This window comes from Cheilinus undulatus, linkage group 4 (genome assembly GCF_018320785.1).
Source record: "Cheilinus undulatus linkage group 4, ASM1832078v1, whole genome shotgun sequence".
In the NCBI taxonomy this organism is placed as follows: domain Eukaryota; kingdom Metazoa; phylum Chordata; class Actinopteri; order Labriformes; family Labridae; genus Cheilinus; species Cheilinus undulatus.
The window spans coordinates 2615006-2734939 of record NC_054868.1 but is presented as its reverse complement, the minus strand read 5'-3'; the positions used below and the strand labels follow the sequence as shown (position 1 = coordinate 2734939).

The 119934-nt window shown below is 39.5% G+C and overlaps 6 protein-coding genes across 12 annotated transcripts; 3 read left to right on the top strand and 3 right to left on the bottom strand.

Annotated features, from left to right (window-relative positions):
- Positions 1-1666: 1666 nt before the first annotated feature.
- On the bottom strand, positions 1667-2050 carry LOC121508437 (histone H2A-like). The gene has a single exon (XM_041785295.1). It carries the CDS (start codon positions 2048-2050, stop codon positions 1667-1669), a length of 384 nt encoding a protein of 127 aa, XP_041641229.1.
- A 2435-nt stretch (positions 2051-4485) lies between these two features.
- LOC121508434 (histone H3) lies at positions 4486-5385 on the top strand. Its single transcript, XM_041785292.1, has one exon. The coding sequence runs from the start codon at positions 4486-4488 to the stop codon at positions 4894-4896; it is 411 nt and encodes a 136-aa protein (XP_041641226.1). The 3' UTR covers positions 4897-5385.
- Positions 5386-7211: 1826 nt separating this feature from the next.
- LOC121508429 (UTP--glucose-1-phosphate uridylyltransferase-like) lies at positions 7212-26751 on the top strand. 2 transcript variants are annotated; one of them, XM_041785287.1, is made up of 10 exons: positions 7212-7420; positions 12717-12835; positions 16959-17066; positions 19357-19542; positions 19637-19770; positions 20758-21055; positions 21144-21341; positions 21458-21700; positions 22224-22328; positions 26376-26751. In XM_041785287.1, the coding sequence occupies exons 2-10, from the start codon at positions 12734-12736 to the stop codon at positions 26481-26483; spliced, it is 1482 nt and encodes a 493-aa protein (XP_041641221.1). In that variant the 5' UTR covers positions 7212-7420; positions 12717-12733; the 3' UTR covers positions 26484-26751. The 2 variants fall into 2 exon arrangements, with proteins under 2 accessions (XP_041641221.1, XP_041641220.1); XM_041785286.1 differs by lacking the exon at positions 7212-7420 and adding an exon at positions 11627-11843.
- A 3259-nt stretch (positions 26752-30010) lies between these two features.
- On the bottom strand, positions 30011-60532 carry vps54 (VPS54 subunit of GARP complex). 5 transcript variants are annotated; one of them, XM_041785346.1, is made up of 25 exons: positions 60414-60532; positions 51161-51335; positions 50700-50941; positions 46800-46884; positions 46591-46625; positions 46343-46474; positions 43492-43521; positions 42315-42700; positions 41612-41738; positions 41207-41236; positions 40428-40535; positions 40239-40294; positions 38194-38290; positions 37744-38054; positions 37171-37300; positions 35973-36154; positions 35705-35817; positions 35415-35478; positions 34486-34591; positions 33399-33486; positions 31992-32113; positions 31824-31904; positions 31605-31712; positions 31424-31518; positions 30011-31199 (listed from the first exon to the last, which is right to left on the bottom strand). In XM_041785346.1, the coding sequence occupies exons 2-25, from the start codon at positions 51303-51305 to the stop codon at positions 31094-31096; spliced, it is 2979 nt and encodes a 992-aa protein (XP_041641280.1). In that variant the 5' UTR covers positions 51306-51335; positions 60414-60532; the 3' UTR covers positions 30011-31093. The 5 variants fall into 5 exon arrangements, with proteins under 5 accessions (XP_041641280.1, XP_041641279.1, XP_041641282.1 ...); XM_041785345.1 differs by having other exon boundaries at positions 60373-60524; XM_041785348.1 differs by lacking the exon at positions 41207-41236 and having other exon boundaries at positions 60373-60524.
- Positions 60533-61886: 1354 nt separating this feature from the next.
- Positions 61887-89794, bottom strand: LOC121509103 (E3 ubiquitin-protein ligase pellino homolog 1-like). Its single transcript, XM_041786335.1, has 7 exons — positions 89620-89794; positions 80157-80319; positions 72136-72265; positions 71495-71596; positions 67493-67690; positions 67217-67405; positions 61887-64780 (listed from the first exon to the last, which is right to left on the bottom strand). The coding sequence occupies exons 2-7, from the start codon at positions 80237-80239 to the stop codon at positions 64202-64204; spliced, it is 1281 nt and encodes a 426-aa protein (XP_041642269.1). The 5' UTR covers positions 80240-80319; positions 89620-89794; the 3' UTR covers positions 61887-64201.
- A 6865-nt stretch (positions 89795-96659) lies between these two features.
- On the top strand, positions 96660-114118 carry LOC121508017 (equilibrative nucleoside transporter 2-like). 2 transcript variants are annotated; one of them, XM_041784480.1, is made up of 13 exons: positions 96660-96793; positions 100379-100435; positions 100518-100599; positions 100855-101003; positions 105784-105923; positions 106822-106956; positions 109614-109711; positions 110182-110257; positions 112009-112115; positions 112337-112445; positions 112647-112732; positions 112808-113004; positions 113581-114118. In XM_041784480.1, exons 2-13 carry the CDS (start codon positions 100398-100400, stop codon positions 113690-113692), a joined length of 1329 nt encoding a protein of 442 aa, XP_041640414.1. In that variant the 5' UTR covers positions 96660-96793; positions 100379-100397; the 3' UTR covers positions 113693-114118. The 2 variants fall into 2 exon arrangements, with proteins under 2 accessions (XP_041640414.1, XP_041640415.1); XM_041784481.1 differs by having other exon boundaries at positions 96765-96793; positions 100357-100435.
- The last annotated feature ends 5816 nt before the right edge of the window (positions 114119-119934 follow it).

The following is a 119934-nucleotide window of genomic DNA, read 5'->3' as shown; positions in this document are numbered from 1 at the left end:
CTAATTCATCCCAAAGGTGTTCTATGGGGTTGAGGTCAGGACTCTGTGCAGACCAGTCAAGTTGATCCACACCAAACTCTCTCATCCATGTCTTTATGGACCTTGCTTTGTGCACTGGTGCACAGTCATGTTGGAACAGGAAGGGGCCATCCCCAAACTGTTCCCACAAAGTTGGGAGCATGGAATTGTCCAAAATCTCTTGGTATGCTGAAGCATTCAGAGTTCCTTTGACTGGAACTAAGGGACCAAGCCCAGCTCCTGAAAAACAAGCCCACGCCATAATCCCCCCTCCACCAAACTTTACACTTGACACAATGCAGTCAGACCAGTACTGTTCTCCTGGCAACCACCAAACCCAGACTCGTCCATCAGATTGCCAGATGGAGAAGCACGATTGGTCACTCCAGAGAACATGACTCCACTGCTCTAGAGTCCAGTGGTGGTGAGCTTTATACCACTGCATCTGACGCTCTGCATTGCACTTGGTGATGCATGGCTTGGACGCAGCTGCTCGGCCATGGAAACCCATTCATGAAGCTCTCTACCACTGTTCTTGAGCTAATCTGAAGGCCACATGAAGGTTGGAGGTCTGTAGCCATTGACTCTGCAGAAAGTTGCCGACCTCTGCGCACTATGACCTCAGCATCCACTGACCCCACTCCGTCATTTTACATGGCCTACCACTTGGTGGCTGAGTCGCTGTCATTCCCAATCACTTCCACTTTGTTATAATACCACTGACAGTTGACTGTGGAATATTTAGGAATGAGGACATTTCATGACTGGACCTGTTGCACAGGTGGCATCCTATCACAGCACCACGCTGGAATTCACTGAGCTCCTGAGAGTGACCCATTCTTTCACTAATGTTTGTAGAAACAGTCTGCATGCCTAGGTGCTTGATTTTATACACCTGTGGACATGGAAGTGATTGGAACACCTGATTTCAATAATTTGGATGGGTGAGTGAAAACTTTTGGCATTATAGATTATATGTGATCAACCACTGGACCTTAATGAGCATAACAAGGAAGTTTCATTCTTCAATCCAAACGTAGCTAAAAAAAAAAAAAAAAAAAAAAATTTTTTTCTTTACCATTAAGGATTGAAACAGAATAAGATTGAGCGGAGCAAAACAGTTCAGCAAATATAAGAGATATTTTGATTTATTTAAAGCTACATGAGCTGGGTAGGGTAAGAATTTTGTATAAGATGTTGCCACTGGAATAATTCTTAAAAACCTCATTTTATATCCCATACTGAAAACACAAATATCTTTATTCAGGTGTAGTTTATTCTGCAGTGTGCGATTTAGTTTTGTAGAAGTGGAAAAACTAGAAAACTCAGCCTTTTTTTCAGTTTGGCTACAAGACTGAAAATTTCATGTTGTGACCAGCAGGCAGTAAACCTGAAACACAGTTATTGGGACAAATGAATATCACTACATATGGAATTTTTAAAAAAATTCACGTTTATCCGATTTCCAAGTGAAAAATGTCGATTAATTTCTTCCAAAATAAAAACCGTCTTTGAAATCGAGTCTGACGGATTATCTGCTGGTGATTTGAGCGGGTCTGTGATGTTTGAGAGCGGCAGGAGATGCTCTTTGTGGCGAAGGTGTGTGGCTCTTAAAAGAGCCGTTGCGTTAGTTAGTACCGGTGTTATTTTACTTCTTGGCGGCCTTCTCGGTCTTCTTGGGCAGCAGGACAGCCTGGATGTTGGGCAGCACCCCTCCCTGGGCGATGGTGACTCCTCCCAGCAGCTTGTTGAGCTCCTCGTCGTTGCGGACAGCCAGCTGCAGGTGACGGGGGATGATCCTGGTCTTCTTGTTGTCGCGGGCGGCGTTTCCGGCCAGCTCGAGGATCTCAGCGGTGAGATACTCGAGCACAGCGGCCAGGTAGACGGGGGCTCCGGCTCCGACGCGCTGTGCGTAGTTTCCTTTGCGGAGCAGCCTGTGGACACGACCCACCGGGAACTGGAGCCCGGCGCGGGAGGAGCGGCTCTTTGCCTTGGCTCTGGCCTTTCCGCCGGTCTTTCCTCGTCCAGACATGATTCGGTTGTTGACTGATCGTAGCGGTCAGAGAATGTAGGTCCTAAATGACCCGAAGCCTCGGTTTTATCTCCGCCTGGGCGCCGGAATTTGGCGGATTTTTCAAACTCGGTGGTCTCCAATGAGCAGCTGAACATTGAGGCGGGGGGTCTCCTCCGGGCGGGGCTGAGCTCCAGGAGCAGGCCGGCACCAATCACAGTCCGGGTCACCGTTTCGGCCCTTCCTCCCTGAGAGGCCCGGGTCCACGTCTGCCCCCCCCCCCCCCCCCATGTTCTGCTCTTTAATTTATGCCTACATTTACATCTTCAGTGGTATATATGTGACATAAAAAAATCAATCCAAGATCCGTAAATGAACGACTCTAACGTCTGTCTCCTGTACATGTGGATAAAAAAAAACTGTAACATGGCTACGGAGGCCCAGAGAGTCAACTGCAAAAACATTTAATTAAAGACAAAATATTTTGTGAAATGCAGAAACAAAATCGTGATGTGTGACATTTCATGAAACAGGCCTACAAACATTTAGTTCTAAACAACAACAACAAAAGAAACACTGACACACGAAAACACTGTGTGGAAAGTTAAAATAATTTATAATGGAAACAAAAACATTCCATGATCCTATAAAAGGGAAATGCAAAGAAACAAAAAACACCATGTGAAATAAAATAAGCCTGAAAAAAAAAAAAAAAAAAAAAAAACACTTTTTGTGAGAGAAATTAAAATGAATGACAACTGCAATCAAGATAGAAGTTTTTACTATTTTTGACAAGTCAGAAAAAAAGGCTTTTTCAGATTCAACACAGGAAAGTTGAAGCTCACAGTCTGGAGTTTTATTTTAACTTTTGTATTTATAATTATCGTTTAAATGAACATGACACAAAATATTGGTGTCTAGTTGTCATTGGTTAGTGTGATGGATAAAGGGGCATTTGTTGTGTGTAGTGGGGTCATTTTATTGTTATTTAAAATGAATATAAATTTAGTCAAGGATTAGGGTTGACAGGGTGAGTGTGCAATAAAAACATTGTTATAATATTTTCAGGGAAAGCTGTACCAAAACTAGAGCAACGCTGATAAGTTGAAGCTCAGAGCTCTGCAGTTTTATTTTTAGTTTTTCATGATTAAATGTGATTTAAAGGGGGAAAAAAAAATATGAAACGTTACTGTAAAATTAAGGCTTATTAGCTTTTGCATTGGGTATTTATTGTATGTACTGAAATAATTTCATTTGAATTTAACCTTCCAAGAGCTGCTTTTCTAAAATTAGTCATACGGTCAGGATTAAGGATGATGGGGTGAGTGTGCAATAAAGCATTGTTAAAGCGTTTTCAGTGACAGGTTGTGTCTATAAATGTGTGCAAAGATTTGTCCCTAAAACAATGCAAGGTTTTTATATATGGATGATGGGTCGTTCGTGAACGAGTCGGTTCAAAGAGCCGGCTCTTTTACTTGAACAACAAGGGCCTGCTCTTTGAGAGCCATTTTTATATAGCTATTATTATTGTTATCGTTATGTGTAAATAGATTGTGTGTGATTGTGTGTTATTTTATTGATTAGTAGGAATGCTCTTTGATCCACAGGCACACCATGCACTAAGGATTCATGTTTGATGGTGTAACATTCATGTTTTACATCAGGTGTGTCATACATCCCAACCAGTGAGCATATTTCTTCTGACCCACAAGGTGTTTTGGGGATCCAGTAAATTTGAAAAATATTCACGATATTTTCATCCGTTTTAAAAATCGAGCAAAGGTGGGGTAAAATTCCTGCCCAAATATCGATCATATGTCATGCATTGTCAAATGAAGCCACAGGTACCCGAATGAAGAGCTGTTTGGGAGCCGACTCTTGCTGAGCTGAGCCAAAAAAGCCGGATCGATTTAAAGAGTGGAAATTCCCATCACTATTCTATATTCTGGGGATTAAACTGGGTTTTAAACATACTTGTAGATATTATGCTTCATTTTTGATTTTTTTTTTCTGCAAAACGTTACCAAGTATTACTCATTGTACCTTTAACATAGAATTGAGTCTGTCAGTAATATTATGTTGCTAGAGGAGGATTTACAGGGGACAGATGTTAAAATGTCAGAATGACAAGTAATTTAAAGGCTAGAAAGTCAAGATTGAGTTGCTTCTTCTAAATAATCTCATTTTGGTAATGTTTTTCTTCTTCTGGTGTTTGATGGTGGTTGATAAACAACTTTGGTCATTTTTTTTCCCAATTAATTTTTAAAAGAAAGAGTTGGCGGTTGATTTGAAATTTTGGCGGACATTTTTAAACGTATTCCCTCCAATGAAAAGTGAAGTTACAGCCGCTAGCCAATCAGAAGTGTCAAACGGACTGAAGCAGCGTGTTGACGTCACAGCTCGTCCTAGTCTTTAAAGCCAGCCTGTAGCCCGGCTTCCTCTATTCTAGACTAACCATGGCAAGAACCAAGCAGACCGCTCGTAAATCCACCGGAGGCAAAGCCCCCAGGAAGCAGCTGGCCACCAAGGCTGCCCGCAAGAGCGCCCCGGCCACCGGCGGCGTCAAGAAGCCTCACCGTTACAGGCCCGGCACCGTGGCTCTGCGTGAGATCCGGCGCTACCAGAAGTCCACCGAGCTGCTCATCCGCAAGCTGCCCTTCCAGCGCCTGGTCCGAGAGATCGCCCAGGACTTCAAGACCGACCTGCGCTTCCAGAGCTCGGCCGTCATGGCTCTGCAGGAGGCCTCAGAGGCTTACCTGGTCGGGCTCTTCGAGGACACCAATCTGTGCGCCATCCACGCCAAGAGGGTCACTATCATGCCCAAAGACATCCAGCTGGCCCGCCGCATCCGTGGAGAGAGAGCTTAGACTGGACCGTTACCCGACAACCACAACGGCTCTTTTAAGAGCCACCTACTATACACAAAGAGATCGGTCCTGATTCTTTATTACTCTACTTTCAGGCCTCTTAGACTAAGAGCACGTGAGTTATTGAGTGTTCAATCAAAGAAAATTCATCACTGATGTGAGGAATGAATGGTTATAGTACTGGGAAGAAATCAGTCAATCTCATCATATATCCCAGTAGAGACTCAATCACAGTGGGATACTTGCTTTCGGTTATTCTGCAATGTATTATGTCATCCATGTGGGGGCGCACTGGTCCAGGATTAGCATGTTCACATGATCATTCTGTGGGACTTTTCTAAAGAAATATCCTCTCTCTCTATCCTCTATCTATCTATCCAACGATGTTCATTTTGTTTGTTTTTGTTTTTTCAATCAACCAAGTATACATGTAAATTATGCCTAAGGCTAAGTTGTTAACATAAATATACACCACATCATTTTATTTGTAATATCAGGTGGTAAAACTGAAATGTATATTAATACAATCATTAAATTAAGTCATATCAGTAAAATATAAGAATAATTACTTTAGTAGAGGGTGACTTTGAGTCTGTGTTGGGTGTAATTTACTCTAAAGCACTGATCATCAACTAGGGGCCTGGGGGCCACGTCAGTCAATCCATCCCACAAAAGTTAGCATTGAAATAGTTTTAGAATGACTTCTCATTTGAACTGTTTTTTTTTTTCAGATTTACTGTCATAATTAGCATTTTAAAAAGGGTTAAGGTTGCCAGAAGTGCTGCAAAAATGACCAGATAAAGTGGTGAAAAGAGGTTAAATGTGGAAAAAAAAAAAGATAAAAGAGGAAAAAAGGCACAAAAGGTATCAAAAATTGTTTACAGATGATAAAAAAAACAGTAGTGCAAGAAAGTAATGAAAAGGGATTGAAAAAGTGGAAAAATTGATAAAAGAGTGGCACAAAGCGGATAAAACATGCAGGAAAGGTGGTTTAAAGGGAGTTCAGATCTTTCAAAAAATTGGGTTACAGAGGCACCAATGGGCAAAAATATCAACAATGGGTTAAAAGTGGCAAAAATTGGTTTCAAAGTTGCAAAAAATGTAATGAAAAGGGGTTAAAAAGTGGCAAAAAAACTGAAAAGTGGCAAAACTTGGATAAAAAAGTGTCACAAAGGAGGTAAAACATGCAGGAAAAGTGTTTTGAATTGAATTAAAAACTTTTTCAAAATTGTTTAAAAAAGGCAACAGGGGCAAATGTATCAACGATGGCTTAAAAGTGGGAAAAAAATTAGTTTAAAAGTTGCAAAAATTGTTGAATAAAAGTAATAAAAAGGGGTTAAAAAGCGAAAAAAATAGAAAAGTGGCAAAAATTGATAAGAGTGTCACAAAGGGGATAAAATGCACAAAAGTGGTTTAAATGGGGTTAAAATCTTTCAAAAATTGTGTTAAAGAGACAAAAAGTATCAAAATGGGTTAAAAGTGGGAAATTGGTTTTAAAGTTGCAAAAATTGTTGAAAAAATGTAATGAAAAGGGGTTAAAAAGTGGCAAAAATAGAAGTAAAGTGGCAAAAATTGATAAGAGTGTCAAAAAGGGGGAAAAACATGCATGACAAGTGGTTTAAAAGGGGTTAAAATCTTTCAAAAATTGTGTTTAAGAGGCAAAAGGGGGCAAAAATTATCAACAATGGGTTAAAAGTGTCAAAACAGGTTAATATTGGTGCTAAGTGACAACTGCGGTGACCCCATTCTTTGTGATTTTCAGGGGTCCGGCCTATTCTGTTGTCAGGCCTGTCTCCTTGTGGCCTACTGCGTTATAGATAATAGGGATAGATCTCACTGGTGATGCCTAAAATAATATAAAACATTTCTTTAATTTTTGTGTATTTGAAAGTCCGGCCCCAGAGTTTCTGTTGAGACTAAATCTGGCCCTTGTGCAGATGTAGTTGATGACCCCTGCTCTAAAATGAACAGGAAAACCTCATAAAACACTGTGGAACTGAAGAAATGCATCTTTAATAGGCAGTATAGCTTAACTCCTGTATATGTAGATGAAACAAAATCATTATTTTCTTTTTTTATTGATTTTTATTTCAATAAATAATATCTAAGTGTTCTTCTTTTATTTCACATCATTTTTTATTCTCTTGAAGATTTGCTATGTTTTGATTAAATAAAATCCAAAATTGGTGTCGTATTTAGAATGAGGCGGAACCTTCAGGTTGCCTCCTGTGACTGACAGGCATCTTTAACCAATCAGCGTTCCACTTTGTGTCTTCACGCTACGTCACTGGCTGTCAGTGGTGGGCTCGTGCTGCAGACAGCAACAAGCTAGGCTAGCTGTCAGCTAGAGAAGCTAGCAGGAGGAGGATGAAACTTCGACCCATTTCCACCGTTTAAACCGAATTTTTGGTCCTTAAATCGGGTCCCACAGGGTCTGAGCGGTAGTCTGTCCCGGTCCCAGGCTGTTGGTGTTGTTCCAGGCTGTATTTTTGAAGCTTTCCCGGTACTTTGACAGAGTGTTCAGGTGGGTAATAGTCTGTTCAGACAGACTTGTGGCTGTTTGTGCACGAAAAGTTTGTCCTGTTTGGAGCTTTCTGGAGTCATTACAGTTAAAATGTCAAATATTTAAACTTATTCAAAGTGTTGGTGTAAACCAGCTTCTGCCCTGTGTACATTCAGTGTTTGCACGCTTATTGGCACTTAATATAAATAACTGTGGACGTGAAAAATATCAAAACAACAACAAAAGTATGAACTAAATCACCACATGTTAAGTCAAATATTGAAGACTGGCTAAAATAAAGATAAATATTGACTGGTAAAATTATATTCCTTATAAGCCTGCTCCATAAAAAGGCCTCACACCACACCCCCTTAGAGTAAACCTAAAAGACTTGAAACTATAAGGCTGCCATATTTTTTGTTTTTTTGTTTTTTTTTAATGTACACTATAAAACATTTTAAAGACAGGATTGAAAAGGAAACCAGGCCAAGGTTTAAAATAGACAAAGAGCTAAGAAAATACCTCACACAAGAGGTGTAAAGGTCAGATTAAATGTCACAGTTAAAGCCTCACTGTGGGATTTAAATACATGAAAGACGTTCAAACAAAAAGCATGTCAAAATAATGCACGATTACATAATATTTAAGTTACTACTAAACATGTACAGTGGTGCAATGTTGATTTAAAGTTTCATACGTGCAGAAAAATTATCCACAGATATCAAAAGTAGATTCATTAAATGAACTTCAAGAAGCTTCATGTGGAAGTTAGAAACGGTCCATTCTAGTAAGACTAAAAATAGCAGTATACCTTCATACAAGATACACCATTTCTGTACTCAAGTAAAGATATACTTACTGTGATTAAAATGTATATGTTTACCGGTATGTAAATCTGCTCAAGTAAAGTCATTCATGAAATGTTAAAGTACTAAAAAAGGATTTTGTCTTTATGTAAAAAACAAACGTCCCTAATGGTCTAGTGCAGCGTTATTCAACCCTGCTCAACTGAAGAGCCAAACTGTTGAAAAATACCTTTGCAAGAGCCATAATGTAAGTGGTGAATAGTGTCAAAAATGGGTTAAAGGGTCGAGATAAATAAGCTATAGGTGGCAAAAAAAAAAGGGTCAAAAAGCGGCAGAGTAGGCATAAAATGAGAAAACCTGGGTGTACGGTAAAGAAATGGCAAAAAATGGTGATAAATTACAAAGAAATGAGTTACAGGTGGCAAAAATTGTCAAAAACAGCAAAAACATGGCAAAGAATTGACTAAAATGGACAATAAGGTAGGAAAAATGGGCACAAAACAGCAAAGAGTCGCAAAAAATGCTGAAAGGTGTGGCATCTATTGGCAACCGTGGCTTAAATGGGCAAAAAAAAAACAGAATAAAAGAGGGGGAAAATGTGATAAAGTGGCAAAAACAGGACTGCTTCAAGCAGTGAAAATGTATTTAAGTGGCAAAACAATGAAAAAAGGGGGCAATTAAAGGCAATGGAAAAATACAGACAAAAAAATAAAGGTTGGCAATTAAAGCCAGCTGTTTAACTGTGGGAAACAAACTGATTAATGTGACTTGCAATGGATAATTACTGAGGTCACAGTTTCTCTTTTTAAGGTTTTCTGAGGAAATAATATTTTAAATAAAGACACAAAAGAGCCACGCGTTGAGTATCACTGGTCGAGTGGATTCACAAAAATGAAATGATGAAAATGAAAAATGAATCTACAACTATATTGTTTAATCAAAGGCTGATATTTTAAATAGATTACAGTGCAGCCAGGAGTGCGAACTAACTAATAACCTTTAGTCAGAGTACTGAAACGGAGTTGTCTTTTGGGTACTTGCACTTTTTTAATTACATTTTGAAATCAGTACTTTTACTTATACTTGGGTAACTTATCCAGATTAACTGTCCTTTTACTTCACTTCAACACTTTTTGACCTCTCAGTAGACACACACAGTAAAAACTGAAGCGTTGATATTTCAGGGTTAAACATTTCTGAGTTGATTTAAACTCCTAAAGTGTAATTTTAATTCCATTTTGAGTGAAATGGATGTGAAGTTATTCTACCGTGTTGATTCACCAATGTTAGTTTAACTCCGTAGAGTCATTTGATCAACTGAGACGCTCTTGCACCATGAGTGAAGCTATCCACCGAGTAAGAGTTCCTGTCTGTGGCTTTAGCTGCTCCCAAAGTCTTTAGGGGTGCATTGTGCATACACCTCTTCTGTATGCTAGCATTGCTGAGGTTGACTCAGGCTGATGTTACTACAGCTCTGTCACATTGTGAATCATCCCATTGGGGACAAATAAAAGCTCTTGATTGATATTTAACACCTTCAGAATAGTTGTTGAACTATATGTAGTGTGGACAAAGATAGATGCTTTTTAAAGTGTTAAATTTAACTCTGATGAGTTTAATCAACACTGTCAATTTTGCTGTGTATTTATCTTTATTATAAAGGTGTGATTTTACATCAACAACCCGATTGGAGATCTATTCTCTCGTTGCTCTTGCCACTAATGAAAAATCTTATTTTACTGTTCAGCTCCTCAGTATGTAATCAGTGCTTAAAGAAACATTTAAATTAGATACTTTAACTTGAGTAGATTCAAAGGCTGGTACTTTTACTTAAGTCAATTTTGACCCATGTTTCTGAAACTAAACTTGGGTACATCAGTTGTGTACTCAGCCAAAGACTTTTGTGCTTGCACTGTATTTAATATTGGATTTTTGCTGATTTTCAATATGCTGGAATGTTCAAACTAATTTTAGCCGATACCATTACTGATACCAATATTTAGACGCCTTTTAAAGGCACGCACAACACTGGAGTTTTGCTGATATCTGATATGCTTATATTTACAAATTTATTTTAGGCAATACTAATTTTCAAATGTAGTTCAGACCTCAACCTTCAGCCCTTAAAACAGACTTTAAAGTCTAAAAAATTATTATGAATAAAGAAGTCCTCAGCTGACCAGTGTTAACTTTGAAAACAATTTTCAATTTTAGTCTCAGTCGTATTCTTTAGATTAAATGTCTTTTAGTTTTAGTCATTCCTTCTCGTTATAGTTTTAGTCTGGTTTTAGCCTATAAAACGTCCTCACGTTTTAGTATTTACTTTTAGTCCAAGCATTTATTCCCTTGCCTAAATCTGGTACCAAATCGTGGTAGTGTGTTCTCAGCACTCTGCTAAACCTGGGGTCCCTGCTTTCTACAGCTGAGAGGCGGAGTAGATACAGATGTGTTGTATTTTGATAGATATGATGGATTTTGAATGTCTGACAAAAAGTAAATTACATTTTAGTCTAGTTTTAGTCAGTTTCAGTCATCAAAGGTCTATTTTTGGCTAGTCTTACCCTAGGTTTTCTCATGGAAATAGGCTGTCGATGAACAGTAGTCATGGTTTTAGTCGACAAAATTAACACTGCAGCTGATGTCTGTTGGTCCAAGCCTCAAACTCCACTAACTTATTTGTTCATACAGCTGGATTAGGCAGATTTTTATAGCCTAAATATCAGCATAAATGTCCTTATCTTTTAGCTTTTATCTACTGATACAGATATCACAGGGTTACTATCTTACATCTAAAAAAAACGCTAATCAATTACAGTAGCAAATGTAATTTCTTACATTCCTAGCTATGTGCCTTCTGTGTTTGCACACAGCCCTGCAGTCTCAGGCCCTTATACATGCATTAAAGGTGCGTTCTCTTTGCTGATGAGGAAAAACATGCACCATTTTCTGACTTAGAAGGACATAGCATTGATCGATTTAACGCTGTTGAGAAGAATAAACTTATTTACACAGTGTAGTTTTAAGTCGTCTCTTTTGATTCACTTAGTAGTTTTTTCCCTGCTGGCTCCAACACGGATTACAACACTGAATTTTTACCAGACGAGTTGATGGAGGTTTATCAGGTCGATGGCACTGGATCTCTGTTTCGATTTGACTCATGATGCTGATGCTTCACACTAACCGTCTGGTTGTTCAGTTAGCCTTCATAATTGAACACACAGCGCTTCTATCAGCCTCTGCAGTTTTAACCACAGCTGATCAGACCCGTGGCTGTAAGCATTGTGAACGACGTGACGTGGACAGGACAGAACAATCCCACTACACAGACACAATTGAACACGTGCTGGCTGGCTGCGTGTGATTGGTGTTTGTGACTGTGGGCCGGTCTTGTGTTGAGTTCAGGGTCGGGGCTGCCGGTCTGTGAGCTCCCTCTCGGCTGAGGATGAGGAGGAGGACGGCTGTTGTTCTCTGACGGCTTCAACACTTCGTCTTCTTCTTTGGGACCATTTTTATCTTTTTTTTTAACAAACACAAGGACTCTCTCAAAGCTGAGGCTGATCCTCCTTGAAGCTTTTATTTTTCCGCTAATCTTTTTGTGTTTTGACTCCTATTTGGTAAAATGTCTCTGACTGTAGCTGGTAAGTTTATATCTGCGGCGTTAGGCCAGATTTGGGTCTTTTTAGAGGTTAATGAATAACTTTTTGGTTTTCATTGAGAGTTTCTCTCAAGGACAGTCTGATAATGAGTGTTTGGGAGGCTAAAGTACTAAATGCTTCACTTTTAATTCATTCTTAACTCCAAATTTCACAAAAATGTCTCACATAAGTGAGATCAACTGACATTGAGTTCCGCTTTTTATTCAACAGCTGAACTGGTTGAATTATAAATATGTTTAATTTATGAAGTGATAACAACCCAAAATCATGGTTATTTTAGGCAAAACCTCAGATTTATGTTCTTCTAGGCTTTGGTCAAATTACTTGAATGAAAAATAGATAAAGTGCTAGACTTTAATCGAATTTCCTTCAGGATCAATAAATCTAATCTAATCTTATCTATTTGATGACAGTGGTTGCATGAGTTTGGTATTTTTTTCTGCTGCAAGAAGCTTGGCTGTGCTAAGAATTGTGGGGAAAAATAGGCCATGATTTAAAAAAAAACAGGCCTGTGTTAGAACAGGAAGTAAATTACCCAGTTTAAGATAAATCCAAATAAAACAAAAACGGTTATAAATCGTGATCTCAATACCAATAAGATAATCATGATTAGGATTTTTACCCTAATCAAGCAGCTCCATATTTTCTAGTTTCTTCTATTGGTTATTTAGGAAAAAATAAGAATATATCTTTGGCTTTTGGACAAAACAGACATTAAAAAGTCATGTTAGGAAAACAGTGATTGGTAATTTGGACTCAGTCAGAATGAATCCTCTCAGCCTTTACTTTTGAAAGTGTTCGCTGAAGTTTAGTGATGATTAAAGTGGTCTAAAATAAAGAAACTTGTGTTTGCAGACCTGACCAGAGGAGCCATGACAGAGTTCCAGGAGAAACTCCGCCAGCAGCACGAGGAGTCGATGCACCGCGAGCTGGAGGCGCTGCTCGCCACAGAAGCTAACAAGGCAGAGGCTGAGGTGAGGAAAACGTCTGCTTTGAATCTAGCCCATCTACCAGTGTTAATTTTGGCAGTTTATTTTTAATTTTAGCCTAAGTTTTAGTCTTTAAACTAGAAATGCACTCACAGAGCGCAGACCTCCACCATTAGCCCTATCTTCTAATCGTACAGAATCCTTTAAAAAATTCCTGGATCCAGACGGTGATCTGGATCACTCCCAAAATCTAATCAATTCTTCCTTATGCCATTTCTGACATTTCCTGAAAATTCATCAAAATCTGTCCACGATTTTTTGAGTTATGTTACTAACAAACAAAGTAGCTAACTAACAAAGTAACTAACTAACTAACAAACCCACCCTATCACATGACCTCCTTGGTGGAGGTAATGAAATGCATTTTAGTTTTTGTCGCATTTTAGTTATTTCTATCATTTTTAGATTTAGTCAAATTTTAGTCAAAGAAAACTGAAAAGATTTGAGTCTAGTTTTAGTCCAAGCGTTTACTAAAACTAGACTAAAACCGTGTTCCTTGTGGTGGTCGTCATGTCGTCTCTTTTTCACAGAGCAGTATTTCACAGATCTATTTCTGTAGTCTTAGTCTAGTTTTAGTCATCATAGATCTATTTTTGTTACTCTTAGTCTAGTTTTAGTCATCACAGATCTATTTTTGTTAGTCTTAGTCTAGTTTTAGTCATCACAGATCTATTTTTGTTACTCTTAGTCTAGTTTTAGTCATCACAGATCTATTTTTGTTAGTCTCAGTCTAGTTTTAGTCATCACAGATCTATTTTTGTTAGTCTTAGTCTAGTTTTAGTCATCACAGATCTATTTTTGTTAGTCTCAGTCTAGTTTTAGTCATCACAGATCTATTTTTGTAGTCTTAGTCTAGTTTTAGTCATCACAGATCTATTTTTGTTACTCTTAGTCTAGTTTTAGTCATCACAGATCTATTTTTGTTACTCTTAGTCTAGTTTTAGTCATCACAGATCTATTTTTGTTAGTCTCAGTCTAGTTTTAGTCATCACAGATCTATTTTTGTTAGTCTTAGTCTAGTTTTAGTCATCACAGATCTATTTTTGTTAGTCTCAGTCTAGTTTTAGTCATCACAGATCTATTTTTGTTAGTCTCAGTCTAGTTTTAGTCATCACAGATCTATTTTTGTAGTCTTAGTCTAGTTTTAGTCATCACAGATCTATTTTTGTTAGTCTCAGTCTAGTTTTAGTCATCACAGATCTATTTTTGTTAGTCTTAGTCTAGTTTTAGTCATCACAGATCTATTTTTGTAGTCTTAGTCTAGTTTTAGTCATCACAGATCTATTTTTGTTAGTCTCAGTCTAGTTTTAGTCATCACAGATCTATTTTTGTAGTCTTAGTCTAGTTTTAGTCATCACAGATCTATTTTTGTAGTCTTAGTCTAGTTTTAGTCATCACAGATCTATTTTTGTAGTCTTAGTCTAGTTTTAGTCATCACAGATCTATTTCTGTTAGTCTTAGTGAATTTTTAGTCATCACAGATCTATTTATGTTAGTCTTAGTGTATTTTTATTCATCACAGATCTATTTTTTTTAGTCTTAGTCTAGTTTCTGTCATGGAAAAAAGGCCTTCGATGAACATTTTTAGTCGACAAAATTAAGACTGCCCTCTTCACAAATTTTTCATTTTAGCTACCATCTTACCAACAAGGAGGCTTAAATTTGACTTTAATGAGGTACAAAGCGGTGAACTTTTATTTGTGAACTGACAGAAGAAATAACAGTGCATATATTCACATGCAGAGTGCAAATCCAGTGGGACGGTGAGGATTTCCTCCCTTCTACTTCTCATACCCTCCCACCTCTGATGATAATGTTCGTCTCTTGGAGGGCCACATTTAATCCCTCCCTCTGCTCAGACTGAATGCATCCAGCTCTTCAACAGTGGTGTTGTCATTTCAGCACAAATGTCAGAAAGTTTCCTTTTAAGAGACTCATTTATCTGTTTATTAGATGCATCTTTTGCTCAGATACAAAGACAAAAACACTCTTGCTATCTAACCCAAACACGGGTTCTCAGTTGAATACAAGCATCTGTTAAAAAATAATAATCACCGTCAGCTGTAGTGATGGGAGTTTAAGCTCTTATCAGTTATCTGGGTTATTTGACTCAGTCCAGAACAAGTCTGTTCTCTCAGCTCCCAAACAGCTCTTCATCTGGAGGACTACCATTTTAGCTTTATCAAATGACCAAGTTTAGCAACGCTTTGACCCATGATTGTCGTATGTGCATCTTTGATACTGAAATTATTTAGGCTATTATAGAAAAGTCGAACCATAAACTTTGGCTCCCATGATTCATATAAAAAAGCTACCTCTTAAAACCAGCTCTTCTACAGATGGCACATCATTACAGCCTGCTGGACAGCTGCAAATGTGTCCTGCTCTTTCTTGTATTTTGGATGTGGGTGGCACATCAGACAGGCTTTCCTGTAGTTTTCATATCATGGGGATTTCAGATATTGTATGAAAGTTTGCACAGGAAAAATGCTCTGACATTTGAGAATCTGCTCTCACTGTGCATGAGTGTGCAGCCAAAAAATATCAGACATGTCTGAAAATCATCCATGTCCATGTAGCTAATTAAGCCGCGGTCGGCCATTGTGTCCCCACAAACTATGCACGAGTTGCACTACTCCAAAACCAAGCCAGATTATGCACAAACGTGTAAAGTGTGTGCCTAGCTATAAATAAAGTGCCAGTTGCATTTTTTTTCTTTCTGAAATAGAAAAAAAATGCATCAGACACAATAAAAACAGTACATTTACATTTAGAACAATAAAGGTAAATTACATTTCCACTATCCTTTAATCCAAGATGTGTGTAAACTGGGAATTTACTATTGCACTGATCCAAAGGTAGCAGCATCCTTTCCTGGTAACATAAATTACAAACATAAAAATGTCCTTTTTCACAGATGAGCAACTGGTAATCTTCCTGCTATTCCACAGTATGAAATATTAAAATTATTATCGAATATTAGACATTTATAAATCGATTCAGAATCTTCCACCTCCACATAACGATGCATTGAAGGATCGATGTTTTTTTCCACCCCTAACAGAGCAAATGTTTGTAAAGTGATGCAGACAGAGAGTTTATCAGTTCATCTTATCGCAGCCTGTAGATTCTGTTTGGTGGAACATGAGGTGAACAACCCAGAGGACACAGACTCCTGCTGCTGCATGAGTATTAATGTTTCAAACACAAGCTAAAGATTGTGGATACAGGCATGCTTCTGAGGGTGTTTAAAGTGAAGCAGGGAAATACTAAAATTGACATTAAATACAAATCACATCAACAGACCACAAACCCTCAATCTTCTGGATCAAACAAGGCAAGACAGAAACATGGAAATTGGTTAAAACAGCCATATTTGATCCATTTATAACATAAATTTTAAATTAGACATTTAAAAGATACTTTTTGATACTTTGTTATATAAAAAAACACTGTTTTAATTATGTATAGTAACAAAAAGTGCCAAAGCTTTTAAAAAACTTCAGATCTTTTAGTTATATTTTAGCTCCTGCATGCTGCCTAAATGCACAAATATGACAGAAAGTTTCCAGCAACAAAACATTGCTGTTGTATTTTTGCAATGCAGACTATTTGCAGGAGTTTGTCTGCAATTTTTGGTAACGTTGCAAACATATTTCTGCAATTTCAGCAGTGTGCAGTAGAGCTGTGCATCTAGTTTGATTAGGATTATCCTGTTGATTTTGTTACCAGGTTGCTCCAGGTTAGGTTGCATTCTCACTTGTCTGTATTGTTTTTCATGGCTACTTCTTCATGAGTGCAGACGAGCAGACAGTAGGGGCTTACATTTCTACCAACGTCCGACAGTCTGTTTTGGACCAGAGACAAACATCTTCTAGCATTCCAACCAGACTTGGCCTAGAATTTATGCTTTGGTTAATTCTAAATGGGCGTGTGAGCTGATTAACATTACTGTAATTTTGTAAACTGTGTCCTGATTAAAACAGAGCAACAGCGAACCCTAAAACTCTCAGACCACAGCTGAAAACATTTTAGCTCTTGGTAGCAGGAGTTTTATATTAGTTTGTTTTTCTGACAGAAGCTAAATGTTCGATTTGCTGTCTTTCAGATCTCCAGGAAAGACTTTGATGGCTTCAAGAGGCTCTTCCACAGATTCCTGCAGGTCAAAGGTCCGGCAGTGGACTGGGTCAAAATCAACCGGCCGCCCGAGGACTCGGTAAGCAGCAGCAGACCCCCCTTCCAGATGAGTCTCACTGTTTATCACGGGTCAGAGTTTCATGTTGCAATCCTCCACGCTGCAGTCCAAGGTCAGCGTTCATACAGAGGCTGAGCTCAGACGTCAGAGAAGCTGGTCGTTAGCTGAGGGTGACCAGCAAGAAAAAATGCAAAGCATTGATTGGCTTTTACTGATTCAAAACAGAAAGACGGGACTGCAGCGCTGCAAATTCTACCATATTCACAAGAACCGTCTTTCACTTAGCTTGTAATTAAAAGATGAGTTTCTTAAGGGCTAAAAAAAAATTAAAAATTAAAAAATTAAAAAAGAAGAAGAAGAAGAAAATACATAAAAAAAAGTGTCCTATTCTTATTGGTTTCAGTTGTCATTAAGACACAAACTCTAAAATATTTTATTATGATTATGATTATTTTTTTATATATATATAATATATATATATATATTTTTTTTAGATCAAACCTTTTTGTCTAACTGAGATTTAAGTAGGTGTAGTAAGTAAGTAAGAATAAGGTCTAAAATCTGAGATTAAAGTCAGAACGCTGAGCTTAAAGTCTGAGTTTTGAGGTTTAAATCAAAGTTCAGAGATAACAGCCAGCGTTTTAAGATTAGAATTAGAATTCTGAAAAAATAATCTGAATTCTAGAATTAAAACCAGAGATCTGAGATTAAAGTCAAAACTCTGACACTACAGTCAAAACTCTGAAATTACAGTCAGAACTCTGAGATTAAAGTCAGAACTCTGAGATTAATATCAGAACTCTGAGATTACTGTCCAAACTCTTGAGATTAAAGTCAGAACTCTGAGATTAAAGTCAGAACGCTGAGATTAAAATCAGAACTCTGAAATTAAAGTCAAAACTCTGAGATTAAAGTCAGAACTCTGAGATTAAAGTCAGAACTCTGAGATTAAAGTCAGAACTCTGAGATTAAAGTCAGAACTCTGAGATTACAGTCAAAACTCTGAGAATAAGTCAGAACTCTGAGATTAAAGTCAGAACTCTGAGATTAAAGTCAGAACTCTGAGATTAAAGTCAGAACTCTGAGATTAAAGTCAGAACTCTGAGATTACAGTCAAAACTCTGAGAATAAGTCAGAACTCTAAGATTAAAGTTAAAGCTCTGAGATTAAGGTCAGAACTCCAGGATTAAAGTCAGAATCTGTGATTTAATTCAGAGTTCTGGGATTAAAGGTAGAAATTTTACAGTTTTTTTCTCAGAATTTGACAGAAAATTTTGGATCCAAGTGTTTCTAATCCTGCTCTGTACACAGGAAAGGAATGAATCCATCAGAAATTTCAGCTGAACTCCTGCAGGTTCTCTAAATTTCAGTATTTAAACATTGCAGATATTTTTGTACAGTTTAGGCAGTGTTAAGGAGTTTTTCTGTATTTTTGGTAGCTTAAATCAAAGAAGAAGGTGGTTTGAGTGTCTAGCACTTCTATTTTTTGCTGCTGTATGAAAACTGGCATCGATATTGTTTGTTTTCCAACAAAACCACATCGAAGTTTAAAGTTCTAGTATTGTACCAGCCCTAGTGTCTTTAAATGAATGTAGAAAAGTGGAACTGTCCCTTTAAATGACTCAACTACAACAAGATAAAGACGAGCTTCACGAGCTAGTGTAACCAGATCTGAGCACAGAGGACATTCAGACTAAAGCCAACTATTTATCAGCAGCGTGACATTTCCCTCTCTCTCACAGACACACGCCGTGTTCCCAGAATACCCGGCACGCTGAAGGTTAGCTCTAAGAATAGTCTGACCGCCACAGCATCTCAAAGTCTGGATTTAGGGTCGCTGACATTTGTCTCCCACGCTGCTGGACACCAGCTGTTTGTTTTGTTATGTAATTTTAAAGAAGCAGGTTTTCACATTTGAATAAAGATTAGAACTAAACACCAGTGCATAGGGCTGGGGGAAAAAAGGGCCTAAATTCATATCTAAATATCGAGGGATCTGGAGAGATTGTGAAGGAAGGTTTGCAAACTTTGTGCAAACATCTGAAGTTATCAGCCTGTGGGAAAGTAGCCAGCTAGAGGGCGCCAGAGGGTCTTCCAGGAAACCCTGATGAAGGTTTCTCTTAGAAACTTTGATCAAATTGAAGACAAATCTTAAGAATGTGGTGAGTGAAGCTCTGTGTTCTTCATTTATTGGTATAGATCATTTAACATCAAACATATAAACAAACATGTCAGCATAAGGGGGTGAACAAAGCCTGTTTTTTTTTGTGTGTGTTTACAACCAAACATATTCTCTCCACTGATTTTTCAGGTTCAGCCGTATGAAAAGATCAAGTCAAAGGGACTCCCTGACAACATCAGCGCCAGCCTCAACAAGCTGGCCGTTGTCAAACTAAACGGTGGTTTGGGCACTAGCATGGGCTGTAAGGGTCCAAAGAGTCTGATCAGCGTCCGCAACGAGAACACCTTCCTGGACCTGACCGTGAAGCAGATCGAGGTAAACAAACAACACAGATGCCAGCTCTGAATCTCCAAACAGTCATCAAATCCAGGTTTTAATGGACTGCTCTGTTTTTTACTGTTGCTATTAGCATCTGAACACAACGTTTAACGCCAACGTACCACTCGTCCTCATGAACTCCTTCAACACCGATGAGGACACAAAGAAGATCCTGCAGAAATACAAACATCACCGCGTCAACATCCACACCTTCAACCAGAGCAGGTATACATGAGCACACTAACACTGATATTCATACGCAGCCCTAAAAATCTGAGCTTCCAACTAGGGCTGGGAAATTAATCAGAAATTAGAGTAAATCACAATATAGCCTGCTGCAGTTTTCAAATCGCAAAAGGTGCGAAATTTCTTTGACCTGAAATTTGTGTCAAAATACCAGCTTAAGACTTTTCTTTTTATGTATTCAATAATCATGCAATCATTGAGGTGCCATTTTCTCGAATAGTCGTCAATAAAATCCTACCTTCTTCATTGTTGTGCTTTTTTCTTATTAAATATAAGAATGATAAAAACCCTTCATTGCAACAATTCATATCCAATTTGCAATACAAGTCAAAATCATCAGAATTAGACACTTTTAAAGAACTGTTCAGCCCTTTTTTAGGAATAACAGAAAGTTATGACCATATTTCCCTCATTTAAGGCTCTCTCCACTGGCTTCCTGTGTGTTTTAGGATTGATTTTAAAATTTTGATTAGTGCTGTTACTCGATTAAAAAAAAAAAGTTAATCACATCACTACGCTGTGATTAATCATGATTAATCACAGGAAGAGAGATCAAGTCTCAGGAAAAAAGGCAGCAGGTCCAAGGAAAAATCCTGTTTAGGCTCAAGAAAAAGGGCGTGAGCTTCAAGGAAAAATCCTGTTTAGGCTCAGAAAAAAAGTCATCAGGTCTCTGAAAAATAACGTGTCAACCCTAAGGTAGCGAATGATCAAGTCTCAGGAAAAAAGGCATCAGGTACAAGAAAAAAAAAAGTTAGGTTTTCGAGAGAAGTCACGTGGGTAACATATTGAAGAGTTGCAGTCATGGCTGACGATGTCTAGTCTGTGACAGTTTTCCAGTGTCCTGATGCCTTTTTTCCTGAGAACTGATGCTTCTTTAGTCTGAGACTTGACAGGAGGATGTCCTAAATGGACATTTTTGGGTGATTTTGAAGGAGTCCCGTCAGTGATCCATCATTCTCCCTGCAGGTATCCGAGGATCAATAAGGAGTCTCTGCTGCCTGTCGCTAAAAACATGGGTCTGACTGGTGAGAACTCTGAAGCCTGGTACCCGCCAGGTCACGGAGACATCTACGCCAGCTTCTATAACAGCGGCCTGCTGGACAAACTGATTGCAGAGGGGAAGGAGTACATCTTCGTCTCCAACATCGACAACCTGGGAGCCACCGTCGACCTCTTCATCCTCCACCACCTGATGAGCCAGCCGGCAGAGAAACGCTGCGAGTTCATCATGGAGGTCACCGACAAGACCCGTGCCGACGTTAAGGTCAGTCTGAGCAGTCGTGGTGTCTGAGCGTTTCTGTCTGTAGCTGTGGTTCTGGTCTCTGAGCTCCTCCTGTGTCCTCCTCCTGCAGGGTGGAACTCTGATCCAGTACGAGGACCATCTGAGGCTGCTGGAGATCGCTCAGGTCCCCAAGGCTCACGTCGACGAGTTCAAGTCGGTCACCAAGTTCAAGATCTTCAACACCAACAACTTGTGGATCTCCCTGCCCGCCATCAAGAGGCTGCACGAGAAGAACGCCATGGACCTGGAGATCATCGTCAACCCCAAGGTCGAATAACACAGCGTGACTTTTTCAGTAGAAGCTTCTGAATCCCATGTTAGAATCTCAGTTTCACCCAAAGCTGCTGCTCGCTACTCTTAACCAAACCCTGAATGTCTCTGCAGACGCTGGACGGCGGTTTGAACGTCATCCAGCTGGAGACGGCGGTGGGCGCCGCAATCAAGAGCTTCAACAACGCCATGGGTGTGAACGTCCCGCGTAGCCGCTTCCTGCCGGTGAAGACGTCGTCCGACCTTCTGCTGGTGATGTCGAACCTGTACAGCCTGGACGCTGGCTCGCTCACCATGAGCAAGAAGAGGGAGTTCCCCACCACGCCGCATGTCAAGCTGGGTAGCTCCTTCACCAAGGTCGGAAATAGGCGAATAATAATGTGTCTAGTTCTTCAGTACGGAGGCCCAGAGCAGCCAAAATTGATCCTTTATGGATCACTTTGAAGTAAAAGTAATTCCTCTGGTTTTTTTGTAAAGAAATTTGGTTTCTTGTGTAAAAATATCACAGGTTAAGATGAAAAACTCGCTTTTTTTGATGTGTTTTTTTTTTTTTTTTTTTTTTTTTTTTTTTTTTTGTCTTTTGAAAAAATTGCTGATCTTGTGATGATAACAAGCATTATTTACACATTTAACCTCAACATCTTGATATTTTAATACTCAGATATTGACAATGAAGCTGGTTGAAAGAGTCTTAAAGGCCTGATTCAACACTATTTTTCATAAGGGATTAGACCACTGATGCTGTCCAAGAGTTTCCACATTGCTCGATGCTCATGTAAAAAAGTCGTCCAGGTGCTGCATTTTTGTGACTTGTTGAGTGTAACTGGAGTACCTGCTTTATTTTCAGGATTCACACTGTTGAAACTGTTGTTTGTTGCAGGTTCAAGAGTTTCTGCAGAGGTTTGAGAGCATCCCGGACATGTTGGAGCTGGACCACCTCACCGTGTCAGGAGACGTCACCTTTGGAAAGAACGTCTCCCTGAAGGTAAAACACTGATCAAAGTTTAGTGCATTCAGAAAGTATTCTGTTTTCCAATTTTTTGCAAATGTATTAAAAATAAGAAAACAGAAATTTCACCTGGACATAAGTATTCGGACCCAAAAGCACTGTAAATTTAGCTCAGGTTCCTCCTACTTCTCTTCATCGTTGCTCACTTGAATTTCACATGGGTTTTTTTGGAAACTCCGATCAGGCTTTCATGTGTTTTCACTGAGGAGAGTCTTCTATCTCTCAACTCTGCCATAAAGCCCAGATCATTGGAGGCTGCAGTGATGGTTCTCCTTCTGGAACTTTTTCCCATCTCCACTCAGGATCTCTCAAACTCATTTAGAGTGACCATCATGTTCTTGGTCTCCTCTCTCACTGAAGTCCTTCTCCCCCCCAGTTATTTAGTTTGGCTGGACGACCAGCTCTAGAAGAGTCCTGGTTGGTCCAAATGTCTTCCATGTGAGAATTCTGGAGGCTGCTGTGCTCTTGGGAACCTCCAGCAGTGCAAAAAGGGGGGGCATAATATAAGATAAAAACACTGAATCTGAGAAGAAAGGTACTCTAAACTAGTGAAATTATCTGTCCATGCAGCAAGATCATTTGTCTTAATAAGATATCTTGAAATAAGATTGTTAAATCTAGAAATAAGTCAGTCGGCAGAACTCTTCAAAGGGTTAAAATAAGCTGAAAATGCTGGTTTTAAGCCAAGATTGCTTAAAACTGAACTTCCTACAGCAGGGGTGTCCAAACTTTTTCCACTGAGGGCCACGTACAGAAATACATAAGGATGTTGGGGCCGCTTTATTATCCAAGGTGAGGTATATGACATTGATTAAGTCAGAAGCAGAATAAAGTGGGAGCTGGGGTGGAGGATTCAGTGGCTAACAATGCAAACAGTCAATAACTTCCAGGTTTTTGGGGATGCCAATGAGATTTCAGGGGCCTTTTTAGCCCTAGCTACCACTGGCTCTGCCCCCCAGAATATTATTGGTACTGATATTTGCTGCCGTAACCTGTCAGGGAGTTAGAAAACAAGAAATTATTATTTTGGTTGGCAATATGTTTACCTTGTACAGAGTTGTCTGAATTTAGTCACAAAAACATATCAGTATATTCTTCTCGTCAAGATGTTTGTTTACAGAGTTAGCATGGCAGCACTATCTTGTGCTGAAACTTTGAAGTACAGTCCAGTCAAGCAAGTGTGGGCCATATTTCATTTTATTTGTAGAATTTGCTGCGGGCCAATCAAAATTGGACTGCGGGCGGAATTTGGCCCCTAGGCCATAGTTTGGACACCCCTGCCCTACAGCCTAAAAATAAGTGAACTATACGAAATATAGGCAAATTAATTTCTTTAATTTCTTTCCTTTAGGAAATTAAGCTGGAAAGTTATAATAATGTAATAAAATATTATCAGATTTAGTAGAAAAAAATACTTAATATTAGTAAAGTATGATTAAGCTGTCTTAAAACAAGTTGGTTCATCTTGAAATAAGTCTAAATCCTGTTCAATCTTAAAACCAGTCCATATTTTTAGACCTTACATCCTAATGCTTCTACTGAAATCAGGCTGTATAATTTATTTCAACGTTGTTTTAACAGATTGAAGTCAGAAGTATTCTGATCTATAAACTGTATTTTTTATCGATGCTTTTTTTGTGATTCTTAAATCAAGCCACTTGAGTTTTTTACTGAATCTTAAAACAAGATTTATTTTGATGAGACTGTGAGAGAACTAATGTAGCTTATTCCAACAGTTATTTACTTAACTGAAGGACTTCCTAAATAATGGAGACAAAAAGATATGATCTTGCTTGATTTAAGATTATACTGTAAAGTTACACCCTAAAAACAATAAAAAAAATAGTTAATTAATCTAAGTTTTAAAATCTTGGTAAAAAAAAAAAACAAACAAACTTAAGATTATCAGTGAGAGCTGCAGAAATGTTTCTGTAGCTTTCCTTATTTATAAAGCCATTCTGGGCTAAATTTCAGACCACGTATCCTCTCTGTTGATCCTGAAGGATGGATTTCACAACCTGCGTTTGTTTGACTTTGTGCAGTTTGTTGTTCCCAAAGTCCAAACTGAGCTGGGAAAGAAGCCTCTTAGGTTTTCTGCTCCTTTTGTTTGGAACAATCTGCAGACTGAATTTAATCTGCAGAGCCCGGTGTCTCTGAATGTTTTTAAATCTTACATGAAAACTCAACCCAAACTGTCTGTATGTCACTGTTCTTGTTTTAGCTGATGTATTTATTATTACTGTAGCTGCTGTTTATCATGAACTGTTTGAGTTTTAGTGTTTGATATTTGAAACTGTATTACTGCCAATTTTCTACCAACTACCTGGTCAAATAAAGGGTAAATAAAAAAATTAAAAAGGTAGTGAAATAAAAGGTGATTCTTAAGGGGAGCCCTGCATATTAAGACACAAAGCAAATTTTGATTCAAAGCTAAAATGGGTTAAAAAATGGCAAAAAAAAATGGTCAGAAAGGTGGTGAAATTAGATTTTATTTGTAGCAGAAATGGGTGAGAAATGCCAAAAATTGATAAAAGAAGCCAAAAAATATTTTAAAAATGGCAAAAAAAAAAATGGGCATATCAAGTGGTAAAAGATGATTCAAAAATGGCTGAAATGACATTAAAGTGGCAAAATAGGTGGAAATTTGGTGAAATGGGATGAAAAATGATATAAAATGGCAAGAAAAGGGTTAGCTGAGGCAGAAAAAGTCAGAAACTGGCAACAATGGGTATATAAAATTGTGAAATTTGGCTTAAAAAGTGGTAAAAAGGGTTAATAGTGGCAATAATGTGTCAAAAGAGCCAACAACAGGCAGAGAGTTGCAAGACTTGGTTTAGAAGTGGCAAAAACAGATAAAAAGTGTTTAAAATTGACAAAAATGGGTTTTAAGTTGCAAGTGTGTTAAATTTGGCGAAAATGGGGGGAAAATGATGAAAAAGGGTTCAAACTTGGCAAAATTGTTGTAAAGTGGCAACAGTGTAATTAAAAAATATTATTAGTTTTTTTAAGGCATCTGGAGGCCCCCTCTTAGTGTCTTATGACCCCCAATGGGGTCCCGACCAACGTTGAGAACCCCTGGTCTCCATTACAGCTACTTCTTCCATATACTCATCGTCAGTAAAACTGCACTCTAGTTTAAAAATGAGAAGGTTTTGCATATAGAAGACAGTCAGCATGTCTCAGCATGCAGGGTTCTTTTTAAATAAAGAGCAACGTTTGGGTTGCCATTCGTCAAAAAGCAGGAAAAACTGGTTAAGCTTTATGCGTTTGTGTCATGATGTGTGCATTAATTTATTAGTATAGTAGCATTTTGTCATTGTTTAAATTTACTGACATTTTTAAGGGTTAAACAAAAGTGCTGCACATCAAGAGGTGAGATGAAACCAGGACTAGGGATGGGCCTTTGAAGAGAACTTCTCTTCTTTTGTGATTTAATGACGGCTGACTACTGCCACCCTCTGGTGGTAGAACCACATTACAACAAGTTAACAGAGCCAATAATGGAAAGGTTGTATTGTTTAGATGTGAAGATCTAATTGTTATAAAAAGGTTGGTTCTTTGGATTTATTTAGACATTATGTTCATCCCTAATTACAACTGAAGATACCATATGTGCACAACATTACATAATACTAAATAAAATATGTGATTTTTTTTGTTTGTTTGTTTCTGTGTCAAAGTCAGTCACAGTAATAGTATTTGCTGAGAATTTAAAGTGCTATAAGAAGGCAGGAGGAAACATTTAAGGTGTAATAAATCAGAACTGTGCAGTTTAAATAGCTTCAACAGTATCTAATATCTAAGAGTAGAAATAAATGATAAATAAAGCTCTGTTCAGTGACACTAGTGCAGTTTTTAGTTAATACAGGATGTGTGGTATTTAAAAGAGAAAAGAGAAGCATCAGGAAGTGAAGCACTTACTGAATGAGGCTGTTTTCAATATTTCTAAAATTGATTTTTTTAGTTGCGTTAGTAAAACATTCTTTTTTCTGTGGCAAATCAAAAGTCCTCTTCTTCTTCCAGGGAACTGTCATCATCATAGCGAACCATGGAGACCGGATCGATATTCCTGCCGGAGCGATGCTGGAGAACAAGATAGTCTCAGGAAACCTGCGGATCCTCGACCACTGAGGCCTTCTGGGAAAAAAAAACAGCCAACCAACCAAAAAGCCATTTGCATCTTGAAGAGTCTCAAAGAGAGATTTATTTTCTCTGCTGAACTCTCACTGATCGTTTTTGTCTGTTTTTAAAATAAAACAGGCTGAAAGGTTCGACCTCCTCCTCTTCCTCGCTCTTCTGCTGATGCTCACATCCTCATGGAGAAACTTTGTTACTGCGACAATCACTGGGACGTCCCGGTCGACTGTCTCTGCTGACTATTAAAGAAGTGCAATATGGACCCGCTCAGTGTCGTTTTCATTTCACATACAAAAACACATTTCATGGTACCTCCTCAACATAGGCAGGGCTTTAGCGTGGTTGAGTGACACTGCCACGATGAAGCACATTGAGGCAGTAGTGTACCTGCTTCTCTGCTCCAGTAAAGGCTGAAAGCAGCGAGACAACATGTTCTTAAGTAGGGGAGGGTTTGGGACGTCACGCAGCAGTTTGAAGCTGACAGTGAGAGGAGTTTTGCTTCTGCGTTGGACATCTTAGCTGTGACGATACTCTTTGACCAGTTATTGGTCTGCGTCGTCTTCACGTCACACTTTAGCATCGGCTTAGCCAACTTTGAACCTCACCAGAGGTGATACGAAAAAAGTACCAGGTACGAGGCAGTGATCATCAACTGAAGCCCTAAAGCTTCCCAACCAAAAATCTGATGAAATGCCAAAAATGTAGGAAGGAAAAAGATGTTTTAAATCTTTTCTCTTAGATCCCTACAGCTATTAAAGCTCACATATTATGCAAAAATCAACCTTTTCAGGCTTTTCTAACAAGAATATGTGCCCCTGGCCTGTCCACAATCCCCCGAAAAAATCAGGAAAAATACATTCCCTCCCCCTCTCTTTCTCCAGCTTTCAGAAAATGTGTGCTGAAACAAGCTGTTCTCAGGTTTTCCCTTCATGTCATGTGGGGAGTTAGCCCCGCCCCCAGGTTCGGTTGGCCCTACTCTATCTGGACAAAAGTGTTTGGCCACCTGGCCATTACACAGGGAATATTTGTTACTCCACAGTCCAGTGTAGGTGTGATTTACTCCACTCCATTATAAAACATAAAGCTGTTGCCATGGAAACCCATCCATGAAGCTCCTGCTGCAGTGTAAGTGTTTACATTAATGCTAGAGGAAGTTCAGATGTCTTCAACTATGGAATCAGCAGAGACTTCTACTCACCATGAGCAGTTGTTGACCTTGATTTGTAATTTTACACGTTCTTCTCCCTCATGGCTGAGTCGCTGTTGTTCCTAAACTCTTCTACTTTGTAATAACATCACTGACAGTCGACTGTGGAATATCCAGCAGGGATGAATTTTGACCAGCCGTCTTAAAACAAAGGTGGCGTCATCCCAGTTCCACGCTGGAAGTCTCTGAGCTCTTCAGAACGACCCATTTAGGATCACTGATGTTTGCAAGGTGAGGATTTTACACACCTGTGGACAAATATATATATTAAAAAAAAAACTAAAGTAAGCCAGAAAAGAGACCAAAGAAGAAGAGTTTCTCCATCATCCTGTTTTATTCACATCAGGTTTGAAGGATTCTCAGACATGCAGCCCCTCTCGAGCGGGTCGGCTCATTCACACACACACACTCACACACACACACACACAGTGGTATGGTAGGCACACCGCAGTGAGAGCTCAGACGTGTCGATCTAAAGGAGGCACTTCTGAAGCAGACAGTGAACATCGTCCAGGCCTTTTTGTTCTGTCAATGGCGGTCACATCGAGTCTCTGATTTCAGCAAAAACACAGAATTATCCTTATTTATAAACATTTCCTCTACTGTAAAGCTTCTGTAGAAGGAACCAAAGCTTTGAATGAATGTAGTGAAGAGGAGCTCATATTTAGGTGAATCTCGGTTTTCTTAAAGATTTAACTTCCTGTAGTGTTTTTTTAGAAAAGTAGTCTAATTCTTTAGATTTTTTCCAGATACCACATGATTATAAGTCATTTAATTCCTTTTAAACTAATGATGGAGGGTGCTGAAAGCACCTAAAGATTTATATCAAACACATCTTTTACTGAATAAAGATGCAATATAAAAGGATAAAACTGCCATGAATCTTCTGCATTGGTAATGTTTGACTGGAACGACAAAACTGAAAACATTTTAACTAAAACCACAACATTTGATCGATTTAGACCGAGAGCAGGACTGATTTAATTCTAGTTCATTAAAACCTAGTCGGGCCCAGGACTGGGGTCCTTAGACTTTTATTTTTGCCATCATGGTATCAATGAAGTCTCAGTTTGGTTTGACTTTTACTTTAAGATATCAAAGTTTAAATTGTGGTTTGGGGACGGCCCTAGTGTGGCCAGCTTTACAGGATATCTGAGTTGTATTTCTAGAACATTTTTGATTTTATATTCTAGAAAACGTAGGGTTTTTTCCCTCCACCCAGAATGGCCCTAACATGCCACCGTAGAGGTCAAACATCTGATTATCACGTGTCATGTTCTGCAGTCACACTCATTAAACTCCAGTATAAAAATCAACTTCATCTCGAAGATGAGAATGCCTCAGCTGAAGGAAATTTCAACCTCCTGGTAAAAAAGTGCGACTGATGCCGGATCAGACTACAGTAGTTTTAATCTTTAGTGTTAGCACTCAGTCAGGCTTTACAGCATAGATTGTGTCCTGTTACAGCAGTTATTTTGAAAGCAGTACAGTTAAATCCTCTGATTTTTTTATTTTTTATGCTCCTTAATATATGTATGTTTCAAGTTGAGAAAGACTTGAGGACTCTTATTATTCTTTGCATTTTCCTTCATAACCAAGCAGGCAGACTCTTGTTACCATATTTAGATTCTACAGTCATCACAATTGCAAATTGCACTGAGGAATTGCACATTATAACCAAATCTTAGGAAAATAAACCTTGTAGGAGCAGAGCCTTCTATATGAAGCACAGGAGCTGACTCCCATTTGAGAGCCAGTTTACTTAACCAAACTGGTAATGAGCTGAATGATCCAGATCCCCCATCATAACAAGCAAAGCTGGATGGACATAAGCAATAGAAACATAAGAAAAATCCAGCTATACTAGGACAAACTGGACTAAAGCTTAAGCCCCTTCAGGCTTTAGACAAAGGCTTTAAAAGGGACATATTTTACCCCTTTAAGACAAGTTCATAGCTGTCTCAGGGGTCCCTAAACAACTGTGAAGTTTGTAACTTGAAAAAAAACACTCCAGAGTTGGATGTTTGCATGTCTAAAAACTCCTCTGTTTCAGCCCTGCTCAGAACGAAATGTTTCTGTGTCTGTGGCTTTAAATGTAAATGAGCTGCCTGACTCCACCCCTCTCAGAAAATGGATGTGGCTCTCCTGATCCTCCTCTCGGCTGGTAGGAGAGGAGGGTGGAACTTTCTTCCAAGCGGGGAGAACCAAACGAACCTGGGGGCGGGGCTAACTCCCTACATGACATCATGAGGGGAAAATCTGAGAACAGCTTGTTTCAGCACACATTTTCTGACAGGTGGACAAAGGGGTGGGGTTGTGGACAGGCCAGGTGCACATATTTTTTTAGAAAAGCCTGAAAAAGTGTATTTTGAATATGTGACCTTTAAAGCCATGTCTGCTGCTGTTTCTTCAACAGGTTTTAAACTTTTTTATTTTGCCTAAATGTGTTACTTCTGGAGCTTGAAGTAGGTCAAGACTGCAGTTTGACCATTCGGCACAGCCGTGACCCGAACAAAACTTTTCTGGTCATGATTCTCTATGCAGAAATCACTTCCTGCCCCCCATCTGGAGTTCTTCCCTGTCACATGACATTATCTACAAGAAATTCCTGTAGTCTGATCCAGCTGTGAAGACTTTATTTCCTGTTTTACTTTGGTAGTATTCACAGTTGAGATGTTTTATGTTGACTTTTCAGGAAATAAACTCTTAAATTGCACTTTTTAACCAGCTCTTTCTTCATTAAAGGTCCTTAAATTGTCAAAATTTCCAGGCCTTAAACAAAAGAATTCTGGAAAATATTCTTGTTTGAGTAAAAAAGGTTCAGAAGTTCGTCTGTTTCCAGCCGTCACCCCAGAGAATGAAACCAAAACCAGCTGTGTGTAAGCTTAGAAACACCGTGAAGGAACCCTGAAGGAGACAAACGCTCTTTCCCACGCCCTCACGTGTGCATTAGTTAGTTTTCAGTGTGCATCGAAGATAAAAAAAAAAAATCCCTTCAGCTCGGCCCTGCAGGAGAAAAATGGGCCACAGTGTTGAATTTTCTAAGACGACAGAAAAATAAATTACCCCTCCAGTTCTTAGAGATTATCTACAGGCTTCTGTCCCTCTAAACGTCTCTAATAAGTTACTGTTTTCATGTGGAGTCGCACACAGTGAGACAAGGTGGCAGCAGGTTTTAAGGAGGCTCTGACCGCTTCACTTCAAAGTCTTTTAAGGTGGAGCTGCACATGAAGCTCCATCGACTCGCCACTCTTCTTCTCCTCCTCACAGTTATTGTGTTTTTGGTCCCTGTGGGGCCTCCTCCCCCTTCAGAGGGCCCTGGTCGGCCCCTGAAGTCGGCCCCCTGTCACCGGGTAGGTCGATGGGTCGGTTTTGGACGTCCCGCCTCCGTCCTCCATCACCTCTTCTGCTCCCAGATCTCGGCCATGTTGAGGTCGAGGCGCTCCAGGCTCTTCAGCGCCTGGACGTTCTCCGTGTAGAAGGCGACGTCGACCACGACCAGGCTGAAACGAAAACCACAAAGACCGAGTCAAACTCAGAGCAGGTTTTATCAGAGTTTGACGGAAAGAGCTCTGATACTGACAATGATAGAAACCCCCAAACTTCAGTGATAATTCAGTTTCAGATCCATCAGTGATTGGGCAGACATGTGTCCTCAGACTACATAACACCAGGACCAAACACAGCTAACTTTCACCCATTTACCGTGTATTTATTGTTTATTTACCCGTGCTGTGGTCCTCCGTCATTAACCACCCCGAGCCGAGCCAGCTGCCTCTTCAGGTGCATCTTAAAACTGGCGTTAATCCTCAGAAACAACATCTGTAGAGAAAGCACACATCAGTCTGAGTCTGACACTTGAAATATCTAACACAGTGAATAAAACATGAGGCTGTGCCGAGTCTCACCTGTGTCTGCTCTTCAGGTAGAAGCTCATAAATCGCTTCGTGCATCTTCGCCATCTGCTTACAGACGTTTCTGAAGCAGGCCGAGGGCATCGGAGCTTTCACTTCATACTGAGGAACAGCAACAAAATGAAACTATAATAAAAGACTGATCCAGTAAATATCCCTGCAGTCTGCTAAGACTGATTCACTCTATAATATATAGAATAAATTAAACTTTACCTTTGATAAAACCTTCTCAAACAGGCTGTCCATGATGGCCACCAGCTTGGCTGAGATCTCTGCTATGTGGTCGTTGTAGTCCTAAAGAGGGGAGAAAAAGACTCGGACGTTTAAAACGTTAATCCAAGTATAAGAGGGAAACTCTGAGGTCAGGAGGCGGCTCATTACCTTGGTGATGTGGTCGAAGTGTCGGAGGACGCTGAACTGTTTGGGCTGTAGTTTGGTCTCAAAATGAGCTCTGATGACAGGAATGTAGTGAACCACCAGCTGGAGGCAGCGGGACGCTAATGCTGCAAACACAGGAAAGTTCAAGCTAAATTACGCACTATATTTGCAAACTGTAAAACTGAATTATCAACAGATTTGAAAAGATAGAGAATAGGAGAGATGATGCACAAATAAATGAAGTAAATACACAGAGAAGGGCCAGAGATATTCTTTGCCGTTTCCCCTTGTTTTCATGTCTGCATCCAGCTGGGTCATGAGCGTTCTTGTAAAAATACTTGTCTGAACACAAACTATGTTACTGGAGGAAACCACTAGAGGGCACATGAGAGCGCTCAGGCTTAAACGTGGACTTGATTCAACAGTTTGTCTCTGCTGCAGTGTTCATGATCCCATCTCTGCCTCCATGCTGCCTCTATATCAGGACTGCTGGGCAAAGGCAAAAACCATGATGAGGATCATTACTGCAGATATTGAGATCAAGATTATTAAACAAGATTACTTACTGGTTTTGCATGAGTATAAAGGTCCAGTGACTTAATGCATTTGTTGATTTGCTTTGGGGGGGCGGCCAAATCTGTGCAACAATTCTGGAAGTCATTAAGCACTGCTCCAGAGGCTGACTCTGTTGTTTTTTTTTTGTTTTGTTTTGGGGTTTTTTTTACATTTTTATGAACCAACAGCTGCCTGTTTCTTATGTCCTGTGGCACAGCGATGGATAAATCTTAATTATCTTGATTTCAGGATTGTTGGAAGCTCCATCTCTTCTGACATAGTCAGCCAGATAGAAAGATGTCAGAGATGAACAGACTGATGCAGAGGGAAATAAACCAGAAATAAATCAGAAATAATAATGCAAGGAGGCAGATGACAGAGATGGAAATAAGAGCTGAATGATTCATGAAAATGACCTTATTGCACATGCAATTTAATATGCAATTATTTTTAGGTTCCTCATTTAAAATATTTTTTTAATAAATACAAGCAATAAAAATTCTATATTATAAGCTACACAATATTAGATAGAATAAACAAGGGGGAAACGATTCAAAACAAATATCTAATTGTGATTATTTTGGTTCAAATTGCAAATTCGATATAAATTGCTATGTAAGAAAACATTTCCATGAGTAAAGCATAATGTGCATAAAATATCTGCTGCAAAAAAAGTAAAATAATTATATAATATAATATTGCAACTTTTGTAACTTGCAAATTGCAGCAGGCCATACTGCGATTGAATCTAATGATAATCTAATGATAATTGTCCAGTGCTAAAGGTAATAGAAAGACTTAGATGGAGACCAAAACAAAGAGAGACACATCGAGGATGACTGAGGCTCCTCTTACCGAGGTTTTTAGTGGTGATGGTTTTGAGGCCGACGACCTGCAGAGCTCCGGCTCCCAGAACCAGCTGACAGCTCCGGGAGTTGAAGTGCTGCAGAAACAAAACAACACAGGGGCTTCTATTTAAGATCAGAGGCTTAAGATAGCGGTTACTAATCTCTCTGCTGCACAAAAGTTCAGATCTTAAACTTTAGAGCAGGGGTGTCAAACTCAATCACAGAAGGGGCCACATTCTGAATTAAGGTCTAACCTGAGGGCCGAACAGGGTCCACATTCAACCAAACTGTTAACCTCATTTTCTCCAGTAATAAATTATGGGGAAAAAAACTAGCACTGATGAAAAATGATCCAGAGAATTAAAAAGTCCAAATGAGTGGATAAAAGGCTCATGAGCTGAGATAAAAAGTCAAACCTACTAGTTCAAAAGGTCAAAACACAAAATTAAATGTTAAAATAATGCTTTTAAAAGGCAAATATAATAAAAAGTCACAATCGTGTTTTTTAAAATGGAGCAAAATATAAATTGAAAAGGTCAAAATATGAGATAAAAAGTCCATTTAATAAACTGAAAAGCTCACATAAGATAAAAAGTGAAAATAATATATGAAAAACTCAAAATACAAGATAAAAAGTCAAACTTAGAAATTGAAAAGCTCAAAATATGAGATAAAAAGTCAAAATAATAAATTGACAAACTCATTATACAAGATATAAAGTCAAACTTATAAACCGAAAAGGTCAAAATATGTAACAGAAGTCCAAATGATAGATTGAAGTCATAACTGTGCAATGCAAAATTGAACATTTGAAATGAAAACAAATAAATTTCTTTTACCACATTTCTTTTTTCTTCTTTTTTTTTTTTACATTTTTATGGCTTAAGGATATTTCATATCATCAAGGTAATTTTTTTTTTTTTTTACTGGAGGAAATCTGCAGACCTCACATTTCAGGGCCAGTTATAATAAGAACAGGATATGACCTTGTGGGCCGGGTGTAACTGTACCACAGGCCGGATTTGGACCCCGGCCTTGAGTTTGACACCCGTGCTTTAGAGGTTAGAAGGTGTCCTAAAGAGGTTGTCTCTGACCTTGAGGAGGTCTGACAGACGGGTCAGCATGTCAGTGGCGATGGATGGGATGTCATTGACACACTGACAGTATTCCAGAAAGATCCGGATCAGCAGCAGAACGGTCCTGAAGAAATAAGTTTCATAAATGTAAGAAATCAGACGTTTATGTTGGTGCTGTGATTTCTTTTCTGCATGTCTGTCATTAGAATCGTCTAACACCAACAGTTAGACCGGCCACACACTAGAGGATTTTTTAATCTGAGAGGGTTTTTAAACCGTAGGACACCACAGACTTCAGGATGATTTCCAAAGATTTCTCATCTTTAATCCTCTGAACGCACACACTAGACGACTCAGCCAGACTGTCAGATCACTGAAGACCACACACCTGCCGACCTGCCAACCTGCCTACGACCTCGCGTGACCACATGCCTTCAGAAAAAAAAAAAAAAAAAACATGGATGTCTGTCTTGCTGTCTCTCCACAACAGGCTGTCCTGGCATGCATTACAGGTGCAGCAAAAATCATAAAACATGGAAAAGACTGAGGATAAAATCCTAGCTGGAATGAAGCTACAGTTGTGTTTATGGTTCTTAGCGGTGAAAGTATGAATGATCCATCTGGTGACACTACCCGGTCTGCTTGCTCTCATTGGTTGTTGTAGGAACTCCGTCAGAGGCACTACAACCTAAAATCATAACTATCAAGCATGTTTTATATTTACCATTCAGGGATTGGGAGGCTACGACGCGATTTGGAGCAGTAAATTAATCGTGTTGACACCACACACATGCAGACTACTCAGACAAACAATCGTTTGCGACGAGGCTCCAGCCGGTATTCGCCCCCACAATCGTTGGGGGGGTCGACTCTTGCCTAAAATTGGGCTTAAAATCCTGTAATGTGTGGCCGGCCTTAGAGTGCAATGAGTTTCAGTCAGCACCTACCCAACAACGGCGTATTTCTGCCCGTTGACCAGCAGAAACTCGGTGGGCTTTCTGTCATCTGGACCTGAAAAGAGACGCCAAACATGTCAGAGCTGAAACCCCTCTCATAATAATGGAAGTGAGAAGAGAACTGATCATAAATGACTACTGAACATGTTATTGATCAGAGCAAAGAAAATGATGGCTCATGGGAAATCCACACAGATGGCATTTTATCACGTTTCTAGACCAAGATGAAACCGTATACTTCTACTAATGTCTTGAAAGAATTTGCTGTAGTGTTTGCGTACCTGGGATTTTGCGCTCTGGTAGTGTTATTTTGCCGTCGGCGATGGAGTTCACCAGATCCTGAAACTCAGCAGGAACCTCGGCCTGTTTCCATCGCTCGTTATCCAAGAGGAGGCTGCAAAAAAAAACAAATATTCTCATCATCAGGACAAAAAGTAAACTCTGAAACTCAAGAATACAGCATTTCTATCCCGTAGAAGCAGGTTTTCTTCTGTTAAAGATTCATAAACGCAGAGCACTGAATCACAGCAGGAGTGGCATGAGGCAGACCTGAGCTTGGTCTTCCGTTCCTCGTGGAAGCGGTGGACGAAGCGGTTTGCCTGGCTCTGCAGCGCCCCCCTCAGGGAGACGCTGCGTCTGCCACACAGCTCCTCCGTGTCCCTGACGAATCCCTCCACCGCCTGAGAGAGACACACGAACTCCGCTGAGCTCAGACGCTCCAGAGAGCCGTCCTAATGGAGACAGAGACGAAAACACATCAAATAATTACACTTATAAACTTATTTTAGCTCTTTTTTTTAATCAGTGATACCTCAAAATCCCACACATCTACAGCCATGATTCAAAACAAGTAAATCTCTTTTTAACCCTCTGAGCCATAAGCTTTTTATTTAACTGTTGTGTCCCTCCTGGACTTTTTGTTATAAAAAACTGTCCACAGCAAAGCTCCAAACATCCTTTAATTCAGGACAACCTGGGCTTTAAGAACATGTGTGATGCAGCAATGTCACTGAATTTTCAAAAAGTTATGGGACTAAAAGAAAAAACTAGTCGGAAATTAAAACTCCAAGGTTTTTTATGTATTTCAGCATTAAAGACTAAGGGTTTGTTTTTGCACAAACTTGTTCTGCCATCTCTTTAAGAATGAAAAATAATCATTCTGTGACAGAAAGTCTTCAAAATATTTAAATTCTTAGAAAAAGTCCTTCAATTTTGGGAATGAGTCATCATTTAAAGCATTTCCTGTCTGCAGTGACTCTGAGGGACACGTCACGGCTTCTCTGTGTCTTTTTCTCGCTATTATGAGTTATTCAGGTTCTCTTCTCCAGTGTTTGCACATGGGCTTCTCAGCAAAGTATGACGTAAGGACAGAACAGCCTACCATTGGTTGTCACAGCCCAGTCGCAATGCATTCTGGGATACAAACAGACAATATGGCGGCAGGCTAACTGATCAAAAAATGGATTATAAAATGGATAAAAAGACATTCAATACTGGTGTGGATTTAATCTTCAAAAACCCTGGAAAGTCAGCCAAGTTCCAGGCTAGCTAGAAAACGTTCGGTAAAAGCTACGAAGACATGGACAGCGTCATTAGAATGGCACAATGGACAGCTTTCAGAGGGAAAAACAAGAAAGGGGCTATGATTTACGGTTCAAAAGTTAGTTAACTTTGAATAACGACAACACCGGTCTCAGAGGGCTAATGTCTGCAGCGTTGGCGTTGTCCTGACGGTCTTGGGGCGTACCTTGGCTCTGGCTGTGAGGACTTTGACGCAGCGGTCATGGCTGACATCTGAGGCGGTGTACAGCAGCTCCTGGAGGTTGTTGATGACTCGGTTGAGCTCGAGTTCAGAGGGCATCATGTTCTCACCGGACCTGAGGAATAACAACATTTAGCCACCAGAAAAGATTTTATGAATTCTCACAGTCATATTTTTCAGCAATTCCTGTTGATAGTATCTGCTTCTGGCTCTTCTTACTGATTTTACTTGAGTTTTATTTGCTAAATATGTTTCTCAAGTTACTTTACTTTTAACACACACAAGCAGATCATATTTTCTTAGAGAGATGTTAAAATAAAGCTGTATAAATGAGTCCTTCCAGGAAGTTGCAATGACATGTTTGCAGCCAGTAACACAAATCCAACCAATCTTTATTAACTCTTCGAAGCCAAAAGTTTGAACTCCCCCATGCATGATCCAAATCTACAATATGTTAAATAAAGCAAGAATAAAACTGTTTTATCATCATTTCAACGTGGTGAACCTGATGTTACTAGTCGCTGGTCAGACTATAACTGAAACAAAAATGTGTCTCACATGAAGCTCTGCTCTCTGCCGACCGATCCCTCTGAGCTCCCTGATGCAGAGTCATGGTTAGCAGCAGAGCTGGTCCTGGAGCTCTGATCCTGAACCGCCGCTGTCTGCTGCTGCTGGGCCTCGTTCAGCGCGTCGCTGATGAACAGACCCTCGTGGGTGAGGTAGGCCAGCTCTGCCTCCCCCTGCAGGAGCGACGAGCAGGGGGAATCCTCTGGACCAGAAGACCCTGCAGCTGCCTCCTCCAGGAGCCGAGTTTTCTGGTTCGAGGCCAGAACCTCCAGAACAACGTTTTTGATGACAGTGAGAGTGACCTGAGAGAAAGAGAAGTCACAGTTTTACACTACACTGGAGAAAGCATGTTAAGAAAGCAAAAACCAGCTCCAGTACGTGTAGAAGTACCCCAGTACAGCAGGTTTAATGCTGCATGTCTGTACCTGAGCTGTGACTCACCTTGATCCTCTGCAGGAAGAGGAGGAAACTCTCAAAGACGTTCTTCAGCAGCTCGAACCACTGAGGGAACGTCATCACACGCATCTGGTCAGCTAGCCTGCAAAAACAAAGACAGACATGTTAAAAACAGCTAAGACAATTCTTGGGCTGATTTAAACCACATGGCAAAAATGTAGAGGGTTTCTATTAATCTACTTATTAGATAAGGGAGCATAATAGTTTTCACTTTGACATCTTTCATGGGGTTGAATTAGTTATTGTTTTATTACTACTGTGGTTAAATTAGAGCGACTCTAGAAAGTAACTAAACCCTATCACTGGGTTTGATGCTAATATGCAACAGTTGACATAGAAAAGGACAGTTTTTATCATGAATGGACTGATAAACACGTGTCTAACATGTACCGTATTTGCTAGTAATGGCTGACAGGTGGATTTCTGAAAAATGGATGAAGCATAAAGTAATTCCTGACTAAACTGTTTCAATCTCAGTTGTTTTTGGAGTCGTTTAAACAGCTGCAGGGAGTTTATTTAAAGAAAGATGCCTGAAATACCACAACATTTTTCTTCATTTGCACATGATCTGAATTCGATAATGTTCTGGGGGCTGAATGGGAAGATGTGGGGAGCCTGATGTGGCCCCCCGGGCTGCCAGTTGATGATCACTGGCCTAGAGGTTAAGGCGTGCCCTGTGTATGAAGATGGCCTGGGTTCAAGTCCGGCCTGTGGCTACTTTCCTGCAAGTCTCTCACCTACTCCGTCAGCCCTGTTTCTGTCTCTATCCACTATCCATGGAGCTATTATTGCTGCAAAAGTATTTACAAATTCGTGCAAAGATCTGTGCACAAATCCACAAAAGCTGATTTACTGAGAGCATCCAGGATAACAAACACTGCTCAGTTAATCACCACGTATGCAAAATAACAGTGGCCACGGTGTAACATAAAGGAAAAAAGAGTCGGTTTTCTAAATCAAAATGAACTAAGGCCACAATTACAAATTGGTCCACATATTTGCAGATTAGTGCACACATTTGTGTATCTTCGTGCAAATTTGCAGATCTGTGCACAGATCTTTGTATGCATTTGTAAATACTTATGCAACAACAGTACTCAATATTTTCCTCCTCTATGAATAAAGGCATAAGAAGCCCAAAAATATAAATTTGAATTAAGAAAAACTAATAAGAAGTTATAATAAATAAAGGTTACGTCGCTACTAGGAACCAGCCAAATGAAACGAAACAAAACGAAAGTGCAACATTGTAACTTTCATGACATTTACCTAGTCGTCATTTAAAGAGCTGACCTTAAACACATATCAGCCTTCTGTCAGCCCGTTATGGCAGCCCTACACCTAATAAATTTTCCTCCAATTTCAGAGTCGCAGAAAAAATTCCAAAGTCGGAGTAAAATCCTGAGAATCTTGCTAAAGTCGCAGCTCGCTCCTGTTGTCTCAGTCGTTTGGTGTAAGGTGGTCATTAGTCGTTTAATCAACTTTTATCCTGCAGATCTCAACACAGATTTCAACGACAGATTGATTTTATTAATAAACAGGACTTTTGCAAAGTTTTGGGTCATTTTCACAGCCGATCCGAGCAGATGAGTCTGCAGCTTAAGCTGCTGATATGAGCGTATGCAACCCCCAGCAACAGTCTCAAGCCAACAGTGGAAGGTACCAGATTTGGGTTAAATTAGGCATCACGTTTAGGTCAAATGTCCTTTAAGCTTCGGTTACCTCCTTACAAGAGGTGGTGCATGTTTTTGCACTAGTGATATAATAAAAATGCATAACATCACAGAACCAACAAGACTCTACAGCTGTATGAAAGAGCTAAAACTTTATATACCTTATAAAAATGTAGCCAATCCTCATTGAAATTTTAACTCCATCCCTGGTCACGTTATCAGTTTTATCATAGATTCAATGGTGGTTACCTTAATTTTATTCCAACCTCACAGAGACTTTAAGAACAAATGATCAACTTTAAATCACTTCAATTCAGAGTAATGGAGTCATCCAAATACATTCACAGTTTGACTTACTTAGTGACGACTTCAGTGTCAATTTCTTCTATGTGCAAAACACTTTCTGCTACACACTGCAAACACAAAGAAAAACACAACCGGGACAGTTTTTCATCCATTACATTAACTGGAAGTTTTAAAAGGTAATGTTAGCGAGTTGTGCACAAATAAAAATGATTATTTTAAAGTTTATTGAGTATTTTTCACCTGAGTGACGATGGCCTTTGCAGCCAGAATCATCTCATCGCTGTAAATCTCCAGAAAGTCCAACTTCCTCTGACGCAGCAGCCCAAACACCAGAGACTCCAGACGCTCCTGAGACACAAACATTAAATATTCAATTCAACACTTCAACATCAAAATCCCAGATTTTATTTGTAACTCAAAATTCAAAATTCAAAAGCAGCAGAAGAATTTTAAATCTAAAGGAGCACGATTCTGTTTAAGATTGATTGAATTCTACAAAAAGGTGCCTTTATGGTCTACTGGATCTAAAACCCCCTCAGATTATCCTTGATTAATTCAGTCTAACAGCCTCTTTCTGCCCAGTAAACCCAGTCAGGTCTAGTTTGTCACAGAAGCCCCAATCAGTCATTTCTAAAAGGAAAATTCAGAACCACACGATCAAAACTCCAGTGTCAGTATCAATAGATTTGGCTCTAGTGGGATAAATGTTAGTATGAGGGAAATATCAAATAAAGCCCACCACCTGATGCAGACTGATCCTTCAGGATTAAAACACACGTTTGAGAAGTATTCAGTGTTTTTAAAAACTACTCAGATCAGATGGAGTCACGTTTAAATGAACCCCCTATCTAACAATCCTAGAGAGGTGAACCTCTCTCATCTGGCACTCTGAGCACTTTAAATCAAACACTGAATGATTCCCAGGCAGTACTAATCGATTACTGAGCAATAATCAAACTGGATTTCAGCAGCAGGAGGGATTTCATGGATGATTTAATGTGTTTGAGCGAGTGTCCCACCTTTTCTGAGCCAGCATTTGGTTTGTCAACCTGTGATGTACATAGCATTTTATAAATAAATAAATAATAAAAATAAATAAATACACAACTATTCAAATCACCAAGTGAGCAAAGAGGAACAATGGCAGCTTCTTTGTCCTAAAACAACCACAGATCTGTATCAATAGTGAGAGAAAAGTTATTCAGACCAGGTTAAATGAAGCAATCTGCATGTAAACGGAGTACAAATGGGAGATTCAGCAAATGTTATGGTTGGTTTAAAAGGAATTTTTACCAGTTTTTTAAAGTCAGAGCATTTAATGAATCTTGCCATTAATTACTCTTGTCTGGAGTTGGTGTTGAAACCTGTGTGAAGAGTTTAACACAATAGAAAAACGTGGGACGAATTAAAGAGCAAGCTCAGACCTTCTCGAGAACCTGCGGCTCATCCCTCAGGCAGCGGTTGAGGTCGCTGCGAGCGTACATGCTGAAGTCCTCCACCATCATTTTATCGATCAGCTTCTCCAGCTCACACAGCTGAGAGCCCAGATGTCTGCAAGACAGAAAGCTAGACATCTAATCTCATTCTAAACAGATTTCTGGGTACCTCAACAGTCATATTAGTATAGAACACGAGCTCAATCTAGAGAAAAAAAAAGCTTCACTAATAGCAGAAGTTTAGAGAACAACTTTATTAGACAAATGCATTTAAGCTCATGGCCTTCACCGGGGTCTTCAGGAAACATAACATTGCAACAACAAGGTGATTCAGACTCTATATCATTTATCATTTCCTGTCTATCTTAACCATGAACCATGCACGACAAGCAGAAAAAATAGGCAAGCCCTTTATTCTTAAGATTCTCCTCATGTGAGACATGGTGCTCACGCAGGATGACCAAAAGCTCTGACTTGTTAACATGCAAACATGAAAATCAAGCTGTAGCCAAGAAATGCAGTCTGAAACAGAACTTAGTCACATGTGACTTACACTGCATGTCCAGCAGCGTGACTATGATGCATGCAGACATCATAGTCAGAACGGAAAAACGCTCCATTGTTCAGCTGTACAATCACAGCAAAGCATTCATGTTTGCTCTAAAGTCAGAGTAGGACCATAATCCCTCACCTGAAGCTGTGGATGCCCTGCAGCTCCTGCTGCAGCACCTCCTTGGTGGTGGAGATGAGCTCCAGCGCTCCGACGAACTCGGAGGTGGAGAGCAGCAGCTGCACGGTGGGCTGCGTCTGATGCACCGCCGCCATCAGCTTCAACTTGTTGTGCAGCTTCACGCAGTTGTTTCTCGTCAGCGCCGTGCGGAGCCCCTTCAAAGGCCCTTGGCACATGACTCGGTCTATGTCGGCCGTGCGGCCCCGCAGGACGGCCACGGCCCGCTGCGTCTCCTGCAGCCGGTCCTGCAGCTCATGCTGAGAGGACATGGCGTGGAAGAAGGCCTCGGAACGCAGAGAGATCTGACGGGCAATGCTCACCTCCACCACGTCCAGGTAGTGACTCAGCTGAGGGGAGACACAGAGAGATTAGGGGTGTAATAATACCAGAATCCTTAACTTTAAAAAGATACTGGTAAAAATCAGACAACATGGATACTTGTTTAATACCAAACAGAAGTTCTTGACTCCTAGGACTGAGAAATTTAGTGTTTAAGAAAGCAGAAATTGCAGACAAGCACCGACAGTGTCTGAATTGCAGAAGTGTGTAGAACATTACCTGCAATTTTTTGATGAATGAATTCCTCTCATACATACCTGTCTGCTGTACTTTTACACACTACTGATCATTAGAATTGCAGGAAATTTATCAATTTGAACATTTTGTAACAAAAAATGTATCAAAGTATCAAATATTTATGCTATCAGAGGGATCAATTGATGCTTTCACACCCAATAATCCCAATAATCTTCTTTCAAACATTCAGATTTACAAGTAAATGTAAATTAAGATCTGCTGAATCAAAACTAATGTGTAGGTAGAAATAGATTTGTCTCCACTCAGGATAAATGTTAGTATATGGGAAATATTAAATAAAGCCCACCACCCAGCGCAAATCATCAGATAATCCTTCAGAGTTTTTAAACTGCACAGAAATCAGACGGAGTTATAAACGAGGTTCTTGGGCTCATTTTTACACTAGGAGAGCCGAAGCCTCGTTAACATTTTGAATAAACGATTTCTAACCCCTCTTAAGATCCAAACCTCTCTCATCTGACTCTCTGAGCACCTTAACACAAACACTGAAGGATTTCCAGGCAGCTCTACGTGTTTGAGTTTGTTTGTGTGAGTTTCCCACCTCCTCTGAGCCAGCGTTTGAAATCTCAACCTGTGATGTACATGAAAAAAACACACAACTATTCAAATCACCCGTCCAGAACATGTGGCTTAATAGCCCTCTATGAAAATTTCATTTTTCCCATAGAGTAAGGAATTTTTAACTCAGCTTTTCCAAACATCCTAGTTTTATTTTGGATGTTAACATTATTTTACTTTGTACACAGAAACAAAACTATTTCACAAAAACTACCAGGGTCTAAATAATGATCCCCCTTTAGAGCTGACCATTTTGCTGAGCCATGACACACACCAGTGTTGTTCAGTGATGCTCTTTAACTTTGTAATTCTCAAAGCTGTAAGATCCAGATAAACTGTTATCTTCACATTTAACCCTTAGAGCTCACGCAGTATAGATCCATGCCAAAGGCACATCCCTTTATAAATCACTTGGTAACGTTTGAACCGTAAGTCGTAGGCACTTACTTCTTTTTCCTATAAAAGCTCTCTGTTGTGCCTTTCTGGTCATGTCCTCCATGCATTCATAGCTCTGACAGAACATTTCTAGTGAGACTAGAACTTGGCTGACTTTCTGGGGTCTCTGAAGACAGTGTTGTCATATATAACAAGAAGTGACACAGTTTATAAAAACGTTGGTAACTTTTGAACCATAAGTCACAGACACCTACTCTTTCTTTCCTTTGACAGTTGATCTTTATGTTGTTTGTTAGCTACCCTCGATGCCTCTGTAGCCCTAAAGGACGCCGTTCTAGCAAGACCGGAACTTTTTACTTTTGGGGTCTTTAAAGATTGAATCCACATTGTTAAATCTGATAATAAGCATCTTGTTATCCAATTTTTATCCATTTTCAATCATTTACTTCAGCTTTCTGCCCTGGGCATCGCCATATTGTTTACTGCAATGCATTATGGGAGGGGCAGTCAACCAGTTGCATCTCTACTGCTTTGAGGAGCGGCACAAATGAATCTAACTGCAAAAAAGCACATAGAATTTTTCGTTGTATATATATATATATATATATATATATATATATATATATATGTAGATATTTTTAAAACCGTTAGTCACAGAATGTTTATTTTTTCACTGTTTTGTCCCCAAGAGGTGGGAGAACAAGTCTGTGCAAAGAAAATGCTTAGTCACTAATATTTTCTGCGTGTTATAAATAAAAATCTCTGAGTTCCAAATTCTGATTCTTTTTTTTTTTTTGTCTTTAGAGTCCTATAACTTTTTTAGAAATCAAGTGGCATTACTGTAGTAGATATATTCTTAAAGCCTGGGATGTCCTGAACAGAAGGATGTATAGAGCTTGACTCTGCACTCTAGCGTTGATGTTTTACAAGCTTTTTCAGACAAAAAGTCCAGACGAGACAAAATGGTAGAAAAAATAGCTGTGAGCTCTAAGGGTTAAACACAATCTAAAAACTTCAATAAGGGTTTGATCTGTCACTGGAGAAAGCATCACAACAAAAACCAAAGAAATCAGGTTAGACTGGAGAAAAAGAATTGTTGATGCTCATAAAGCAGGAGAAGGTTCTACAAAGTTCTCACAGCCTTTCCAAGAGTCAAGAACTGGAGTGAGAGGGATCACCAAGAAATTCAAAGAGAGCCACACAGAGCAAGCCTGGCGGAGGTAGGAAGAGAAAGATTTCAAAGATTCTGGAAAGAAAACTAGTGAGAGATGTGTCTAAAGACCCCAGAACAACTGTCAAGACTCTAGAGAAGGACTTAGCCAAGTCAAAGAAGACTGTGACTAGTGCCCTGCACAAGGATGGACCAAGAAAAAGCCCAATTCTACAGACGAGACACCTTCAAGCAAGACTGAAGTCTGCTGAGGACAACCTGGAGAAAGATTATTAATACTGGAAGCATGTCCTTTGGTCAGACGAGACCAAACTAGAGCTCTTTGGTCATAGAGACATTGGTGATGTTTAGAGAAAGAAGGGAGAGGAGTAGAGCCCAAAGATCCCCATCCCCACAGTGGAACATGGTGGTGGGAGGTTTATGCTGTGGAGATGCTTCAGTGCATCTGGAACTGTGAGTCTGGTAAAGTTGGGAGGAATCATGAAGAAAAAAGGATATGAGAAGAATTAAAACCTCAAGCAGTCAGCAGCTGAACTGGGTCTGGGTCGTCTCTTGGTCTTCAAAAACGCCAGCGACCTAAAACATACGTGTCTCCTGGTGGAGAACTACCTCTAGAAGACCAAAGAGAACCTTAGAGACTGGTTTGACCCATCCCATCCTGTTGAAAATCTCTGGGGTGAACTGAAGACCAAGGTCCGTGCCAGAAAACCATCAAATCTGGAGGAGTTTGAGAAATTGGCTGAAGAAGAATGTGCTGGGATTCTTCAGGAGACGAGTCAAGAGACTAAAACTACCACAAACGACTGTAGGCTGTTATCCAGCAAGAAGCTGACTGTTCGGGGGGTCATCATTCAGACCCGGGTAGTTTCTGTGAAATAGTTTAGTTTCTGTGTGCAAAGTAAAATAATGTTAGCATCCAAAATAAAACCAGGATGTTTGGAAAAGCTGAGTTAAAAACTCCTCATTTCCAAGGGGGGGCTGATAATTCTGTCCTCATCAATTTAGTGATTTAGACAAGCTTCATGAAACAGACTGAATGTGGACGTTGTAAACTGGAAATTTTATCAAATATTAGGGTTAATCCTGCTGTCATAGAGAACTTTGCAACAAGATTTCTCAGCAGTAATGTTTCATTAATGTCACATAAATAACTGGTATCTGGTGTTGAAACCTGTGATGGATTTATAAGACAGAAAATGAAGGTTTAATTAAAGAGTAAGATCATTTGGAGATCTGGGGATCCTGATGTCTGCTGTATGCGATTCACCTTCTCCTGCAGCAGTTTGGACGACGCCACATCTCTGCTGCTCTTCCCCCCCGCGCTGTTAAAGTGCGACCACGGCAGCACGGTGTTAAAGGTAGCTGGATCCTCCAGAGCGAAATCAGGCTTCATGAAGATCTGAGAATTTAAATCACAAAGACAGCAGAGATAAGAGAGTAAAGAGACTAAACACCACACTAGAAATATCTAAACCTTAGGAGGAATTATGAAATAAAGAAGAGCTTGAGTGTTACCTTTGGGACTTGTTCAAGCTCTGCTCTGGATTTTTCTAGAAGACAGGAAATGTCTGAATCAGTCTCATGTTATTCAACATAATTCACCCAGAGGGACAGAGCATGAGCTGGAAGGATACTTAAAAATGATGTGCATGCTCTCTGTTCTTTATGGCCCAGAGGAGAGGCCGTCAGCAAGCGCCCTGCTGCAGCTGGTTAATAATTCATACCGTGGTTGGTGGTGATACTGGAGACGGCGTCCACGTCCTCTTTGTTGGGACAGATCGTCTTGCAGCGTTCGTGAATTCTCTCTCTCTAAGAACAAAAATAAAACACAAAATCATACAGGAGTTTCAAACATCTACAGCAACACAATGGAGGGTAATAATGTGAACGGAGGGGGGCACTAAATGACAAAAACAGAGAGCTTCAAAAGGCCAAAGTTCCTGCTGCAGTCACATGAGAACAATAAAGCTGCTCAGAGCAGAAATAAGGAACATGAGAGAGGCTGGTTTAAGCTTTTCTGCCTCTGAGTCATCATTCTGAAACCTGAAGGAGGAAATAAACACAACGCTGCAAAACCAACAAAGAAGAAATCAGCATCATTTCTAAGAACGTGGACAGGAAGAGAGAGAGAGAGAGAGAGAGAGCGAGAGAGAGAGAGGTTTGTTTAGGTTATAAGACCTGCAGCCTTAAAGGGAAGCCAAATTACTTTGTCAGCTTTAAGGAGTGAAAGAAAAGCTCAAGCAATAAAAAACACATCATAGTCAGTTGTAAACTAACAAACAGCTTCTGAAATCCCCATGAAAGCTGCAGGAATGCCTCTGATGTGTCTTCCTTATAATAAGGGAGCAGGTAAAAACCTTCCTGAGGTTCACCAGAATTTTTGTTATCATTTTGCTGCGGCTGTGTTTGCTGGTTATTAGGGCTGAACGATTTGGGAAAATAATCTAATTGCTATTTTTTCACCCAACATTGCGTTTGCAATTTAACGTGATTATTCTTCAGGTTCCTCATCTTATAAACCATTCTATATTATAATACACAAAGTTATTTCCCCCAGAAATGTATATCCAATCTCCCAAAATCTACAAATAAATGTTCAAAAATTCTAAGACAATAACTAAAATTTTAAAAACCTGCCCTACCACCCCAAAAAATCTAGTCCAATTCCCCAAAAATTACAAATACATTAAACACATTTTCATAAAAAAATACTAATAAAAAAATCAAAGCAACTTCTTAAAAAATTACAAAGGAATTTCTCAAATTTTAATGAAATTACCTAAAAGTTTCAAAGCTAATTCCCCCAGAAATTTGAATCAAATTTCCCAAAATTTACAAATAAATGTTAAAAATTTCCATTAAAATACCTAAAATTTTCTAAACAAATTCTGAAAGAAATTCCAATCAAATTCCCCAAATTGACAAAGAATTTTATCAAATTTCAAGATTTTAAATTTTAAAAGCACCACCCCCAAAAAAAAAATTCTAATCAAATTCCTAAAAATTTAAAAATAAATTTCCGCAGAAATATCCTTAAATTTCGAAGCAAAAATCCACCCAATATTTAAATCAATCTATTAAAAATGTCTTATTGCAATTATTTTGTCCTATAATTTAAACTTGATATGAATTGTAATGAAGGGACTAATGTTTTTGTGGATTTCTTATTTTGTAGAAGACAAAAATGTACAAAAAACAAGGAAAGAAGGAACTTTAGTCCATTATTCTTGAAAATATTGGCACTTGAATGTTTGCATAATGCGAAGAGCAAAACACCTCTGCTTAAAAAATGATTAAACTGGTATTTCAAAACACATTTCGGGTCAGAGAAATAATGCACCCTCTGCAGTAGGTCATATTGCGATTTAATCTACATTTGATTAACTGCCCAGCCCTACTGGTGATACTGTTTATGTCATGTGGGAGAGAAACGGCAAGTGCTTTTGTCACCATTTTTAGATATGTGAAGGCCAGCGACACTGGATGCATCTCTAGATCTCTCATGAATTCTTAGTTCATGGAGAACTGAGAGGTCACACACAAATAGTATGTCATCAGCAGATCATTTTGCTTTTTTGGGGTTTTCTGTCTTTTTACCTGTAAAGTTAAGTTTTCCCACATTAATGTCACTGTTGTAGCTCTGTGACCTGCTGACCTCCCAATAACCTTTGTATTGTATACAATTATAATCACACAGTGTGAGCTGGCTTTCTCCCACAACTGTGCATTTACAGTTTTAAACTGCATCACCCCGTCAACATGTTCTGCCGTATTCCACTGACCATCAAAATTGCAATTGCTCAAGAGTGATGGAAATTTTGGCTTTTTTAAGAGATCCAGGTTATTTGGCTGTGCAGAGTAATACCATCTGGTCTGTCGGCTCCCAACTAGCTCTTTATGTGGTACAACTTTTCCTTTTTTATGTCTTTAACCCTTTACCTACTGAGCCGGCACCAGCGCTTTGTTTTATATGTCCGGAGTATTATTACCGTAACTCTGTCAAAGTTTGTCCGATCAGAAAAATTCCAACCGTGTTGGAAAGCTGAGAATTGTGGGCATACGCACATATATGGTTCATTACAGGACTCACAACCATATGACATGGGCATTCATAGCAAACACCACAAGTATCGCAAGACCACTACACGGATTCTCAACACTGTAACTCCTCGAAAGTTTGCTCAATCTAAAAAATCCAACGCTGACAGAGAGCTGAGAATCTGTGCTTTCCGGTAATATATGATGTGTGGTATATACATTACGGTAATGTCGAACAGCACTGCGAAAACGGCAGCTTTGGTAGAAGACGAGTGAGAAAGGAGAGTGAGGGAAAAGAGTAAAAGGAGAGCGGGCAAGAGTGGTGTTTTGTTTTCTAAAAATAGTGTTAGATAGTGGTATTTGTGCGTGTCATGTGCAATAACAATATGTTACTGAGAATGTTGAGAATGCATTTTTCCACCTTTATTTGCTCTAATTGTCACCTATGTATATAGTTATCTTTATCACTTTGTTTGTACACACAGAGTCCTAGACTCAAAATATGACTGGTGATTGTTCTAAACATGTATAGGTTCACATTTCAAATGTCAAATCAAAACTTCATGACAATAACTAAATTTCTCCTCATAAAAGCCATGAAAAACAAATCTGTTTTTGTGTTTTTCTTCTTTTAAACTGCTGACAATTCCATACAACATGCAATAATCATTAACCAGATGTTGAAAAGTCAAGTTCAAATACTCCTGGGAAAAGAGACCAAAGCTCTCAGACTTAGGGCTTTTCCTGACTATTTTACAGCCATTATAACAAAATGTGTCCAAAATCACCATTTTTAGACTCAGTAGGTAAAGGGTTAAACTGCAAAAATGGAAAAAAAACAGGAAGTCATCTCTCAAATAAGAGCCAATACCCAACCTAACCAGCGCTCTTTGTGAAGAAGTATATCATGGTGTCCTTTAAAACCATCTTCATGATAACATGAGGGGGAAAGGCTGCTAAAGATGCACCACTAGCCTCTTAGCTCGTGGCTAATTCTTCCCCATTCATTCTTAGCAGCAGTTTCTCTGCACATAGCATGCAGGGATACCAAGCCACAGTCAGAGAGCCACAGCAGAGAGTTCACTGTATGGACGCAAAGGTCAAAGTGTACATTTGCATTACAGACACAAACGCCACATGGACAAGGAAGTCTTGACTGAAAGTTGTTTAACACCAACCCCTTCCTTCATCACAAGTACTGAGAAGTTCTCTTCTGTTCCCAAAAGTATACGGCATCTATCATACTGATCTGTTTTATCTGTAAAGGAAGCCTCAATGAGCCTCAATCCAAGTCTAATCTACAAAGCACTGTTCAAAGCCACTACTCCAAATAACAGTCAAACAAAGCCAGAACTCCTAATCACCAGGTTGTGCCGGATAAAAGAAGACGTAGCGGTGTAACTGCTAGAACAGGATTCCTGACACACCTGACACAGGCAGAGTGGAACAAAGACGATACAAGAATCAAACACGTTTGACCACTTCAGAGCTGCTCCCATCAGCACCAGAGAGTCCGCGTAGGTCTGAGCTGCCGTGATGCTGAATAAATCCTTTAAAGACTCTGAATAGTTCAACGTGGGGGTTACCTGAGCCGTCTCCTGCAGGTAGGGTCCGAAGTGTTCCCTGGTGATGTTGGGGAGGTAGAAGGAAGGCATCACCTCCGTCTCTGCGAAGTCCAGACCCCATGTTTTGGTGAAGAAGTCCGACTCCCGTTTGGCGAGCCGCGGGTCGTTCAGCGCGGCGGGGAGGTTGACCTTTGAGCTGTACACTGTCCACCTGTCGTGCTCTGCGACCACAGATGGGCCATCACACAGGCCCCGCCCCTCACCTGCAGGACCATGAGATTATAGTCAGAGAACCTCATAGCAGCTAGAAAAATGTCGATGATGTGCTTTTATTTTGAAGGACATGTCGGTTTGTTCTGCAGGTCCAAACTGCTACTGCTACAAAACTACTTTTCATTTTTACCATTAAGTCAATTTTTCCCACTAAAATATCTCATCAGATTCCTTAAATGTACTTGTTTGAACTTGATCCGTATTCTGACCTGTAGGCTCCTTGGGGCAGACGTCAGGCAGGGAGCGAATGGATCTGAACCGTGGTGGGGAGGGATCCCGCTCCTTGTGGTAGATCCCATCTCGGCCTCCGCCGCCAGGACGAGGCACTGCGGAGGAGCTGTGGCTGGAGGCCATGGCATCGGGACTGGCCTCCTAGGAGGCTAGCTGGAGACAAACAAGAGGGGAAATAAGGAATAAGTGTGAGTTTAAATAGTCATTGAAGTCTCTCTGGAATATTAGGGGGTTGTTTGAAACGTCAAACTTCATTTTGGTGAGAAATAAAACTGTTACACATTCTTAAATCTATCATGTCACTCTGAATCATAATTCACTACACTAGAAAAACATTTCTCAATGTCTGATTCTGTCAGAACTCAAACAGGAAGTCACACCTAGACGGTCTTTATGCAGGTGCAGCAGAATGAAGCAGGACTGAAACTACTTTTTGCACGTTTAAGCGTTCAGCACATTCAGATAGAAAGCACCGACACGGTTTAACCGCTCCGTCATATCTTCACCACCTGCACAGTTAAGTTAAAGAAAAAACTGCTGAAACAATTTGCAGCGTTTTACAGCAAAATATCTCTCACTTCTAAACACTTTTACACCGACTAACAATCATAACTCATGATTAAATTATCGATTAATGATACCAGCAATGAGGAGAGTTCTGTAACATTTGAAAATACATCAACAGTTTTACCAACAGGAAGAAGATGTGCAGTTGAAGGGGTGTGACACAGCGGTAGAGAGCAGATGCATTCTGAATCTGATCCTAATACCTGCTGGAGAAATGTTCTTTAAATCTGAGTCCCTTCACAGTTAAAGGGGACCACAACAAAATCAGAATGGACTGAGCCTCATTCTTACAAAGGGGAAACCGAACTTTAAGTACATCAGCAGAACCTTTGACTGTCGGCTCTAAATCGTCCATTTCTGCTGGTGGTATCCTACCGCTGGCTTTGGCTGTTACTGGACAGTCATCCTCCTGGGGCTGGGCAGTGAATTAAAATTTAGATTAACACAGAACATGTCCTTCTGCAATTTTCAAATCACAGACAGTAAAAAATTCTTTGACCTGATATGTGTTCAAATACCAGTTTAAAACATTTTTGAGGCAGATGTTATACTCTACACATCATTCAAACATTCAAATGCCAATTGTTTTATAGAATAATTTGCAAAAAACCTACTCCCATTTTGTGTATGTCTTATTAAAACTGAGAAAGACATTAAATCATCAATATGTTTTATTTAACTAAAAACTCAGTTCTGAACACACTTTAAGGTTTGAGGATGAACAAAGAAACATATTTCTTAAAACATTTTAAAGTTTAAAGAATGAGGATGAATAAAGAAAAAGATCTAAACTTACACAGGTCTATTGGTTCAGCCTTAAAGTCCACTGATTTATCAGTATATACAGACAAATTTTACAGTCAATTTACGCTGATATTCACAGCCAAAATATCAGATTTAAATATTGGCAGAAATTTAGTTATCTGATGTTTGCAGCTAAACCTTTTGTAGCTAAAATCTGCAGATACTGATATCAGGTCAATAAGAGTCCCTAAAGAATTTATACTGAATTTGTGAGTCAATAAATTGAGATTTAGCTATTTTTACAGAATTGTTCTGCCTTATGTTACTATACCAAATATTTTCCTGGATATAATTAAGGCTGAAGGATTTGTAGAAATAATCTAATCATGATTTTTTTCCCCTTTATTGTGATTGTGATTTAATATGCAATTATTTTAAGGTTGATAAATTAAACAAAGGAAAGAAAGATCTGAAAAGATGTCACAGATTTATAAAGTATGTAGCTAACTGGGATTTTGGCTCGTATAGAAAATTTGACATCAACTGCTAAACTGAAGGGGATGACAATCTTTTAAGTTATTCTTGTTTTGGTTAAGAAAATCATTTAAATGAACAGGAGAAGTAGGATTTTTTTAACTTAAAAAAACACTTAAATTTCATAATGTGAGGGCCATCTGCTGTAAAACTGTATACAACTGGTTTTTTTTTCGGGTTTTTTTTACACGTTTCAGGTAAAGGAAATATTGCACTGCCTGCGATCCTCCTCTAAAACATTTTATAAGGGATGCATAAAAAGTGGATTTTTGCTGATGTCTGATATTTAAAAATTATTTTTAGCTGATACCAATGTAAATATTCAAATGTAGTTCAGATTAAAATATCTACACACAATTTAAAGTTTGAGGATGAACAAATTAACAGATGGCCTAGCGGTCTAAGGCGCGACCCATGTATGCGGGCAGCCCAGCTCTGAATCCAGCACACACATCCCATTTCCGACTCTATCCACTGTCCTCCTCTTTCAAAATAAAGGCACTAAAAGCCCCAAAATAAATCTTAAAAACTGTTTAAGGAGTTTAAGGAACGATGATCGATAAAGAAAAAGACTCACACTGACGCTGATCTGTCGGTCCAGACTAAAAATCCACTAACTTACACGTTCACACGGCCAATGTTCACAGCTAATAGGTAGATTTTAAAAGCCAAAATATCACCCTGAAATATCGGCAAAGATATTACTCAAATGTTGAAATTAACGCAGAAACCGTCAGACAAGGTCAGGTTCAGGTTCTAGTCTGGCATTTCATTGACCTGAACCGCTTTTTTCTCTTCTTTTTCGCCATGACTGACTTGTTTTAATTCTATGCAAGTCTGTGCTTCCTTTTTCTTTACCCATGTATTTTTTTGCAACAAATAATATAACTCAATAAAAATTAAGTTTAAAAAATAAGATGTCATCAGACTAGACATTAATGAGTGGACTTAACAAGCTCATTTCCTGTTACATAATGATGTGTTCAAGGCCAGCTCAGTAAAATGACTCATGTTTTAGTGGTTCCCAGCCTTTTTTCTTATAGCTTCCCCTTTCATATCATATAAATGCTGAGTTCTCCAACTACCTGCACAAAAAACACCTTTGCATGAAAAAATGTGAATCATGTGATTGATCCCAAAGGAAATGGTTCTGCATGTTCTTACCCAAAGGTCTCTGTGCTAACTATTTTGGCAACCTCAAAGTAGACGAAGTCTTTTACTGTGCAGCAGCCATGAGGTTCTTTGTGCTGTATTTCTTGCTTAAAAACAGTTATTACAACTCACTCATCTTTTCCAGCTCCTCTAACTCCAAAGAGAAAAACCTGCCCTGTTAGCGTCTGAGAATTTGAATTTCCTCACGTGTCTTCTTGCTGTTCCTGACATCAGCGATGCAATGATGTAAACCAAACCACAGAAACTAAACCCAGAACTGTGACCTGAAATGACTCTGAGCATGAACTCTGACTGACTCTGAATCAGTCATCTGATTCTTCTTTGTGTGATATGAAAGTCAAAACCACAATCATGTGATTTGTTAATCCAACGCCAATGGTGCAGATTCTTTTTACACAGCAGAAACTTTTTTTTGGTCAAAATGGAAGGGGGTTAAATGCTTTACCACCACGTTAATACAGATCAATCTCATGCACTTATAACATCAGCCTCCCTGTGCTGCTCTAGATCAGGGGTTCTCAACTTTTTCAGCCCGCGACCCCAAAAATAAAGGTGTGAGAGACCGGGGACCCCCACTGTACCTAGAATAGTCATGAGGAGACAAGGCTGTCCATTAGGGGTGATAAGTGGGAGAGCTTCCTGGGGCCCAGCCAAAACGGGGGCTAACAAAACCATAGTCCATTGTAAAGTTACTCTGTGGTATCCATATTTTATACTTAACCTGAATAATAACCACTCTGATCAAAGAAACAAATATCTTTTTATTCATTTGTGTAGTAAGGAGTCCTCTAAAAAATATAAATCCCTTTTCTTAAAATTTGTTAATTATGGCCAAAAAGGTGTATAAGGTGGTGGAATTGGATTTTAAAAATGGTAGAAATGGGTTAGAAGTGTAAAAAAATTTTAAGAAGTGGCAAAAAAATCACCAAAAAAGGAAAAAGTTGGTTAAAGTGGTAATAAAGGGCATTTATAGTGGTAGAAGGGGACAAAAAATTGGCTGGAATGGCTTTAAAGTGGCAAAAAATAGATGGAAATTTAATGAAATAGGATAAAAGTTGATATAAACTGTCAAAAAAGGGTTGGCTGAGGCAGAAATAGTCAGAAACTGGCAAAATGGGTATAGCAAATTTTGAAATTTGGCTTAAAAAGTGGTAAAAGGGGTTAATAGTGGCAATAATATCTCAACAGAGCCAACAATAGGCAAAGAGTGGCAAGATTCTGTTTAGTAGACAGGCAGAGAAAAAGTGGTGGAAAGGGTTTAGAATGGATAAAAATGGGTTTTGGGTGTGCTAAAATGTGCTAATGTTGGCAGGAAAAATGACGAAAACTGGTTAAAATTTGGCAAAATTTGTGTGAAGTGACAACAATGTAATTTGAAAAATATGTGAAGTTGTTTTAAGGCATCTGGAGATCCCCTCTCAGTGTTTCAGGACCCCAACATTGAGAACCACTGCTCTAGATAATCAGCAGATCTGAAACAAATGTGAGGACAATAAAGCTTTTATCTGGAAACCAATAAATCCCGTTAATCAGGGTCATTGATCAGGGTTTGACAAGAGACTTATGTGCTTTAGTTTCTTCTTGGATTTGCCCGTGATACTGAGCCCACTGATTTGCTACTTTAATAGAAACTTCCTCTGATCTATTATACAACTTTTCTTTCCATAACATTTAAGAGTAAAATTATATTCACAGACTGAGACCTGTGAAATGAGAGTGGTCCTGCTGTGAGGCAGACGGTCCGGTCTGTCCCGCGGCTCAGACTGTGGAGGTGTAAAGACCATCCTGATAATCCCATCACCGCGATGAGAGGATTAAAGCAGACGTCTGCAGCCTCCCTAACCACCGTTTCTCACTGCTCTGTCTGTCGTCACATGAAAAACACTACAGCAAATCCTCAAGAACAAAAATCTCTTCAAGTGTAAAACTTTAAAGACATGTCAGAATTCAGCTCTCACCGCCATCACTGGATCTGGCTTCACCCTCCTACAGAGACTTCAGAGAGGTAAAAATAGAAATGAGTGACAAAGTGCTCTGTTTTAGGGGACATGCTGGTGTCGAGGATTGGCTGTGGCACATAAAAATAGTCAGAGATGAGAAGCAAATATTGCTTCATGTCTGAGGTCCCGTTTAGACGATGGATTTATTAGTGATTCAGGTATTCTGATACCTAGCTCAGACTGCATACAGAGGTGGTCTGGGATGCCTCCTTTTGGACTGGACTGGTTGTGAAGATGAACCTGAACCAGCACAAAATAAAGACAACATCATCAGCTGGCTGTGTTCTGCTAACAAACTAAATGCGTGGCTTTACTTATGTCCATCCAGTTTCACTAGAAGTGATGGGGATTCTAGCTCTTTTTAGAGATCTGGATAATTTGTTTTGGCTGGCAGTCTTTGGCCTCCCAAACAGCTCTTTGTTTGGCACCATTTGGCCCTTTGTGTGTCCTTAAGAAAACAGTAAAAGGAGAAAATGAAACCATCTCTGAAACAGGAACAACAACATTTAACAGCTGATTTAAATCCAAAACTCTGGAACATCACCAGATACCAATCAGGCAAGGAGTTTAGATTCAGTGGTGATCTAGAGGAGACATCTTCAGTAAAGTTAGCCCGTAGGCTTGACAAATCAGAATGGTTGTCATCAAGAAATCTCAAGAAATTAACACATGATGTGAAAAGCGTTGTTATCCCAAGATAAAATAATGAGGATCTAGAGAGAACTACCAAAATTTACTTATTCAGACAGGAAAACGGAGTACAAAAAAGCTGCATTTATGAAAATTTCTGCTGATATTTACAACCATATTCTGGCTGTAAAATCAGCCTTTACCTGCAGTAAATACAGTAAATAAGTTAGTGGAGTTTTCTTCATTTTTTCATCCTCAAACTGCTTAAAAAGGTAATTATCAGTATCGGCAGATGTAAAAATGTCTGCCAGTATTTCTACCGATATTTTGACTGTGTACATCAGCATATATCGACTGTAAATTTTGGCCATATTCATTAATAAACTAGTGGAGTTTTAGGCTGTACCAACAGACCTATGTCAGCTGAGGTATTCATCTTTACATACTCTCATTCTTTTCACTTTAAAGTGTGTTTTCAGGACTAAAGTTTGCTTCTTTTGCTCATCCTCGAACTTTAAAGGTCACATATTTTACCCTTTAAAACAAGTTTATATTGTTCTCAGAGGTCCCCAAAACATGCCTGTGAAGTTTGTTGCTGAAAAAAACACTCCAGTATTGGATTTTTGCATGTCTCAAAATCCCTCTGTTCAATCCCTCTTCAGAATGAGCTGTTTATGTGTCTGTGGCTTTAAATATTAATGAGCTATCTGACTCTGCCACTGACCACACCCCTCTCAGTAAATGGATGTGGCATTCCAGATGTTACAATGTTACACTTATCCAAAGATAAGGACCTGACTGGGATTTGAACCACCAATCTCCCAGACCAAAGTCAGTCGGGTAATCCACTGAGCTATCCAGCATCTCAGCTGGCAAATGAGAGAAAGATCAGGAGGAGGGTGGAACTTTCTTCCAAGAGAGGCAGGCCAACTGAACCAGGGGGCGGGGCTAACTCCCCACATGACATCATGAGGGGAAAATCTGAGAACGGCTTGTTTCAGCACACATTTTCTGAGAGATAGGGAAAGAGAGGGTGGAAGGGAATGGATTTTTCTGATAGTTGAGGGTATTGTGGACAGGCCAGGGCACATATTTCTGTTAGAAATGCCTGAAAGAGTGATTATTGCATAATATGTCCCCTTTAAAGTGAACTCAAAGGACTGAAGTTTTAGGTCTGAAAAACATCATTTACATCGGTATCAGTATCGGCTCGAATGATTCTGCAAATACTGGCATCAGGTTTCAGCAAAAATCCAATATCATGAATCTCTTCCTTGAACTTTAAATTGTGTGTTTTAAAGGGGCTCTATGTAAGATATTTGCTTTAAAACTTTCCACTTGTGAGTATATAATGGTGCACACTTTATCTCGATGTGAAGCATGAGGCTCTTTATGTCTTCCTTGTTTGCCTGTATAAGCCTGTGGAGTCGTTTCTCTGTGAAGAACTCGGGCCGAATTTTCCGTGAAATCTCAGCGGAAGTGACGTCGGGTACTACGTAATACGCGCATCCTGTTGCTCTGTTTACACCTGACAACGGCGTGTTGAATGGAGAAGGCTGCTTCTGCGAGTTAACGACCGGCTAGCTCAGCCCAAACACCCACACAAACTCAGCGAAAACATAAAAAACTAAGTTTTATCCGCTGAAGCTCGTCAAGCTAAAAGAGAATGTGACCAACGCAGGGGGAAATGGAGGATAAATATCGGTGGAGCATTTGAGAAATGGAGGGAGCTACGCTCAGGATAAATACCGATCCAGAGATGGCCATCTTTCTGTGGAAAAGGTAAGGCATCACTCTGGACCATGAAATACAATGTAGTGTTTTATGTTGTATAAACCATACGCTACATCACGTTAGCTTGCTAACGAAGATGCTATCCAAACAACGAGAATGTCACGTTGCTCTTTTAGTTTTTTCCAGATAATACTGCATCTTTTTCTTGCTTCCTGCACTGGACTCAACTTACTGAGTTTAGTTTTGGATATTTAGTTCGTAAAATATCTTAAACACATAATGTCAGCTATCTGATATCTGTGGTCGAGGCATCATTATCAGAGCTATGTTTGCCTCGTTGTTTCTGCTCTAAAACGCGTCCCATTCAATACACATTACACACATAAAAAGACAAATTTGGTGCACTAAGTAGCGAAGTTGTTCATTCATAGAAATGGTCGCGAAAATACTGTCTTTTTTAATTTGCCTGATATGAACCAATGTTTAATGTGCCGTGTCTGCACTAGAGGTTCAAATATACTTTATTGATATTTTTCTAAATCTTGCATAGAGCACCTTTAAGGATTGAAGTTTTAGGTCTGAACTACATTTAAATATCAGAATAGTGCATTTAAACACCATATTAGCACCGGATAATCCAAACTGCTTCTGTGAGATATAGTTCTGGCTCAATATAGATCAAAAAAGGGCCCAATACAAAAGTCATTGCAACAGTTGTGTTTTGCCAACCAGGAGGGCACTTAAGCACGCGTTTTTACCACCCAAGAGGGCAGTTTATCATGTTTTAACCAGCCTAGGGGGCAGTTTAGTGTGTTTTGCCAACCATGAGAGCACTTTAGCGTGTGTTTTGGCTCCAAAGAGAGCACTTTAGCAGGCGTTTTTCAACAATAAGGCCTTGACGGGGGGCAACCCAAAAGCAACTTAAATATCAGATATCATCAGATATCAGCAAATATCCAATGTTGTGCATCATGCCGCAACTTTTTTTTCCAACCCACTGAAAAAGCTCTGTGACTAACTTTGAGGCCCTGACCTCCCATCTGAGAACCACTGCTCTAATGTCGCCACAAAGGATGAGATCTTCATGTTTTTTATGAAAATCATGCATGAACATGGAGAAAAATGCCTCTCAATTTGCATAAAATACTAGAATGCCATGATTCATGTTTTATTAATATGTATATGTTTATCTTGAAACAAGTTTTCTGTTATTAATGATGCGAAACATAAAAAAACCTTTGCATATGTTTGTGCCTGTGTGTGTATGTCTTGTTCTCTACAGTTTCATAGGCAGGTGTTTCACCAGAGATTTGACCACAGTAGCTGATATTGTTAACAGCCTTTTACAGTAAACTTCAGTCTGGTTAGCTTCACATTTAATGGTGCTGTCTTTAATTATGCAACCCATGTGTGTTCCTTTCACCTAAATACTCGTCATACCTCCACAGGTGATCTGTGGTTCACCTGAATTGTCAAATCATGACTCTGCCTTCCTCCAAACAGGACATGCAGCTGGGACAGAGGCTAGCATTAGCATTAGCTTAGCTCCCGTACAGTCATCGCTGTACTCGTGAGTGTAACATCCACTAACCTGACAGTGAAGCCGACATTAGAGGGTAAAATAAGACACACTAATTTAGTTTTACTTTCGATGACAGCACCGTGAAGGCTGTGAAAACTAGCGTCCTGTGCTGCAAAGCTAATGCTAAAGCTACTGTTGTCAGCGGAGGTTACACGTAGACTGGCTAATGCTAACAGGCTAACAGGCAGCTGGTAGCTCTGACAGGAGAGAAGAAACAGAAACAAACCGAGATAGTCGTTAACAGCGGGGGTTCGGCAGATTCCGCACCTGTCGTTTAAAACACAGCAGCCGGTGTTTCTTCCTCTCACCATCACAGAGACACCGGGGGAGCCGGGACGAAAACAACAGCAGCAGCAGAAAGCGTCAATACACCGACCATCATGCACTGCAGGAGGCGGGGCGGTGGGACGCTCTTCCTCTGTTTTCATGAAAGCCTCTGCTGCCACCTACTGGACATCCACTATGCCACAACATTGATAAACAGAAGGGTTCTTTTGTATTATAATATAAAACTTCAACTCATTGAAACTAGCACAAAAATTAAGTAAATTTGTGTTTGATAGATTTTTCCTTTGCAGTATCAATCCTTCATGGCTATACATCTTAAACCATTGTGAAACCTGTTTTTTTCCTTAATTGGAGCCACATTTTAAAGGAACATACATTTGTGGGATGAGCAGCAGAGCTGAGTATGTGGGTTGAGCCCATGAACCAGCACAACCAGAACCCCGAAACGTATGTTCCTTACAAATGTGGTTTTAGCACCGCCTCGCTGAAAAAGTCATGGCCTCCTCAAAAGAGACGTTGTCTGGACGGGAGCATATGTTGCTCTAGAACCTCTCTCTACTTCTCAGCATTGATAGTTCCTTCCCAGATGTTACAGCTGCCCACGCCATAGGCACTAATGCAACCCCATACCATCAGAGATGCAGGCTTTAGAACTGAGCAAGGAGAACAAGCTGTAAGCTCCCTCTCCTATATATATATATATAGATAGATAGATAGATAGATAGATAGATAGATAGATAGATAGATACAGTGCTTAACACTTTTATTAGACCACCCTAACCCTAACCAAAATAAGGTTTATGCCACAGCTGCCCTGAATTAACAACATTGGTAATTACCAAAATCATTTTTTTATCTTTCTGCAATGGTTAATACACCAATATGTAGAAGCTCTTTAACCCAAATGATATTTTTGATGCTAAAATAGAATTATTATTGTTATCCATGAATTTTCAAATTTACCGATTTACAAAAAACTGAAAAAATAGTAAAGCACATTAATATTTCTTGATTAATATGTCAAATTATAGTTTACTTGTATTCATGAACAGAAAAAATAGTTTCAGTCGCTGAATGTTATGCTTGATTCATTTCTGACTTCTCAGAGAAGCCCAGTGAGCCGGCTCAAATTTGGGTGAATTCAGTTTGAAATTCCTCATTCCTGTTCAAAATGGTAAAACATGGAGAGCTGACTGAAAATGAAAGAGTCCGCATTAAAGCACTTCATGATGCTGGATGGTCTCTGAGACAGATATGACAGGTGGTCTAATACATTTGTTAAGCACTGTATATATACTATAGATAGATACACACACAGCTAACTAGGAAGAAAACTAAACAATGAAGTTTTTCATCTTTAGACAAAAGTGGCCTTTAGGCCTTAGGGTGGCGCTGCAGGGAAGTCAGAAGAAAACAAAAGACACAGACTTAAAGTTTCAGAAGGAAGATTTTTATGCTGTTACATTACAAAGTTTGTATGAAAATCATAAAATACAGTTATTCTGTTTTCAAAGAGGCAACAGTCTTAGAGGAAGGTCACTTTGTTCCAGATCATCAAATACAAAAAAAAAATCAAATACAAACATTTTAATAATTACTTTCATCCATCCTACAATGTAAAATTCAAACATGACTAAAGTCAAAGTCATGTTTGATTTCAAACGGATTCCTTTCTTTAGATCTGGGTGATATTTTAACCATTTTAGAGGGTCTAAATTAGTAAAGCATCCTGCATTCACCTCTGAAAATAAAAGTCTCATCTAATTTCATTCATTAACATGATACTAGGACCTGATTTGCTGATTAGTAGGGATGCAGGACCCCAATCACAGTATCGTATCCAAAGAACTCACACTCAAACACTTCGGAACTGCACTCTGTATCATTTTACACCATTTACTATGCAAGAAAGTTATGGAGCTATTATTGTTGCAAAAGTATTTGCAAATTCATATAAAGATCTGTGCACAAATCCACAAATGCTGGTTCCCTCAAAGCATCCAGGACAAAACAAAGACTGTGTTCAGTTTATCACCACGCATGCAAAATGAACTAAGTTCACAATTGCAAATTGCTCTACGTATTTGCATATTTGTGCACGCATTTGTGGATCTTTGTACAAATTTGCAAATCTTTACACAGATTTGCAGATATGCAGACCCGTCTGTGGATTTGCGCATGCATCTGCAAATCTACCTACACGCAGATTTGTGCACAGATCTTTGCATGCATTTGTAAATACTTTTGCCACAATAGTAACTCCATATAAAGTAGGCAAACCTGGAGTCATGTCTGCAGTTTGGGGATATTTAAACGTAAACGTGCAGACTTTTCATGAGCAGTGCATAGTTTACAGTAAAAAGATAAAGGATATCTGATAAAAATATAACAGAAATGTGAAATAATATCCAGAATTGTAAAGGTATTATGAAGTATTCATATTTGCACTCGGTCAGGTGAGTATCTACATCTCAGTACTTTTACCTTTGTCTGAAAAAATGTGGCATCGGTGCATCCCTACTGACTAAACAGTGTGTCAGTGATGCTTGTAAACACACGCTCCTAATAACAACCCAGGAAACTGCTCAGTGCTTTGGAAAAGCATTACATGATGTTATCAGAGACGTCAATAGGAAAGTCTGATTAGCAATATGCAATAATCTTAATATCAATCAAAATAACGTGAATATTATCTTAGCTATGATCAATTAGCCCTCCTCCCAACAGCATGGGTCACTACAGAACATATTAGCTGCAGAAGGATAAACCAGGCTTCAGATGTTGCTGTTCTTCAGATGTAAAGCCCGCTCTGATCTGCTGGACGCTGCGAGTTTTCCAGGACCTGCTGAGCTGAAACGGCGTGCTTCACAGATGCAAGATGATGCATCTAAGAAGCAGGAAGGCCAGTATACAGCACAACACTGTAAGTGCTGAAAATACTGGATCACACAAGAACGATCCTCTGTCTCATTCATTAAAAAGTTGATTTTTATTTTCCAATGTGAATGCAGTCCGCTTCTGAGCTGAATGTCTGAAGTTTTAAAATTGGTCCAGTAGATTTATCTGCAGGCTTTAGGTGATGATCCCCACATCTCATCAAATCATGACGAAAAAGCTCCTAAATACGGACTAAGTCATTTTTTTCATTTATGCACCCGAAAGACAGGAGATGCTGGTCCAAGGCTGCTCAACTAGTTTGTTTTTCAAGCAACTAAAAGTCACACAACTGTTGAGTTTGATCTGAAAAGAAGATATAAACAGAAAAATAAATGCAACCTGATCTTATAGCTATTACAGCCAATCTTACAGCTCTTGGCTGATGCAATAACAGAACTTTTTAAGCCATTAAGGCACTTTTTTTTTTTTTTTTTTTTTTTTTTTGCATGGATGAGGCCCCGGGTTTAAGATACTGGAATTCCCCCTTCTATGGCTCGTTAAGGCACAACAAGGTATTAATGTGTAGTTGGACAACTTGCATAAAGCTGTTAAATTCTGCACTGAATTACAAAAATATCACTAAAGAGGGAAGAGAATAAATAAGAAAGGATTCAAACCTTGTAAGAGTAATTCTGGAGGAACTCTGATCACTACAGAAGAGGACAGCATCATCTGAATCATCTCTGATATTTAAAAACTGCAGGAACCAACCCATAAGAGAATTTATACAGCTCAAAATTAAGTTAAATATAAATTAAGTTATAAAATCCCCTAGCCTATAGTTTGTCCGCTCTTCTCCTATCGACTTCCTGAGATTTAAAGGAATAGTTTTAGTCCAGCGGGCTTTGGAAGATGAGTCTGATGAAGCCCGATTCTCCGCTCAGCAGCTGGATGCAGAATGGGCAGGCGGCCTGAAACGTGTGCGTGCCATGCGGCAGGGGGATCTGACTCCAGTACGCCGCCGTCTTCTCCGAGCAGACGTGACCACAGGGGATGAAGGCGTGTGTGGGGGGCTCCGCGTCTACGTAGAAGCCTGCCTCGCAGCCCAGCCACAGCGGTACGTAGGGGCCCCTCGTCCGGCACATGGGGCACTCTCTCTCCGGGCTCTCCGCGTCCACCTCGGGGTTCCGGCGGCTTCCCCAGCCGTGGTATCCATGCACGTGTCCGCAGCGCAGATAAGCCCATGGCTGCTTCTCGTCCAGGACATCTTTGCGGCGGAGGCTGGGGAAGGCAAGCGTGTTGAAGCCGACGGGACACTGAGGTCGACCGGCGTTCAGCTCCTGCCGCAGTGCCTCCAGGTGTTTGACAGTGGGAGTGTGGGACAGGCCTTCAGCCGTCCTCCACAGCAAGGTGGCGCCGCAAAGGTCAATGAGGGAGCCATCCACCAGCTCATTAGACTCACAGTCCACCTGAAGATGAGACAAACATCAAAGTAGAGGTCATAAAGGGTACCAGCACATGGTGCTGTGCTTTATTCTAACTCTTAATGCTATTGAAGAAAGGCATCCTATGCAGCACTACTGCAGGGCTTCAGCCCAGACTTTATTCAATGAAGAAGGGTTTTTCTGCCCCTCACAGATGATGAGCCGCTAACTCTGGAGCAGCAGGCCTCATCGTCTGCATCCACTGTAGGGAAGAAAATCCAGGACATGTTGGAAACCTGCAATAGCATTTAAAATGACACCACTTAATGCAATCCAGTCAGAAAGTAACAGTTGTCTAGCTCTGCAGCCCCTGCTCTCAAAGCTCTGCTAACAAGACAAGACTGCCTTTTAAGAATGCAAAATTACAATGACAGGAAATTAAAGTTCAATGGAAAAAAGACAGAACTTTCTGTTTTAGAGAATAAAAATAAAGCTAATCTGCACAGTTTTTAGTTGCATGATGACATTTCTGTTAGGTGCTAGTAGTCATCAGTAACCAGGTAGCTGGTTAGCTCGGTGCATGCATTAAAAATGTTAACATAAGGATTCTGTGAATTACCGATGAAGTCAATACTTCACAGGGAAATTTATTTCTGGAACCTGAGCTGCTGAAAAAGTGGATAGGGGTTGTTGAGCTCTATAACCAAAGAATGGTGTACAGTCATGGACAAAAGTATTGGCACCCCTGGAATGTTTCCAGAAAATACACTATTTCTCCCAGAAATTGTTGCAATTACAATTTTTTTTGGTACACACATGCTTATTTCCTTTCTCTGCATTGGAACAACACAAAAAAGCAGAAGAAAACGCCAAAATTGACATAATTTTACACAAAACTCAAAAATTGGGCCGGACAAAATTGTTGGCACCCTTAACTTAATATCTGGTTGCACACCCTTGGGAAAAAATAACTGAAACCAATCACTTTCTATCACCATCAACAAGCTTCTTACACCTCTCAGCTGGAATTTTGGACCACTCTTCTTTTGCAAACTGCTCCAGGTCTCTCAGATTTGAAGGGTGCTTCTTCAACAGCAATTTTAAGATCTCTCCACAGGTGTTCAGTGGGATTTAGATCAGGACTCATTGCTGGCCACTTCAGAACTCTCCAGCTTTGTCTCCAACCATTTCTTGGTGCTTTTTTAGGTTTGTTTGGGGTCATTGTCCTGCTGGAACACCCATGACCTCTGACCCAGACCCAGCTTTCTGACATTAGGCCCTACATTGCAGCCCAAAATCTTTTGATAGTCTCCAGATTTCATGATTCCTTGTACAGTCAAGGCACCCAGTGCCAGAGGCAGCAAAACAACCCCAAAACATCCTTGAACCTCCACCATGTTTGACTGTAGGTACTGTGTTCTTTTCTTTGTAGGCCTCATTCTGTTTTCTGTAAACAGTAGAATGACGTGATTTTCCAAAAAGCTCTACCTTAGTCTCATCTGTCCACAAAATGTTCTCCCAGAAGGATTGAGGCTTACTCAGGTACATTTTTGCAAACTCCAGTCTGGCTTTTTTATGCCTCTTTGTAAGCAGTGGGGTTCTCCTCGGTCTCCAGCCATAGCGCTTCATCTCATTCAGATGACCACATATGGCCCCAGCTGACACTTTTGCACCCTGAGTCTGCAGGACAGCCTGAATTTGTGTGGAAGTTGACTGAGGATGTTTATCCACCATTCCAACTATCCTGCGTTGCATTCTTTTGTCAGTTTTTCTCTTTCGTCCACATCCAGGGAGATTAGCCACAGCTCCATGGGTTATAAACTTTTTGATTATATTACACACAGTGGACAAAGGAATTTCTAGATCTCTGGAGATGGTCTTGTAACCTTGAGATTGTTTTTTGCTTCGTAAGTCTTTAGACAATTCTGGGCTCCTCTTTCTCTTCTCCATGCTTGGTGTGACACACACAGGCACACAACACAAAGGTTGAGTCAACTTTTAGACATTCTAACTGGCTTCAGGTGTGATTTCTAGATTGCCAGCACCTGTTACTGCCACAGGTGAGCTTAAATGAGCATCACATGCTTGAAATAAAATGATTTACCCGCAGTTTCACAAGGGTGCCAACAATTTTGTCCGGCCCATTTTTTGAGTTTTGTGAAAAATTATGTCAATCTTGTTTTTTTTCGTCTGCTTTTTGTGTTGTTCCAATGCACATAAAGGAAATAAACATGTGCATACAAAAAACATTTGTAATTACAACAATTTCTGGGAGAAATGGTGTATTTTCTGGAAAAATTCCAGGGGTGCCAATACTTTCGTCCATGACTGTATCTGTGTCTGTTAGACTTCACTGATGCCACCTTAGATGGAGGTAAGATACAGAAATAAAGAACTCCTCATCTCCCCTTTGTCCCACGCTTTATTTCTTAATATCTAATAATACTACATTTCCCTGTGTATGCAGCAGAGGTCACCTACCATCTTGCCCCTCTGCTGAGATGATCGTGTTTCTCTAAGCATAAAGACGTTGCCACAGACGGAGATTTCCCTCCACAGACCAGGTTTGGAGTCCTGGTTAAAGCCATGGCGTGGATGCATCACCAGAACACCGTTGGTGGTCAGTCCATCCATCTGACCATCCTGCATCCTCCACTTAGCAGCTTTCTCCTGCAGAAACATCAAATATCTAAGGTTAATACACCCAGGACTCACTGTATAGATGATTTATAACATTAAAGATTTGGTGTACTTCACCCCAAGGAAGATGTTCTTGGAGGAGTCGAAGCCGGCGGCGTAGATCCGTGCAGAGTACGGAGGGTTTCTTTGGCAGATGATGCGGCAGGCAAAGCGGGAGATGGTGCTCTGGACGGCCTGACCATCCGCTTGATTCTGACCACCGGGGAGCGTGTCTGTCACCACGAAGTCAATGGGAGTCTCTGTAGAACGGCCGATCTGCAACAGCAAAGGTTTATTTAAAAGACTGTTGGGTTCATATCTTCACCAGGGTATGTACAGAAAATCTCACTTTAAACTTAACACTTTTTAAGACCTTCTACAAGACCCTCCCAATATATTTTGAGTGCTATTGCTTCTCAGTTTCTAAACACACTGTGACACGGTTATGTGCATGCTTTGAGCAGACTGTAAGATAAAAATGAGAAAACATGGTCAAGAAAATGCAGATAGTATTTGTTACAGTAGTATGCCAATATAGCTTACTTTAAGATGCTAGTAGTGTTAATGTTAACAAACCCAATGCTGGTTTCACACGAGGCAAAAGCTTCACTGTATTTGCAAAATCCTTAACACGTTAACACCTCCTCCTCCTCCTACCACTTAATCAGGAATAAAAGGGAACTGGAGAGGTTCTTGAAACTAGTTTAAGTCAAAACCAGCAGTCTTTGGTAAAGGGTGTGAACAATACAGCAAAAATATCAAAAGGCTTTGTTTATTTGTCTTTCCACTTCTTAGAAAATTTGCATGTACCTCTCATTTACATGCACACATTGCTCAATCACATAGTTAACTTGCTAGTTAGAGGCACAGAGGAGCTTTAGGGATGCTGTGATGGCTCAACAGACCAGAACATTAACAAGTGTGTAGACAGATGTCTGATCTAGTGGAGCTCTTTAAAATTTAACTTGTGATGAAACTGAAAATCAAAACAAAAGCAATGCGAGGCTTGAAAACAGCTGCAGAATTTAAGACCTTCTGTATGATATTAAGGGCTGTTAAAAGCTTCAATTTCTGCTAAATTGATTTTAGACTTAATTCTTTTTAAGACTCTGCAGACACCTGAAAGAGTTATGGCAGTGCAAAACAAAAATATACAGTGTCTGGGAATTTTCTACAAGTTTTTTGTGCACAGTGTTTATTCTCATTTCTGCTTCTTATTCCTCAATTCTGGGGTTTTCCGGGCTGCACAGACTACCGCCAGGCTTTTGTGGGTGCGGAAATTCAATCTATTGTGCAACAGGCAAACAAACAAAATCAAAGCTGCTTTTTTTGGCTGAGGAGTAGAGAAATAACGGTCCATTTCTGAGAGATACTATTCAACTAAAGTTGTGAAATACTAAAGACGAAAATAAAAATCATGTGAATGTAAAACACTGAATCTATGAAAAAAGGATTAAAGAGCAGGAAACTCTTTATGAAATCGGGCAATCTTCTCCTAATCAAAAACAACTACAGGTGCATCTCAAAACATTAGAAAAATCATTTTAAAAAGTTTATTTTGTTGCTGTTATTTGGATCAAAAAGAGAAACTTCCATAAATTCTAGATTCAGCTCACAAAACATCAGAATATCACAAACATCAGTCAAAAATGGATTTTTAATACAGAAATGTTGACCTCCCGGGAACTTGCTCATCTATCTCTCAGTGCTTGGTCTGAGCTCCTTTTTCATGAATTCCTGCATCTCTGCTCATGCCGTGGATGCGATCGGTCCGTGGTCCTGCTGGGGGGTAGTGAAGTCCAGGTTCTCTGATAGCAGCCTTCAGCTAGTCTGGATTGTTGATTCTCACATCTTCTAGAGATCTTCTATGGGGGTCAGGTCAGACCAGTTGGCTGGCCAGTCAAACACAGGTATACCATGGTCAGTAAACCAGTTTCTGGTAGTTCTGGCTTCTCTCTGGGACAGTGGAAAGGACATCAGTATCTTCATAAAGCTTCTCAGCAGATGGCAGCATGAAGGGCTCTAAAATCTTCTGGTAGACGGCTGACAGAGTTGACTCTGGACTACAAAGACCCCAAACCAGTGATACTCAACAAGTGGCTCTGAAGCCACATGTGGCTCTTTTGTCAGGATTTGTGGCTCCATTATGTCTTAATTTAAAACATTATTCACCCAGAAAACCTTAAAAAAGGTAAACTCAGATATTATTCATCGATGAGTTTGTTTCCTACACTTAAACGGTCGGCTTTATATGTCAACCTTAATTTTTTGTCATATTTCCATTGCCCTTTTTTCATTTTTTTTTTTGCACTTTTTTGCCACTTTAAATCCCTTTTTACAGCTACAAGCATATTTTTGCCACTTTCATCCTGTTTTTGCCCTTTGTCATCAGTTTTGACCTCTTTCATCCCACCTTTTGCTGTTTGCATTTGTTTGTTTGTTTTTTTTACTTGATGTCCTTTTTGCCACTTTAAGCTGCCTTTTGCCAGTGAATGCCACTTTTTTATTCACATGGTTGCTATTCCTTGGTGCTTTTTGCCCATTTTAGTGACTTTTTACTCATTTTTTGCCATGGTATTGCTGCTTTTTGACCATTTTTGCCACCCACAACTCATTTTTTGTCATTTCTCAACCGTTTTCTGCTCTCTATTGCACCTTTTCACCCATTTTTGCTACTGTTAACTTAATTTTATTACCACTTAAACCCATATTTGCCACTTTTAACCACTTAGATAGTGGCTCTTGCAAATTTTTCAACAATTTGGGTCTTTGGTTGGGCAGGGTTGAGTAACACTTACCCAAACCATCACTGACCGTGGACACTGGACTTCAAGCATCTGGATTCTGGGCCTCTGTGCAGCAGTCAAGTTCTTTTTCTGGTGAGAAGCTTCTGACCTCCTCTGTGTTTCAGGACTGGCTCAACACGAAGAACAGCACACCTGTAGTCCGCTCCTGGACCCGTCTGTGTGGTGGCTCTTAATCCTCTGACTCCAGTCTCAGTCCAGTCCTCGTGAAGCCCCCCTAAGGTCTTGAATCTGCTTTGTTTGACAATCCTCTGAAGGCTGAGCTCATCCCTGTTGCTTGTGCTCCGTTTAACTTCCAACCTTCCATGAATCTGGTTTTTATAGAGCCTCTGAGAACAGCCTGCCCTCTCAGCAGTGACCTTCTGTGGCTTTTCAATTTCCATTTGCTTTACTGGCATGAACAAATCAGTTACTGCCAAAGCAGTGTACACATTTTTTTTAATTCATTAAATATTTACATATAATATAAATTTGCATATTAAATAATTCCACAAATGGTCAATGTATGAAGAAAATAAATTGATTAGTAGTAGGGGTGCACTAATCGATCGGCCAAAATCGGTATCGGCGCCGATTTCCTTAATTTTAGGAGATCGGCGATCAGCCGATCCTTGTAAACAAGATCGGTGGGTAAGATCCGTTTCATATGCTTCTACCTACTAAAATGTGAAAAATGAAAGACTAAAGGAACTGATATAATTTAGTAGTTTGGACAGCAATGCTTTAAACTTTTCATTTGTATTTGAGAGGACTACCTCATGTGCAGTTAAAACAACAAGTTTGTATTGTTTCACGGGTATTGTTCAATGTTATTCAATAAAATAAGATTGGAACATTGAAGGTGTATGATGTCAGTTATAAAAAAATCAGTATCGCCCAAAATCGGAATCAGCAGGCTTTTTAAAGATCGGTGATCGGTGACCGGCCAGAAAATTGCAATCGGTGCACCCCTAATTATTAGATAAAACAAATAGAAATAATAATAAAATAAATAAATAAATAAAAAATAAATAAAATTCAGTGTGTTTGTTAGGAAGAGACTGATTGGCTCATCATAAAGATTGAAACTAAAAGAGTCTTGGAATATTTCTTTTTGTAAGAGGTGAATCTTGAAAATACAAAAAAAAACCTTTTTGAAGTAAATCACAGGAAAGAAACTTTTCCATGATATTCTAATGTTTGAGATGCACCTGTATAAGTGGATTTAAAGGCAGGGATAGTCCACACATAAAATAGAAGAACCATGAAAGGGTTAAATGATCAGGAAGCGACAGACCTGGAACATGTCCGTGTTGCAGTCATGCGTGTACTCCACCACCACTGTCTGAGCCCGGGACAGAGTGTAGGAGATGCTGTGCTGTTCTTTGTTGCTTATCGCCTTTAAAAACACAACAGATGTTCTGTTAGCACGTGTTTAAGGTGGAACTACACTAATGTCATCACCTACAGTATTACACACATAACATGTTCTCTGAATAGTACAGAGATAATCTAAACACAAGGTAAACAAGTCCTACAAAGTCCCCTGAACATGTCTAAGTGATAAAGCAGCTAAGTAAATAATCAACATTTATAGCAGGAGCTGATAGGTCATAAAAGTTTGTTTTGCTAAACAGAAGAACTACTTTTAAGGAACTGGAAGCCGTGTCCACAGATGCTCTTCTCTATTTAAAACCAGAGCAATTCACAGTATCAGTTATCTCTGCATCTATGCACGCTCAGACAGATCAGTTTCAATCACCCCTGTGCTCGCCAACACCACTTCTTCCTTAATAACCAATAAAACACAAAGGCCAAAGCTTGTTCATATGCTATCAGATTATGTTTCCCACTAAGTATATTAAAGTTTCACTGCTGTTACATGTTTTATAGGTGTGATTTACAGGGGAATCTTTCACCTGCATGTGAAGCTCTCACCTTTGCAGCCTGCGGCGTACAGGAGGGGTGGACGGTGCTTGGTTTCACCCCGTTGGCTTTGTTTCTGCGACACAGAGCGAAGCGACTTTTCCTCCTCCCTTTGTCACCGTTGGGCAGAGAGCCATTACACCTGAGCATAAAAAGGACACAGAAGATAGACAATGCCTTACAATCTTAACAGAGCTATACCTGCAAACTCTGCACCAACATCCACCCTGGCTCAGGGATGAACTGGTGAGGTTTTGGATGGATCTTGGAGGTGTAAGCAGTGTCAATCAAATTGACCAAAACTATGACTAAAATGTTTTTTTATCCTCAAATAGAAAGAGATATTGAGGATAAAAACTAACTAACTAAAAGTTAGTTAAGATTTTTGTCGACGAGACTGAAATGTGCCTGGCTATTAGACCTTCAAAGTCACTTCTCTGCGGTGCATTTAAGGTTTGCTATGTGAGCATTGTCATCAGCGTATTTTAAAATATTTAGAGCAGTGATACTCAACATGTGGCTCTTTTGTGATGATTTGTGGCTCTTTTATGTCTTACTTTTAAATATTATTCCTGCAGAAAACCTTAAATAAAGGGAAACTTTGACCTCAGAAATTATCCATTGCAAGTCACACTAATCAGTTTGTTTCCCACCGTTATACAGTGGCTTGAACTGTCAACTTTTAAATTTGTCTGTATATGTCCATTGCCCTTATTTGCATTTTTTTGCCATTTTTAATCCATTTTTACTGCTTTAAGCCCACTTTTGTCATTTCTTTTTGCCCAGTTTTGGACTCCTTTATCCTGCGTTTTACTATTTGCATTTTTTCCCCATTTTTGCCACTTTTCACTCATTTAACCTGCCTTTTGCTATTAAATGCCACTTTTTTCCCAAATGCAAGCTATTCTTTGCTGCCTTTTTAGTCACTTTCTATTCATTTTGTCATGTTTTTACCACTTTTTGACTGTTTTTGCCATGTGTAACCCATTTTTTGTCATTTCTCACCCATATTTTGCCACTTTCTGCCCTTTTGGCCCCTTTTGTCTCCCCCATTTTTGTCACTTTTCACCCAGTATTTGGAATTTTATGCCAATTTTGCCCCTTTTCGCCCTTTTTTGCTCCTTTTTGACCATTTTTCACCCTTTAACTTATTTTACTTGCACCTTTAACTCATTTTTTGCCACTGTTCACCAATTAGATTGTGGTTCTTGTAAAGGCACTTTTTAACAGTTTGGCCCTTCTGTTGAGCAGGGCTGAGTAACGCTGAATTAAAGTATTGGTAATGCATTATGAAGAAAGTTTTACAGATATATTAATCAGGGCTGTACAGTGTGACATATACATCGTATGTGCTACGAGAAAATCACTCTGTGCTAAGAGCTTATTTCATCTCGTAACACCAGCGTGATGCTTTGACAGATTGGGAGAGAGAGGTATATGTATGTTTGTGTATTGGAATGCACACGTGCCAGGCACATATGTCTTTAAACATAACTTTAATTTGCCCCTTAGAGGCCTTAGAATCCACTTTGACTCAAGTTTTGAGACTCCTTCCCACACTTTTGTTCTGTATTTGTGGTAAATTATAAATTTATGAGCTGAATGTCACTCCCTCGTATGCATAGCCCTCTGAGTCTGGAACGCGAGCAGCCACTGCTGGCACGATGGCGAGGCTATCACCTGCTGCAAGTGATAGACAGGGCCGGCTCAAGGTAAACGTTACACTGGTAGTTGTTACATGTAAGGAGAGTGATGCCTCAAAGAGCAGATTTTTTTCCTTGTGCTACTCCACTGCTGCAGCGTTTACAACCGCATTCTTGATCTGCGCAGCCTGAGCGGACAACGGGAAGATGTTTAAAGCCACTTTTTTTTCGGCTACTGTCAACCCCATCAGAGACTAAAATCAAGTATCATGTTTCGGTACCTAAACGCATCCTTGTGACTGTGAGAAAGTGGACGAATGGCAATTCTCTATGCCAGTGGCTCTCAGATGGTGTGGCAAGGAGGCAAGTCAAGGTGTGCCTTAGAGATCTGGCTGGGCCCTGGGAAAAACCCAGAGAATGGACCACCCCAGCTGTGATTTATTGATGATATCAGTGTATGTGTGTTGGATCAGTAGAATTGATGCTAGCATCCTGGCTAACAGTTACTCCAATAAGCAAGCTATTATTGAATTGAAATTAGTGTTGAAATAATAATTATTCATGCTACTTTCAACCAAATTAACCAATGTTTCTACCCATTTTGCCACTTATTTTGTCAACTTAAACCATTTTCGCTGCTTTTTTGCAATTTTGCAACTTTTTAAAACAATTTCTGACCCATTTTTTGCTACTTGTTTGTAGCAAAAAAAAAACTTTGCTATTATCTGGACATTTTTGCCCATTTTTTCATCACTTTTTACCTTGTTTTAGCAACTTAAACCCTTTTTTGCCACTTTTCTGCCACTTGTAACCTATTTAGTCACCTTTTTGACACTTTAAACCCATTTTTGCCACCTTCTTGCTAATTTTCACTCACTTTGCCTTTGTTTGGCCACTCTTTGCCTAATTTTGCCCATTTTCTAATCACTTTTAAACCATTTTAACCACATTTTTACAACATTTAACCCTTTTGGCAACCTGTAACCCATTTTTGTCACCTTTTTGACACTTTCAAAATGTTTTGCAAATATTAACCAATTCTTTGGCGCATTATGCCGATTGTTAACCATTTTTGACTTTGTCTTGTCACTTTTTACCCAATTTTGCCATGTTTTATCATCACTTGAACCAATTTTTGCCACCTTTCAGGCACCTTTTGCCCACTTTTGCCACCCCAGTTGTCTGGGCCCCAGAAACCTCTCCCCTTTATCCCCCTTATGGGCCACCTTGACTGTTACATTATTTCAAAGGTCTATAAAGGTTCGGTCATGCTTCTGCGTGGACGGCTGCTCGATTAATGAGCGTGGAGCGGGCTCTGAGAAGGTTGACATGCTTTGTTTAAAAAAACTGCACCAGGAAGATGAGCAGCACATGTAGTTTATGGTAGAAGTAGTAGTTTGCTTACTTTGATTAGTAGTTGTAATGCTTTAATTTTTCAGTTTATTATCTTTATATATTCATTGAGACTCCATCCTCTACTGTTGATTTGTTTTCAAGCTTATTCTCCTTCCATGGACCCCAACACACATTTTTCCAAAAGGGAGAAGGAGAGGTATAGTGGGTAGGAGGGCTGGCTTTTCATTTAACATATTCAGTATAAAAGAAGACACTGGTTAAGTTTTCCATGTTGGAGTAATTTGTAAAAACATGTATGATGTTACATTACAAACAGTGTTTGGTGTTGTTTGATATATATTTGATCATGTTTTGATATTGAGAAATAAATGTCTAAAATTCTGAAGTTTTGAGGGTTTTTCTAATTAACTAAGTAACATTTATTATCACATTTAGGGTTAGGGTTACACACAAGTTAAAGTACCGAAAATGGGTACTGCTGCACACCGGTACCGATTTGCAGGTACCAGGCATCAGTACCACACAGTGAAAATGTGAAAGGTATCCAAACTCTGCAAACTCTGATCTGGACAGACAGCTGAAGGGTGCATGCAGCAAAAACTAGTCAGACCGCTGTCCATCGTTGCTTCTGTCATATTCTAGCATTGTCTCTCACAGCAGCGTGGACTTCCAATTTGTCTGTTGTCTTAATTTGACAAACATCGGCAACTGTCATTGGGTTCACTAGGAATCAGCTGACACTGATGTTCCACCGCTGCACTGGTGCATCACTATTTTTAAGCTAATATCTACAGATACTGATATCACACCAATAATATCATGCATCCCTACCACAAACCTGCACTTGACTCACAGAGCTATGCAACTGTCAGGCATTAGTTTTAGTCGTTTTAACTGGATTTACTTCAAATTTTTATCCAACAAAAATTAAAGTAGTTTAAACTGGGGCCTAACTTTCAGACAAAAATGAATATAATCTGATAATTTTCTGTTACTTGCATAAGCTATTGAGCTATTAAATTCACACAAACATCTTATTTGATGGACTCTTTGTGTGCTAAATCAGGACTCAGATACGGCCCATTGTTGTGGAGCAGCGTAGATCTCAGTGAAGTCTCTCGAAACTCGACCACAACAGAGAGACCAGCTGACTTCCTGACTGAGGGTCTTTCACTGTGGACACAGAGAGAGTCTGTGGTCCAGACCTTTTGTCTGCTTTGTGTTTTTGTTTTCAGAGCTGGAATGAAGTCTGGGACTCTGGACCGTCTCCGTTTATCTTTACTGGAGCAGAATGCGGGATCTGGGTATTTACATATCGTTCACCAGCCGTAATTTCTGACTGTAGTTTAAAATTAACATGGGCTTTCAAGGCTTGAGTTGTATTATTTTCCCAGTATTGTGAGCATGTCTTTCACCATTAGCTGTAATTCTTGGATCACTGGTTCCCAACCTGGGGTCCGGGACCCCCCCAGGTTGGGAACCAAAGATCTTAGGGGTGGCGTGAGGCTCTGTCTGCTCTGACGTTGCCAAAATTAGATGTGCAAATATTGACTAAAACCATGATAAAGCAGTTATTAAGTAGTTTATGCAAAGGTCTTTTGATAAGTAACACATGCTTAGGCCTTTTTTAAGGTTTTATCAGTCAAACAATTAAAATCTATGCTGATTTTTGGCTGCAGTGTGTCCCTTTTTCCTCTCTCTTGGGTCCTAGGGGGGCTCCGCTTTTCTTAGGTACGGGGGGGGGGGCAAGGGAAAATGGTTGGGAAACACTGTCTAAGATGATATCTGGTCCCAGAAAGTAGCTGTCCTGCAGGAAAAACCAGGCTAGAAGTTTCAACCCTGCACTTAGCTCCTGCTAGACTCAACATGTTTCTACCAATGTAAACCAAGCATTTTCCCTAAGCATTTACTTTTACAGCCTTAGTTAAAGAGAAAAGCCTTATTTAGAGACAGAAATGCCGGTGTGAGTCCAGATTGAATGGTAGGATGCTGTGGTGTAAATGTGGTTTAAAGTTTGTCCAGCTGACGCCTCTAATGACAACCTAAACTGAAGGTTTAATTATGAACCATGATTTATTTACAGAGCATTGTTCCAGTCCTGACCTGCAGTAAATCTGAATGAAACCATCTGAATTAAAACTCTGGATGTAAAACATTTTAAATAAAAGCCCGTTTATGGCTGGAGGTTATCTGCAGACGCAGGCCGGGGTCAAACAAACACTGAAGTTCAGTTAAATGTGGATCCATTCTTTCCCTGGATAATGCAAACTTCCTGCATTTCAGATAAAGTGGCTGTGACCTCTTTTCTTAAACAAACTCAGACTGACCCCGCTCCACTGTGGCTCTGCTGAGCAACGCTCCACATAACGGCTGTTTTCATAAACGCCACGGCTCTTTAAAATTAAACCTTATGAGCAGAGTGATTGTTGGTTTCGGGGCCTCTCAGTCTGCTGAACTCCACATGTGGACAGTCTGATAAAAAAGCAAACTAAAGGTCAGAAACCACAGACTCTCTTTGTGACTGCAGTGAAAGGTCTCAGCGTGCTTTAGTCCTATTTATTCACACGTTAAACTTTACTGAGTTTTAATGCTCTTGAAGAATAATGAATAACTTCAACATTACACTACATTTCCCATGATTGCCTAAGCTGTGCTCAACTTTGCTCTACTCAAGAGCCAAACTGATAAAAATAACTTTGTAAAAGCCACAATCTGAACACAAATGTACTGAATATGCAGCCTGGAGTTTGTGTTGAGACATGAGCTGCACCCAGACACGAAAGAGGAAGAGCTTGATTTCATAACAACAGGTTTTCCTCTTTTCTTCCCAAGATCAAAATACAAACTGTGCATGAAAGATTCTGCTTATAAAGTGTTAAAAAAAAATCCAAAGAGGTGGAGCTACACTCCTACAGTAATGTGCTGAACGTGTCCGTGAAAACGCCAAGAAATTCCGACAAACGTGAAGAAAAAATCCGCTAAATCTCTCACTAATCAAATCTCTGTTAAAGCTTGTTAAGCTCAGCACACATTTAAATCTTCACCACTCTGAAAATGTGAGCGAGCCGACACATGTTTACAGATAATCACTGATTTAACGGTTCTGTTTTTAAAGTGTGGTGCAGAACGAGACAGTCCACACTGACCCTGGCTGTGCTTTATACTGGGCTGACTTCTATTCCAGTCTAAAGTGCTGAGGAACAACGAAAGTCCTGCAAGTGTGTGCAGATGCCACGGGCACACTCTGACAACACCGAACAGAACTGAATGTTCATCCCTTTAATTGTGTATTACAAACGGCCACTTCAGCTCCACTTCCTAGAACGTGCTAGAATGCACAACGATACAAAACACACCAGCAGGGTCTGCTGCCACTTTTTAACTACTCTCCCCCTCGTCAGGTCTTAGGGATGATCAAATAACCAGTGGCTTTGTGCGGCTTTAAACGGAGGAATAGGGGGTCTTAAAATAAAGCACACTATACGGGGCAACATATAGGGGGGTTTCACAAAACAGTTGGGGTTCGCTCCTCTTGAACGTAGCACCCCAGAAGATCCCTATCGCAGCAGCAGCTTAAGCACGCTCCACCAAGTCACCTGTAGAGCTCTCCTGCTCTAACTGCACCAGCAGAGGTTTACCTTTGAGGAAGAGATATCCAGCTCATGTTGATAATGTGCCCAGATGTCCAAAATTAGATGACTGGTCGCAAGATTTAGACCTCGAATCAGAGTCTAAACACTTGTAGAAGCGATAGCAGATCAACTTTCAGGCTGCATGAGTGACGTAAGTCTGAGACTGGTAGCACAAGGAGCCGACAGGAGAGGGAAAAGGCATATATTAAAAGATTGATCTTTGGATTCTATGGATCGATATTGTAATTTAAAAAAAATAATCAATCTGAATCGGAGAATTGATTTTTTTGAGCCCAGTCCTACTGTTAAGACACAGTGTAAAACATCTCACACCACAGGAAAATCTGTCAAGAAATATCTCTAAAACCATCAGATTATCCGGCCTCTGCTGGTCCAAAACCAGCCCTATTTTCTAGTACAGGAGTTCTCAACCTTTTCAGCCCGGGACCCCCAGAATAAAGGTGCCAGAGACCTGGGACCCCCACTGTACCTGAAGATGGCTGAACACAGCCATGCATATTCAAGAACAGTCATGTTTAGACAAGGTCGTCCATAAAGGAGGATAAAGTGGGGGGTTTCTGGGACCCAGCCAAACTGGGGGCCCATGGAGGTCAGTAAAACCATGGCCTATTTAAAATTAAGCTGTGAAAACCATAAATTATGTTTGACCTGAAAAATAACCACTCTTATCAAAGAAACAAATCTCTTTATTTATTCATTAAGCCTTCCTTAAATGAAAAAAACATTTGTTCAAAACAATTTCAATGGGTTAAAAATTGCTAAAATTGGTTAACAATGGCTAAAAATGGTGAAAAGGGCAGTGAAATTGGATTTTTAAAGAAAATAAATGGGTTATAAGTTACAAAAATAACCAAAAATGGGTCAAAGTGGCAAAAGTGGGCACAAAAAGTGGTAAAAGGGAATTAAAAAGTGGGTGAAATGGCTATAAAGTGCAAAAAATTGTGGAAATTAGGTGGAATTGGATGAAAAATTTATATAAACGGGCAAAAATGGGTTTACTGTGGTTAAAATGGGCAAAAGGAAGTGGTTGATAGAAGCAATAATGGGTCAAGACAGGCAACATTAGGCAGAAAGTGGCAAAAATTGGTTTAGAAGTGGCAAAAACAGGCAGAAAGGAGTGATGGAAAGGGTTTAAAACAGACAAAAATGGGTTTTAAGTGGCAAAAATGTGTTAAAATTGGTGTTAAAAAGTGATGAAAAGGGGTTAACATTTGGTAAAATTGGTGTAAAGTGGCAACAGTGTTATCTAAAAAATATTCTCACTTTCTTTAAGATATCAGATGACCCCCCCTCAGTGTCTCACGACCCCCAAGGGGTCCTGACCCCAAGGTTGAGAACCACTGTTCTAGTAGTCGGTCCCCAGCTTTAGCGACCATCTTACCCCAGCACAATGAGCTCTCCATATTTGACCGCTCCTTTGGTGGACGGTGGAGAGGAGATGTTTTCCTGTCCGACTGAGAACATCTGAGCAGCCTCAGACTGGGGGAGAGGGGTGAGGAGTTTCCCACTTAGAGCGTCTCCATCGGGACAGGTAAAGTCATCACCTGCAGACACAATCAGAGGATGGATATTTTCCATTAAAAAAGATGAGATGAAATAAATATGCTAAAAGAAAAATCTTTGCAAAGGCTCAAACATGAACATTCATGGCAGCATTATTCCCCGTCTGTCTTTGTGAGCTGCGGTGTTGGACAATGTGTGTATTCAGTCCAGCACACTGAGCGGGTTGTGAGGTGTAAAATGGGGGCTGACTCACTGGGGCTGATGTTTTAATCCTTTGTACCATGAAGAAGACAAGCTGAGCATTCATACAGAAAAAAACCCCGAAGCCAAACAGTAAAAACAACAGCACAGTTTAGGTTGGCGTTTGAGTTTATAGAACTGTCCCATCACAATGAACATATCAGACTCCATCAGGAAGAGAAAACATGTGAAATGCTCTGTTCTGATTGGTCTGTTACAATAAGCATGCTCATCTGCAAACCCTAGATAGTAAAGATTGAAATGAAGAGCTGACAGTCGCTCTGAAGCAGGAGGTTACTACAGAGAGAGTGTAGTTATGAAGAAAGATGGTTTCTCCGTTGTGCTGATGAAAATCTTGATTTTGATGAATTAATCATGAGAGAATTATTGCAATTACAAAAATGTATGCTAATTATTTACACTCACGCCACACAATCATCCACTGCAGCTTTGTAAATCTTATGTGAAAAGCAAAACAATCTGAGACTGATGAGTGGGGAATCTGCACTCAGAGTCTCCTCCTCCTGTGCCCGTCAGTCTCTACCAAGATACATACATGTTCAGTTGTTTCTCCCTGACTTAGGTTAGCCAAGTTTTGATCCGTCGGCATGAATTTCTGCTGGAGTTTCACTTCTCCCATTGTCCCTGAACACATCTCTCACAGCAGAGAGTCACCCCTCCCATCCAGAAAACTCCTCCGCACATGGGCGTTTTGTATCAGCGGCAAAAGAAGCAAGGGAGAGGAAGGTAAGCCGAGCAGCGTGGCGAGTCAGCGATGAGTTAGCTGTGTTGTGATACGGACAACGAGAAACAGCGCTGTTTCTGTCATCCAGCAGTCTTTCAACTTTGAAAAGGAAGAGGTCAAACTCATGGTATTCATTAAAATACGCCACAAGATGACTCTGGGATAACGGTGGCAGTGACACAACACGTAAAAGACATGAGCCCAGTGTTGTTGAAAAGCCAGGATTTAAAAAATCTCAGACACTCAATCCAGAATACAAGATTTGCCTTGACATGAGCATTTTGCTGAAAACTCCCCGCCAGAGTCGTACATTTCAGAGAGAAGACGGTCCAGCAGCGGACAAACGTGATCCACTTCTCCACAACCACGGAGGCTTATCTCAGCCTAACAGCCCAAAACACCAACAACGCAGAGTCAAAATGTTCCTGCCTCCGAACAAGCTTTTTCCTCCATGATCACACAGGAGAGCTTTCTAGAATAAGGCCTAAATACGCTCTCACGTTGGGAACTTGTCAGAAACCGCCCCAGCGTTCATCAGCACAAAAAATGGACTAATATAATCACCGCTGTGAGCCTGAATGGTGGACTAGACTGCAGGGTTCTGGCCTGAATGGTGGACTAGACTGCAGGGTTCTGGCCTGAATGGTGGACTAGACTGCAGCGTTCTGGCCTGAATGGTGGACTAGACTGCAGGGTTCTGGCCTGAATGGTGGACTAGACTGCAGCGTTCTGGCCTGAATGGTGGACTAGACTGCAGGGTTCTGGCCTGAATGGTGGACTAGACTGCAGGGTTTTGTCCTGCATGGTGGACTAGACTGCAGGGTTCTGGCCTGAATGGTGGACTAGACTGCAGGGTTTTGTCCTGCATGGTGGACTAGACTGCAGGGTTCTGGCCTGAATGGTGGACTAGACTGCAGGGTTCTGGCCTGAATGGTGGACTAGACTGCAGGGTTCTGGCCTGAATGGTGGACTAGACTGCAGGGTTTTGTCCTGCATGGTGGACTAGACTGCAGGGTTCTGGCCTGAATGGTGGACTAGACTGCAGGGTTCTGGCCTGAATGGTGGACTAGACTGCAGGGTTCTGGCCAGTGGACTAGACTGCAGGATTGGTGAGTTCTGTGTAGGTTTTCTTCACCCTTGAGGAGGAAAATAATCATTTTATAATCAGCAGTAGTAAACATAACACAGAAAACATTTCAGGACTTTCCATACACTAAAATATTGAGTATTTCCTGATTTATGTAATTTTGATTTATTAGTAAAAGACTGAATGAAGTTCTTTTCAAAATAAAACTGCTAAATTTGACTCTATGTTGATTTCTACCCTTTCTGCATAAAACTTTTTAAAAAATCCAATAGAACAGTCTATTTTTATCACCAAACTAGAGTCATTTGGAGCCGAATTAAATACAGCTGCTGAGAGGACATTTCAAAATATTGGGATATATATCGTGTATCGGGAAATAGCAAAAATATATCGGGATATCAATTTTAGGCCATATCAGCCCGCTCCACATCTGCATCATGATGCATCATGGAAATGAGCATTTTCAACGCCATCACTGGTCCGCCAATGTTAGGGATGCATATAGTATATAATCACCTCAACCCACCAGATCAAGGTGATATTGTTAAATATTGACTCTGTTCTCACACTGAAGCTCAAAACCTCCCCTGACCCGTTTCTTAAGGTAGCCCCACAGCCCTGTATGAGATGTTTATCTGCTGGGTTCAGTGGGTCATGGATATTTTGAAGCCCCGCCCCCTCTGTTTGGCCTACAGCTGATGTCAGAGGCCTGCAGGGGGACAGAGACTCTTTGACCGCCTGTAACAGGACACCCCATAGAAAGGACCGCGTCTGAAGTGACTTCACTGCTCAGGAATAAACACCTCTTTGTGCGCCGTTTTCCTCTCGTGATGGAGACGAAGCATTTAGTCTGACAAGGAGGTGAATCACACGTCGCTGATTTTATCCCTACATGTGACTCACATCTCACGGCGTCTGATGAACCGGGATAAACAAAGCTGTGAAGTCAACACAATCCAGTTTAGACTGATAAACCCACCATTCCACAAGTTTTCATGTTATTTCAATAATACAACAGCTAAAGTTATGGGTCCAAAGTGTACCTGGAGAGTTCTTTATCAAACGTGGCGTGCTCTTCAGATAAGCCGGATATATTTCCCTTTACTGGCAGCAAACGGCGTCATCCTGCTAAACTTCCTCCAGGATTCAGCAGCTTTACCAGGCCCTAACAAAGACAAACACCCTGACTACACTTGCCCTGTGTGTTTTTTAACATCAGTCCTCAGGAGGAAACCCCCCTCACACACCCACACATACAAATAACCCAGTCACCATGGCAACAGACGGAGATAAAAGCTGTGGCATCAAAGTGTGACAAACATGTCCGACTCCATAACAGGCAGAGGAGGGCGTGGGTGTTAGAGAGGTCAGGGCAACAATACGGTCAGTGTGCAAACATGAGCTAACGAGTCAATTAACAGCAGATTAGGCCCAGATTAGTCTCATTACTGAACCACGTAAACAAAGTTAAACGGATTATTTCAGACAATAACCATCAAAATTAGGACGCACGTTACCAGATTAACAAAGCTGGGTTACTGATCAATACTTGAAGTGAAGCAGAAAGACATCAGCACAGCTGGAGCGTCTGTCAGACAGTCAATATCAATACAACAGTCAATATCAGTTTAAAGTTAGACCTTTAAAAAAAGGCTGAAGAGACTTTTCTGTGAAAGAGTCAATCCAGTTTCTAAAAGCCCATTATCTGATGTCTTAATGATGAAGAAGACCCAACAGTTTAAGATCATTCTTACAGGATTCTTCAGTGAAAAAACTATGAAAAATCTATGAGCATTTTTGAATTACACTGTCAGCACTTTAAACCAATTTTGCCTAGTTTTAACCCATTTTTCATCACTGTTCCCAACAATTTTGCCAATTTTAACACATTTTTGCAACTTAAAACCCATTTTTTCTTTGTTTTAAACCCTTTCCACCCCTTTTTTTCTGCCGTTTTTGCCACTTTTAAACCAAATCACTCTCTGCCTATTGTTGGCTCTGTTAACACATTATTGCCACTATTAACCCCTTTTACCACTTTTTACCCCACACTTTATAATTTGCTATGCCCATTTTTGCTAGTTTCTGACTATTTCTGCCTCAGTTAACCTTTTTTGCCAGTTTATATCAATTTTCATCCCATTTCACCAAATTTCCACCTGTTTTTGCCACTGTAACGCCATTTCAGCCACTTTAGAAACTTCTTATATCGCTTAATATGCCCATTTTTGCCATGTTTTGGCTATTTTTTGGCACTTTTATCTATTTTTTGGCATTTCTTACCCATTTCTGCTACTTGTAAAATTGAATTTCACCACATTCCCCAGCATTTCTTGCCATCATTAACCCATTTTAGCTATTTCTAATGTATTTTTAATTCTGTTTTTAACAAAAGGATTTACATTTTTAAGAGGGCTACTTACTACACAAATGAATTAAAATGTGTTTCTTTGATAAGAGTGGTTATTATTCAGGTAAAATTTAAAATACCACAGCTTCACTTTACGATGGACCATGATTTTTGCTGGCCCCCAGTTGGCCGGGCGCTGGGGGTCCCTGGTCACCGACACCTTTATTTTGGGGGTCGCGAACTGAAAAGGTTGAGAACCCCTGTACTAGATCTTAGCAAGCCCACTAAAATCTGTTTATTCTTCTTACTGGCAGGTTTTGATTATTGTCCTAAGACACTGCAACTGATTGCAAACCAAAAATACCTGGTTGGTACACTAGAATGAAGTAAGGATGCACAGATATTCATGATGGCAGATATTAGCTTAAAAGGTTAAGTATCAGTATCAGCAAATCTGAGTATTTCTAGGGATGCACAACATTGGATTTGTGCCATTATCCAACACACCGATGTTTACAAGCTCATTTTAGCTGATACTGATTAGGGGGTGCACGATTGCAATTTTCTGGCCAATCACCAATCACCGATCTTTAAAAAGCCTGACCTGCCGATTCCGATTTTGGCTGATACCGATTTTTTTTTATAACTGACAGCACACACTTTCAATGTTCCAATCTTATTTTACTGAACATTGAGCAATACCCGGGAAACAATACAAACTTGTTGTTTTAACTGCACATGAGGTAGTCCTCTCAAATATAAATGAAAAGTTTAGAGCACTGCTGTCCAAACTACTAAATCATATCAGTTCCTTTAGTCTTTCATTTTTCATATTTTAGTAGGTAGAGGTAGATAAGATCGGTGGATAAGATCGTTTCATATGTAAGTATCGGGCGATCCCCAAAATTAAGGAAATCGGTACAGATCGGTCGGTGCACCCCTAATACTGATATCTAAATGCATTTCAGACCTACAGCTTCAGTTCTTTAAACACACAATTTCAAGTTTGAGAATTAACAAATTTCAGCAAGAGGATCTGGCTGCAGACCTCTATGGTGGGCCGATTCAGGCCCATCTGGAGCAGACTTCTTCAAGGGGGCGACCCTGACCGTGGGGCGGGAGGTGACGGGCAGCACCCAGTAGGGCTGAGCAATTAATCGCACATTAGATTAAATCGCAATATGGCCTGCAGTTTTCAAGTCGCAGAACTCGCAATATTTCTTTAACTTGAAATTTGTGTGAAAATACTGCTTTAAAACTGTTTTTTGCAGCAATGTTGTTAAGCATTAGATATACAGTCATTCTTTAAGAATAGTCTACAAAAATCCTACTTTTTCCATTTTTGTACATTTTACTGATTAAATATGAGAATGACATAAAAAAAATTATCACTCCCTTCAATACAATAGTTAATATCCAACATGCAATAGGAGTCAAAATCATCACAATTAGATATTTTTTCAAAATTGTTTAGTCTTAATTTAATCTAATATTGTGTAGGTTGTAATATAGAATGATTGCTTGCTTGTATTTGTAATAAAATACATACAATTAGGAACTTAAGAAATACTTGCATATAAAATCACAATCACAAAATTGGGCAAAAAAAAACTGCAAATAGATTTTTTTTTCCAAAATCGTTCAGCTCTAGTACTGGATGGCGTGTATGTTCCACTCACTGTCAGAGGTCATGGTAAGGGGTTATTTTTCACAACAACAGCAGAAATTTCTGAATTAAAAAATGTACTGAGGGGGATAAATTTAAATACCTCACAAGCTAAGGAAACCCCAAAAGTTTAGGGTTAGGGTAAAAAAAAATATCAAACCACAAACTAGCCCCATTGCAGAGGTCTGCAACAGATGAATCTCAACGTCAGTCTTTAAAACAGACTTTCAAGTGTCAGGAAAGATGATGAATAAAGAAAGAGTTCAGCTGATGTGGGTCTGTTAGTCCAGCCTGAGAGTCCACTGACTCATTTGTTCATACGACCAACATTTACAGTAGATACAGGCAGACTTTTACGACCAAATCATCGGTTGTAAATACCAATAAGTATCAGAAACTAAAGATGTTCTGATACCAAGGTGTATTCTGGACTGACTGTGCAGACTAGCAGATAATTTTAGACCTACAGTTTGTCTGACTCAGAACATGGCTCAACAAATAGAATCATAATGTACAGACGCTAAAGTTGTTTTTCTGCTGATTATTGAGTTTTACTTCTATTATTGAGTTTTACTGCAATTAATGATTGTTTTTTAGGTCGACTAATCTATCAATTAATTTTCTGATTAGTCGATTAATCACAGTTATTTGGCATACTGTTTTGGATCCCCATTTCACGTAAATAGTAGCAATTTAAATAGTAGCAGTTCACCTGCCTTGCAGGTTACAATAACTAAAGGATGGCTTTCTTTAAAGTGACTGGTATGTCCATAAAAGTAAATAAAGCAAATAGCCCATCCAAAGTACAAAAGTACAAATAAAGCTTAATGTAACCAAATCAAACTTCCAGCCCAAGTGACTGAACAACAGATTAGAATTTCTTTAAACTGCAGTGCAGGAACGTGAGCACGCCAACTGGTTCTGGTGTGAGGCTGGCTCTCTTCTTTAAGTAGTGAACTGCAAGTACAGATGAGTTTTTACCAGCCAGTATTTGATTTTACCAATATAGAAACAATAATACGATGCGTCAACACTTGAATTTCCATGTCTACTAGTTTTTATAGTCAACATAAATAATTATGGCAACAAGTGCTTTCCAGCAGCGAAGAAGAATTGATTTTCGATTTACAGCGCTAACATTTAGCATGGCTAAACGAAGCAAAATATGAAGTTAAACCAACAAGTACCTGATGAGTGCATAAGCTCGTGTACTCGCCAATACCAGTACCTGCATTCTAAGCAGTATCAGACACATGTTGTTGTTGACAACAACAGATACTTCAAGGAGAAGTTATTATCATTTTAAAGCCTAAACAGCCCATTGTGCAGCTTCTGCCTGAAGAAATCTACTGGAGCAAATCTAGACTGCTTCCTATTCCTTATTTAGACCCAAAACTTTAAAACTAGGGCTTAGATTTAGAGGATTTTATTATACCACAAGCTAGTTTACACCTCAATATTATCATTTAGATAAATCAAGAAAATATAGTTACTTGCATTCCTATAAAAAAATTAAGATCATAAGTGGCCAGGCTGTTGATTACCATCACAATTAAATTGAAAATATTTAGTCTTTTTATGAAAGTTTGGCTGTGATATGTGGCCTAAACTTAAATATGATGCTTTTTTTCCTTCTATGTTTTACTTCATAAAACATAACTGTTTGCTTTCAGATGTTAATGTGTAAGAGTTGGATTATTATACCAGAAAGAAATGTCTTCATCCATGTTTTAGTCAGTAGTATGAGATTAATCCAGACTCTGTAAACTTTCTGAATGTTTTATGGGTCAGCATTTGCGTGTTGAGACAGGCTGGCTGACGTGTCTTCAGGCTTTTAATATGAGCGGACAGTTGGACAAAAAAGGGCCAACTTTCAAGTTTGAAGCTGGGGAACAAAAGCAGCGTCTGTGGGGACAGATGCTCCCGTAGGACGGCGCATGTTAATCAGTTAGTGTGGCCCAAACAAAAGAGACCAGCTGGGACACACCAAGTGGGACGGACACGCCTGACACCCACGGCAGCTCCGCTTATGACGGCATGAACATACATTTTAACATACTATGGTAATTACTATCTTAATGTGAGGGTTTCATGAATACAAAGCAAAGAAAGAATAGCTAAGTTTTAGATTTAACTACCACAAATTTCAACTGATGACAGAATCCTTAGAGAGATGTTACTTGACTTTTTAGGACAATGTACTTCATATTAGAGAGGCTGAAATAACTCGAAATACAATCAGAATTTATACAAACATGGACTATTACATTGTTTTTACTTGAACAATACCTGAAAAAACTTGAGCAACAGCCCCAAAGTCTGAAGAGTGATATGTGAATGGATGAAGAAATGTAAGGAAAACTGTTATTTTATGATTTTATCACCAGAGAATCTAAAAATAAGACACATATTTAACAATGAACTGACTTTTACCTCATGTTTTTATAAAACCTAGGGATAAATCCTGATCAAATTGTACTATTTATTGTTATTATCATGATGTACATATAATATAAACATGAAAAAGTATAAATACCAAAGTAAGACAGAAAGACAGCAAAGATTAGAATCTAAATTCCGTTTAATATACGCCCATTTAAGGATATGAGGGAATATTACACATAGATTTTCCTTGCCCTTGTAGAAGGCAATAAACAAGAAACTTAAAGCATTATGATTTTAAACAGATTATAACGTATTAACCGGGTTTAACAATTGTATATAAGCTCTGGGGCTAATTTAAATTCATTTAAATTGAAATATTGTCATTATGGGACAATCTGAGAGAGAAAAATGGACGTTAATTAGTATTTATAATTTTTTTTTTTTTTTTTTTTTTTTTTTCTGTACATATGAATTATTTTAAACAGCAGGCTAGGGTGCTTAGTTTTTAAGAGAACCCTTTCAAGTAAATAATTTCCAGTGACGAAGAAGCTAGCTTGTTTTTCCATGTATAAATTTATGGCGGTGTTCAGGATGAACGAGTGACCGTGCTAAGTGGTGACTTTCAGCGGAACGCCTCTGTGGTTCTTGCAGTTACGAAAGATGAAGACGGGCCGTGTCCAAGCGAGTATCTTATTAATCTTTCCGCCATAATTTCAAAGTAAAACTAACATTTATATAATAAGTAAACACTTAAGCATAGAGGTGACTGTAGATGCTCTTAACGTTGAATGTCTGGCGCGAGAGTCACCATTTAACACGGTGACTCTTTACACCGATACACAGCAGGAAAAATTTCAATAAAACTTACCGCTTGGTTGACGGGTTAAATCATTCTCTTCTCCTTGGTGTATCTGCGCCGGTTACGTTCAGTTTTAATGGCTTTCCAGCTTCAGGTTTGTTCTCTAGTTGGAAATATGTCGTCCGTGGTACAGCTAAAGACAAAAAAAGTTCACAGCAACTCTCTGCAGCTTGTCATCTTTTCTCTCCACTGGTGGAAACGTAACCGCACCACGAAACTACTTTTACTTCTTCTTCGATGGTTTTAGAAGCTGCTGGCATCCAAACTGTTGCATTACCGCCACCTACTGGTGTAAATCATCAATGTCAAATCTATTAAATAAACTTATTAAGAGTAATTTCCGTAATCCGGACGGCCTTATCATCCTCCAAACAGTGTTTTTTATTATGTTAGATAACTATGCTGCTTTTACCACTTTGCTGTACAAGTAAGTGCTTTATTGTTGTGCATGTAAACTGGTGTAAAGCTTTTATTCTGGCAAAACTGGGATGATTGGGACACGGACAGATGATCAGTAAGGCCTATTTTTATGGAGCAGGAACCATGAAATAATTAAATAAATAGTGAAATAATAAATAAATAGTGGAATAAGTAGATGTGTTTTTACATAGAATGAATGAACATTTTAAATAATTATTTAAACATTTATTTAATTATTTATGTATTTCATAAATTATTTATTTATTTATTACCAACTTTAAATAATTAATGACACATTTAATTAATTATTTAAGTACTTAAAAACACATGCATTTAATTGATTAAATAATTATATATTCATTTATATATTTGTTTATTTATTTCCAATATTAAATAATTAATGACACATTTAATTATTTAATTAATTACATATTTAATTATTAATATTTATATTTTATTTTGGCACTAACAGTCCTCCATATATTTCTTCTGCACATTTGTTTACATGTATTTGCTTTGATTTTTGTCGTTATACAGAAGAGGATTAGGGCAACTGAAAAGAATGAGATTTAATTGGAGAAGTCTAAATTCTGAGATTCAAAACAGAAATCTGACTGTTTCTTCTGGTTTCTGATCGTTTTTTGTTTGTTTTTTTCTCAAAATCTTGACTTTTCTCTCTGCTTTTTGACAATTTTTTCTGATTTTTTTTAATCAGATTTCTGATATCAATTTCAGAATTTTGCCTTTATTCTCAGTATTCTGACTTTAATCTTGGAATTCTGACTTTAGTCTCAGGAATCGGCAGGTAGGTGGGTAGGTGTACGCTATTAATCATGAGGGAAATTCAAGATCAATGCAATGTATCAATGCATCCAGCAGAAAGGGATGTCCAGGATATCCATGATCTTTTTTTGTTTGTTTGTTTTTTGGGGGGGGTTTGCACACGGGTAGGTTAAGATACACTTTTTTGGAGCATGAACGGTATGCACAAAGGTTTCCATAGCAATGTTGATTATTTTCTGCATACCATGAGTATTTTAAGCACTGCCTCAGCCATCCAAACTAGACAGTCCAGTCCACCTAAATCCTGACTGAACCTTTATCCCGGCTTTGCTGCAGAAATACAACAGTTTTAAGTCAGGCTGAACAATTTGCAAGAATAATCTAATTGCAATTTTTTCCTGCAATATTGCAACTGCGATTTGAAATGTGATTATTTAGGTTCCTCAGTTTTTTCTGTTGTTCAACAAACATCAGCAAGAAATCCCCCTACAACAAGTACAATATTAGATAAGTTAAACCAGGGCTAAATTTAGAAAACAATATCTTACTGCCACTTTGGCTCACATAGCAAATTTGATATCAGCTGCTTTATTGAAGGGGATGATCATTTCTCATATTATTCACATTTTGATGAAGAAAAATAAATGCATGAGCAAGAAAAGTAAGATTTTTGTAAAAAAAATAAATAAATAAATAAAATAAAAAAACATACATGAAGGTTTGAATAACATAAAGCAGTGATAATCAACACGTGGCTCATTTATGTCTTAATTCTAAATTTCAATCCCCTAGAAAACCTTTGAAAAAGGAACTTTTTTGCACCTTTTCACCATTTTTTCACTTTTCACCCATTTTAGCTACAATTTGCCATTGAAAACCACTTTTTTTTCCCTACTTTTTTGCCCATTTTTGCCACTTTTATCACGTTTTTGCCTATCAGGGCTATCTTTTGCCATTTGACACCACTTTTTCTCTACTTATTTGCCCATTTTGCACTTTTTTTTGATACTTCTTACCCATTTTTGTCACTTTGATCCCATTTTTGCCCTTTTTCACCCTTTTTTCTCTGCATTTTCACTCATTTAAGCTACTTATTGTCATTAAATACCACTTTTTTCCCAGTTTTTGTCCATTGTAGTCACTTTCCACTGATTTTTTTGCCACGGTTTCACCACTTTTGACCATTTAATGCCAACTGTAACTCATTTTTTTGTCACTTCTCACCCATTTGTTGCTACTTTCTGACCCTTTTTCCACTTTTCCTCCCAATTTTCACCCTTTTTTGTTGCTTTTTGACCATTTTTGCCACCTATAACTTATGTTTATTGCTACTTCAAGCTGCTTTTTCCACTTTTCACCACTTAGATTGTGGCTCTTGCAAAGGTATTTTCAACTATTTGGCTCTTTGGTTGAGTAACACTGGTTTAAAGCATTAAAAAAAAATTGTATCAAACTGGTATTTTGACACTTTTCAGGTAAAGAAATGTTGCACTGTCTGTGATTTGAATATTGCAGCATGCCATATTGATTTAATCTAATTTGCGATTAATTACCCAGCACTAGTTTTAAGTTTGCATGAAACATTTCAAGGGTGAAAACAAACCAAAGCTTCTGTCATTGTCCTCACCGCATTAACCACACTGTCATCCTGTTCTTCGCTTGCTCCGCCCACCCGTGTGATGTAACATCTGTAAGGTTAGGCAATTTTCATTCTGTGGTATCACAGCCAGAGCGCATTGTCTTGTAACTGTCTTAATCAAAAAATTAGATAGAGACTAGGATAATTACCCTCAAAGGAAAGGGTTTTTTTTTTTTTAGCCAAACAGCTTTAGCCAAATACTGAGTCAAGTAAACCCACATGAGCTGAGCGAGCAGCTTTAAAAACATGCTGGGACTTTCACAGACCCAATATTCAGAGAAACGCTGCTGCTAAAATGCTTTAAAGCAGTTATTTAAATCCTCAACAGGAACCATTTTACAACAGGAGGAACATAAAGCTGCCTAGCTATCCAAATGGAATATAACACAAAGGCAATTAAAGATGATTCATTCACAAAGCTGCAGAAGTACGCGGGTAAATATGTGGACAGGACAAACCTGCAGGACTGGTTAAACCATAAGCCAATCTTGGCTCCAGGAAATCTGAGTCACATGCTGTTAAGGTGACATCAGTAACACTTTCTCTGCTGACTGGCGTTAAAATGATTGACTGGTTTGGGTGTTAAGAATCCTTACTGCCTTGTGCAGATGCACCTCAATGTGTACCGATACTGACGCTCAGACTGCACACAGAGACGGTCTAGGACAGGGGTCATCAGGTACATCTGCATGAGGGCCAGATTTAGTCTTTACAGAGACACTGGGGCCACACTTTCAAATACACAAAAATTACCTAAATATTTGGTCTGAGTAAAATATTATTGCATTAGAATTTATTGCAGGACATTTTAATCATTACCAATGAGATCTATCCCTGTTATCTATAATGAAGCAGGCCACAAGGAGACAGGAGACAGGTGGCAGGGCCCCTGAAGTTCCCTGAGAGTGGGCCCTCCCTAAATGTGATTCAGCACCAGTGTTAACTCATTTTTGACACTTTTAAACACCTTTTCACTCGTTCATTCAGCCATTTCTGCAACATTTTTCCCCCTCTCAACCCATTTTTACCACTTTTGAAACAATTTTTGCCACTTGTCACCCATTTTGCCACTTTTTAACCCCCTTCACTACTTGCAAGGCTATTTTTGTTATCTTTTCTATCATTCGTAACCCATTTTTGATACATTTGCCACTTAAACTCCATTTTTCCATTCTTTGACCCCTTTTAAACCACTTTTACAGCATGTTTTATCCCCTTTGTGCCACTCTTTTGCCACATTTTATCAATTTCTGCCACAAATTTAACCCCTCTAGCACCATTTTTGCCACTTTTAACCAATACTAGCGCCTATGTCACGTGTTTTGTTGCTCTGATTGGCCTCTGCCTTTTCTCAGACGTTTCCTATTGAAGCTTTCCCAGATGGATGTGTTTCACACATCCATCTGGTGAGTCAGGTTACGCTTCAGCAGCATCCACGCTAATCTCTTCCTCCATAACTGCACCAGTTCTTGCTGCTGTTTGCTTAAGTCACGACTCTGCTGCGCCTGAAAGTACTGCCCCTCGCCGCTGATTGTTCCTGTCACTTTCTAGCCGGGTTCAAACAGTTCAGATGGGAGCTTAACAAGATGGATTCGCCAGTGAAAAACAAGGAAACAGGCGTATCCATCTGCTTAGCAAGGTTACCGACTCCTGATTGCGTCATCAGTCAGGCAGAGCCTGATGCAGTGGAGGAAGAGAGGTTAAGATAAAAGAGCGAACCAGTCTCAGAAAGGCAAAGTTATTTTTTGTTTACATCTAAGATTCTCACTGGCTGAGACTCAAGACCCTTCAGATACTCCAGACTGAGGAATTGAAATCTGAATTTTGATATTTTTCAATCAAATAGTTGAAAAGGAAGGCAGCCTTGCCTGTGAGCCTGCACTGAGGGCTACAAAACCCAGTGAGCACACCTTTAAAGATCATGTATGGCAGAAGTGTTGCAAAAGTCACCTTTGACAGCCACCGAGAGGCAGACTTCAGTTGTAGTAGTTGGTGTAAATATTTTTGACAACTTAAAGCAAAAACTGAATAAGATCTCTGAACCAGAATAAACTAAATCCACAATTACAAATTGGTCTTGTAGATTTGTGCAGGCATTTGTGGATTTTTCCACAAATTTGCAAATCTTTTTAGAGATTCACAAATCTTTGCATGCATTTGCAAAACTATCTATGCATTTTATAGATCTGTGTACAGATCTTCTTACAAACTGGAAAATTATTTTGCAACAATAATATGGAGTTACTATTGTTGCAAAAATATTTACAGATGCATTCAAAGATCTGGGCAAAAATCCACAAATGCATGCACAAGTATGTGTTCAGATCTGCAAATGCAGGTAAAGATCTGCAAAATTTGTACAAAGTTCCACAAATGCGTGCACTAATCTGCAAATATAATGCAGACCATTTAGTAATTATGAACTTTGTTCATTTTGATTCAGAAAACTCACTCTTCTTTGCTCCAGGTTACATCGTGGGCACCTTAACTGAACAGCGTTTGTTATCCTGGATGGTTTCAGTGAATCAGCATTTGTGGATTTGTGCACACGTTTGCAATCTACTTATGCATTCACAGATTTGTGCACAGATCCTTGAATGAATTTGCAAATAATTTTACAACAATAATAGCTCTATACTTATCAGCAGCAGTTTCACTGCACACTGCATTTAGCCATACCAAGCCACGTTAAGAAGGCCACAGAAATGATGTCTGGGCAGTTAGGTCTGACATCAGGTCTCCACTGAAGACGGATTGTTGATGCCGTGTTTGGATGCTCCAACTGAAGAGGAGTCTCTCGGTATCTGATACCCAAAGAATGTAAACAGGGTGTTAGTTTAACTGAAAGGTGAAGCAACCTGATTTTCAGTGTTAGAAAATATACATGCCTTTTTCAAAGTTTATTTCTTCATTTTTTAAAAATATTCACTGAAACATTGTTTAGACCAGTGATACATGCGGATCTTTTGTGATAATTTGTGGCTCTTTTACATCTTAATTTTAAATATAATTCCCCCAGAAAACCTTGAAAAGGGGAACCTTTTTGCAATTTTCACCATTGTTGCCACTTTCCACCCGTTCAGTGTTCCCAGATGAAAAAAACAACAATATCGTACTGCAGGTTTGAAGTTATCTTATTTTGCAAATAACTGTCGTACATGTACAGAAACGTGAGCAACGACCTGAATACCACAGTAAAGCACTGTCCTGCACAAAGCACTGATGCAGCAAGGAGTATACAACATGGCAACTGTGTGCCTCACACAACATAATGGAGCGCAGTCCATAACGCAAAACATTACTTCTGTTTATTTAGTTAGAGTGTGGCGTGCACGAGCAGCAAGGCTACTTCTCTTTGCCACCTTTTCCCTAGTTTTTCCACTTTTATCCCATTTTTGTCCTTCATACCATTTGTTTTTCCACTTTTTGCCCATTTAAACTACCTTTTGCCATTAAATACCCGTTTTCCCCTATTTTTTGCCCATTTTTACAACTCTTATCCCATTTTTGCCCTTTTCTTTAACATTTTTTTGCCACCTTTTGTCCAAATAAGCTACTTTTTGCCATTAAATACCACTTGTTTCCTTTTCCCCAAATTTTTATCTCTTCTTTTTTGCTTTTACCCCATTGTAGTCACTTTTCACTTTTTTTTTTTTTTGCCGCATTTTTGCCGCCTTTGGACCTTTTTGGGCTACCTGTAGCTCATTTTTGTCACTTCTTGCCCATTTTTGCTACTTTGTCACCATTTCTCCACTTATTCTCCCCATTTTTGCTGCATTTTGACCATTTCTGCCACCTTTAGCTTATTTTTATTGCTACTTAAAGCCATTTTTCTAACCCTAACACTGCTTTAGAGAAGCAGGCATGATGTGGCATGTTTGGATGATGAAGAGTTGGGTACTAGGTTTTATATATCATACTCCAGATTCAGGGAGGGTCCCATAGTTCTGTGGTTTTGTTACATAATAAACTGTAGCCTACAGCTGGGTGTTGAGGTGTAATTTACATTTCGAACAGTATGTCCTGTAATTATGAGGCTTTGTTAAATTAAAAAAGCTTCTTCAAAATAGTTTGTTCTCTCCTTATGAGGACTTCTAACTAAAGGAAGGAGGCCATCCCAGCGGGCTTTGCCTGGAGCCCTATCAGTAACACTACCTTGGTAATAAAGCCTAATACTATGACTTTAACGCTCACTTTCAGAGCACGTGTTGGCAGCTTTCCAAAGACCATATTATGGTAGGCTACTTCCGTTAATTTCCGTCACTGGTGCCCGCGCGCGCCTGCCTTCTCATTCATTCATTCAAGTCCAGACTGAAGCAGACCACCTGCTCCGACTCCCAGGTGAGCTCCTCTGTCTTATTTTTACGAAATTAACGTTAAACTGGCTGATTTGATGAGGGTTTATCACATTCAGTCTAATTACACGTGTTAGTTCCAGGCAGTCTGACAGGAAGGCGCTTAAACTTAAAAAAGGCGCGTTAACTCGATATTTAATGTTAATTCACTGTTTAATCACCAGTAGGCTACTAATATAATGTTATCAACACTATTATTTACATTTACATCCTGCTTTAGTGACCACATGTTGTCATGAAGCGAGCTTTTATTCATTTATGGTACTTTCTGTTTGTAGACTGAGATTCTGAGTTCTAGCCGGAGGATTTATTGGCTTATATTACTTTAAATTAACGTGTTAAAGTGTGTTAAATAAGTCACATGCTGCTGTAGCCAGCTAGTATCAACGCTAACTCCGCTGTAGTATTCCAAACACGTGAAATGTTCAATAAAGTTTTCTAAAAAAAAAAAAAAAAAAAAGACTTTAGTTGCCGGATCGTTCGTGTAAGGCTAAAGCAGATCAGGTTGGAAGGAAATGGCTTATTTCACCCTGTTATGTAAAGCAAATTATTCTGTTTTTTTATCACCATCAAACTCCAGTAAAAGCCGTTAAGCTTCTTATTTAAAGACACGTTGATGCTTTTAATGATTGTGAAAGCTTACAGGAATTTAAAGCTGCATGTCTTATTAAATGTAAATCTAAGAATTGAATATAAAGTAGCAGAGATTAAATAGAGTCAATGTAAGCGCCAGTATGTTATAAAACAGTCATCCAGCAGAGGTTTTGACTCCATTAAATTATCATGATAAAATGTGTTATTTTTATTATTTAAGGAAAGTTATATTCCATAGAAGTACATGAGCAGATGAAGGCTTTTTATTGTGAGCTAGCTAATTACAGTATAACAGGAGGAATATTTATGTTTGTAAGTGGCTCAGAAAGTAGGGCAGATTTTCAAAACAACCCCAAAATAGTTTTACCCGCCGACTTGAGTCAAAAGTTGGCGGAAAAACACCCGCCAGATATGGCAACCCGCGCTGATTTGCCGCTCGATGACGCAGTCGGTGAGTCATTACGGCCGTTACTCTACTTTAATACTCTGCTGTTAAACACTGAAGCCTCAGGGTTAAACATGTTTAAGGATTTTAGCTTTGTTTTAATGTGAAAAAGATGAACAGTGAACTAATATTCAACGCCATTTCTGATTTATTTTCTTCTATGTCATGTTATGGTTCTAAATATTGTAAAAGAAATATTTTAAGTGATTTTACACGGCCAATGAATTAAAAAGTACATAAATTACTGTGTAAAGCTGAAAATATTAATAGTCACCTGGTCAGATAAGTGTCTAAGATTAGTCCCCTACTGAGGCTGTTTTTTTTGAAAATTTATTTCTTTTTCAACAACTTTATTTAAAAAATGAAACATGCAAACAGCGTAGGAACGATATAATAATGAATACAGTTTACAGTTGTGAACTCATAGCGAGAAAACCATTAAAGGCAAAAGAAAAAATATACAGTCAGTGCTTAACAAATGTATTAGACCATCCGTCATAAAAACGAGAAAATATAAATATTTTAGAAATCTTTCAAAAACTTGTTTAAAACTAAAATTGTTATAGTTATTTATTCAGCAAATAATAAACTGAAACAACTAAATAGTCCTTTTTCACACATAATAACCATAAAACTTCATATTTTGTACGGCCTCCTCTGGCCTTGATAACAGCTTCATTCCTGCTGCCGTTGTTTTTCTGGACTTTTCCACAGTCTCTGTTGTTTTTGAGTTCCAGATAGTTTCTAGCTGTTCCCACAGACTTGCTTTAGATCAAACTTTTGAGCCATTAATCTTTGAATCTACTAAATCCCAAATTTGTTCACTAGGATTCAAATCTGGACTTTGACTTGGCCAGTCCACCAGTTCCAGTACTCCAGAGTCCTTTTTCTTGCTCAGATAGTCTCTGCACAGCTTTGAAGTCTGCTTGGGGTCATTGTCTTGTTGGTATGTGAACCCACGACCAATCAGATTCAGTCCAGAAGGGATTCCATGATGCACTAAGATGTTGTGGTAGACGTTCTTGTTCATGATACCGTCCATTTTCACTCATTTGCCCACGCTGTATCCACAAATGGAGCCCCATACCATAATGGACTCTCCACTGGACATAAACACGACCATGCTGACCCAAGAGTTCAAACTTGGACTGGTCCGTCCAGAGTACCTTCTTCCAGTCATCAACAGTCCAGTGTTTGTGCTCCCTGGTAAATCTGAGGCCTTTCTGGATGTTTGCAGGCCTCAATAATGGCTTCTTAGCAGCTGTTCTTCCCTTTAAGCCTTGTTCCCTCAGTCGTCTGCTTATGGTCATTCTGGAGACTTTCTCAGACTCTGATCTAGAAGCATTCATCTCTGCCTGAAGATCAGCAGTGCTCTTCCTTCTGTCTCTAGGACTTCAGATCTTGAGGTGTCTGACATCTGCTTCAGTTAACTTTGGTTTCCTGCCTCTTCATTGGTGCATTTTCTAAGAACCAGTCTGGGCAATTGACTCCAAAGCAGACTTGACCCCACTGAGAACACTTTATGTCTTTCCCTGTTTGTCTCAGAGACCATCCAGCATCATGAAGTGCTTTAATGCGGACTCTTTCATTTTCAGTCAGCTCTCCACGTTTTACCATTTTGAACAGGAATGAGGAATTTAAAACTGAATTCACCTTTTTATACCCAAATTTGAGCCGGCTCACTGGGCTTCTCTGAGAAGTCGGAAATGAATCAAGCATAACATTCAACCACTAAAACTCATTTTTCTGTTCAGGAATGCAAGTAAATAACTTTAATTTGACATATTCATCAAGAAATAACAACGTGCTTTACTATTTATTCAGTTTTTTTTGTAAATCTGTAAACTTGAAAATTCATGGATAACAATAATAATTCTATTTTAGCATTAAAATATCATTTGGGTTAAAGAGCTTCTACATATTGGTGTATTAACCATTGCAGAAACATCAAAAATGATTTTGGTAATTACCAATGCTGTTAATTTAGGGCAGCTGTGGCATAAACCTGACTTTGGGTGGTGGTCTGATAAATTTGTTAAGCACTGTACATGTTCAGGGTCAAGGTTGAGTGTTGAGCACCTTTACCTGATGGTGCAGTTGTATATTTTGCTCATGTTGAAAGCCAATATATGATTTTTACAGCTAGTATGACAATTGATGTTTCTGCTGTACATATCTGCAGAAATGTTCATATCTACCGACGCTGATGTTTAACTTTGGAAGCTAATATCTGCTGATGATATCGTGCATCCCTGTGGTGGTTTCTCTTGGTTGATGGAGTTTTTGTCAGTGTTGGAGGCGTGAAGTTAGCCAAACATGTGACAACAGCAGTGCAGGAATTTGCCTGCAAGTTTGACAATCAAAAAGTAGAATTTCTAGGAATAAGCCTGAGACTGTTGTGTCAAAACATATGTAATGTTTAAGAAAAAACTAGAATAACAGTGTAACACTCTGGTCCCTCACTCTCTGTGCTGTTCATTATACTGTAAAAACATCTCGTGTTTATTCAGACTTCTCCTCACTCGTGCACAGAAACGTGACAGAAACGAGGATGTCCGTGGAGAAGAGGCAAAGTCCACCTACTGAGGGGTGAGATCGATATTTCTGTTTTTACCATTTTAATAAAAGTCTTGATTTTTCAGCTGAGATCATGAAAAGTTTGTCTCTGCAGCGGTCACGCTGTCGGCCTCATCATCTTCATCCTCGGTGTAGGGACTCTGCTGCCCTGGAACTTCTTCATGACGGCGACTCAGGTTTAAATCTACACATTCCTCCTTCTAAAGACCATCGATGCTGTAAGACAGGATTACTGCCCAGCCTTAGCAAGCCTACCAACTTAAGTGTTGGCATTGTTTGATTTTTACTGGAATATGATTAAAAGTTAGGATTCGTGCATCATTGCAGTGATAACCAAACAGGGCTGGTGTGCACTTTGGTCTGATTAGAGTTTATTTTGTCTTATATCATATGAAGATGCTGAATTTTCCCTTCTATTTTCTTCTTTACAGTATTTCAATGGACGTCTCCAAGCACCAAACGGCACGTCTAACGCCACATCAGAAGGGACCAAAGACTACAACTATGACAGCTGGATGGCCTTACTTTCCCAGCTGCCTTTGCTGCTCTTCACCCTGCTCAACTCTTTCCTCTATCAGAGGTCAGTCAGTGGCATTTCCTATGTGTCCCAATTCCTTTTAACTTACACTAAATGGACAAAAGTATTTGGCCACGCCTGTTACTTATTGATTTCAGGTGTTTCAGACTCACGGGTGTATAAAATCCTCACTTAGTTTGGTGGAGGAGGGATAATGGTATGGGGCTGTTTTTCAGGCCCCCTATCTCCAGCGAAGGCCAATCTTAATGCTTCAGCAGACCAAGACATTCTTGACAATGCTATGCTTCCAGCTGTGTGGCAACAGTTTGGGGAAGGTCCTTTTCTATTCCAGCATGACTGTGGCCCAGAGACCGAAGAAGGACTAGAAAGACATGGTTTGATGAGTTCACACAGAGCCCTGACCTCAACCACTCTGAGCACCTTTGGGATGAAGGGGAACGAGGACAGGAGATCGTGAGCCAGGCCTTCTGGTCCACCATCAGAGCCCGACCTCATAAATGCTCTGCAGAATGGATGGGCACGAATTCCCACAGAAACACTCCAGAATCTTGTGGAAAGCCTTCCAAGCAGAGTGAAGGCTGTTAGAGCTCCAGAAGGGGGCGCCGACTCCATCCATCCATTTTCTATACCGCTTATCCCGTTCGTGGGGGCTGGAGCCTATTCCAGCTGTCATTAGGCGAGAGGCGGGGGACTTTTCTTTTCAGTCAGTCCCAGGGCTGACATATACAGGTCGTTTCTGCCAAGCGGTCCGGCTCAGTTCAGTGCAGAACAGCACGCATTTTTTGTGTTTCCATAGAGCACTGATCAACTGGCGACCCGGGGGCCACATCAGGCCCCTCCAAAGCTTCCTGTCCAGGAAGATCATTAAATTCAGAAAAGAAGATTATAAGAGTATGCTTTTGTTTTAAATGTCTGCAGCTATTAAATCCATCCTACAAACAATTAACATTGAAACAGTTTAAAAATGACTAACCATTTGATCTGTTTTTACCGAAATTTACTGTCAAAATTAGTCCATATTTAAAAAATGGTTAAGGTTGGCAGAAGTGTTGCAAAAATTGGCAGAAAAAAGTTGTGAAAAAAGGTTAAAATGTGTCAAAAAGGGTAAAGGGGTTAAAAAGTGGCAAAAATTGAAGTAAAGTGGTAAAAATTGATAATAAAGTGGCATAAAGGGCATAAAAATTTTCAGAAAAAGTGGTTTAAAGGGGGTTAAAATCATGCAAAAATTGGGTTAACGAGGCAAAAAGGGGCAAAGAGTATCAACAATGGGTTAAAAGTGGGAAAAATGCTTTTAAAGATGCAAAAATTGTTGAAAAAAAATGTAATAAAAGGGGTTAAAAAGTGGCAAAGATTGGATAAAAGAGTCCCAAAGAGGATAAAACATGCAGGAAAAGTGGTTTAAAAGGGGTTTAAATCATGCAAAAATTGGGTTAAAGAGGCAAAAAGGGGTTAAAAGTGTCAAAATAGGTTAATATTGGTGCTAAATGACAATTAGGGAGGGCCCATTCTCTTCGATGTTCATGGGTCTGTCCAATCCTGTTGTCAGGCCTGTCTCCTTGTGGCCTGCTGCGTTATAGATAATAGGGATAGATCTCACTGGTAATGACTAAAAATTTCCTGTAGTTTAAAGGAAAATACAAATACTACTGCAATAATATTTAAGTCAAACCAAAATATTTATTTAATTTTTGTGTATTTGAAAGTCTGGCCACCAGAGTTTCTGTTGAGACTAAATCTGGCCCTTGTGCAGATGTATTTGATGAGCCCTGCCATAGAGCAAAAGTTGGAAAAGGTCCCAAAAAAGTCCGTAGGGGTACCAATCTAACCTATCCATCCCAAAAAGGTGGAGCTACACACACACACACAACAATAGGAGGTTGCATTTATGTCACGCCAACACGCGACAAAGCTGCTTGACTCCGGGCTGCAAAACACAGAAGTCTCAGTGAGGAGTGGACAAAAACGGGAGAAAAGCGGACTAATACCTCTTTAAATCTGAAATATTTGGACTCATCCAAACTGTTTCCTAGTCTATGGATATTGGTATCTGGCCACAAATCAAGTTTCCTGATGTTTGTCTGGACCTGATTTGAAGAACACAAAGCAGAGCCTGAAGGCTCACATCAGCCTGATCTATCCGTGATGGATGTGAAACTAAATTAATGCTGAAGTTTTGTGAATATGAAGCCTTAGAACAGTTGATTCTCTGAATTGTAGATAGTTATACATCTACTTTTTACTTTAGGTAACCTGTGAAAACATTGCTCTGTGGTTGTTGAACATGTGTACAGTCATGGACGAAAATGTTGGCACACCTGGAATTTTCCCAGAAAATACACAATTTCTCCAAGAAATTGTTGCAATCAACAAATGTTTTGGTATACATGTGCTTATTGCCTTAATGTGCATTGGAACAACACAAAAAATCCGAAGAAAAAAGACAAAATTGACACAATTTTACACAAAACTCAAAAAAAATGCGCCGGACACCCTCAACTTAAATATTTGGTTGCACACCCTTTGGAAATAATAACTGAAACCAATCACTTCCTGTAACCATCAACAAGCTTCTTACACCTCTCAGCTGGAATTTTGGACCACTCTTCTTTTGCAAACTGCTCCAGGTCTCTCAGATTTGAAGGGTTCCTTCTTGTAACAGCAGTTTTGAGATCTCTCCATAGATGTTCAATGGGATTTAGATCTGGACTCATTGCTGGCCACTTCAGAACTCTCCAGCTTTGTCTCCAACCATTTCTTAGTGCTTTTTGAAGTATGTTTGGGGTCATTGTCCTGCTGGAACACCCATGACCTCTGACCCAGACCCAGCCTTCTGACACTAGGCCCTACATTGCGGCCCAGAATTTTTTGATAGTCTCCAGATTTCATGATTCCTTGCACACAGTCAAGGCACCCAGTGCCAGAGGCAGCAAAACAACCCCAAAACATCCTTGACCCTCCACCATGTTTGAATGTAGGCACTGTGTTCTTTTCTCTGTAGGCCTCATTCTGTTTTCTGTAAACAGTAGAATGACGGGATTTTCCAAAAAGCTCTACCGTAGTCTCATCTGTCCACAAAATGTTCTCCCAGAAGGACTGAGGCTTACTCAGGTACATTTTTGCAAACTCCAGTCTGGCTTTTTTGTGTCTCTTTGTCAGCAGTGGGGTTCTCCTCGGTCTCCTGCCATAGCACTTCATCTCATTCAGATGACCACGTATGGTCCCAGCTGACACTTTTGCACCCTGAGTCTGCAGGACAGCCTGAATTTGTGTGGAAGTTGACTGAGGATGTTTATCCACCATTCTAACTATCCTGCGTTGCATTCTTTTGTCAATTTTCCTCTTCCGTCCACGTCCAGGGAGATTAGCCACAGTTCATGGGTTATAAACTTCTTGATTATATTACACATAGTGGACGAAGGAATATCAAGATATCTGGAGATGGTCTTTAACCTTGATATTCTTCATATTTTTCCACAATTTTGCTTCGTAAGTCCTCAGACAGTTCTTGGCTCCTCTTTCTCTTCTCCATGCTTGGTGTGACACACACAGGCACACAACACAAAGGTTGAGTCAACATTTAGGCATTCTAACTGGCTTCAGGTGTGATTTCTAGATTGCCAGCACCTGTTACTGCCACAGGTGAGCTTAAATGAGCATCACATGATGGAAATAAAATGATTTACCCACAGTTTAAAAAGGGGGACAACAATTTTCTCCGGCCCATTTGTTGAGTTTTGTGTAAAATTATGTCAATTTTGGCTTTTTTCTTCAAATTTTTTCTATTGCTCTAATCCACATAAAGGCAATAAACATGTGTATACCAAAAACATTTGTAACTGGAACAATTTCTGGGAGAAATGGTGTATTTTCTGGAAAAATTCCAGGGGTGCCAACATTTTCGTCCATGACTGTATAGCACTTCAGGCGGCAGCCTTTTTTAAAACCAGGTCAGCGCACCCTGGATTTCTGACTTAATCTGGTTTGATTTTAACACCAGCTGAACTTTTACTTTAATTTTAATGTGGTGAATTCTCAGAGTACAGCTCTAAACTTTCATATTTTGTCATATAAACTGTTATAGACTAGACATATTCACATATTAACATACGTTACGACTCTAAACGTTTCTGTGCACGTATTCTATCAGCTGAGGATCTTTACTGACAGCAGTTAACATCATTAAGATGCAGTTATTCTTTAAAATATCAATCTCAGCTGAAATAAAGCTGTTCACTGCTTATTCCCTTCTGTCACTCATCCTTTCTATAACTCTGCGGCTGGACCAGCAGACTGTGATGTCACATTTATAGCCTTTACAGCCCGCCCACAAAGTGAGGGCACAGGTGTCTGTGGAAACAAACTATTTTGAGTTGTAGCGTACCAAACCATACTAAATCAAACCAGACCAACTGATGAAAACACAGCTATAGAGACAGACAACCAGGAACCCTCACATTCAACGGCCAATTTTAGAGTCACCAATTACCCTAAAAAGCATGTCTTTGGTGGTGGGAGGAAGCTGGAGTACCCGGAGAGAACCCACGTAGGCATGGGGAGAACATGCAAACTCCGCACAGAAAGGCCCTGACCGAGAAGTGAACCAGGGATCTTCTTACCATGAGGCAACAGCGCTAACCCCTGCACCGCCATGCAGCCCTGGGGGGCAGCTCCATATTTGAATAAGTCATTACAGTCCCTGTTTGTGGAATAGTCAGGTGGCCAAATACTTTTGTCCATATAGTGTAGCTGTAGTGTCTGCAGACTTGTCCGGTCCTGATTTTAATAAATAACATTGTTTCATGAGGATGTTTTCTCTCTTTAGGGTAAAGGAGCATTTCCGTGTGGCCTTCAGCCTCGTCGTCATCTTCCTCCTCTTCTCCTTCACCGCTGCTCTCGTCCAGATCCCCATGGAGCCGGATGCCTTCTTCTCCGTCACAATGGCCACCATCTGGTTCATTAACAGTGAGTCTGAACACTTTCTATCGTCATCTCAGACACCCTTCACCACTCTGAGTATCATTCACAACATTTAAATCTAAGACGAGTTTTCCCAGAGGAAATTTTATCAGAGGAAATTAAAGTGACACTAAAACAAAGCCCTGCATCTGATGTGGAAACTGCAGAAAAAAATCAGATAAAAGGAGCGTAAATCATGACTCTGCAGGTTTTGCATTTGTTCTAATGATGCAGCGTTTTTTTTAATGCGTCTCCATAGCTCATAGAGATGCACAGAAATATGAAACGATGGAGGAAATGCAGGCTAGAGAAGATTTAAAGCATAAGAAGCTCATCACTGATAAATATTTATGGCCTTAAAATTCTAAAAATAGAAACGCTTTGCTTGTGTCAGTAAAAAGTGCCGCTTTTACCTCACATGGAGGGATTTTTCTGACAAGGAGAGTAAAATAAGAAAAATGAGCTGCAAATTCCATGTAAATCACCACTCTGGGTATTTGTTTGTATGATATTTTTTCTTAATATTTATATTTATTTCCATGCATGTTTAAAAGGCAGTGTACATTAAAATGCTGCTTCAGCCCTTAAGTCTAGAAACCACAATAATACAGAAATAAATCCTACTAAAAAAGGCACAGCTAGAACAGTTTGATGGCTTATGTTATGTGTAGTTATGCATAAACTCTACTTTTTTCATATCCTGTTATAAATTGAATAAAGGAGAGTATTTAATTTATGATACTAACAGAAAAATCAAGTTTATAGCTAGAATCAGCAAAATAAAAGGTATGACAAGCATGCAGTGGACTGTGTGATGTTTGTAAAGTGTGCAGCATCAGTCATAAATGTCATTATTTCTCATTTTTGGTGTTTTATAATGGTACATTAATACGTTGTGTTGCAGTGTGCAGTGCTGTGCTGCAGGGCAGTCTGTTCGGCGTGGTCGGTCTGTTTCCTCCTCGCTACAGCACTCTGTTCATGAGCGGTCAGGGTCTGGCCGGGATCTTCGCTGCAATCGCCATGCTCCTCTCCATCTTAAGTAAGTTCCAGCCAAGCTAAAAAAACTGTGGAATTGTTGCACCGAAATGTCTGCAGTATTAGAAATATGAGGATTTTTATGCTACATTTATTAATAAGCTGAGCTCTTACCTTACCTAAATTATTTAAAGTGGGGGTATTATGCCTTTTTTCAAAGCTTTACACCATCTCTCTGATACCCACGTAGTAGCTTTACATGCTTTACAGCTCAAAAAACTCCTCATGTTTCTCACACTGGCGTCCTGAAAAACCCTTATTTTAACCTCCATCTGAAACGCTTCGTTTTCGGTGCTGTCTCTTTAACAACCCCCCCCCACGGACCTGCTTTCTGATTTGCCGATTTACCGGAGGCCGGCCGGCAGCAGGACTCAATGTTTTGTGCCCCTTCCAACGTGGCTAATTTGCTATGCTAGTACTTGTAAACTTTGAATGAACCAGTCCGACTGAGTAAAATATGGCGAATTTTGATATACGTCCGTACGTGTTAGACCCGGAGTCTGATCCTGATAGTTTGGAGAGAGAGGGGGAAGAAAACCAGCAGCAGCGAAGGATAGAGCAGGACGTATCTGTTTGGTAAGTGTTTAATTACTGTATTACTAAATGGCTGAAAGGCCTTGTGGGGGCGGCCTGTTTCGCTTTGCCAGCAGCACAGACGAACCAGTCAGGAGATCCTACTGTGGTGACCTCATCAGTTCGCTTCATCGAAATCTCGTCTCAGGAAGATCTTGGAGAAATTTCCAACGAACCGTTTTCATCAGTTTAAACTCTAATTCCAAGATAACTGCCACATACCTTTATCTTGCGGTTTGAAAATTTGCATACGTGAAGTATGGACAACCAACATTGTGACTTTAATACCCCCTCTTTTACAGAGAAATCTTTAATTTCTATAATTTTGACAGGATGCATCTGTCATGATGGCCGCCCTGACGGAGCCGTCACGACGGACACGATTTGTTTAGTGTTGCTGTGAAACACTGGATGTTACCTGAGAAAGGCTGCTCCATAATGATGTGTCAGTACTCCTGGGATCTGTTGTTCTATTGCTGTATCTCTTCAGGCCACATTTATTCTCTGACTTGTCAGGATGAGATTTTTGGTCATGGATGTATCGGCTAAAAAGATAATATGGAGTTACTATTGTTGCAAAAGTATTTACAAATGCATAAAAAGACCTATGCACAGATCTGCAAATCCGTGTGCAAATGTGCAGTTATAATGTGGACCAATTTGTAATTGTGGGCTCAGTTCATTTTGATTCAGAAAACACACTCGTTTGCTTCAAGTTACACTGTGGGCACTGTTATTTTGCATGCATGGTGATTAACTGAACACAGTGTTTGTTATCCTGGATGCTTTCAGTGAATCAGCATTCGTGGATTTGTGCACGCGTTTGCAAATCTACCCACGCATTTGCAGATTTCTGCACAGATCTTTGTACGAATTTGAAAATCTTTGCACGTATTTGCAGGTCTGTAGCGCCACATTATGTAATAATGCAGCATTATGTAATCATGTAATAGATTTTCAATTCATTATGTAATAACACTGCATTTTGTAAGCCACTAATTAGTTAGGATTAGGGCAAGGTAGTAGGGTATACCCTGGAGCCCACCTTAAGTCTTAGGGTTAAGCTTAGGTGTTTAGTGTTTAGTCTAGAGCCCTGAAGGGGGGTTAGGTTTAGGCATAAGTCACTAAGCTGTTAGAGTTAGGGCAAGGTAGTTGGGTAGGGCATACCTTGGAGCCCACACTAAGTCCTATGGGTAGGGTTATTACATAATGCGGTGTTATTACATAATGTGGCACTACAAGGTCTGAACACATATTTGCAGATATGTTCTCGCATTTGTGAATTGGTGCACGCAATTGCAAATGTGCAAATTTGCAAATTTGTGCACAGATCTTTATATGAATTTGCATATAGTTTTGCAACAATAATAGCTCCATAAAAATACCAAGCCTTTTTTGGAACCTGACCTATTCCTGATGAAAACATGCCCTAACACACAGACTAGGAGGTCCGAGTAACCAACCTGAGACAGAAGAGCACAGCTCAGGAAAGCTAACCTGGAAGTGTAAAGACACACTGCAGTTGTTTGTAGCTGAGATGTTGTGATAACAAAAGCTGTGTATGATATAATCTCTCTCTGGGACCTGGGAGCAGAGAAAGACTCGATATATAATAATATAATAAGACTCAGCTAACCTGTCACACCAGATAGACAGTTTCATGTTCTCCTCACATCGATATATTTCACATTTATCCAGGAAAGCTCCCATTCAAAGTGTTTGGGAAGGGCAAGACTTTGCAAAAAAAAAGTCTCTGAAGGTGATTGGACGAATGTTCCTTCTGTTGCATCCATTATGGACCAATCAGAACGACAAAATGAAAATGTAGACGGCTCCAGTATTAGCCTGAGCTCTACAGACAGGCGATGTCAAGCATCAGGGATAAAGCACCATAAGCTCCTCTGTATGAAGTTTATTTTGTCATTCCTTGTGTAGGAAATAAAAGGTTAAATAATTCATAATTCTTCTGTTTTTACAGTGTAGTGTATACCACAGCAGGTTTCATCATTTCACCCTCAGGTTTCCTGAGTCCACCCTGTCACCCTGTGTGCACAGAAGAAGAGTTATTCTGTTTATTTTTCTCTGCAGGTAACGCAGATAAAAACTCTGCTGCGCTGGGATACTTCATCACTCCCTGTGTGGCCACTCTGATCACTCTGCTGTGTTACCTGCTGATGCCTCACCTGGTGAGGAAACACGACGACGAACACTCAGACACAGGGAAATGTCACAGACCAGAAACGACAGGATTTTAGTTAGACGAATTTTACATCTCAGGATATATATATATATTTACAAATCATATGTATATTTTTGATTTTTTTTCACAAACATTTAAAATCATGAATTATATGGATATATTGGAAAAATACCTAAAGCAATAAGTTGAAATTGAAAATTAAATAAGTAAGCAAAATAACTCAAAATTAAATACAATCAACAATATTTGAAAATTTTTAAACAATGAAATAAAAATACATTCATCAAGTTGATTTCATATTACTAGTCCTAAATCTGGTCATCTTCTCAATTACTTCAAAGTATTTCTGATTTGTACAGCAGAGGGCGCCATAATTTACAATCCTCTCAGCAGAGTCAGCATCACATGGAACAAACTAGCACAGCTGAGCATTAATGTTTTGCTTTTCTTTGGCAGGAGTTTGCTCGTTTCTACCTGAACAGAAATCAGTCTGATAAACCAGAGACAACGCAGAAACTCCTCAATAGTACAGGTACGTCATGTGTCAGTAAATCTGCCGTAATAAACAACTGTTACCTGAAGACTTGTTACAAAGGTTATGTCTGAACATGTTGGAGGTGGTCCATTTAGGGGGTGTTTAAATCACTGAGCACATTCTGTGAGTGTCATTCCAGATTTATGAACTATAAACAAAATTATGTCTTTTAGCTCATCAGTATGGTTAGAAAATAGCATGCTAACATTAGCATTACCAGGTATAAGTGGGTGTTGCCAACAGGCCCACAGAGTCAGCTGGGCTCCTGAAAACCCCATGAGTGGGCCCTCCCCAGCCGTGATTTATTGGCACATTAATGTATATGTGTTTGAAAAGTAGCATTGGCTCTAGTGTCCTGAAAAGTGTATCTATAATTGGGTCCTGATGTTGAATACACTCTTAAACCGTTTTCCTATCCATTTTGCCCCTTTTTACCCATCTCAACCCATTTTGACCTCTTTTAACCAGTGTTAGCCACTTTTTAACTGCTTTTCGCCATTTCCCCATCCATTTTTGCCCCTTTTTCCTTGTCTTAACCCATTTTGCCATTTTAATGATTACTTTTTGCCATTTTCCTATCCATTTTTCCCCTTTTTTTAGCCTTCCTTGGCCTATTTTGGCCTCTTTTAACCCATTAGCCACTTTTAAACTGCTTTTCACCATTTTCCTGACCATTTTGGCCCCTTTTTCTTTGTCTTAACCCATTTTGCCATTCTTTATGATTACTTTTTGCCATTTACCTATCCATTTTTGCCTCTTTTTTACCTTTCTTGGTCCATTTTGGCTTCTTTTAACCTTTTAGCCACTTTTTAACTGCTTTTCACCATTTTCCCTTTTTTTGCCCCTTTTTCCTTGTCTTAACCCATTATGCCATTCTTTGTGATTACTTTTTGCCATTTTCCTATCCATTTTGCCTCTTTTTAGCCTTTCTTGGCCCATTTTGGCTTCTTTTCACATTTTAGCCACTTTTTAACTGCTTTTCACCATTTTCCCATCCATTTTCCCCCTTTTTTGCCCATCCTAACCCATTTTTGCCACTTTCTAATCAATTTTCACAATTTTCTCATCTATTTTTGCCCATTTTAATCCATTATACAATTCTTTATGATTACTTTTCACCATTTTCCTGTCATTTTTGCCCATCTTAACCCATTTTTGCCACTTTTTCAACACTCTTCACCATTTTCCTCTCCATTTTTGCTCCACTTTTGCCTTTCTTGACCTATTTCTGCCAGGATTTAACTGCCTTTCCCTATTTTCATTCCCTTTTTTTGCCTTTTTAACCCATTTTTGCATCTTTTCACACATTTATGCTTTTTTTCCCCTCTACTTTATTTCCGGCCTCTTGGTGTTTGTGCACGTCATGTCTTATTTTCTGAATATTTTAGTCAGTTTGCCCATTTAAGTGTCAAAATTAGCAAAACAACGTCATTTAGGTTTAAGAGAAGCGGTTTACATTTTAATTAGGCTATATTTTACTACAGCAAAAATAAAGTAAATTTTTGTTTCTTTGATAAGAGTGGTCATTATTCAGATCAAATATAAAATAAGATTATCACAGCTTAACTTTATAATGGACCAGGATTTTGCTGACCTCCATTGTCCCCCTCATTTGGCTGGCTCTCAGAAATCTCCCCCCCTTATGTGTGGACTTGGTTACTATGAAGAAGTAATTTTAAGTGATAAAACCTGTTAACAGTTTGGGTAGTTTTGTTAACTTCCTCTCTGAAACATTTATTTTCTTAAAGAGAAGAAACCCTTAAACGACAACGCCAAAGACCTCGAGGCCAACGGGAAGATCGTTGAGGCTGAGGAGAGTCAGGAGCGCTCGTCAGTCTTTGCTGTCTTTAAAAAGGTACACTGCTTTTCTTATTTTGTTCTATATTATTATTAATAAACTGTTGTTAAACAGTCAGTTCATTCATTCATTTTTATGTCCAACTGGCTGACTCGAACCCCCAAAAACACATTTACCAATAAAAATCTATTTAAGAGTTTTACCTTGATAATTAGCATGGATTGAATGAGACATATTTTAAACTTTGTTTAAACTATTTTGTTTTTTTTATTCTTCAGATCTGGCTGATGGCATTGTGTGTGACGTGTGTTTTTGCTGTAACTCTGTCAGTGTTTCCGGTGATCACAGTCCGAGTTCAGACCGTTTACACAGACAACCAAGCCTGGAGTGAGACATCATTTTTATCTATCTGATGTTATGACTGATTATATGTCTTATATTTTATCGTGTGTGATGCTCAAAGATTTAGAAAAAACATGGACGCTCTGTTTCTGCTTAGATTCTTCGTCATTTAAACTAGTATTTCATAATAAATGTGCTAAATTTGAAGTCTTTACTCCACATAAAGTCTTTCTGTGTCTCTAACAGAAAAAATCTTCACTTGTGTTTGCTGCTTCATCGTCTTTAACGCCATGGACCTGCTCGGCCGCAGCGCCCCCTCCCTCGCCCAGTGGGTGAGTGTTAAAAATGCCTCTTTGTTGGGTAAATATTCTCTATTTTACTGACTGTGGACATGTTTTTCTGTGCAGCCTTCGAGGGACAGCTCTCTGTTTCCCGTCGCCGTCTTTTCTCGTGTGATTTTCATCCCTCTACTCATGCTCTGTAATGTCCACGACTCCAAACTCCCCATCTTCTTCAGGCACGACCTCGCCTTCGTCATCATCATGGCGCTGTTCTCCTTCTCCAACGGATACTTGGCGAGCCTCTGCATGGCCTACGCTCCACAGTGAGTCTTTTTAGATCAATCGACGTGCTGTATGTTTAAGATCTACAGTCTGACAGAGCCACGCTTCCATAAAGCTTCAGTAAAATTCAAACAACCTTTTTTTGTTTTTGTTTTTTTTTTGTTTGTCCCACTTGGGGAAATTTGGTTCAACATCTACCTAACATGGCACAGACAACACAGTTTAAGAGCTAGAAAAGAGAATGATAATAAAATATGTTGAACCAGGGTGCATATTGCTAAAAACCAGAGGGGGGAGTTTCCCAGAAAACAAAAAAAAAATGTGTTTTTCTGTGTTTAATTGGACTTTTAAAGGAAGTTTTTTTGATATTTTTCAAAATCTGGAGTTTTGGTCGTGTGTTTCAGTCAGACAGTGAATGCTGAAGAGTGATGCATTCACTGTTCGAGCAGAGGCAGGGACAAAACCAATCCTCCCAGGGATGAAATTTGTCACTAGAGGGGGGATATCAGAGGCAGAATGGAGAAATCTCCATGGCCCCACTGGCAGTTTGTACCTTGTGTTGAACCAACCTGAGGATTTCTTTAAAATGACTCTAACTTTGTGTTTTTGTCCGTCAGGTTGGTGCGGAGTAAAGACTGTGAGACGGCTGGCTCTCTGATGACTTTCTTCCTGGTTCTGGGTCTTGCTGTGGGAGCCTCATTCTCCTTCTTACTGGGAACACTGGTTTGATCAACTGGAATGGAGATGTTAAATGTTCTAAGGTTGTCATCTTGTCATTAACAAAGATAATACCACAGCAACAAAAATAGAAGCCCTAGAAAGACTGAGAAATTTCTGTTTTTTGACAGAGATGTTCAGACACCATTTTTTCTTCCCCTATACCAAATTGTTTGGTACAAGCTGATACCGAGTCCTGATCCGATACCAGAGTGAACTTTCTGGACTGACTGTGCAGACTAGCAAATTATTTTAGACCCACATTTGACTCAGAACATGACTCAACACATAGAGTCAAAATGTATAGCATCTTTGTGACACTAAAGTTGTTTTTCTGCTGATTATTGAGTTTTACTCCTAAATATTAAAATAATAATACAGGGGGCTGCATCACAGGCTCTCTCTATCTCTCCATTATGCTCTATTCAGGCAGCATCACGTGATTACAGAACAGCCTGTCATTGGCTGACAGACCCTCATAAAGGGTAAACAATATGGTGGTTAGCATTCAAGCTAGCGGTAATAAATGATTGTAGTTGGATTTAAATGGATAAAAAGACGTTCAGTGTCGGGTTTACTGGTGTGGATGTAGTCATTAAAGTCCCCAAAAGTCACACGAAAAGTCACACTTTTTATAAATGCATATGATGTATAAGATAAAATAATATATGTTTATGTATATGTATATGGAGAGTTGAATAACCTCCTTGATAAACTGATGGAGTGACATCAAAATGACGGAGCTCTCCCATTGGCTACTAGCTACAAAGGTTTTCACAGGTAAACATTTAAAGGGACGGTACACTGAATTCAAGCTAAGGACCGTCCTACTTTGTTTCATATCTTTTTTTGTTGTAAGTTATGTTTTTATAAACAAAGTTTAAATTGGCTGTTTTTTTTAACTTTTTTTTTAAAAGGGATTATTTCTGGGCTTTTTTATGAAGATAATGTTTTCAAATTAATGTATTTTATGTTTCACCACTTTGTGTGTTTGCTTATTTATGAAGTTTTTATACGATTAATGTTCAGCGTTTGACACAGTGTGCTGTCTGCTGAAGATTTTGTTTGCATTAATTAAATGAAGTGTTTTATTTGTACTTTTTTGCCTCTGGTGTCTTCATTTTGACCCAGGATCATGGATCAGGGGTCAGGGGTTAGTGGTTTCAGTCCTCCTCAGACAGGGCTTTCTATGTTCTACCTGTGCATGCTACCTCCACAGTCCAAAGACATGCTCGTTAGGTTAACTGATGACTCTAAATTGCCCGTAGATGTGAGTGTGAGCAAGCTTGTTTCTGAACGTCCCTTTCATGGCCTAGCAACCGGTCCAAGGTGTACCCCACCTCTATCCCAGTGACAGCTGGGACTCTGACCCTGAACAGATAAGCAGTATACAACCTCCAATTCCAAAAAGTTGGTACATTGTATACTACCACATGATTTGATCATACATGATAACATCTTCTGTAGTCATGATATGATAGGAAATCTAGTAAAACAGTAAAATATATTAACAATAGATGTCAGGGACCAAGCAGTAAGGCATGAGACACAGGAGTGATTTTAAAAAAAATGTGGGCTTTTATTTTATCCAAACAAAGGAAAACCAAATTTACAAACCAACTCAGAAGAACAAGGCCTATAAAAGAGATCAACTTAATATAACTTTAAGTAAAGAAGACAAAATGAAGGTGTGAACAGAAATAAACAGACCTAACACAATGAGACAAAGGGAGTGAATTTATAGGTTTGGCCGAACCAAATGAAACACAAGAGGAGCAGACAAAATGGACACTAAATTAAACTAAATACAAAGCAAAACTAACTAAACCCAAACCCCCCCATGACATCATGGCTCTTGGTCTGCTCCAATGAGGTGGCTTCAGCATAAAAGTCCTCTCTGCGATAGGCCACACCTTTTGTCTGAAACAGGAAGTTCCTCCCCCACCATCCAGGTAACTCAGAAGAAAGAAACATGTAACCTTAACATTGCCCAAACTGTGCCACTAAGTTTAAACAGTCTAAGATTAAAAACAGAAATAAACTAATACCAGATCAAATAATGTGTAGATAATTTGTGGTGAAATTAACAAATCAAACTAATGTTTGTGTGGTTTACCGCAAAATAACTCAATGTGAGGAACATAGGAGGTTAATGTGTGGGTTTGAGTGGTATTACTCTTGTGTGGCCATCACAATAGATAACTAGACAATAAGATAAACATTTTCAAATGAATCAGTTAATATTAACCTCAATTCTAACAACGTTGAGCCACTGTGAGTAAAAAACTTTCAACCTAGATTCTATTAAGACTAGATATTTAGTGCTCAAACAGCTGAAGTTTGTTGTTTAATGCACACACATTCTGAATTTGATGCCTGCAACACATTCCAAAAAAGCTGGGACAGGAGCATTGATCACTGCATTCCATCACTTTTTCCTCTAACAATACTGAGAACCAAACGGCAACCTCCGCTCCTGAAAAATAAAACCAATGCAGAAGTGTAAAAAAACTGGAATACCGCGAGTGTCCACTTGAGGTTGGCTGCAGGAACACTGGAAGTACCATCTGGACACCTGTTAAACAGCCGGTTTTTACGCTAGAAATAAACTGGTTTACAGCCTGGTTCAAAACACCAAACGTGTCTCATTAGCTAGTGTCTTCATGTGCTCTCACTGTACGGAGGTGAATTTTTTTGTACCACAATGGTTTAAATCAGCATTCTCAAAGGGTGTGCCTTGAGAATTTGTACTTTTTGCCACTTATAACCTATTTTTGCACCCTTCTTAACACTTGCAACACATTTTTGCCACTCTAAACCCATTTTTGTCACCTTTTAAAACCTTTTTGCCCACTTTTGCTGTTGTTTTGTCATTTTTGCCCATTTTTATCATCACTTTTAACCCCTTTTTGCTACTTTTTTGCTGCTTTATGCAAATTTGACACCTTTATTACCATTTTTTGCACACTTTTACTATTGTTTTGCCACTGTTTTGCCATTTTTTTCAGCATTTTTTACCCCTTTTTGCCATTTTTTGCCACTTTTTTAAAACCTTTTCACCCCCTTCATTATGGTTTTGTCATTTTCCCCCAATTTTGCATCATTTTTAACAGCTCTTTGCCAATTTTACCTATTTTTGCTACCTTTTGCCAATTTATGCCCACTTCTGCTATTGTTTGGACACTTTTTTTCCAAATATTTGCCAAATTTATAAAATAAAACAAATTCAGCCCATTTTTGCCACTTTTTGCCCGGTTTTCCCCAACATCATATTTGTTGTTCTCTTTTCACAATTCTTCAGTTCTTGTCAACTGAAGTTGTCTCAGTGTCTTCCACTTTATTTTCCAACATCCTGATTTTTCTGCACATTATGACCTTGCTATGAAGTTGACATTACTCTCCATTATAATCATTTAGTTCAGTGTCTCCATCAACATTAACACTACCAATCAAAAGGTAATTCTGTTTTAATGGGATAGCATCTTTAAGAAGGCTGTATTTTACCATGCACAAATAAATAAAACAGATTTTTGTTTCTTTGATTAGAATGTTTATTTGGGTTAAATACATTGGTAATCACAGTTTCCCCGTTATCCCCCCTAACGACGGCCTTGACTGTCATTACTGAAAGAGTCTATTTTGTATCCATATCATATGGTGTGCCTAGGGCAAAATAAGTTTTAGAACCACTGGTTTAGATTATATTCAGGAAAAACCTCACTGCGCACTGATTGGTGCGTCTCATTTGATTGACAGATAGCTCGACAGGCAGAGGCTAAGTTTCTGTCAACCAGAATGCTTGGTAGCTGACAGGAAGTCGAGCTTAGTGGGCGGGCCGTTAGGTTGATCCAAAGTTCAGTTGAGACCGCAATTTCAATATGGAAGCCTCTGCAGGTTGGCTTCAAGAGCTGTTTGAGTCAACCTATGCTGATTCCTGAGGACCTAAAGGGGAATTCTTTCCCATTCCTACTTGATGTGTGTCACATGACTGTTGTTGTAATATGTGCATCCTACTGCACCACTCATCTTCAATGGGAGACAGGTCTCGACTGCATGTGTGCCAGTCTAGGCCCCGCCCTCTTTCATTGTGAAGCCATGCCATTATAACTCATGTAGGATGTTGGTGGCGTTGCCTCAGTGAAATAAACAGGGGCCTTCCTGAAAAACACATTGTCTGGATGGAAATGTGGCTCTAAAACTTGTATGAATGTTGCCTTCACAGATGTGTAAGCGACCCCTAACATGGTCCCTGATTACAGATGCTGGCTTTTGAACTTTGAGAGCAATCTTGATTTTCCTTTTCCCCCTCTAGGACTCGGTAGCCATTATTTCCAGAAACACGCTGAAATGTGGACTTGTCAGACCACAGCACACTTTTCCCCTTTAGATCAGTCCGTCTCAGATGAGCGGGGCTTCTTTTTTGTTGATGTCTCTCTTTGCCTTTCCAGGGTAGAGTCTTAGTTTTGTTGATGCAGATGGGTCAGCAGCGGCGCTTCACATACAGTCATGGATGAAAGTATTGGCGCCCCTGAAAATTTTCCAGAAAATACACCATTTCTCCCAGAAATTGTTTCAATTACAAATGTTTTTGGTATACACGTGTTTATTTCCTTTATGTGCATTGGAACAACACAAAAAAACTGAAGAAAAAGGACAAAATTGACACAGTTTTACACAAAACTCAACAAATGGTCCAGACAAAATGACTGGCACCCTCAACTTAATATTTGGTTGCACACCCTTGGGAAAAAATAACTGACACCAATCACTTCCTGTAACCATCAACAAGCTTCTTACACCTCTCAGCTGGAATTTTGGACCACTCTTCTTTTGCAAACTGCTCCAGGTCTCTCAGATTTGAAGGGTGCTTCTTGTAACAGCAGTTTTGAGATCTCTCCATAGGTGTTCAATGGGATTTAGATCCAGACTCATTGCTAGCCACTTCAGAACTCTCCAGCTTTGTCTCCAACCATTTCTTGGTGCTTTTTGAGGTTTGTTTGGGGTCATTGTCCTGCTGGAACACCCATGACCTCTGACCCAGACCCAGCTTTCTGACACTAGGCCCTACATTGCGGCCCAAAATCTTTTGATAGTCTCCAGATTTCATGATTCCTTGCACACAGTCAAGGCACCCAGTGCCAGAGGCAAAACAACCCCAAAACATCCTTGAACCTCCACCATGTTTGACTGTAGGTACTGTGTTCTTTTCTTTGTAGGCCTCATTCTGTTTTCTGTGAACACTAGAATGATGTGCTTTTCCAAAAAGCTCTAGCTTAGTCTCATCTGTCCACAAAATGTTCTCCCAGAAGGATTGAGGCTTACTCAGGTACATTTTTGCAAACTCCAGTCTGGCTTTTTTTATGTCTCTTTGTCAGCAGTGGGGTTCTCCTCGGTCTCCTGCCATAGCGCTTCATCTCATTCAGATGACCACGTATGGTCCCAGCTGACACTTTTGCACCCTGAGTCTGCAGGACAGCCTGAATTTGTGTGGAAGTTGACTGAGGATGTTTATCCACCATTCCAACTATCCTGCGTTGCATCCTTTTGTCAGTTTTTCTCTTCCGTCCACGTCCAGGGAGATTAGCCACAGCTCCATGGGTTATAAACTTCTTGATTATATTACACACAGTGGACAAAGGAATTTCTAGATCTCTGGAGATGGTCTTGTAACCTTGAGATTGTTTTTTGCTTTGTAAGTCTTTAGACAATTCTGGGCTCTTCTTCCTCTTCTCCATGCTTGGTGTGACACACACAGGCACACAACACAAAGGTTGAGTCAACTTTTAGACATTCTAACTGGCTTCAGGTGTGATTTCTAGATTGCCAGCACCTGTTACTGCCACGGGTGAGTTTAAATGAGCATCACATGCTGGAAATAAAATGATTTTCCCACAGTTTTAAAAGGGGGACAATCATTCTGTCCGGCTCATTTGTTGAGTTTTGTGCAAAATTATGTCCATTTTGTCTTTTTTTTTTTTTTTTTTTTGTGTTGCTCCAATGCACATAAAGGAAATAAACACGTGTATACCAAAAACATTTGTAATTGAAACAATTTCTGGGAGAAATGGTGTGTATCCTGGAAAATTCCAGGGGTGCCGAAACTTTCGTCCACGACTGTATTTAAGTCTTTTGTATCCCTGTACCAACTTTTTTGGAAGGTGTTGCAGGCATGAAATTCAGACTGTGTGTATATTACATTTGATCAGTTTGAACATGAAATCTCTCGTACTTGTGATTTATTCAGATGAGTAGAA

What these genes read in the sequence shown, in the direction of transcription:
- LOC121508017 (XM_041784480.1), top strand. Translation starts at nt 100,398, where the DNA reads ATGTCCGTGGAGAAGAGGCAAAGTCCACCTACTGAGGG. An exon ending in GAAACTCCTCAATAGTACAG is followed by an intron (nt 110,258 to 112,008) that starts GTACGTCATGTG and finishes ATTTTCTTAAAG; the next exon opens with AGAAGAAACCCTTAAACGAC. An exon ending in CACAGACAACCAAGCCTGGA is followed by an intron (nt 112,446 to 112,646) that starts GTGAGACATCAT and finishes TGTCTCTAACAG; the next exon opens with AAAAAATCTTCACTTGTGTT.
- LOC121508429 (XM_041785286.1), top strand. An exon ending in TGACCGTGAAGCAGATCGAG is followed by an intron (nt 19,543 to 19,636) that starts GTAAACAAACAA and finishes TGTTGCTATTAG; the next exon opens with CATCTGAACACAACGTTTAA. An exon ending in GAAAGAACGTCTCCCTGAAG is followed by an intron (nt 22,329 to 26,375) that starts GTAAAACACTGA and finishes TTCTTCTTCCAG; the next exon opens with GGAACTGTCATCATCATAGC.
- LOC121509103 (XM_041786335.1), bottom strand. Translation starts at nt 80,239, where the DNA reads ATGTTCTCAGTCGGACAGGAAAACATCTCCTCTCCACCGTCCACCAAA. An exon ending in GCAACACGGACATGTTCCAG is followed by an intron (nt 67,691 to 71,494) that starts GTCTGTCGCTTC and finishes TTGCTGTTGCAG; the next exon opens with ATCGGCCGTTCTACAGAGAC. An exon ending in CCAAGAACATCTTCCTTGGG is followed by an intron (nt 67,406 to 67,492) that starts GTGAAGTACACC and finishes ATGTTTCTGCAG; the next exon opens with GAGAAAGCTGCTAAGTGGAG.
- LOC121508437 (XM_041785295.1), bottom strand. Translation starts at nt 2,050, where the DNA reads ATGTCTGGACGAGGAAAGACCGGCGGAAAGGCCAGAGCCAAGGCAAAG.
- vps54 (XM_041785346.1), bottom strand. Translation starts at nt 51,305, where the DNA reads ATGGCCTCCAGCCACAGCTCCTCCGCAGTGCCTCGTCCTGGCGGCGGA. An exon ending in CTGCCCCAAGGAGCCTACAG is followed by an intron (nt 50,942 to 51,160) that starts GTCAGAATACGG and finishes ATGGTCCTGCAG; the next exon opens with GTGAGGGGCGGGGCCTGTGT. An exon ending in TCTTCCTGCAGAGGATCAAG is followed by an intron (nt 38,055 to 38,193) that starts GTGAGTCACAGC and finishes TCTTTCTCTCAG; the next exon opens with GTCACTCTCACTGTCATCAA.
- LOC121508434 (XM_041785292.1), top strand. Translation starts at nt 4,486, where the DNA reads ATGGCAAGAACCAAGCAGACCGCTCGTAAATCCACCGGAGGCAAAGCC.